This window comes from Neolamprologus brichardi, chromosome 3, assembly GCF_056152115.1.
Source record: "Neolamprologus brichardi isolate AB-2024 chromosome 3, ASM5615211v1, whole genome shotgun sequence".
NCBI classification, from domain to species: domain Eukaryota; kingdom Metazoa; phylum Chordata; class Actinopteri; order Cichliformes; family Cichlidae; genus Neolamprologus; species Neolamprologus brichardi.
The window spans coordinates 5,181,676-5,293,361 of NC_142106.1; the positions used below are offsets into that span (position 1 = coordinate 5,181,676).

Genomic DNA, 111,686 nt, shown 5'->3' on the forward strand with positions numbered 1-111,686 from the left:
TCTGGCGTAATGGACCCTGGCAGTTAAGCTCCATATGTCGTAGCATAACATTAAACATAACCACAGAATGATCAGAGATCCCAGAGTCCTTGATATCCGTTATACAAATATCCAGACCGTAGGACAAAACTAGGTCGAGCGAATGACCTTTTAGATGCGTTGGTTCACTTACCCATTGCGTAAGATTAAAAGTGTCAACAAGGGCAAGGAAATCCTTTGTTAGTGTGCTTGCCTCACAACAGACATGTATATTAAAATCACCAACAATTAAAACACGATCGTAGCGTAAAAACAGGCTCCCTAGTAGTTAAGAAAACTGAAAAATAAAATCCTTAACAGATTTCGGGGGTCGATACACCACAGCACAGAGAATTGGGGGAGCACTGTTCAGTTCTAGTAGCTGCACCTCGAAGCTGGTGAAAGAGACGGGTGGTAGTTCCCGGCATCGAAATTTGTGTTTAAAAATCGAAGCCAATCCTCCACCCCTGCCAGAGATCCTAGGAGAGCTAGCAAAGGCACAATCTGGGGGAAGAAGTTCTGAAAAAGCAGAAGATTCCTCAGGACGAAGCCAGGTTTCCGTCAGATAAAGAAAATCCAGCCCAGTTGAGACGAAAAGGTCGTTTAAAATAAAAGTCTTGTTTGCCAGTGATCTAACATTTAGCAAAGCCATCCGAAGTGTAGTCGGGTTGTTGTTAGTTGGAACAGATCTCAGCAGGCGAAGATTGCTCTAGTTCACACCACCTCTGGAAAGCCGCACCCAGCTCCGAACCTTTGGGCACTCGGTCGGGGAGTCTAGGTGAGCATAGTGTTCAACAGGACTTATCCAGCGATGGCAGGGCAATCTATAGCAGAAGCGGCCCCAGAGAGCATGAGAAGAAAATAGAGTGTTTACAAATACGTGGTAGCTGGTCGCATCAAGTGAGTTTAAGTAAGCCTTGAGGCGAACACGAATACCGCTCCGTTTACCCCGTCGCCTATGACGTTTCCTAGGTGGAAGGGTAGCTGGGAAGCGGCGTAAATGATCAGAGATATCCGTCGAAGTTGAGAAAAAGTTCCCTGATTGCCACTTGAAACCAGGCGTTTGGTGAGTCAATGGCTGGAGATTCAGAAGAGTTTGACGATCATAGGTAAGAAGCGCAAAGGCGTCAGGATAACACAGAGAAAATAGGATAGCAGACAGTAGACAAAACTCGAGGAGACGGCTTGCCGCAAACACTGGCGCCATCTTTGGCGCCAGTGTTTACGTCAAAGAGAAAAGATTACTAAATATATATGTATCTATAAATATAAATATATGTACACTAGTGATTAAATAAGAAAATCTTGAAAAGAAATATGATGGGAGGGCAGATGGGATATTGCACAGGAATGAGCAGCAGAAAATTATAGTATTGCACATTTAAATATAAATATCAATAACAATAAAGTGAAGTGACCAGTGCAGATTAAACAGAGTACTTGTGAAGCTGCAGGGTAGCTTCTGAGTGCTGTGTTGTGTGTGTTTAAGTGTTGTGGTTGAGGTGTCGTACGGCTTGGTGGTAAAAACTGTTTTTAAGTCTTGTAGTCCAAGCAGACAGACTCCTGTAACGTCTGCCAAATGGTAACAAGGAGAACAGCTGATGTGCTGGGTGGCTGTGGTTCTTGATGATGCTGTGTGCTTTACGGAGGCATCGCTGGAGGTAAATGTCCTGAATGGCAGGAAGCCTCGTGCCAGTGATGTGCTCTGCTGCCTTCACCACCCTCTGTAGTGATTTACGGCTGCTGGCAGAGCAGCTTCCATACCAAACTGTGATGCAGCTCGTCAGCAAGCTCTTAATTGCACACCTGTAAAAATTTGAGGTAATGTTGGCGTTCATGCCAAACTTCCTCAGCCTCCTCAGGAAGTAAAGCCACTGGCGAGCTTTCCTGATAGCAGTGTCTGTGTGAAGGTTCCAGGAGAAGTCCTCAGTGATGTCGACTCCAAGGAACTTGAAGCTGCTGACCCTTTCGACCTTGACACCGTTGATGTGGATGGGCTGGTGTTCTTTGACTGGTCGTTTCCGGTAGTCCACTATCATTTCTCTAGTTTTGCTGATGTTGAGAGACAGGTTATTTTCCAGGCACCACTCGTACAGTGCCATCACCTCCTCTCTATAGGCCGTCTCATCATTGCCTGTGATGAGGCCTATGATTGTGTCATCCGCAAACTTGATGATGATGTTGGACTCGTGTTTAGCAACACAGTCGTGTGTGAACAGGGAATATAGGAGGGGCTAAGCACACAACCCTGTGGTGTACCTGTGTTTAAGATGAGTGATGAGGAGGTGTGCTTACCAACTCTCACCACCTGGGGCCTGTTTGTGAGGAAGTTTAGAATCCATCTGCAGATTGGTGTTCCCAGCCCAAGGTCGACGAGCTTCGTGGCAAGTTTCGAGGGGATGATGGTGTTAAATGCCGAGCTGTAGTCGATGAAGAGCATCTTTGCATATGTATTCCCTTTCTCCAGGTGAGTGAGGGTGGTGTGCGTTGCCAGGGCGATGGCCTCCTCTGTGGCTCTGTTTGTCCGATAGGCAAACTGAAGAGGGTCCAGTGTGTCAGGAAGGGAGGAGCAGATGTGACCTTTGACCAGCCGCTCCAGGCACTTCATGATGACGGATGTCAGTGAAACAGGACGGTAGTCATTCAGACAGGAGACCACTGATTTTTTGGGAACGGGAATGATGGTGGATGCTTTGAGGGACGTGGGGACCACTGACTGCCTCAGGGAGAGGTTGATGATGTTGGTGAACACCTCTGCCAGCTCGTCTGCACACACTCTGAGTAGCCGGCCTGGGATGCCGTCTGGTCCTGGAGCTTTGTGAGGATTTACCCTTTTAAAGGTCCATCTCACAGCTTCTGTTTTCAGAGTTAAAGTTGCAGCCTCACTGTCCTCCTGAGGGTAGAGGATCTGCTCTCTGTTGTTTGCATCAAAACGAGCATAGAAGTTGTTGAGCTCGTCTGCGAGAGATGCCGTGGGTTGAACACTGAGTGTGTTGACCTTCTTGTAGTCAGTGATGCAGCGCAGTCCATTCCACAGTCGCCTGGTGTCAAAGCTGTGGTAGCTGGACTCCATTTTGTCCCTGTAGTCCTTTCTGGCCTTTTTTATGGACTTTCGGAGGTCATACCTGGCTGCTTTATAAGCATCAGCATCCCCGGAGTTAAAGGCAGAGGTCCACACTTTTAGCTTGGCGCAAACGTCTTTATTTACCCAGGGTTTCTGATTTGGATATATGCGGACAGTGGTTTTTGTGATGATATCATCCATGCACTTTCCAATATATCCAATGACAGAGTCTGTGAGTTCATTGATGTTTCCATCAGCTGCATCCTCAAATATCTGCCAGTCAGTTGTCTCAGAGCAGGACCTCCTCAGCCTCACTGTCCCATTTGTAAATAACCCTGGAAGCTGGTTTTTCCTGTTTCAGTCTTTGTCTGTATGCAGGCAGCAGCAGTATGGAACAATGGTCTGCCTTACCAAAAGCTGGGTGGGGGAGGGGTTTGTAGCACTCTTTGAATGGAGTGTAACAGTGGTCCAATGTTTGATCACCTCTTGTGGGGAAGGAGATGTGCTGATAGTATTTGGGGAGAACCTTCTTCATGTTGGCTCTGTTGAAGTCTCCCAGCACAATAAAGGCAGCTTCTGGATTATTGTTCTCAAGTCCAGTAATGATGTCATACAGTTCGTCCATAGCTTTAGCTTTATCAGATGTGGAGGAATGTAAACAGCTGAGAGGAGAACTGAGCTGAACTCCCTCGGGAGGTAAAAAGGCCTGACTTTAATGGTCAGCAGCTCGAGGCTCTGAGAGCAGTAAGTTTTTAAGATACACACATCTCTAGCCCACAAGGAGTTAACCATAAAGCACACCCCTCCTCCCCTTTTCTTGCCTGAGTCCTTCGTTCGGTCTCCCCGGTAAACAGTGAATCCATCCGGCGTGATGGCGCAGTCGGGGACGCTGGGCTCCAGCCATGTCTCTGTGAAGGCCAGAACGCAGCAGTTCCTGATGTCTTGTTGGTGTTTAATCCGTGCACGCAGCTCGTCAAGTTTGTTGTCCAGAGACTGGAGATTCGCGAGCAGGATGCTGGGGAGAGGTGGCTTGCTGTTTCTCTGTCGCGTTCGGCACAAAACTCCGGCGCGTTACCCCCTCTTTGTTTTCCCTCGACGTCGCGCGAGTAAACAAAGGATCCCAGGCAGCAGAGCGTCCACGGAGTCGAAACCCGCTGTAAAGTCCGAACTGGCTGACAAACGTGGCTCCAAAAGCGTTTGTCTGTCATACCGAGTGTATGATCGCGCTGTGCACACAGAAATTGAAAGCAGAACAAAATAAATAATAACATTTTTGCTAAGATGACTGGGAGCTCTCGTCAGTTCAGCTATCTTACGGCGCAACCGGAAGTAAGATGACACTACTCAAACGCTCTCACACACACTACTGAAACGCTCTCACACACACTACTGAAATGCTCTCACACACACTACTGAAACGCACCTCATAGAACTTTCTGTAGAAAGTGAAGACGTGTGGAGTTATGGAAATGGTATGGTAATAAAATGTTTTAATAAATGTTAATTAATAATATTATTGTATTTGTGTAGATAAGCAAATGCTATAAACACTTTTATCTAAACTATTACAGTATTATGTTTAGTGCATTTTCTGAACTTTGATCAAAGGCAAAAGCAGTTTATTGATTATCACCTTAGCTTTTCTAATTCTGGCCTATCTGTAATTTTTAAAAAGGTGGACTTGCAGATGTTCTATAAAGCCAACAGGTTTTTTATGTCATTAAATGTTTTTGCAGTGGCACCAAAGTAAACTTCAAGCTTGACCAATAAATCCTTCTATAATGCTCATGTTTGAAAGAGTTTTATTGACAATAAAACAACTACATGTATTTCTGTGAGTTGTGCTGCTCTGAAAACTAAATATAGTGGTATTTTTGCCCATGTGTCCATACCTGTGCTTCTCCAAAAGAAAACATATCTGGAAATGACGCACCTCTGGGCTTAAAGAAACACAAGCAAGGTTATCAAAGGTGAATCTACTTCACCAACATGCAAATCATGGAAATCAAGCTGTTAAAGCAGGTAAAAACCTAAAAGCAAATAAGGTTTCTAGGAACAGACAACATGGGTGTGAGTACCAAGTGGGGAAGGATTATGGAGTCTGTGCTTTTCATTTGTCTTTATGATTCAGGGCACCGTACAGTTTATTAAAGGGAATTCATTGTTTTCATCTTTATGTCTTGTTTTCAGCAGCAGTCGATGACTGTGTGTGTCAGTGAGGGTACGAATTAATTACAAAGGCAGATTGCAATGTAAACACAGTGTCCAGGTGGACAAATGGTGGAGTGATACACCTCCTGTTGTCAGGCCTGCAGGGTGATGTTCTCCTCTGTGTTGTGGGGACATTTTTTTTTACTGGCATAAATAATTTGTGGGGCAAGTTATTGTGACACCTAATTGTTCTCTCATTTTGGTTATTATAATGGTTGTGGGTGTTACCCAGTGTTTTGTGTTTAATTCATATTTGTTCATTATTTGTTATTTGTATTTTTATGATGTCATATTTGTTGTTCTTGCTTCTGGTTTAAGTCCCTGTGTCTTCTCTGTGTTCCAAGTGGCATATATATTCAGCATGTCTTTCACTGTCACATCAGCATCTTAGTGAATTGTCTCATGTTTCTTGTTGTATTTTGTTAGTCCCAGTCCTGTGTGCGGTCTGTCTAGTTTTGCTTCTCCTCTCGATTACACCATTAGCTTTAAAGGTCCAAAGATTCAGCTCCTTAGCCTTGTTCTTCTGCAACACCAGGAAATAAAGATCTTTTAAACACCACAGCTGTTACTTCTCCACCTTCTACTCAGACTGCTAATTTATTAATGTTTTTACTGGACAGGTTCTTTTCTATCTCAGCACTCACAGCACTTTATATAACATGAATCATTCACTTTTCTTCTTTGCTTAAGTGCTCTCTGTCTAACATTCACACTTCTGTTCAGTAGATATCTTGCTCACGGATGTTTATCAAGCAGGCTGGAGCAGACAGAGATTCAACCGCGAACCTTTGGATTAGAAGATGACCTGCTCTACCTTCTGATCTCCAAGTGATGTGTTTATAGTTTATAAACAAACACGTTTCTTGTCGTTGATTTGATATTTAAGAAGTTAAATATCAGTTTAATATTCAAAGCACCTGAACATGACTGCTCTTGTAAACTGCACATTCACTGCAGCGTTACAGCACTAATGCTCATCAGTGTGATAATGACGCTCTATATGTGAACACAGAAATTATCAAACTGATAGACACACTGACGTCACCAGAGAGATACTGACTGATGACACCTTACTGCCATCAGGTGGTCACAGTGAGGATCATTATTATAATAAACGAGACAGGTTACGTCCTTAATGAAGAGCATTTCCAACCAATATATATAGTCCAACAAAGAGCAATATGGATCATTAATAACAGAGGCAATCAAGCGTCTGACTCACTCTTCATCAAGTTAAAAAAAAAAACTTCAGTTTAATAAGCTGCTTGAGCTTCAAACAGTCCAAATTATTTAGAAAGCAAGACGACAATCATGAGGCCAAATATTCAGAATTAGTTTCAAGTCCAATAAAAACATGACTGAGAGGAAACTCCATGTTCAATAAAGCGGCTACAAGAACCAATAGTAAATATCACAGCATTACACTACTGCTTGTGTGTGGACTTCTCTCAGGTCCTCTCCATGCTGTCTCCTTCCAGTCCATCCCTGAACCTGCACGACCCACTCAGGGGAACCTTTGGATGATGGAGGCAGGTCACATGACCGAGAACCAGGTGTTGTAGAAGTAAATCTGGTATAACTCTGGAGAAAAAGGTTGGAGAGAGGATGCTGCTTGATTTCTTAGCCTGAGATCAAACATGTCATTTTTTTAACTTGATGCAAATTTAAAAAAAAAAAAGAAAAAAAAAATTATATATATATATATATATATATATATATATATATATATATACAGTGGGGCAAAAAAGTATTTAGTCAGCCACCGATTGTGCAAGTTCCCCCACTTAAAATGATGACAGAGGTCAGTAATTTGCACCAGAGGTACACTTCAACTGTGAGAGACAGAATGTGAAAAAAAAATCCATGAATTCACATGGTAGGATTTGTAAAGAATTTATTCGTAAATCAGGGTGGAAAATAAGTATTTGGTCACCTCAAACAAGGAAAATCCCTGGCTCTCACAGACCTCTAACGTCTTCTGTAAGAAGCTTTTCTGTCCCCCACTCGTTACCTGTATGAATGGCACCTGTTTGACCTCATCATCTGTATAAAAGACACCTGTCCACAGCCTCAACCAGTCAGACTCCAAACTCCGCCATGGCCAAGACCAAAGAGCTTTCGAAGGACACCAGGAAAAGAATTGTAGACCTGCACCAGACTGAGAAGAGTGAATCTACAATAGGCAAGCAGCTTGGTGTGAAAAAATCAACTGTGGGAGCAATCATCAGAAAATGGAAGACATACAAGACCACTGATAATCTCCCTCAATCTGGGGCTCCACGCAAGATCTCATCCCGTGGGGTCAAAATGATCATGAGAATGGTGAGCAAAGATCCCAGAACCACACGGGGGGACCTGGTGAATGACCTGCAGAGAGCTGGGACCAAAGTAACAAAGGTCACCATCAGTAACACACTACAACGGCAGGGAATCAAATCCCGCAGTGCCAGACGTGTTCCGCTGCTGAAGCCAGTGCATGTCCAGGCCCGTCTGAAGTTTGCCAGAGAGCACATGGATGATACAGCAGAGGATTGGGAGAATGTCATGTGGTCAGATGAAACCAAAGTAGAACTTTGTGGTATAAACTCAACTCGTCGTGTTTGGAGGAAGAAGAATACTGAGTTGCATCCCAAGAACACCATACCTACTGTGAAGCATGGGGGTGGAAACATCATGCTATGGGGCTGTTTTTCTGCCAAGGGGACAGGACGACTGATCCGTGTTAAGGACAGAATGAATGGGGCCAAGTATCGTGAGATTTTGAGCCAAAACCTCCTTCCATCAGTGAGAACTTTGAAGATGAAACGAGGCTGGGTCTTCCAACATGACAATGATCCAAAACACACCGCCCGGGCAACAAAGGAGTGGCTCCGTAAGAAGCATTTGAAAGTCCTGGAGTGGCCTAGCCAGTCTCCAGACCTCAACCCCATAGAAAATCTGTGGCGGGAGTTGAAAGTCCGTGTTGCTCGGCGACAGCCCCAAAACATCACTGCTCTTGAGAAGATCTGCATGGAGGAATGGGCCAAAATACCAGCTACTGTGTGTGCAAACCTGGTAAAGACCTATAGTAAACGTTTGACCTCTGTTATTGCCAACAAAGGTTATGTTACAAAGTATTGAGTTGTATTTTTGTTATTGACCAAATACTTATTTTCCACCCTGATTTACGAATAAATTCTTTACAAATCCTACCATGTGAATTCATGGATTTTTTTTTTCACATTCTGTCTCTCACAGTTGAAGTGTACCTCTGGTGCAAATTACTGCCTTCTGTCATCATTTTAAGTGGGGGAACTTGCACAATCGGTGGCTGACTAAATACTTTTTTGCCCCACTGTATATAAGGCAATACTTGGGTTGCTACCCTCTTATATATGTTCCCTTCTTGTAATGAAAAATGCTGGTCAGTATTCTCTTCGTCTGCATGGTTACTTTTTGTTTTCTGTTCCATTTGCCTGAACTGAATTTGGTAAAAGAGCTTTTGTTCATTTAGCACACTTTGCTTGGAACAAACTGCATGAATGGAAAAAGACTGAATTCAATTCATGAAGTGCTTTTTTTTGTTTTTTGGTTTTTTTGCCTGTCCCGTTTGGTTCTTTTGCCATCAGAATTATTGTCTAAAGGCGAAGAAAGATGCAAAACAGATTTACTTTACCAAATTGACCATCCCAGACTTACCGTAATGGTCTATTTGATTCACCTTTTATTGTTTATTTTATTTTTATTTTTTTCACTTGCTAGATACAGGACAGACTTGAATGAGGAAAAGAAAAGGGAGAAAGGAAGAGGGAGAAAAAACAGCGGAGAAGAGGGACGGGGATAAAGGGCAAAAAAAAAACCAAAAACCAACTAAATAAGCAGAAAAAAAAATACATATATCGATCACCTGGATCACCTGTTGAGAAAGAAAAGAAAATAAGCAGAAGAAAACGACAGCAATACAATAAACAACATCATGATGATATATGGGAATATGACAGTAAATACTATATATTAAACATTATTGTGCAGCACGTAAGATCGACAGCACACAGTGTGCTTTGAGGTAGGAGCCAAAAAGGGTGTCATTTGTGTGTGTGAGCACCCGTGTGTACACCTGTGAGCATGGATGCGCTTGTTTTTAAAAGGTTCCTTCATGTAATGATCTGCTAGAGGGTGTCGGGGGCCACAGCCCCGTCCACCAGGGCATGAAGCAGGTATGGAAGAGATCAAGACTCCAGAAATCAAGAGGTCACCAGAACACAAGAGACCAAGGAAGACCAACAGAGGGGCAGCTGTGCCACTCTCCCAGAAAGAGCTGAGGAGAGTCCGAGATGAGGGGTCACTCAGCAGCGCCAGAGTGACCGAGCCCTAGGTCGAGAGGCCGAGGGCACCCCACCCCCGAAGTGGCCCAAGCGAGCCCCAGGCTCCAGGCCCCGATAAGCAGCCACCAAGGAGTGAGCCGGAGTGTACCTGGGCGCCCATCCCCGGACACAAAGAACCACCAACGCACCGATGTCTGAGGGCGTCTGCCACTGGCAGGGGAAGTGGTGGGGGGAGATAGGCCTCCATACCTTAGAGGGCCTGAGATGTCCCCAGAGAGGTGGCGTCTGATACCCAACCTGACATATAGACACAGACATACAGGCACACACAGATACAAACATACATTCCCACCCTCATGCTCTCATATGCAATTACTCAACACTCAACCAACGTGGAGACAGACATAAAGAGAAACTGTACACACAATCACACTTCCCAAGCGTACTCTAAGCCCCAGGTCTAGGTACCCTTGCCCCTGGAGGGGGAAACTGCACCCAGACCCAAGTGGTGTTACCCTTTTTCCCTGCGGTGGGGAGAAGCAGACCGCCCCGACTCCGCAGCAGCAGGGAGGCCCCACATTCCAGACCCCAGTCGGATGGCCAACACCTCCTCCCGGCTCCCCGTTCCAGCAGGTCGCAGAGAACGGGGGTGTGAGAAGACTCCAAAACCTCCCTCCGCCCGCTCATATGTAGTGTTGATGCATGTGTGTTCTAAGGTGCATTTAAAACCCAGGAGGGCATGAAGCTACATGCCAGAGAGCAGCAGGTAAGCGCATAGCCCCTCCTGATAGCCCTCAGTGTCTACGTGTATTTGAAATTGAGAGGTGGGCAACGACGCCAGGGGTGAGGTGTACACCCTGATGGTCTTTTTGGAGTCCGTGTAGCGTGCCCACCCCCAAGATCCTATATGTATGTGTTATGAGAGTGTGTAATGTGAATGTCTAAGTGGTGAGATAAAATTGAGGCACAAGAAGACAGAAGGGGACAAGGGGGGATGCCTCCCCTGCACCCTGGTGACACACCTTTTCCCCAAGGCCCTGCATGTATTGGTGATTGTGGTGGAGCGGGAAGAGGGAGGCAGCTGGAGATGGGGAGGGAAGGAAGGGAGGGGCAAGTGACCCCTCCCTGGGGCCAGCTCCCCCGCTGACCCCAGTAGGCACCCCCATACTCCGCAACCCGCCAGGGAAAGGGGGCCCAGGCCCATCCAGACCGGGGCCCAGAACATCAGCGCCGCCCAGCCCCACAGAGCCCGGGACAGCCCACCTGACCCCACCACAGAGAAAACTGCACCCACCCCGTCATCCACTCATCTTTTAAGTCATTAAGTGCTTTTAAATCTAAACTATGAATCCTTGAGGCCAAGTGCATAACATGCAACTGTTTCAATTAGATTGATTGTCATTTTAACTGCTTTGTAATTTTTATTTGAATTTTACTGAATTTTATTGAATTGTATTTTTATTTTATTTATTTATTTATTTATTTCATTTATTTTTTGCATGTGTGTTGTTGCAGCCTGTGTTTAATTGAGTAATTTCAAGTCCAAGGTGTAAGGAGGTAGGAAGGAGGTGGCTCCTCTCTATGAAAGCATGGCGAGGGCGTTCCTGTCCTGCAACGTCTGCTTCTCTTTAAGGTGGAGAAACTTCACAGATCTGGTTCTGGATCTCAGAGCAGAGCCTCACACATTATGCCTGCCCACTCTACAGAGTAGAGTTCACAATTCTGTCTGATACCCGGTCACCTTGGTGTTGCTTTGAACATGTATTTTTTTGGGTGAAAAAATTATTTCTATTTGTTAAATAAATACATTTGATGAATAAACATTCCTTATTTAAACACGTGCCATTGTGTAGTCTTTCTTTGCTTCTGACTTCTTGATATTGGTAAATACAATAGATGAAAATACATTATGGAGAATGCTTCTGAACAGAAAGCTTTATGTTCTTGCTGACCAAAATCAACTCAAAATACTCCCACATGTAAGAGCCTCCTCTCTTGCTTGCTGGCTCATTTGAAAAAGTTCTTTTTGAATTTTGATGTCAGTGATATGTTTAAAATATTTTGCTCAAGGCAAACAAAAAGCTGCATCCTCATTGGCCGACCTGCCCAGGAAACCTTAATGTAACACAACCATATCCATGTTTGGATATTGACATCATTTCATTCACACAACAACATCTTCAATAACAGAGTCTGAATGAAGTTCAGATGTCAATGCTGCTCATTGATTGGACAGTTGGTTTCAGCTCTGCTCTCAGTCTTTACTCAACAGGTGAAGGTAGAAAGTGTGACTGGATCTATAGACTGGAAACTGAGAAAATCACTGTGAATATTTGCAGTATAAAGATTTATGTTCCAAATAAAGTGAATAGTGTGGTTGTGTCAGAGCTGTGATCAGTGTGTTCAGCTACAACAGAGATTGATGTTTTCACACATCAGCTTGTGAACTTTACTCTGACTTAGACTCAGTCTGAGCAGTCAGACAACATATTTGTGAATCAGCACATGAAGGTGTGGCCCTCTCACATTCTTCAGGTTTAGTCCCGGCTCCTTCCAGGAAGCAGGTCACCTGTGCGTCTGTGTTTAGTGTCCAAGTGTGGAGTGGAGCTTGTTGTTCGTGCATCTGTTTGAAGAAACTGTAAGTTTTCTTTGTTTCATCCTTTAACAGTTTGTCTTTAGTAACTTTGCTGTTTGTTTCTGCTCTGTAATATTTGGACCAGATGTTCAGCTCTTATTTCAGGAAAAACTTTGGATCACTCTTGTGTTTGAAGATAAATCCACATGATTATAGATTATTGATTGAGTGGAATCCACACTGGTTAACTCTGCACTGAAACATTTGTTACTGTGATAAACAGTTTAAATGAATCTGTTTGATACTGATCATCACTGATGGGACTTTTCCTTCTTTAACTGGAAACCATCAGATATAATCATTCTGTTCTTAGAAGTCGACTTTCAGGTTTTACTGAAGTGACATTGAAAAACAGAAACTGAATTGTCTCCAGCTCAGATCAGTTTAGTGCAAACAAAGTTAATGAAAATGAAATCTAGAAGTTTACAAACAACATAAACAATTACTGCATTTTTTTAAATGAACTTTATAATATCTGCATGTGCAGGCTGGGATATTGTGCAGGAAAGTATTTGGATTTGTTTTTGCGTTGTGTCGCTGTTATGTTTACTTTGTGTTTTGTTTTTTAATCAGTGGATTTGAGTTTTCTTCTTCTAGTGTTTGAAGTTTTAAGTCATTAATCGTTAGTCAGAGTGTGGTCTCTTGTGTTTTCCTGTTTGTTGCCCTCTTTTATAGTCCTTGGATTTTTTAATTAACACTTTGAATTTTAAATTTTGTTCCTTGTGAACAGTTTTAAGTCTGAATGAATGTGTGCTGTAAGTTATTTGAGCCAGTTGTCCTGGATTTGGCTTCAAACCTCTGCCAGCTAATGAAAATAGTCTTTTGTTACATTTATAGAGTCACTCAGTGGTCCATTTTCATGAAATAAATAATTGAACAGATACATTTTAAAATTATGTCGGTTGTATTAAAATAAACACAAATAACTGTTGATAGATGATTTTTGGTGGTTTTTTGTCCCTTTGTGAATTTCATTTCTTAGATAAGACCAGAGGCCCACTGACTCTTTGCATCTCCAGTCTGGTCTCAGTAGTCAGTTCATTATTCTGTAAAAGGCTGTTGTTGTTTTAGAGCAGGTAGTCATGTAAAGGTTAACATCGTCACACAGGATGCAATCAGAAGCTCAAGTAATGAAAAATAAGCATCACTCAGTACTGATTATCTGATATCAGAGTCCTTATACATCAGACACTTGGTGAACTCGGTAACATAACACAAAACATTTTAATTCCTCATGGATATGATGGAAGCCAGTGAGGGAGCTAATGCTGACTTAAATGAACAGCTCAGTATCCACTTCTACTCTTCTGTTCTATTGTAAACAATATTATAGGGATTGTATGTAAATATTGTAAGGATCTTTCTAATGTTTTATACCTTAAAGGTTTTTGAAACATCTCTTTATGCCTGTGTCTGTGAAAGAACTGATGTCTGCACATGGATTATTTTTCTATCAGTAAAGACTATTAACCTTCCTCTCGTGTTAGGGTCGGCACCGACCCATTTTATATTTCAAATGCATAAAACAAATCACAAACATTTGTTTATTGTATCAAGGCTTTTTGACTTTGTCAGGAACCTCTATTTCTACAAAATAAAACAAAAAAAAAATATTTTCACTAAATTATAAAATGCCCTAGTTGAAATTATGACATTTGTGTTGTTAGGGTCGGTTTCGACCCAGGTATAATATTATGAGTATAAAGCAATAATTAAAGCCAAAACTGAAATCATAAGTGCACTGTCAGCTAAAACATTGACAGCAAGCTCCTCTCCTAATCATATGAGCTTCAGGGGATTCTTATTTTGCATGTTTTTTGCAGTATACCTGCACAAAAACAAAACAAAATAAAGACGGGACATGTCAAGACATGTGAGGTGAATTCACTCATTTGAGTGGCCATTTGACTTCCAGAGTGCACATTTACAATTTGCAGCATACAAAAATGAGAAGAAGATTCACAGTGAGCCAAGTTCTGCATCATATTTTTGGTGAAAATGAAAGAGAGGACACAGAGCAGCATAGCGATTCAGATGGGCAGGTTTCTAGGAGGAAGACAATGTGGACTATCATCCAGAAGACACAGACACATCTGATCATTTTCTGGGCAATGATGTCACTTCACACATTTGATATCATTTTGATTCAGGAGTCCTCAGATATGACAACAGAGAGACCAGACCGAGGTCTGACAAGCTTGCTCCCATCAGGGATGTCTGGGAGAGATGGGTGCAGCTTCTTCCCCTGATGTTCATCCCAGGGCCAGAGGTGACAGTGGATGAACGTCTTGTCCACTTTTCGAGGAAAATTCCCCTACCGGCAATACATACCCAGTAAGCCAGGGAAATACGGCAGAAAAAACTGGGAAGCCTGTGATGCAAAAACCAACTATGGCTAGAATGTACAGATTTTCACAGTCAAAGCTGTGAGTGGCACCCCTGAGAAGAAACAATGAAAATGTGTGGTCTTCGATATGACCACTGGACTGCAGGATCACAATATCAGCTGCAATATTTTATTTTATTTTTTACCAGATATGACCTCGGACAAGAACTTCACAAAGGAAACTTCACAAAGGTGTAGCTGTATCATTGGGAAGTGATAAAAAGCCCACAATTACCCACGACTATAACCAAAAGAAAGGAGGAGTGGACTTTTTCTTTTTTCAGTTTATATTAAAGGTCTACTGCTAAAAAACAACAATTTTTTTTTTTGATGTAAATATCTATGGGTCGAAATTGACCCGTAACACCATAGATGTCATTTTAGTAATTAATCTTAAAATGAAAAAAATCAATAAAACAGATTTATTTAAGAGATGTGTCCTATACCCCTCAGTAATAGTCAGGTAACACAAAAACCTTTTATTTATTAATATGATTCTCTTGAGGTTAATTTTACAATTTTTTTTAATCAAAATCGAGGGGTATAGTGAAAAAAAAAGACCCACAGGCCCAAACCAAAAGTATTAAAACCAACATTTTCATGGATAAGGAAGCCTAACAGGATAACCAAGAGATGAGAAGCAAATTGGATGATCACTTATTGTTTTTAGTGTATTTTATAACTGATTTAATTCACGGGTCAAAACCGACCCGTTAACATAAGAGATGATAACAGAAAGCTAACACAAGAGGAGGGTTAATTCTGATGATATTATAGCTACTCTTCGTCGGTCTGTCTGTCAGCTTTATATTTAGCTACCTCCACCCCCAACCAGTTAATGTTGCTAAAGGCAATATTTCCAATCAAGGATGGTGCAATAGAACACAGCCAAAACTCGGTCTCCTCCTCTCTGATGTGTTCAAAGATGCTCGTCAGTCATCTGTAATTCTTCTGTGCCTTTTAAAATAGAAATAAAAAAACAAACAAAAAAAACAACAACAACATAGATTTAACAATAGAGAAAAACTTTTTTTCATTTGACTGAATATCCGTCGAAGTGGGTTGACGAGATGGCGTCTTCAAGCACCAGATTCTATTTTAAACCAACAATCAGAAGAACGTTGGATTAGAGACAGGGAGGGGAACTGAACTGGCTTCCAGACAGAGGATGAACTGGATTAGAATAAAGACAGAAAATAAATTATTATTTTGAACTTATAATCACATACATTTATTCTAATCACTAAATTCACAAAAAGTATACACTAAAATATAAACCCCAGTTACAAAAGAAAAATCAAACAATAACAGAAGTCCGTATTTTCACAAAAAAAGCAAAGCTTTTTTGCTCAGCTGGAGCAAGTGAGAACAGGAAAAAAAGATATTGCAATATTATGCAGCTCTTACATAAAAGGCTAAATATTATGAGCCACCAACAGAAACATCTCTTCTTTTAAGCCCAAATATGTACTTTCTCCAGTGAGTAACTAAGTAATGTTCTGCATTACTTTTAAGAAAAGGAACCAGTAATGTGTAATATTTTATTTTCGTTTTGAGTGACCACCCTAACAAAGCATGTGAACTTTACTCTGACTTAGACTAAGTCTGAGTAGTCAGACAGCATTTTTCTGGAGTGAACACACACACACGCGCACACACACACACACACACACACACACACACACACGCACGCGCGCACACACACACACACACACACACTTTATTCTGGGCTGATGGACTATGAGGTCTTTTATTTATTATTCATTGCTGTTGAACAGCAGATGGTGACTTGTAGGGGCGACTGTAGCTCAGGGGGTTGGGAAGTGCATCTGTAACCGGAAGGTCGCCGGTTTGATCCCCGGGCTCTCTGTCCTGGTCGTTTTGTCCTTGGGCAAGACACTTTACCCAACCGCCTACTGGTGTTGGCCAGAGGGGCCGATGGCTCGATATGGCAGCCTCGCTTCTGTCAGTCTGCCCCAGGGCAGCTGTGGCTACAACCGTAGCTGCCTCCACCAGTGTGTGAATGTGAGAGAGAATGAATAGTGGCATTGTAAAGCACTTTGGGTGCCTTGAAAAGCGCTATATAAATCCAATCCATTATTATTATTACTTGTGCCATTGGCTTGAAATTGAGCTCTACTGTTGTTCACCACATTCACATTGAGTTCCTGATGAACAGTTTTCTGAATTCTCATCCTGATCACCAGCTTCATGCAGTCCTGTCTGGTGTTCATGGGCTTACAACAACATAATAAATCGATTATTTTTCAGGGTTAGTAATTATCAGTTTATTGAAAGATACGAACTCATTATGTTATTTTAATAATAACCAAAACTGCTCGGTGAATAATTGAATTAAATGATACAAGTTGAATTCTACTTTAAATCTGACCACATAAAGGTATATTTTCAGTAACTCTTCTGAAAATCTGAAAATCTGCCTCCTCCAAACTGTCCTACTTCAGGTAGAGTCCCTCCTCCTTCCATGAAACAGCTCACCCGTGTGTCTGTGCCTGAGCTTGTTCTTCGTGTGTCTGTGAAAAACCTGTAAGTTTTCTTTTTTTCCTATTTTAACAGTTTGTCTTTAGTAACTTAAGCTTGAGATCTGTGGACTCTGTAGAAAACAACTCAAACTCTATTGTATTTGGTTAACTTTTTTCTGATTGCCAAACTCCTGATATCTCTTTGCCTTTCTACAGCTCTTTTAATAACCTTTTGTTGCTGTTAATGCTTCAAAAAGATTGTGCGTGCTGCAAACTGAAACTGTGCTGCATGCAGTTTCTAGTTTTTCTAGTTTAAACATGTGTGGAATGTTTCCCTAGCTGCAAACATCGATAATCAGCTTTAATGTCTGCATGTGATTCCTACTCTTTAAACTCGAGTTTGTGAACTCTGCAGATTGGGACAGTTTTGCTTTTCTCTGTTAAAATCCCAGAACCAGAAATGTGTGAGGCTCTGCTCTGAGATCACATCTGGGTAGATTTTGGCATAGAAAAAGTGTTCATGTGAATTTGTGAGTGCCCCTGATGTATTCATTTCTAATTTACTCACTTGGCCTCTCTCAGTGAAAATCTTAGTACACTGAGCTGTCACTACTAAATGTTTCCTTCAGTCTAAATTAAAGCTACACAGTCAGAAAACACCAGTACTGGCATGAACTGAATTCAAGACCAGTTCTCTTACTGTGAAGCTCTGGCTCCTCCTTTCTCTGACTGGCTGTTCACATTAACCCTGAACTGACAGAGTGTTACTGGATAGAAGAAGATTCGTATTACCAGTGAATCAGTGTGTGTACAGCTCTCTGCAAACTCAGCAGGAATAGTTAGTGTGAAGCTTTTAGAAAATTTGGCGTGAGATATGTGAAGACTTATCAAAGTGTCTAAAATGTAACATTCCAGCCTCCCCATTAGTATGCTTGCTGGGCAACTTGGATGAGGTCACTGCAGAAATAAACACAGCCCACGTTGTTTTTACGGCCCTATGCATTGCCAAGAAAATGGTCCTCATTAACTGGAAAAATAAAAATAATCTTAATTCTAACCAATATAAAAAAAACAATCTAGTAGATCACATTAGTCTTGAAACAGCCTCTGCCATCACATTTGATCAATCCCTTTGGGCTCCTTTGATCAGCTTCATCACCTAGTGGGGGGTCATAGTTTGGTCTTGCCTTCGCTATTGTGGTGGATATGGGGGTAGGGACGGCCTTAGGGCGTCTGGGGAGTCCCTAGGGACGTTTTCCCTGGAGGGCCTAACCCGGGGGATCTGGCCATGACCTGGTTAGGGGCTCTGGTGGCTCTTAGATGGTGTTTTCCTTGTGGCTGCGTACAGCGAAGATGGGGGAGGGTCTGTGCTGGCGGACGTTGGTTACTGGCCTGGTAGCCTGGCTGCCCCTGGGTGGATCCAGGACGGGCGTGGAGGCTTGGGCGTCTGGGGGAGCTGGCTGTTGTGTTGCCGGAGCTGTGGGCGGGTGGGTGCAGGGGGGCTCAGCCCCAGTGCATCGGCCTAACTAGGGGGCTCTCTAACTGGTGGGGAGGTTGTTATATCTTTGCAGGTGGTCTCCTCTCTACAGGAGCTCACTCTGCAGGTGGAGGAGAGATATAGGAGAGGTAGAGAATGAACTCAACCTGGGTGTCTATTGTCTTGTGTAGTTTGGGAGATGATTGGATAATGGGGTGGGTGCAGTTTTCTCTGGGGTGGAGTAGGGTGGGCTGCCCCGGACTCTGTGGGGCTGGGCGGTGCTGCTGCTGCGGGCCCCGGTCCGGATGGGCCTGGGCCCCCTTGCCCTGGTGGGTTCCAGAGTGTGGGGGTGCCTACTGGGGTCAGCGGGGGAGCAGGCCTCAGGGAAGGGCCGCTTGCCCCTCCCTTTCTTCCCTCCCCATCCTCAGCTGCCTCCCTATTCCCGCTCTACCACACCCACCCACATGCAGGACTTGGGGTGCAGGTATGTCACCAGGGTGCAGGGGAGGCACTCCCCCTCTGTCCCCTTCTGGCCGACTGTGCCTCAATTTTATTCTGCAACCTAGACATCCACATTACTCACACTCTCACATAACACATACATATAGGGCCTTGGGGGTGGGCACGTTTTACAGCATCCAGAGGATGGACGGTTCTGTTAGCCGTCAGGGCTGGGGGGCTGGGGGGCTGGGAGGAGGTTCTGACCGTCAGATTGGGGTCTGGGTCCTCCCTGCTGCTGCAGATAAGGAGGTGGTCCGCTTGCCTCCACCCCAGAGAGAAGGGTTACCCCTCTGGGGGCGGGGGTACCTGGACCTGGGATACAGACTATGCTTGGGGAGTGTGACTGTCTGTGCAGTGTCTATTCGTGTCTCTCTACACATTGGGTGAGTGCCGAGTATTTGGTTGTGTATATGGGGGTGGAAATGCACATTTGTGTCCGCGTGCACCTGTTCGTCTGTGTCTATATGTCAGGTTGGGTCTTAGACTCAACCTCTCTGGGAACATCTCAGGCTCTCCGAGGTATGGAGGCCTGTCTCCCTTCACCACACTCCCTGAGGTGTGTGATGCCCTCAGACGTTGGTGTGTTGGTGGTTCTTGTCAACTGGGGCTGGGCGCTCATGTATGTACCAGCTCAGTCCTGGTGGCCGATTGGCGGGGCCTGGCGCCTGTGGCCCGGCTGGGCCCCTTCCGGGGGGTGGGGTGCCCTCAGGCCTCTGGGCCTGAAGCTCGGTCCTCTCTGGCACAGCTGGCTGCCGGCAGAGCCCGCGGGCACGCCACTGCAACCCCCTCTGGCCTCTGCTCCGTAGCTGCTGGGTGACCTCTCGTTTGGAGCTCTACTCAGCTCTTCCCAGGAGGGTGGCACGGTTCCCCCCCTTTTGGTGGTCCTCCTCAGGTCCTCGTACTCTGGGGCCTCTGGATGTCTGGGGCCTGGATCTCCTCCATACCTGCTTCATGCCCTGGGGGATGGGGCTATGACTCCCCACACTCCCTAGCAAATCATTACATGGAGAAACCTTTGGAATACAAGCATGCTGATCCACACAGGTATGCACACAGGTGTACACACGGGTGTTCACAGACGCGGACTACACCTTTCTTGGCTGCTGTCTCAAAGCACATTGTGCGCTGTCTATCTTGCGTGCTGCACAATATCGTTTAATATTCAGTATCTACTGTTATCTACTGCTAGCTAGTTTATTGTGATGGTGCTGTTTTTATTATGTTGCTCTTTTTTCGTTTGCTTTCTCTTCTGTTTTTTTTTCTCCATACAGGTGATCCAGGTGTTTGGTTTGTTTTTCTTTCTTTCTTCCCCCCTTTCTCACCATCTCTTCTGCCCTCTGGTTTTCTTTCTCTCCCTCTCTTTCTTTCATTCTTTCTCCCTGTCCTATCCCCCAGTCATGTCTGTCCCGTTTGTAGCAACCGAAAATAAAATAAATACATAATTATTATGAAGGTCAATCAAATGGACCAATATGGCAAGGCCATGATGATCCACTTGGTAAAATAAATCCTCTTGGCATCTTTCTTGGCCTTAAGACAACAATTCTGATGGCTAAAGATCCAAACGGGACACAACAAAAAAAAAAGTGTGAAGCTTTTAGCTCTAATGATCCTAAAGGTTTTTTATCATGGATCGGCAGAAATGTTTGAAAATGTTGTTCACAATGTTGTTATGTGCACATGAATGATTTGTGTTTCCTCTGCAGGTGAAGGTAGAAACTGTGTGTGAGCTGATGTGAATTCAGCAACATGGATCAGTGTGAGGACAGAGAGGAGGGAGCCCCTCCCTCTAAAACCACTCTGTGTGGGGAACATGAGACTCAGACCAAAGCTCAGAGGTGAGATGACCATCTCTAACTGTCCATGACTCTTCTCCATGTCACAGCTCAGCACTCACATCACTGCTCCATCATTATTCACAGGAACCAACCTGGACCTCCACCCAGCTGTGTGTCCTTACAGAGTGACCACTCAAAACGTGACCCCATTGAATTTAAACACCAGCAGGTGTCTGCTGCAGAGAGGTGAGCAGTTATTAACATGAACTATTTGAATGTCAGCCAGGTGTCTGATTTAAATGGTGATGCTTGTTGTATTTTACTTTATTTTTTTATTATTTCATGGTTTCATAAATGCATCTCTGTAGGAGACCACTGGCTAAAAGGACATACACAAAAAAACGAGGAACTAAATGTAAACATGAGCCTGAACCCAGCTGTATGTCCTTAAGGAGTAAACAGTCAAAACATGACCCCATTGAATTTCAACAGCCGCCTGCTGCAGAGAGGTGAGCTGTTAGTAACACTCTTTCATGTCAGTACAGTGTCTGATTTAAATGATGATGCTTATTTTATTTTTTATTTTTATTAATCCTTCATGGTTTCAAAAATGTATCTCTGTAGAAGACAATTGACTCAAACAACATGCAGGAGAAAACGAGGAACTAAACGTATAAATGAACCTGGACCCACCTGTATGTCCTTAAGGAGTAAACAGTCAAAACATGACCCCATTGAATTTAAACATCATGGGTCTGCTGCATACAGGTGAGCTGCTAGTAACATGAAGTCTTTGAGAAGTATCCTGATGCATACTCAGTCATCCATTTAAGTTAATCCCAAAAAGTTGATTCTGTTCATCTGGACGTTGTGTTTTCAGTGGTAGAAACATGTTGTCACTCATACAAGTGACTCTTTTTGGATTTACTTTCTTGGATTATTGACCATGCATCAAGAAATTTTAACCCACTGGCTTACTAGTACTGGCTTAAGCTAATATGACTATGAGCAAACAGCACATAAGATGGTTGATTACCTGAACCACCTGTTGTTCAGCCTCAGATGCAGACAAAACAGGATTACGCCTAGAAGTCTGCAGATGAGCTCTTCAGTTAGTTCAGTTCAGCCTTGGAGCAACAAGAAATCTTTAGGTAGACGCAGAACTAGCTCCTCAATGAATGTTTCAAAGAAACAAATTTTATCATTAATGTGCTAAAATCTGAAGAGGAGTGGATGCCACAGAGACTTACAATGCTTCTAGATGAGAATACTCCTCAAAGGGTGTTTGAATTCAGTAAGAAGATTCAACTAGCACAGCATGAAAAGTCCAAGACCAACAAAGGAAGTTTTACTTAATTGTTGTTTACCAGAAACCACAACAAATTGAGTATTGAGAGACTTCCTGATGAATGGTTCTTGGTCAGTGGTCATGACATTTTGCATATAAATGATCAAGTAACTGACCTCACAGCCCATTGTTCATTCTGTGGACATTTCAGTCATTGTACAAAGGTATTGTTTATAAGGCTTAGGAAACCTGCAGTCAGCTGAGACTGAAGTATGAGTGACGAAATGTTTCTCCCATTGAAAATGCAACATCCAGATGAACAAAATCAACTTTTTGGGATCTTTGAGAGGTAAATAACTACCTGATGTTGTTGAAAAGAAGACTGTAACTGGGTGTAAATTTACACAAATGTGAGAGTTCTAAAAAAAAAAAAAAAAGTGATACATTTAACTCTCTCTTAAGCTGGATGTAAACAAAAAAATAAATGTTCAAAGTTTAAAACATGTTTAGTGCCATCTTTGAACATTTGAGCCTGCTGCTAATAGACTTACATTACATTATTTCTTGACTAGTTACAGAATCAACAACAATAAAACTAAATATCAAGTTCAATGCTGAGTTGCTGAAACAATGAGTTTATGTTCATAATAAAGATATATTCTCCACTTTCACTTGTTTTTTACTGAGATATCAGTTTTGTCAGTAGTTAGCTAACATTATGTTTTGTAAATCTATTGGCAGCAACCTACATGGTGACATCTTCTGTAACAGCAAAAGATGGCACTAAATACTTCTAAATCTAGTGTTTCAAACAGTATTTAAATCTAGGACAGTATTTAGAGCAGGGCTCTGACAAAAAAAAGTAGAGACATGAAGCCCTGAGGAATTAAACATGAAAGAAATGAACTCCACAGAAAAATATGCTTAATCATGGGCAAAAAAAACTCAACAGGCACACAGGAATCACACAGGAGCTTATATTCTAAATATCAGCTGGATACACTACAAGCTCTAATTTGCTTTGCTCTTGGAATATAAGCCAGCAGATTGGCTACTTTTTTCCTGGACTGGATGAACAGCTAAATATTGTTTAAGAGTTAAATTATATTGAGTGAATTATATTCACTAGAAGCATCTGTGTCTTTTCCTTTCCCTGTCTTTCTGGAGACAGATTTCATGTGGACTAACTCTTCATGATTCCTCCACAGAGTGGATCAGGAGAGCTCAGAGGTTCCGAGGGGTCAGTCTGCCCAGCAGCATCAAACACAGCTGGACTCCATATTTATGGTCTGTACATGTACAACACTTACTTTTGTCTGTGAAGGTTCTCAGTCATCCAGGTCATCGTAGTCAAAGGAGCTTGCAAAGAAAAGCGTCTGTAATTCTTTAAGTTGAAGACGTTTCACCTCTCATCCGAGAAGCTTCTTCAGTTCTAAGGTCAAATGGTGGGGAGTCCCAGATTTAAACCTAGTAGGAGTATCCCCCCAAAGAGGGACAAAAGGACCCCTGATGATCCTCTGATCGCCTGAGCCAAGGTGTGAAACTGGGTGTGGGTCCCAATTAGCCAGGGTTTTGGGTGAGCTCATTGTGAAGCCTGGCCCCACCTTACCATGCGAATTCCTGAGGTCAGATGGCCAAGGATGTGAGTGGGTGTTAAGGCGTCTGGGGAGGGAACTCAAAACTGGATTATAGATGGCAGACAGTTGGTGTCGTAAACCACCGCCTCTGTTCAAAGATGGTTGCTCACAGTGGACATAGATGGCTTCTTTCACTCCTCTTTCAAACCATCTGTCCTCTCTGTCCAAAATGTGAACATTGGCATCCTCGAAAGAGTGTCCTTTGACCTTAAGATGCAGATGGACTGCTGAGTCTTGTCCTGTGGAGGTGGCTCTTCTATGTTGTGCCATGTGCTTGTGAAGTGGCTGTTTGGTCTCTCCAATGTAGAGGTCTGGGCATTCCTCGCTGCACTGTACAGCATACACCACATTGTTAAGTCTGTGTTAAGAGATATATTCTAAAACACTTCTTCAGCAGAGAATCAGAGAGGAGAAACACACAGATTGACTTGCTAGCAAGGGCATCTCTCAGAACTCACACCCCAAGAGTGAGTCTCAGAGAGTGGCCCTGATGACTGCCCTGATCTTTTATTTATACACCTCAGTGAGCATTTGCTCCATACATTGAAATGTGGAGGTGTACGTGTGTGTGTGTGTGTGTGTGTGTGTGTGTGTGTGTGTGTGTGTGTGTGTGTGTGTGTGTGTCAGAGTGTGGGGTCAGAGTGTGACCCCATAAATGACTTCCCTACACCTGCTGGTCTCGAAGTCCAGAAGTTCATCAAACCAAAAGCACTTAGCCTAAAACAGATATAGCTACGTTTATCCTACCATAAAACAATAAGACAAGGTACGACTTCTCCCATGCTCCTAGGATGTGGGGGTGAAATGCCAGAACAATGTTACAGACCTCCTAGGATGAGACATTCTTTTCAAATATGCCACCAACTATATGCTTTTAAACACAAATGATTACATGCAGTATTATACCATATTCAAACTTATATCATTAAAGATTATACTGACTACTAAGTACGATTTTCCATTGACAGTCTGTGTTTTGGAGTTTTGTCTTTCGGGTGAACCAGTTTTTCTCTGATCGTGTTGCTGGTTCTGAAATGCACCGGGATGTCATGCTTGGAGAAAACTCTCCTGAGTTTTTCTGATACACCGGCTACAGAGGGGATGACAATGTTGTTGCATCTGTCTTTCTTATCCTCCCTCGCTGGTGTCTCATCTTCTTTTCTGTGACTCTTTGCTGACTTTATAAATGCCCAATTAATAATAATCAGTATTTGGCTCCATGATTTCAGTATAATTGGGTCATTCATGAAGTATTCTGTTCCAGCTGCTGGAGGACAACATCATCAGCTTTGTGAAGAAAGAGCTGAAGAAGATCCAGACGGTTCTCAGTCCAGGCTACCCAGAATGCTTAGAGAGTCAGAGGGAGGAGGAGGAGGAAGAGCAGAGGAGGAGCAGCAGAGAGGCATTTGTGAAAATCACCCTGGACTTCATGAGAACAATGAAGCTTGATGAGCTGGCTGACCGTTTGCAGAGCAGTAAGAAGATTTCACTAAAGATTTAAGTTGCTGGTGTTCAGTAGATAATTTTGCTAATTTCAAAATACATAGATCAACACATAACAATGATGATATATGGAATTTAAATTGTCTATACATTTTTTTTAAAGTACCTTATGTTGTAGATTTTTTTTGTTTTTTCTCTGAAAACTTCTAGATGCCATTTGTCCTCACAAACTTAAATCTACACTAAAGGAGAGGTTCCAGTGTGTGTTTGAGGGGATCGCTAAAGCAGGAAACCCAACCCTTCTGAATCAGATCTACACAGAACTCTACATCACAGAGGGAGGGAATGCAGAGGTCAATGATGAACATGAGGTCAGACAGATTGAAAAGGTATGCAGGAAACGAGACAGACCCGAAACATCAATCAGACAAGAAGACATCTTTAAAGCCTCACCTGGACGACATGAACCAATCAGAACAGTGCTGACAAAGGGAGTGACTGGTATTGGAAAAACACTCTTAACTCAGAAATACATTCTCGACTGGGCTGAAGACAAAGCCAACCAGGATATCCAGTTCATATTTCCATTCACTTTCAGAGAGCTGAATGTGCTTAAAGAGAAAACATTCAGCTTGGTGGAACTTGTTCATCACTTCTTTACTGAAACCAAAGAAGCAGGGATCTGCAGCTTTGAAGACTTCCAGGTTGTTTTCATCTTTGATGGTCTGGATGAGTGTCGACTTCCTCTGGACTTCCACAAAGCTACAATTCTAACTGACCCCAGAGAGTCCACCTCAGTGGATGTGCTGCTGGTAAACCTCATCAGGGGCAAACTGCTCCCCTCTGCTCACCTCTGGATAACCACACGACCTGCAGCAACCAATCAGATCCCTCCACAGTGTGTTGACATGGTGACAGAGGTCAGAGGGTTCACTGACCCACAGAAAGAAGAGTATTTCAGGAAGAGATTCAGAGATGGGGAGCAGGCCAGCAGGATCCTTTCTCACGTCAAGACATCACGAAGCCTCCACATCATGTGTCACATCCCAGTCTTCTGCTGGATGACAGCTACAGTTTTAGAGAATGTGCTGAAAACCAGAGAGGGACGTCTGCCGAAGAACCTGACTGAGATGTACATCCACTTCCTGGTGGTTCAGGCCAAAGTGAAGAAGGTCAAATTTGATGAAGGAGCCCAAACAGATTCACACTGGAGTCCAGAGAGCAGGATGATGATTGAGTCTCTGGGAAAACTGGCTTTTGATCATCTGCAGAAAGGAAACCTGATCTTCTATGAATCAGACCTGACAGAGTGTGGCATCGATATCAGAGCAGCCACAGTGTTTGCAGGAGTGTTCACACAGATCTTTAAAGAGGAGAGAGGACTGTACCAGGACAAGGTGTTCTGCTTCATCCATCTGAGTGTTCAGGAGTTTCTGGCTGCTCTTCATGTCCATCTGACCTTCATCAACTCTGGAGTCAATCTGCTGGAAGAACAACAAGCAACATCCCAGAATTTTGAAACAAAAGAATTTGCAGAGACTAACTTCTACCAGAGTGCTGTGGACAAGGCCTTACAGACTCCAAACGGACACCTGGATCTGTTTCTCCGCTTCCTTCTGGGTTTTTCACTGCAGACAAGTCAGAATCTCCTACAAGGTCTGCAGACACAGACAGGAAATACTTCACAGACCAATCAGGAAACCGTCCAGTACATCAAGAAGACGCTCAGGGAGAATCAGTGTGGAGAGAAAAGCATCAATCTGTTCCACTGTCTGAATGAACTGAATGATCGTTCTCTAGTGGAGGAGATCCAACAGTACATGCGCTCAGGAAGTTTCTCCATACGTAATCATTCCCGTGCTCAGTGGTCAGCTCTGGTCTTAATCTTAGTGTCATCAAAAACATATGCAGACCCAAAGATTTCTTCAGATGACGCTCTTCTGGAGCTGCTGCCAGAGGTCAATGCCTCTAATAAATCTCTGTAAGTAAATATGTGCTGATGCCTTTATTTGGTAAATGTTTATTTTAGTTAACATAAAGCAGTTTGAAAACAGCTGTAATGGTTCAGGGTTTTTTAAAAATATATAAAACATTTACATTATCATCAGTACTCAATCCAAATGTTAATGCATATGTAGCGGCAACGATTGTCAGCATTTCTGACAAAGAAAGTAGGTGCAGTTGTTATTAAAGTAATGTCCAGACCCACCCTGTACTGAATACATAAGTGCTAAACATCAACTCTTCAAAAATATTTTATTCATACCAAAACCACATGGAAAAAAACAGTGTCCTGTTACTGCATTGTTCTCTCTTCAGTTCTACCTCATTTCCAAAATACTGCTCTGCTCCAGTCGGCTTTGCTTGTACAGTCACCCAAATTTCACCAGCTGCTGGTGAACTGAATCATTTTCCTCATGTTGCTTGTGGTTCTTGTTGCCAGTTCTAAGAATAAAATCTCACTGTCTTTATTTTCTACAACTTTGTCTCATTTCCCTCGCCCTTGATTCCTCTACGCTGATTAGTCCTGTCCTCCCTTTCAGTCGTTGTTGTGGTTTTTTTATTCAGTTTGATATTTAATTTCTTACTGACTTCTATCAGTCAGTGAATTGCTTGCTCTTTTAGTCCATATGTCCTCTGCACCCTGCACTTTGGGTCAGTCCTGTTCCACAAACTTTGCGATTCTTGACAGATTGTGACAGAATGCCATGACCAATATGAACTTGTGAAAAGGTACCATTAACACTGTGGAAAATAAGGGACTAGACTGCTGAATTTATGTGTCAAAAACTGTGGCAGAGCACTACAAAGGATGCATTATTGTAAGGCTAAAAAAAACCCGATTGACAAAAAATACATTTTCCTTGCTGCTTTACTTTTGATTTTACCTGAGAATAATAATTTTCCTCTTAAGTTGATATTTTGACTAATTTTCTTTATGTAAACCTTTTAATTGGGACACTGTTTATATAAATTGGTTTTCATTACTTTTTCAGACTGAGTCTCTGTAACCTGTCAGAGACAAACTGTGAAGCTCTGTCTTCAGTCCTCAGCTCCCAGACCTCCAATCTCAGAGAGCTGGGCCTGAGTAACAGCAACCTGGAGGATTCAGGAGTGGAGCCTCTTTCTGATGGACTGAAGAGTCCACAGTGTAAAACTCTCAGGTCAGCTTAAGTGAAATATATATATATTTCATGAATTGTCAAAATAACTTAAAGATCAAAGAAAAAAAATAAATTAATATTGCCAAATGTCATAGTTCTTTAGTCCTGATTACTCTTTAGCAGTTTTGTTTGTTTGTTTTTCAGAGTGATGGGCTGTAACCTCTCAGAGAGCAGTTGTGAAGCTTTGTCCTTGGTTCTTAAATCTCAGTCCTCTAGTTTAGGAGAGCTGGACCTGAGTAACTCCAACCTGCTGGATTCAGGAATGAAGTTTCTTTGTGATGGACTGAAGAGTCCGAACTGTAAACTGAATACTCTTAGGTCAGACCGAGCTATATATTTTTTTCAGCTGACGACAGAATTAATAAGTTAAATGTTTTGGCTAAAGGAATTACAGGGTCCAGAGAAAAAAACAGTATTAGATATTGCTAAAATAATAATTCAAAATTTCACTTTAAAAACAAATTGATTTTTTCATGGTTATTAATCTGTTATTTTTCAGACTGAGTCACTGTAGCCTCTCAGAGAGAGATTGTGAAGCTCTGTCCTCAGTTCTCAGCTCCCAGTCCTGCAGTCTGAAAGAGCTGGACCTGAGTAACTCTGACCTGCAGGATTCAGGAGTGAAGCTTTTGTCTGTTGGAGTAAAGAGTGGAAACTTTAAACTGGAAACTCTCAGGTCAGGTTTCAAACTTTTCCACTTATTATCATTTAAAATCTATATTCAATTGTTGTATAAAAGTGAACATGTAAAGAATTTTATTAGACTTTAAATTATTGTTTGAGATTTTTCATAATCACATTTCTTTTGTGATGTATTCAAAGAAAATTACATAGCACTAGTAAAGTCAGAGATTTAGGGCAATTTGTCTATAATATATTCTATTAAATTCTGCTCTTTGCATACTTTTGGCGGCAAAGAAAAACTCATGGCTCAAAGTGGTCTAACTCAAAAAATGACCTTTATTTCCATTCCCGAGAATGGGAAGCTGTTAGGCGCTCTCATGCACCCACAGCTCTGAAAAAATCACAAATGTATGTGTCTAGTTCGGCACACACACACCCTCAGTTTACTCAGTTCCTCTTTCTTTGTGTCAGATTTCTGGTGCAGCTCTGCGCTAAACTTCCTCTTTTCTTCACTTCTTCTTTCTAAAGTTAGTTCTTAAACTGCAGGAATGTCTTAAAGACATAAAGACTTGGATGGCCACTAACTTTCTGCTTCTTAACTCAGATAAAACTGAGGTCATTGTACTCGGCGCTGAAAAGCTTAGAAATATGGTATCTAACCAGATTCTCACTCTGGATGGCATTACCTTGGCCTCCAGTAACACTGTGAGGAACCTTGGAGTCATTTTTGACCAGGATATGTCCTTCAACGCACATATTAAACAAATATGTAAGACTGCGTTCTTCCATTTGCGCAACATCTCTAAAATTAGAAATATCCTGTCTCAGAGTGACGCTGAAAAACTAGTTCATGCATTTATTACTTCCTGAAAAGACTTCAGTTAATCCAAAATGCTGCAGCAAGAGTACTGACAGGGACTAGAAAGAGAGAGCATATTTCTCCTGTTTTGGCTTCCCTTCATTGGCTTCCTGTTAAATCCAGAATTGAATTCAAAATCCTGCTCCTCACATACAAGGTCTTAAATAATCAGGCCCCATCTTATCTTAATGACCTTGTAGTACCATATCACCCTATTAGAGCACTTCGCTCTCGCTCTGCAGGCCTACTTGTTGTTCCTAGAGTATTTAAAAGTAGAATGGGAGGGAGAGCCTTCAGTTTTCAGGCCCCTCTTCTGTGGAACCAGCTTCCAGTTTGGATTCGGGAGACAGACACTATCTCTACTTTTAAGATTAGGCTTAAAACTTTCCTTTTTGCTAAAGCATATAGTTAGGGCTGGACCAGGTGACCCTGAATCCTCCCTTAGTTATGCTGCAATAGATGTAGGCTGCCGGGGGATTCCCATGATGCATTGAGTTTTTCCTTTCCAGTCACCTTTCTCACTCACTATATGTTAACAGACCTCTCTGTATTGAATCGTATCTGTTATTAATCTCTGTCTCTCTTCCACAGCATGTCTTTTATCCTGTCTTCCTTCTCTCACCCCAACCGGTCGCAGCAGATGGCCGCCCCTCCCTGAGCCTGGTTCTGCCGGAGGTTTCTTCCTGTTAAAAGGGAGTTTTTCCTTCCCACTGTCGCCAAAGTGCTTGCTCATAGGGGGTCATATGATTGTTGGGCTTTTCTCTGTATCTATGAAGCGCCTTGAGGCGACATTCGTTGTGATTTGGCGCTATATAAATAAAATTGAATTGAATTGAATTGAATTAAAGTCTATTGCCAGGGCAACTTGTCACCCTTTGACCTAGTTCTTTGTCACCTCTGGGCCTGGTTTATAAAGGCCTATACATAAAACAATATAATCAGAAAATAAGCATTAAGAATATATATTTAAATCCCAACAGACCCCCTTTTTAACTAATTTTCTTAGTTAACCTAATTAACTGACTCCCTCAATAACTACTGTGAACTAAAAACAGATATAATTAACTTTTTCTCGTAAAGAAAAAGTCCTACATTACTTTTGTCACTCTTTGGTAACAGCCTCTATAGAGTTAACCCATTTCCTCTTTAAAAATTTACTCCTGGTTTTTCACTCCCTTTAACGGGTAGCACATATCCGGCCTTAACACTATTTTTGAGCAAGTTACATAACATAGAATTCTTACCAACTACTACTAAGATCCTTAGTTTGTATTTTGTTTATTTATTTTTTTCATCTCTCTGAGATCATCCCTTCTTCTTGCCCTCACTCTGCCACCACTAATGGTAGATGGTCCTTTTGAAGACTGTTTTCATTGGAAATATCTTTGTGTATAAATAAATACAAATTAAATACTACACAAAGATATTGAATAATGTTATTGTATCTGAAATACAGAAAATCATTGTTCACAGGATGGATTGTTGTTTTGTGTGTCTGCAGTCTGTCAGGCTGTCTGATTACAGAGGAAGGCTTTACTTCTCTGGCCTCAGCTCTGAGCTCCAACCCCTCCCATCTGAGAGAGCTGGACCTGAGCTACAATCATCCAGGAGACTCAGGAATGAAGCTGCTGTCGGCTGGGTTAAAGGATCCAGGCTGGACACTGGACACTCTGAGGTATGGAGGGCAATGTCTGATAGAGGAGGAAGACCTGGAAACATTTACTGTGTCCTTCACTCACTTCCTGTTTGTTTCATACACATGTCACATGAAACGATCCATAAAGGATATGTAGGCGGTCTTTAGGGAGACCTTCACCAGGAACATAACATAACATATCATATTTTACATATCTCCATATATTTAACAGTTCAGATTAAGGAAATATTTATCCCAGAACACTACAACTACTGGAACCAGGGGGAACTGTTGGCCTAGCTTTATCAAAAGAATAAAATCATTATTCTATTTTTAGAGCTGTGGTAGAAACAGAGAACTAAAGGGAGATGTTCTCTGTAGACTTAAAGAAAAGCAGCACTGCAGTAAGGGATGTATGTATTTCTAATGCTTTTCGTAGAGGTCATAAACGTCACAATGGGATTTTAAAAGCCAATACACAATATACAATAATGGAACTGGAAACAGTCCGATGTCTTGACACATAGTGAATCATCCAGGTAAGTAAATCCCCAAAATTTGATTCCACTGATCAATGGCCATGAATAGCATGCACAGAGAGTTGGGGAATGGCTGCAATCACAGCATTGTAAGATGGTGACAGATTAGCCCCCTCCTTGATTCAGAGATGGTCTTTACCTTTTCACTTAAATGGCCTCCTTGACTCTGTGCTCAAACCAGCGTTCCTGCCTGTCCAGGATGTGTACATCCTCATGAAAATAACCCAGTAGAAAAAAATAACTTGGAGAAGAGCCCTGTGAAAAATATAGAGGCAGGAAGGAAGTGAAAAAAGTGAAGCATAGTGGGATCAAGAATGTAACACAGCAGAGAGAGGAATGGCTCCAGCAAAACAGAAGAGGAATATAAAGATGATGAAGGTCAGAGTTTGAATCAGTCATATTTCTTTCAACACAGTGGCGTACTGACAGATCCAGGATCAGTCAATCATCATCAGTTTGATCAACGTATGGATTGAAGTGAATTTGTAAAAATGTTGGACTGTTCCTTTATTAGTGTCTAACAGTATGTGTGTGAGACGCATATAATGTCCATGTGTGCATGCTGACTGTGCTGGTTTGACCCTCGTCCTCCTTTCAGAGTGGAGCCTGCTGGAGTCCGATGGTTGAGACCAGGTCTGAGGAAGTGTAAGTTTGTTTTTAATGGGATTCATGAAAACAAAGCAGCACACATTCAACCATCATCAAACTGTCACATCACTCATTCACATCTCTGATATCAGGAGTCGTCATCAAAGTGTCAATCAATGAACAGATGATGGATCAATAACTGCAGCTGGATTGTGTTTGTTCTCTCCATCAGATTCCTTTCAACTCACAATCGACACAAACACAGTAAACAGAGACCTGAAACTGTCTGACAACAACAGGAAGATGACACATGTGGAGGAGGTTCAGTCATATCCTGATCATCCAGACAGATTTGATTTTTATTATCAGCTGATGTGTAGTAATGGTCTGACTGGTCGCTGTTACTGGGAGGTCGAGTGGAAAGAAACGGTTGAGATAGCAGTGAGTTACAGAAGAATCAGAAGAAAAGGAGACAGTTATGACTGCGTGTTTGGATGGAACGATCATTCCTGGAGTCTGATCTGCTCTGAAGATGGTCCTCATTATGTCATGTACAATAACAGAGTGACATCCATCTCCTCCTCCTCCTCTGTCTCTAACAGAGTAGCAGTGTATGTGGACTGTCCTGCTGGCTCTCTGTCCTTCTACAGAGTCTCCTCTGACACTCTGATCCACCTCCACACCTTCAACACCACATTCACTGAAACTCTTTATCCTGGGTTTGGGTTCAATCCTGGTTGCTCACTGTCCCTCTGCTGAGTTGAGTGTAAAGAGTGTCCTCCTGTTAGAGAAACACTCTGACTGTTGAACAGTTCAGTCTGTACATGTCTGTCTGTTTCACTCAGAAACACGTTTTCAGATTCATGAATTCAATCAGTTGATGTTTTAAATTGTTCTAAATGATTCCTTGTCAACTTTTTCCTCTTCAGTTCTTTACCAAACAAATGTTAACATGTAGATATTGGACTAAGATGAATCATTTCATCTGAATGCAGTGAATGTGAACTTTGATTTTTAGGAAATTAACATAATTCCTTTCGTAATTTTATAATATTAGAATATTTCAAATCAATCAAATGTATTTGAAATGTCAGATATAAAATCAAGCACTTCGCTCTCGCACTGCAGGCCTACTTGTCGTTCCTAGAGTATTTAAAAGTAGAATGGGAGGCAGAGCCTTCAGTTTTCAGGCCCCTCTTCTGTGGAACCAGCTTCCAGTTTGGATTCAGGAGACAGACACTATCTCTACTTTTAAGATTAGGCTTAAAACTTTCCTTTTTGCTAAAGCATATAGTTAGGGGTGGACCAGGTGACTCTGAATCCTCCCTTAGTTATGCTGCAATAGGTGTAGACTGCTGGGCACTGAGTGTTTCTTCTTCATTTACCATGTTTGTATATACAACTATCTGCCTGCAGGTATTGTATTATTGTCTTTACCTTACAATATAAGATGTAAATATAAAGCACCTTTAGCTGACTGCTGTGCTATAAGAATAAAAATAAACTGAAGGTAACACTGTAATATGTGTGTCTGTGTTTGTCTGTGTGTGTCCTGGAACTACGTGCTGTACTGTAAGAGAAATCTGAAAGCTACTGGACCAGTTCTAGGTTGGCAGGAGTGGTGGAGCAAAGCACCGTGAAAAGACCACAACTGGAAACCTTTAAATGAAAAGCCGGCATCTTTAATAAAACACAAACAGAAAAACAAAACCAAATCAGTGACACTTGAGTTGGTCATACTTAACCGTCCATAGATCAAGATCATTTTAGTTAGCTCAGCTTTGTTCTAAATGATACACCGAGGTTATTCTTTAAGCTTTAGTTCTTGATTTACGAATAAGATTGAAACTAAAACCTTCAGTTTCACAGTTTCACAACTTATTTAAGACAAACTGAGAGTCTGAGAGTCTAAAACTGGTCTTTTCTGCAGGGCAAATAAAGCCAACTTAGTGCTATGAGCTCATTGAATTTATGCCCTCTACTGATCACGGTGAGCAGTTTCTGTCTTTGCTTGCATGAATTCTAAATATTTCTCAAACCCAATTTGGTGCTTAAACACAGAGTTCCTATAGAAAAATCTAATTTGGCTCAAAACAAGAAAATAATAATAATAATCATTAGCATATAACATGAGTCAATAGTTCAAATAATCACACTTTCAGTTCAGTTCTATGTCAGTGTGATCAGATCAAAGCACCCCTCCAATCCGGTCATTAAGTCTGACGTCACTAGCCATGTCTGGGCCTAAACTCCGCTGCAGGTCCATATATCAAACGATCACTATGGCATTACTGAGTTGAAAAACTGTGTAAAGTCTTTCATCTTTAATAAAATGATCAGCGTTCTGCTCTGCCAGGTGTAACAATTGAGTTTAACATCCAGGCATCCATGAAAATGGAATTTATGACATTTAACGGAGTTAGAAGTTAGCAGGAAGTTAGCTCGCTAGCTTCTATGTAAATACAATATAGCATGTCCTGACTGCGGGGTTCTGGAAACAAATTAAAACGTACAGCTCTGTTATCACTTCCAAAATAACTGAAGACAGAAAACTAAACAGCAGTGACGTTTGTAGGGTTACTGAAGTTTGGCTAGCTGGTATATAATGATGTGCTACATAACCGCTGTTGTGTCTTCACTGCTTATGAAGAAATCGCCTCGGAGTCGTCATACAGATTCTTTTATTCCGTAAATATAGAACAGCCCATCCACGCAACTGTAAACTGCTAAGCTAGCACATGAACACACAGCCGGCGTACCTATCTACATCCGGTGATTTCAAAATAAGAGTTTGAACATTACATCTCCCTTTAACAAACAAAAACGCTTCTCTGGTAGTGAGACTATAATAAGATGTAACAATATACTTCTAAGTTTCAATATGCTATGCTGCTGTATGTGTATTCTTAACATTTTTTATTTATTTTTCAAACATTTCTACACTTCTTAAGTTTCCAAACATTTCAACACTCTTTTTAGTTTCTGCTGCATAAGTGTGTCTCTTACTTTTACTTTTTTTTTCTTTTTTTTTTGGGGGGGGGGGGGGGGGGGTTACAAATCAAGGACCTGCCTTGGCTTGATGGCACGGCCGAATCTGGTGCGAGGGCAGGGTTCAGTCATTGTAGTTGGAGTGTGGTGGGGAGACCTGGTCTCTGGAACAATGTCTTGAGTGGTTTGCGTGTCATCACAAACGGTAGTTTGTGTGGGAGTGCGTGGCGAGGTGTCCTGGGCGCTGATGAGGTGTCGGCGATTGCGTCTCAGGAGTTGACCATCACCTGTTTTAATGTGATAGCTGCGTGGGGTCTCTGCTGGTTTGACAATGGTGGCTGGCTGCCATGTCCCATCTTCTTGTTGGTAGCGTATTAGTGCGCCAGCCCGCGGTGTCGGCAGGGGTCGGGCGGATGTGTCATAATGTCTTTTCTGACGGTGTTGACATTCCTCCTGTCTTTCTTACACAAGGCTTTGTGGCTTTTGGGGTGACCTGAGGGCGGAGCTGTGTAGTTGTTGAGGGCAAAATGGAGCGCAATCTACGGCTCATGAGGATTTGGGCTGGGGATTTAAGGCCATCAACAGGTGTGTTCCTGTACTCCAGCAAGCTCAAGTAGGGATCCATCTTGTCCTGTTTTGCTTTTGTCAGTATACGTTTTGCAGTTTGGACAGTCTTTTCAGCTAAGCCGTTGCTCTGGGGGTAACGTGGGCTTGATGTAATATGCTGGAATCCCCAGTACTCCGCAAAACGTCTGAACTCTTGTGAGCTGTAACATGGTCCGTTGTCGCTTATGACTTTCTTCGGAATGCCATGTTTGGAGAATGTGGCTTTCATCTTGTGAATCACAGCTGCTGTGGTGATGTTTGGCAGGCGCTCGAGCTCAATGTATCTGCTTAAGTAGTCACAAATGACAATGTAGTTTTCAGAGTTCCATGAGAACAAATCGGTCCCCACAGTTTGCCATGGGTTCTCTGAGATTTCTTGAGACAGCATGGGTTCTTTTTGGTTCGAGCTGCGATGCGTTTGGCAGATGTCACATTTCATAACTGTCTGTTCAATCTGTTTGCTCATGCCTGGCCAGAACGTTATGTCTCGTGCCCTGTGTTTGCTCTTTTCGACTCCAAAATGTCCCGTGTGTATTTGTTGCAGCATGTCTTTTCTCAGTGAGTGCAGAATTATTATTCTTTCACCTTTCAGGAGAAGTCCATCTGCCTCAGTGATTTCATCACGATGGTTCCAGTACTCACTGACAAGTTCTGGGCACTTTTTGCGTGTCTCTGACCAGCCTGACCGGATGATGCGTTTGAGGGTAGAAAGTTGTTCATCTTGGGCCGTGGCAGTTTTGATGGATTCCAGTTTCTCTGTGCTCACTGGTGCTGTCCGGATGATTGTGTGCACTTGTGTTTCTATTTCCTCACTTAGTGAGCTGTCACTGTCGTCTATTGACTTTCTTGATAGGGTGTCTGCTACTGGGATCTCTTTTCCAGGCCTGTGGACAAGTGTTATGCTGTACTTCTGAAGAGCAAGCAGCATATGTTGTAGTCGAGGCGGTGCCAAGGCTAGCGGTTTGCGTAGTATACTTTCCAGTGGCTTGTGATCCGACTCAACTGTAATATGACGTCCGTAGATGTAGTCATGAAATCTTTTACAGCCATAGATGACGGCGTAGAGTTCTTTCTATATTTGGGCGTAGTTTTGCTCTGTTTTGTTAAGCAGTTTTGAAGCGTATGTGACCGGCCTTCCTTCTTGCATGACTGTTGCACCCAGTCCATTTTTAGATGCGTCTACTTGTAGAGTTACTTCCTTTTGAGGGTTGAAATATGCAAGCACTGGCCCTGGTTCGGCAGTAAGGGTGTCTTTGATTTGCTGGAAAGCACGCGCGTGTTCTTCTTCCCATTTGAATGGCACGTCTTGGTGCACCAGCAGTCTGAGTGGTGCGCTCATTTTGGCTCATGCCAAGTTTGGGGCGAATCTGGCGAGATAATTCACCATGCCAAGGATTGTTTCCAGCCATGCAGCATTTTCTGGAGGTTTCATGTTTTTGATAGCTTTTACCTTGAGTGGGTCTGGTTTCAGCCCGTTGGTTGTGAGCTTATGTCCGAAAAAACTCAACTCTGTAAGACAGATGCGGCACTTTTCAGGATTGAGTTTTAAATCTCTCTCCCTTGTGCGGTTGAGCATGGCTTTGAGGTTCTTGTCGTGTTCCTCTTTTGTTTTTCCGAACACAATGATGTCGTCAACGATGCCTGCCACTCCTTCCAGGCCTTCATATGTCTCGTCAATCCTCCTCTGGAACTCATCTTGAGCAGACACAATGCCAAAGGGGAGTCTGAGGAAACGGTATCTACCGAAGATTGTGTTGAAAGTAGTCAAAAAGGATGACTCTTCACTTAGCTTGATGGCCCAATAGCCGGAACGTGCGTCGAGGATGCTGAAAAAGTTTGCACCTGTAAGCTTGTGTGTCACATCCTCAAGAGTCGGGAGTGGATAGTGTGGTCTCATTATGGCTTTATTTAGAGGTCTTGGGTCCAGGCACAGTCGGAGTTTGGGTCTTTTCGGGTTCTCGCAGATTACAAGAGCATTGACCCATTTGGTGGGCTCTGTGACTTTTTGGATAATCTTGTCTCTTTCCATATTGTCCAGCTCTGATTTGACCCAATCTCTGAGGGCAAACGGCACTATTCTTGGTGGGCACACGACTGGTGCTACAGTCGGGTCCACTGTGAAACTGCACTCACCTTGGAATTCCCCAATGCCTTTGAAAACATCAGAATATTCGCTCATGATGCCTGGTTCTTTGGTGGGCTGCCCTGCTTCCATGCTCTCCATTACTGCGTACACAACCTTAATGAGTCCGAGGGCTTTGCATGCTCTGAAGCCTAATATTGGTGGGCCGGTGCAGTAAACAACATGAAACGTCTGTTCTGATTTTCGGTCTTTGTATCTGCTAATCAACTCACAGTGTCCGTTGACTTTGAGTGGGTAGCCCCCATAGCCAAACAGTTTGTCCTTGTCCTCCCTGAGGGGAGTTTGTAGCATTTGGAAAGTGTTGGCTGGTATGATGTTCGCTTGTGCTCCAGTGTCCAACTTGAAGGTGAGTTTTATCTTATTTGGTCCCAGTAGTATGTCTGCAAACAGACTGTCTCCATTATCCTCTGCAGCTATGGTGTCTATGAACAGCTCTGGCTCTGAATCGTTAGCCTCTAGTACAGTGTGCACCTCTCTGTGTCCTGTTTTTCTTTCCACGTTGCTCTTAGATCTGCATACTTTTGCAAAGTGGTTGAATTTATTGCATTTCAGGCACTGCTTTCTTTTGGCTGGTCAATTAGTTCGTTTGTCGTAATTCCTCCCACATGCCATGCAGGCTTTGTTTTGGTGTCTGAAACTTTCACTTGCTTTGCTGGTTCGCGGTAAGTTTTGTGGTTTTGCGCCTTTGCGACGTACGGCATGCACTTCATGGTTGTCGTTAGTCATAGCTTTTAGCTGTGACTGTGCTAGCTCATAGGAATGGGCTATGTCTATAGCTTTCTCTAGCATAAGAGTCCGTCCTTGGCTGAGTAGCTTCTCTCTGACGTGAGGAGAGTTGGTTCTAACAACTATTCTGTCTCTGACCATTTCTTCACTTTCTTCATAATCACAGTCTTTAACAAGGAGTTTTAGCTCTGTGACGAAGTGCTCAAAGGACTCACCGCTGTCTTGTGTTTTTTTGTGGAATTTGTATCTGGCGAATATAGGGTTAGCTTTCGGCGTGAGGTACGTTGTGAAGCCGTTGTAATACGTTTGTAGCACCTTAGCTTCGTCTTCTGTTAGGTTCCATGTATTACTTATATCTCGTCCTTTGTCTCCGATCCACAAAAGTAGGAAGCTGCACTTTTGTTCCTCTGACTTGTCTTTGAGTGGTCCAGAAAACATTAGCTCCACATGCTGTTTGAAGCGGCGCCAGGCGTCGGGTAGGTTGGACGAGTCCCAGTCCATTCTCGGGGCTGGTACACCGTAGGCCTCCATTTTCTTCCTTCATTCCTTTTTTTTTAATTTATTTATTTTTTCGAGTGGGTCCGCAGAGGAGTTACTCACTCTGACACCATGTTGTGTCTTCACTGCTTATGAAGAAATCGCCTTGGAGTCGTCATACAGATTCTTTTATTCCGTAAATATAGAACAGTGCATCCACGCAACTGTAAACTGCTAAGCTAGCACATGAACACACAGCCGGCGTACCTATCTACATCCGGTGATTTCAAAATAAGAGTTTGAACATTACAACCGCTAGCAACAAAGCTATGTTAGCATAATATAAACAAGCTAACTTTTTTTCCACTCGATAAAAGTTAACGTGAGTGTTCTCGGTGGTCAGGAACAAATGTAATCGCATGGCAGGATGCTGTAAAAGGACCAAACTTCAGCCAGGAGAACAACTGAGATAATCCATCCACAATACGAGGTTAGTCATTCATATACTGCTGCATTGGCTGGGCTGTAGTTACATCGTAAGGTTTTAAAACTGAGTTTAAATAAATGATTAGCGGTAATAAAAGCAGAGGGAGGTCAACAGTGATCACTGACTGTTTTAGGAGCTTTTTGAGATGAAATAGAAGAAAATACAAAACATTAAACATGTTAACAACACAAAAGCCATATTAAACGCAGACTACTTTAGGCCCGGAAGTAGGATTCGTCACGTCATCACTTAACGACCGGATGGCCAAACACATCTGTTTTCTGATTGGATAGTTAAATTTGTGATTGACAAGACATTGGCCAATCAGATGAAAGGAAGAGAAAAAGGGTCAAAATTCATACTTGTAACCTGAAACTTGAGTGCAGAATTTGATATGTATTTTTTGGCTAAGTCCACACACAAATTCTTTTTACATATACAAATCCTGATGTACAAGTACAAAATATTTATGACCACAATTTGAGTCGGAAGATGGCAGGACTGGTTGCTTGTTTCCCAGAAAAGAGTCATAGTAGTATTTGTTTTTGTTGTGGTATTATACTGTATTGCCCACTTACAGGGTCATCCTGTTTGTGAAGCAGACCACTGATTCACATTGAGGTCCAGCTGGAACTTCTAATTTCAACTGCTGAAATGAATTAAATCTTTTAAAAGGTAGTCATTCTCCTGTACTTCCCAAAAGAAAGAAAAAAAACAAAGAACACTAACAGAGGTCAGGTTGCCCAGGTGTTTGGCCTGGTCTATCAGAGGTCCTGAGGGCAGCTGTGGATCATCCAGCAGGGGGCAGCCTTGTAGCTATCGGAATATGAATGTGAGTGGATGTTAGATAACCAGCATTTATACAGAAATAAAAGCTTAGAAAAAGTGTGTGTGTGTGTGAATAATGCAAGTGGTGTAACTTGCCACCCACCCTGAGTAATGAGAAAAACACTATATAAGAACCAGTCTGTTTGTTATTTACACAAATATCAAAGCTGAATCTCTCTCTATTACACTTTTCTCAACACCTGCCATGATGTTGAGAGAAGAGTAAGGGTGCTAGCATAGCTGAAGATTGAGGTGACGTTTGCAGTCACTTTTTAAGCTAATGTTAATTGGTAGGCCCATGAACCCGCTATACAGGAAGTCTGGTTCAGCTCCTTGTAGAAGAAGTTCTAATGCCTGATACTATGAGTCGATGTGGGTGGGAGGACTCACACAGCCTGACTGCCTTGACATCCACGTGTCTTCCCTGCTCACCCTGATATGAAGAAACCTGATCAGTCTCGCGGGTCAAATCGTATCAGTCACACCTACTATGGCAGCTCCCCTGTTGATCATGGCACTTTGTTTTTTATCTGACTTGGTTTCAGAGCCTGGACAGCAGGCCCCAAAGATAGATATTACTTGGAAAGGCTAGAGCAACCTATTTGGACTAATATAGATTAATAGTCATATTAATATATATATTGTTTCATTAAAGGTTAAAAAAGGAATGTTCATTATTTAGAATTTTTTTCTAGAAGATTGTATTAAAGCAACTTAGAGCAAAGCAAAAGCAAAAATGATTTTAGAAAAGGATGATAGAATCACATCAATTCTTCTTATTTATTTAATCCACTCTAAGCTAATGTTGATTTTGTTGTGTGGGGGGAGAGAGATTGGTGGTGATATGGAAGAAAATGTTTTCCACCTCAGTGCTCTGTGGAAATAATCTGGAAGGCAGGATTCCTTGATAGATCCCACATCTTCTCAAACTTATACTTTTGCTTTTCCACAGGGAAAACCTTCTAAATATCCCCTCTGGATTGTGACAAATTAATGTTCAGATTTTCATTTTGACAAATGAAATTTATTTTAATTGCAGCAATTTTTTTAAAGCAATGTAGCAGACAAAAGCAAAAGAAGAATGAAATGATAATAAAAATCAAATAATAATCAAATCACATCAATTACAATTGTCTAACTAATCTACTCTGAGCTAATGCTGACTCTGTTCTTATCTTTAAGAGGTGAGAGGTTGGAGAGGAGACGACCACATCAGCCCTGAAGATCTGTTATCTCAGTGTTCTAATGACAATAATCAATTAAGAAAACAATAAATCCCTCCCATCACAGCCACTTTCATAAGCAGAGAAAAATCTAATTCAATTAAAGTGTCTGTCAAGATGACGTCCAGCCTGCATTAAAACTGCACATAGTTGAAAGTGACCATCCAAAATAAATCGGGTAAGGTCTGATACTCTTATGGTTACATTTTTGTGGTTATCAAATGGTAATCAAACAGTTTGAGCAAAAACAGGAAATAAACAGTACAACGTTTTGTTCAGGGGAGGTTGTTTTTTTTTTGCTTTGCATCTCCTCACTTTCTTGTTTACCATTTTTTTAAGTCAGCAGAGGTTACTGTCACAATCAAACAGAAATATGGATCCTAACAAATTGCTTGCACATAAAGCTAGAACAGTGTCTATAGTGCTGAAAGAGATGAATTCAAGAAACTACAGCCTATAAAACTTCTTGATGAACAACAAAATTAGTGCATGGACCTCTAATTACAAGATTTTCTGAAAAACTACAACGGTAGCTGAACAAACAAGTTATTGTTGGCACTTCTGCAATCAATATACTCTAAAATAAAAGATTTAAAGGATGAGACAGCTCAGCACAGCATGTTGTTAACTTCACACATGAAGTGGTTCAGTCCAGTCTTCAGTTTTGCAGTCACCGTCCACATCCTGCTTCTTCGACTGGTCATCACGGTAACTCTGGACTTTCCTCCAACGAATCCTGAAGTCTGTCAGTCCTTCTGACAGCATGAGGCCTGACAGCTGGACAAAATGTGCAGATGATGAAAAAGATGAAGCATAGTTTGAACTTGTGTCAAGTTTGTGTTAGTGACTGAACTGCTGACCTGCTGTGAAACCTGCTGCTGGATCTCTGTGCTGTGCATGTCTGCCTCTGACTGAAGCGTCATTTTCACCACTGTTTGCTTTGTCACTGCTAAAAATGAACCACATATAAAAACACAAAGATCAGTATTTTACATGATGACAGGATCTTACAGTGTTTGCATTCTGGACCTCACCTGTGAAACAGAAAAAATAGTTACTGCTGCTGCAGTGGTCATCAGCCCATTTCCCTGACATTAAATTCAGTGCTCCACAGTACTGTGAGTTGTAGTTATTAGGTTGAGAAGACGCCTGGACCTCACCTGTGAAACAGAAAAAAGACAGTCTGACCCCACAGTTGAGATCTCCCCATTCCCCTGTTGTTAATATAAATACTCCACAGTATTCAACTGAATTTCCATTATTAGGCTCAGAAGACATCCAGTTAGTGAATGTGGAGGTTGTGTTGTCAGACCAGAAGGCCCAGGGATCCCTGTAGAGGCCAATCCACACATACTGAACCCCTGATCCATTCAAAGTAAGCGTGATGTTGGATTTCTCCTCTTTGCTTCTTATACTGGTCAGGTCTGTGTGGTATGTCCTGCAGTATGACTGAGCCGCTGACCAGGAGCGACTCTCCATCACTAAGATGTAACTTGTACTGCTGGCTGTGAACGAATAAAAAGGATGAATTTTCAAACACACATTCTAAATCTCATAAAATCGTAGGAAAACTAGGGCAACAAATCGTTTTTCCTACCATCATAACACAGGAAAGGGTAAGAATCTCCACAGGGTCTATCATTCATCTGTGTTTGTCCCTGAAGAGCCACACAGTATTCCTTTGCATTTGCACAGTGTGGTTGGCCGTTAGCCCAGATCAAAAATTCATGTGTACTACCAACATAAAAAAGTTTTCCCTCCATGGACCACTTCCAGCTGTAACGATCATCATAGAGGCCTGTCCAAACCCAAGCATTGATCCTTGGTGAAATTGAGAGAAGCAGTTGGTTGATGTTGCTGTTGTAGATGGTGACCAAGTCAGTGAAGTGTTCTCTGCAGTAACTCTGAGCTTCAGTCCAGGTCATCAGCTGGTTCACAAAGTGGTATTCTCTGGAGTGGGGAGGAAGAGAGGAAAGTCCTCCTGAGAAATAATGAAAAGTTCTTATTGTTGAGTTTTTATCGTTAGACGAATAACTGAAAATACTGAAAAAAGTATTGAAATAGTCACACTATATGGAAGCTATCCAGAGGTTAGAAGTAACAAAGTCTAAATATTTTTTTTTATAATACTCAAGTAAATTTTTCTGGTATTTTAATTCTACATGTTACATTTTTACAAAGATTTCTCTCCTTTTAGTTTGTATAACATTTGGTTCAACACATCTGTGGGAGTTTCACATCACTATGTGGCTTCCAACATCAAAGTTCTTTGAGTCTAAATGGAGGAATGATAACACATAAAAGAAAGTCCTGCTGGTGAATGAGTTATATTTTAAAATTTATTTTTCTCTTCTCTGTAGTAAAACTGCAACAAGGATGTATTACACAATTTTTGGAACACCAATCGTGTGCCGTTGCCAACAGGCCAGGCGATGTGTTTGAAACTGCTACTGCTGGCTTCTCCCAAGCTTTAATTAAAAGTGATTATGTTCTTAACTGGGCAGACGCTCCTGCTATGACTGATCCCACTTCAGATAGAATACGCTATGGCCTTCAGGACCTGATCATGTCGGCAGCGATATTGCCTGTTAAGTCTAATTGTTGAATGTTGTCATTGTGTTTCTTAAATTTGTAAGGTCTTAGTTCAATCTATAGGATCAAGACATTCCTTTGATCCTGACCACCTCTCCAGCCACTCTGTGCTGGGGGAGGTTTTATTGTAGATACATCCTATCTGGAAGGTCTGTTTCTTGTGTTGTAAGCTTCCTGCTTTTATGATCCTTTTGGTGAGCAGGAGGTCACACAAATGCACCCCCAGGACACACACACACACACACACACACACACGTTCTTGCACATGCATACACATACACACACACATAGTGCCTTGTCTTTGTAACCAAGAGGGGTCTTACGAGGGGAGGTGCTTTTGCTGTGACGAGTATTGTAACAGTTTGTCAATAAATATCTGCGAGGGAAACTGCTCTTTGAAGAATTTGAGTTTGGAGTCAGTCGAGGCGCGTGAGCTCCGAGAGCTGGTTCTGATCCAAAACTTCCCTCGTTAGCGAGTTGGTTGATCTGTTATGTCTTGTGTTCTTCATGAGGAATAAGTCTCTAAACTAGCGGGGTATGTGGAAACACCAACCCAACTTTTTAAAAACACGATTTACAACCTGAATAGGTGATAAAGCGATAGATCTTTCAGCCCAATTCTACTTTTTCTGCATAATTCATCATACAAAATGTAATCAAATGGAAAAGTCCCTTTTTAAAACTTGTTTATTAGTTTTAATCTTGTAACTTTATGCATCAAGCAAAAATTTAATTATATGCAACATTCTCTGACTGGAAGAAATTTGTTTAATATTTAAACCTATTTTCTGCACATTCCAGCACATAATATATATATATATATATATATATATATATATATATATATATATATATATATATGTGTGTGTGTGTGTGTGTGTGTGTGTGTGTAGATGTATATGTATATGTATATGTATATATATATTTGTGTTTACACTCACTCTTTCAAATAGATGCAAATAAAACACAGCAGAAAATAAGTAAAGTCAAAGACTAGCGGTGCTGTTGCTCTATTTTCACCTGTAAAGCAGGAGTAGGTAGGCGAAGGTTTACCCTGGTGCAGGTGTGCCGCAGCGGTCAGTGGAAGAATCCGCGAGTTTCTCTGTGAGTTTCCCATTACGTCGTAGCTACTCGGTGCTTGCTTGGAAGTTTAGGGTTTTTTTTTTCGCTGTACAAAGAAGTTTTCTTCCCAAGCAGTGAACAGCGGACACTAATGTTTTTGTCACTTTTTATGGAATCAAACTCAAAATAAGGTCAGTACTTCCACGCTTCAAACGCTGCACGCTCATACTCTCTCCGCACTCGATATATGATCCATTGTTGATCTGCACACAGCTGTTGTCACAAACGTCGCACTTGCTTAGGTCACTGTCATGAGACACTCTCGCAAAAAATCACGGTTTTAGTAACGCAGTAATGCAGCGTTCCTACGGGGAAGTAACGGTAATCTAATTACCGTTTTTGCAATAGTAATCCCTTCCTTTACTCTTTACTTGAAAAAAGTAATCGGATTACAGTAACGCGTTACAAGTAACGCATTACTGCCCATCTCTGGTCCCAACCACCTGTGCAGAAACCTGCTGATCCTCATCTCAAAGCATTCCACTGTTCAGATAGGGAGTTCATAGACTAAAAGAAAGGGGCCACAGAATCCAAGGGAGGATTCTGTGTTAAAGACAGGCCTTAAACTCACCGGGAAAGCCAGATTTGTCCACCACAGCAAACCAGGTCTCCAGGTCTTCGTTAGTTGCTTGTATGGAGGCTACATCTTTCAGGCTATAGTTAAAAACCTTACTTAAGCTTTTCACGGGTGCATCAGTAAGTGATGGTATCTTGATGGTGCCCTGTGAGAAGCAATACTTATCAGTAACCTTCCCTTTCTTCAGCACACGGGACCTCAATTTAGTGGGTTTGAAGCTCATGCGTGCCCAAGAAATCATCTCCTCAAGACCCTTTAGGATCCACCTGCAACCTGGGACAGATTTAGTTGTCACTGTTGGAGGAAGTCGGTGTAGTAATCCAGGATGAGGTCTCTGAACTTTTTCGGGATGTAGATGTCATCCGGGGAAGGACACATTTTGTTTTGAAGTTGTTTTGCTTTGCATGTTTGCTGTGTTTTGTTGTGTTTCTATGTGGAGTGTTTTATTTATTTCTTTGCATTGCATGTTTTGGTTACATCTGTTAAATTGTCCCAGGGAGACTCCGCCCTTCCTGTTTACTAATTTGACACACCTGAGAGGTGACAGCCGGTGGTGATTTAAGGAGTGTGCGTGGAGACGCAGAAGGGCGGCGTTGGTGCAAGTTGGTGTGCAGTACGTGGCAAGGGAATGCGACGGCCAGTGCGTGGAGAGGCAGAGGGAGCTGTGCTGCTGTTGGAATAGCTGGATGCCAGAGGACGCTACGGTGGGGGATTAGCTGGCAGCGGGACAGCGCCCTAGCTCCCACGGCGAGACCATAGTGCTGGTGTGACACAGAAAAGCGGCGGGTAGAGTTAGAAGCTCTGCCCATTCGGGGTAAACTTTAAAACCGTTTCTGTATAATAAATTATATTTTAGTGATACAGTTTTATTATCGTTCTATTCCCTTGGCTGCTCCACTGCTCCGTCCATTTTTTGGAGGATTTGCCTCCTGGTGAACCACCTTACATAACGCCGATTCAGTGCTTGTTCTACCAGCTTGTGGGGTATAGATCAATAGGGATTTTTCAGGTCGAGCCAAAGTACTGCCAGGTCCCCTTTATTCTCCCTGGCTTCCCTAATATGCTGTGTGAGTCTGTATGCTCCAGACACCCTGATACTGCCAAGATCCCTCCTTTCTGGACTGAATTATTGATATAGGAGTTCTTCAGAAGGTAGTCTGTCAGCAGCCTAGCGACGATGCTAAAGAAGATCTTCCCTTCAACACTCAACAGCAGGATGGTTCAGAATTGTTCAATGTTTTGGGATCCTTTGGAATCCTCACACACTCTGCTTGTCTCCACTGGTTTGCTACCTTGCCCACAGAATTTTTCAGATTCTGGTAAGTAGCCTTGGACAGTTCTTATAAACTTGTACTCCATATACTACACCACTGTTTTGATTTTGTTATTTTTCAATACCTGCTTGGTTAACATTTATATTCAAACCAATAACTACCATACTAACTATCTTGCAGTACAGTCATTACAACAAAAAAGGAAATGAAATAGAAAAAAAATTAAACAGGACACTATGCTCTGATACACTGATCCAGACCCAGTCTCTAAGCTGGTGAACAGGATACATTTCACTGTAGGCTAAATGAATACAGTAGTGATATGTCATGAGCAGCCGATGCTTTATAGTGAATCAGAAGAGTCGACTCCCATCGAGTGAGACCCGGCTCCTCACTTTTATTTAACAAGGTTTGTTGTGTTGCCACAGTATTTACCTGTTTAATCAAATTGGATATTGATATTTTCATCTGGGAATTGATACTGCTGGTAATGGCAGTATCAATATTTCAGGATCGCTCTGCACATCACTACCCCTCAGTCTATGAGTGAGACGTTAGACAGTGGTGAGGAAGAGTATCGCAAAAACACATAAATATGACTGACACCCGTAAATGAAGCAGCATCTGGCTGCAATTTAAAGAAGAAGCAGATACTCACTAAAAGGATAAACCGAATTGGCCTATCCAAGCGGAGGCATTTGATTTTCATCAATGTCAACCTCCCGATCTCGGCTTCTCTTGGCACTCCCCTTCATATTAGCTCCAGTTATTTATCTCTAGCCTAAATTTTGTTTTCATTTTCAAAGTTGTCTTGTTTTTCTCGTAAAAGAGAAATAAACTGTGTATATAGTAGTGATGGGTCGGTCGCGAACGAAATGCCTCTTAGAGCCGGATCTTTGACGTGAACTACGCGAGCCGGCTCCTTATCGCGAGCCGTGGTTTTTTTTTCTGTCTCTCACCCTCTCTCTCTTGAAAAAGTTGAAATGTGAATAGTTGGTTTTTGTATTTATATGATTTATTTATTACATTTTATGTGGAGTGAATAAATAAAAGTATATTTACGGTGGCCCCTACAGACAAAGCATGTACAAACCCCAAAGCACGTACAAACTCCGAAACACGTTAAAACTCCAAAACACGTAAAAACTCAGAAGCACATAAAAACTCAAAACACGTACAAAATACAACAGAACTGCTCCAGGATGCTAGGGGCAGTGTTGAGCTTTTGTTACCGAGTGGCTACACAAGCCAGCAAGTACCAACGACTGGATTTGGTGTGTGGTAGTAACATGTAAATGAACATTTTTTTTAAATTATTTGAAAATATATGAGTGCTTGTGTATCAATACACAAACAACACGCACTTGCTTTCAATTGTGTCATTTAAGTGATCTAGGTAGCTCTGTTTTGGAAGTTCAGTTAACGCTAGAAATGTGTTTTGGGTTTGTGTTTGCTTTGTCTCTATGGGCCACCGCATATATTTATATATAAACATATATAAATAAAACAACTTCTTTTTTTTACATTAGTAATTCCTTTTTTGCATAATTTTATATTATTGTTAATAATAAATTAATTAAAGCAACAAAACAACCTGAAGAGCCGGTTCTCTAAAAAGGAAAGCCGGAAATCCCATCACTAGTATAAAGAGAAATAAACTCTGTATATAGTTCACTGTCATTCGTGTTAAGTCTGCTTCTCAGTCCTGTATCTGTGAGAACATCGTTTCATGACACTCAGTGTATTTATAGGCTATGTTAATATATTAATATTACTGACCTGAGAGCAGCAGGATGAGCAGTAGACAGGTTTCTTCCATTCTTTGCTTCTGTATAAGAAATATAGTTAGTATTATTATTATTGTACTCTATTTATTATCGAAGGTGTTTATCATTTAAGGTTTCTTATCTCCAGTCTAATAAGTTGCTAAGTATATAGTTTATATGCATATCCAAAATAGCTATATTCAATACTTTTTAAATATTTAAGTAATAAGTACTATCACACATCTTTATCGTGTAATGTTTCTTATCTCCAGTCTAATAAGTTGCTTAGTATCCAAAATAATTATATCCTTTTTTTTACCCTACTTTTTAATATTTCAAATCTATTGTGTCTTTAAATAATGGGTTAAATCATAATTTTTAAGTTTTAGAATAATGTTTAGAATATAAACATATACAACAATATATGTTCAAAATTAATGATGGATAACTTACCTGACAGCTTATCCTTTTCTCTGTTGACTGAAGCTGACTTTTAACAAGGTCTTTGTTTGTTCTTTTCATATATTTTACTGTCAAATGAGGAAACCAGAAGGGAGTGACCTCTCTGTAGAAACACACTTTTATCTAAACTATTATTGTATGTTCTGAGGTCTGACCAGTGTATTGATTAACCTCCTTAGCTTCTCTAATTGGAGATCTTACAAAAATTGTTAAGCATGAAAATGTTTCAATTTAATGCTTCAAACTCAATACTGTATATGTAAATGTCTTCAAGTGGTCCTATTTGTAATTTCACAAAAAGGTAGCACGTGGACTTGCAGATATGTTCTACAGAACCTGTGAGGCAACAGATTTTTTCTATACAGTCATCAAACGTTTTTGCAGTGGCATCAAAGTGTTAAACTTTTATTTAACATGTTTCAAGGCATTTATAATGCTCATGTTTCAAAGACTTTTATTTACAAAAAAGAACTACATGCAGCTGGAAGTGCTGTCACTCCCACAACTAAATATTGTGGTATTTTTGGCCTTATGACCATACCTGTGCTTTTTAAAAACCAGGAATTCTGTAAATGGTGTGCCTCGATGCTTAAAGAAACACACGCAAGGTTATGCTAAAATGATTCTGCTTCACCAACATGCAAACCATTAGGAAAATCAAGCTGCTAATAAGTTTAAAAAAACAAAGCAAATTAGCTCTGGTGTGGTTCTAGGAACAGGCGCAGTTGTTAGTAGAATCAAGTGGGGAAGGATTGTAGAGTCTGTGCTCGTCATTTGTCTCCATGCTTCAGGACACTGTAGAGTTTGTCAGTAAATCTCAGGGATAGGAACGCTTAAGCTTCTAAGATAAGATAAGATAAGATAAGATAAGATAAGATAAGATAAGATAAGATAAGATAACCATTATTAGTCCTACACGTGGGAAATTTGTTTTGCCACAGCAGGAAGTGGACAGTGCAAAGGTTATATAGCAAAAAATAGAATACAATAAGAATAAAATACTGTACAAAACCGTACAGAATAGAATAAAATAAAATACTATATACAGTAGAATAAAATATACAATAGGATAAAAATAGAATACAAATTCTATATCTAAATGAGTAAAAATACAACTTTGTCAGAAAAAGAGTATTGCACTTAGTCTTATTGCACATGTGTGGATGTGTGTGTTTGATCAGTTGAAGTCTTTGTTGTGGAGTCTGACAGCAGTGGGGAGGAAAGACCTGTGAAATCTCTCCGTCCCACACCGTGGGTGTCACAGCCTGCCACTGAAGGAGCTGCTCAGTGCTGTCACAGTGTCCTGCATGGGGTGGGAGATGTTGTCCATCAGGGATGACAGCTTAGCCACCATTCTCCTGTCACTCACCACCTCCACTGGGTCCAGAGGGCATCCTAGAACAGAGCTGGCCCTTCTGATCAGCCTGTTCAGTCCCTTCCTGTCCCCAGCAGAGATGCTGCCACCCCAGCAGACAGACCATAAAAGATAGCTGAGGCCACCACAGAGTCATAGAAGGTCTTCAGGAGTGGGCCCTTCACTCCAAAAGATCTGAGTCTCCGCAGCAGGTACAGTCTGCTCTGGCCTTTCCTGTTAAGGGCATCTGAATTATGAGTCCAGTCCAGTTTGTTGTTCAGATGAACACCAAGGTACCTGTAGCTGTCCACAGCCTCAATGTCCATACCTTGGATGTTCAGTGGTTGCAGTGGAGGATGTTTGTGCCTGCGGAAATCTACCACCGGCTCCTTGGTTTTACTGGTGTTAATCTGGAGGTAGTTGTGCTGGCACCAGTCCACAAAGTCTTGAGTCAGTCCTCTGTACTCCTTGTCATCCCCATCAGTGATGAGGCCAACTATTGCAGAGTCATCAGAGATCTTCTGCAGGAAGCACTGGGTGGAGTTGTTGGAGAAGTCTGCAGAGTAGATGGTGAAGAGGAACGGAGCCAGAACCGTTCCCTGTGGGGTCCCCGTACTGCAGACGACCCTGATCTGATGCCATCTGGACCTGCAGCTTTCTCTAGCTTTAATCCTCCTTAGTTCCCTCCTAACCTGTGTGGTTGAGAGAGACAGGCCTTGTGTTGAGTTTGTATTGGATGCTGTTGTTGGGGGTGGGGAGGAGTGAACAGGGTGAGTAGGGGAGGTGTGAAGTAGCTGAGGTGTCTGAGCTGATGTTGGAGACTGCCTCATGGATCAATCAAATCTGTTGAAGAAATGATTCAGTTCATTTGCCCACCTCACATCCCTCCCAGGCAAAGAGTTTTGATGTTTGTGGCCTGAGATGGTTCTGAGGCCTCTCCAGACTTCGCCGACGTTGTTTTGCTGAAGCTGGTTCTCCATTCTAAATTCTAACCTGTTGCTGGCTTTAGACAGGTGTTGTACAACTGTTTTTAAGCATCTGTAACTCCTCTGTAAAAATTCCAAAGGTTCCTGAACTCAGCGACTCTGCACTTTTCAGTAAGATTAGGGTCATTTCGGAACTCCAAAGAACAGTGTAACAGCACAACCACATAACTGAAAGTTGGTTGAGAGCAGAGTGTGATGCAGCCCTACAGAAAGCTGGCATTTTATTGGACATTTGGGCTATTTTTAGTCAGGTTTTTGTTGTTTTGTTTTTTTCCTGTGTTGTTTTCTGTGATTTTTGCCTAGATTTGCATGTGGCACCCTCCCTGTGATTACCGTAATGGCCCTGATAATACTGAAGTCTTTACTTCCCAAGCAGAAACATCTGCCTGTGAACACAGTTCCCAAATCCCAACAGACAAGACAGGATAGGATAAATTTAAAAATCTTTTTTTTTAAGAAACCGTAACAAAGCTAAAAGCTAAAATGCTAAAGCTAAATATAAAATGAATAAAAGTAGAATGTTTAATGTTGAACAAACTAATGCAGAAAATGACTTTAATAGATATGTATACTGTTTCTACCACTGAAAAACAGCAAGGAACAACAGAGGTAGAGTTTGGTCAGATCTATTGTAGATTATCATTAATAATTTTCCTATAATACATGTAGAGTTATGTGTGTGCCCAAAAGACCACTATCTATACATCAGTTCATTTATCTTAACTGCATTCAGATGAAATATAAGCACTTCATTATTAAAATATGATCTATACCTGCAAAAACTAAATCAGTCATTACATTAAACTCATCTTGTTTTCATAGAGCATGTGATCAGGCTTTATCTTTTGAGACCATGTTCTCTGGATCATCACCAGGTGATGGTTGGTTGGTGAGGTTGGTGGTTCGATCCCTGGCTGCTCTGTCTCTGATGGATCCTTCTGTGTCAGTTTATGAAAGAAGAAATGTTGTAGTTGTGAAATGATTGTGCAGATGTGTGGAATGAGGCATGTTGAGTGCTCAGGGAGAGTAGGAAAGATGCTGCATATGAACAACCCCATTATTTTGGAACGTTACAGTGTTGTTTATTAGAGATTTACATAATTAATTTATTACTGAGACTAAGTGGGATTTAAACTGCTTCCACAAAAAGCCAGGGCAGTGTCTATCGTTTTTAAAGAGATGCATTCAAGAAACTACAATGTATGAAAAAAAAACTTCAAGACGAACACTTCAGGGACCTCTAATTAAAAGAATTCCTGAAAAGCTACAACCGCAGCTGAACAAAAGAGTAATTGGTGGAACTTTTGCAATCACTATATTCTGAAATACAGGATGAGACAGCTCAGCACAGCATGTTATTAACTTCACACATGAAGTGGTTCAGTCCAGTCAGTTTTCAGTTTTGCAGCCACCGTCCACATCCTGCTTCTTCGACTGGTCGTCACGGAAACTCTGGACTTTCCTCCAACGAATCCTGAAGTCTGTCAGTCCTTTTGACAGCATGAGGCCTGACAGCTGGACAAAATGTGCAGATGATGAAAAACATGAAGCATAGTTTGAACATGTGTCAAGTCTGTGTGACTGAAACGCTGACCTGCTGTGAAACCTGCTGCTGGATCTCTGTGCTGTGCATGTCGGCCTCTGACTGAAGCGTCATTTTCAGCACTGTTTGCTTTGTCACTGCTAAAAATGAACCACATATAAAAACACAAACATTAGTGTTTTACATGATGACAGGATCTTACAGTGTTTGCATTATGGACCTCACCTGTGAAACAGAAAAAATTGTGTATGGTGTGACACTCGGAATCACCCCATTCCCCTGTCATTAAATACATTGTTACACAGTACTGAATTGAACCATGATTATTAGGCTGAGAAGGCTCCCAGTTAGTGAATGTGGAGGTTGTGTTGTCAGACCAGAAGGCCCAGGGATCCCTGTAGAGGCCAATCCACACATACTGAACCCCTGATCCATTCAAAGTGAGCGTGATGTTGGATTTCTCCTCTTTGCTTGTTATACTGGTCAGGTCTGTGTGGTATGTCCTGCAGTACGAATGAGCCGTTGACCAGGAGCGGCTCTCCATCACTAAGATGTAACTTGTACTGCTGGCTGTGAACGAATAAAAAGGATGAATTTTGAAACACACATTATGAATCTCATAAAATTGTAGGACAACTAGGGCAACAAATCTTTTTCCTACCATTGTAACACAGGAAAGGGTAAGAATCTCCACAGGGTCTATCATTCATCTGTGTTTGTCCCTGAAGAGCCACACAGTATTCCTTTGCATCTACACAGTCTGGTTGGCCGTTAGCCCAGATCAAAAATTCATGTGTACTGCCAACATAATAAAGTTTTTCCTCCATGGACCACTTCCAGCTGTAACGATCATCATAGAGACCTATCCAAGCCCAATCACGGATCCTTGGTGACATTGAGAGAAGCAGTTGGTTGATGTCGCTGTTGTAGATGGTGACCAAGTCAGTGAAGTGTTCTCTGCAGTAACTCTGAGCTTCAGTCCAGGTCATTTTGTGGTTCACAAAGTGGTATTCTCTGGAGTGGGGAGGAGGAGTGGAAAGTCCTCCTGAGAAAAATATAAATATAAAAATATAAAGGGCCTGTCTCAATATGCGTACTTGTGCGTACTTGCGTTCTCGTGATACGTCATCAGTTGGCAGTGTTGGGGAGTAACGGAATACATGTACCGCCGTTACGTATTTAAAATACAAAATATGAGTAACTGTATTCCGTTACAGTTACCGTTTAAAAAGGTGGTATTTAGAATACAGTTACTTTGTTGAAATAAATGGATTACACGGCGGTACTTCCCTGTTTCATATTGTGGCGGGTCAGGACTGTTTGGGTTTTGTTTGAAAGCTACATTCTGTTGTTCCAGGCAGCAGCGTTACGGTTGCCATGGTTACAGGGCGACGCTCTCTCGCTGCGTGTTTCCTGGGTGAGAGAGGCCTTTTTGTTGTTGTTGTTGTTGTTGTGCTAAGCTACTAGGCAGAATGCTACAGGTATAGCTCTAAAGAATGTAGCATTATAGGCAGTGTAGTCCGTGCTGCAGGGAGAATGGACTGCCATACCCGTTATGTGTCTGTGAGCGAGGGAGGGAGAAAAAGGAAAAGTACGAGCTGTCATCGAGCAAAAACGGGAGCTGGAAGCATGTAAATATAATAATAACCACGGCAGCCAAGAAGAGTGCCTGACGAGCCCAGTTGTAAGTAAGCTATAAAGACTTGACTGTATGCTTTGTTCGTGTTTTCCTCCGAAACAATAAGTCCCGTTGGAGCAGCCTTTCAACGCCTCTCTGTCTCTCGCTAGCAAAGTTGACCCAGACAACAAAGTAAAGCTATTTTTCGGCTACAACCCCTCCTTATTAGCCAGAGGTCCCTTTACTACGGTTCGGAGCCGCCGACCTTCAGTAACAATAATAAATTACAGCAATAGTACATTCATGTAGTTGTAAACAGCATGATAATATATTAAGTAATCCAAAGTATTCAGAATACGTTACTCTCATCGAATAACATAACGGAATACGTTACAGAATACATTTTGGGGCATGTATTCTGTAATCTGTAATGGAATACATTTTAAAAGTAACCTTCCCAACACTGTCAGTCGGAGACCAAGTACTGTTCCAATTCGAAGTAGGCATTAAGCCGAATACGCGAAAAAGTCCTGGATGTGTTCTATTCCGTCTGTTTTACCGAGCATGCATCGGTCGTGGTAAATATCCCAGAATGCATTTCATCCAAAATTCAAATGCGGCAATGGCGGACGAGCGGGGCTAAAAACTTTTAAATATTACTCTTTCTGGGTCACAAAATAAACTTTTAAGTTATTTTCAAGTGAGAATGTAGCTGTGTAAACTTCAAATATCTGCTCGATTTATCAAGATATCATATATTTCCAAACGCACTCCGACGTTTTCGGAGACGTCTGTGACCCGCCAGCTCCATAGCAGACAGCGAGGTCAAGAATCACTAGAGCTGGCAAGAACAGCGGACTCCCGGCACATCGTTTTCAACCCCCCGCGGGGATAAACAAACCCTACAAACGCTACTCAGGATAAACAAGCCCCAAACCCCAGTAGCTCTCTAAAGTATTAAATGTCCAAAAAAATAAAAATAAAAGCGTTCTAACATCTCACCTGCTTGTTTTTATTAAAGTATGTACACGTATGTACATGTACACTATTTTTATCAAGAGAGATTTCACTACTGAGGTTAAACATGATATATAAGTCAATTAGATCACTTCTAAATGTTAATGTTTGGTTTATTTCAGTGTTTTATTTGTTCCTGAGTAAACCGGTTTGGCTGTGATTAAAGTTAAGCTTCATAACATATTACTCACAGTTAAATTACAAGGGGACGGCAGTAAAGACTCCGGACCTGTGACATCATCAAGTACGCTGGTGTTCTCGGCGAGTATGTACTCGCGTATTTGAGAATTGAGAAAGGGCCAAAGTTTTAATTGGTGAAACGGGACTGTTAGACGAATCACTAAAAAGGTTTTAAAAATTAAGCCAATTTAAACCAATTTAAACATCGGAGCACTTTTGCAAACATGTGATATTTGAAGTTTGAGGCTAACCAAACATCACAAACAATAAAGTAGAATGAGTAGAAATAGAATTTCCGGGTGTTTTACTTTTACTCCTTACATATTTACAGATACAGATTTCTGTTTGTTTTCTTTTTTTCTTTTTTCTTTTTTTACATTTGTGTTATTTGTGTTTGTGTCATTTGTGTTTTAACACATTTTGGAAAGTCTGTATTTCACATCACTGTGTCTTGTCAAACACAAACGTATTTAATCTAAATGAATGGAACAAAAACAGAAAAGAATGTCCAGCTAGAGATTCCACCACCTGGACTTTTAACCATGCAAAGAGATGCAAGAGGCAAAAACATACAGTTTTTTTGTTTAAACATATGTTGCATATGTTTAAGACAACAGAAAATAGAACTATAGTTTTTATGCTACTTATTTTTCTCTTCTCTGTTGTTAAACTGCAACAACTACATGTAATGCAACAATGTACAACTAGTTTTCAACCCTCTGAAGCCAGGCCAAGTGATGGTTCCTGTTGGTTCCTTCGGGTGGCACTGTCACTTGGTGTTCACTCTCGCTGTGGTAGAGTATCACTTGCTGTTCCCGTTCCAACCCACAAGGTTCAAATCCGTAGGTTGCATCCTCCTGAGGACCCGGTCTTTGCGGTCTACGTGGGCCGGGTCCTCAGAAGGTTGGGTAAGCCGGAAGTAAACAGCTGTGAAACTGGACGGTCTAGCTTTCACCACCGTCTCGGTGGAGTTTAATAAACTCAGCCATCTGCTCGTAGCTATATAAAATATAAAAGGACACTGGTGTAAATTCTCAACCATCTCACACTTCTATTTTAAATCAGTTTTCTGTTTGACGTTTATTCAGCGGTGTGAAAACCAAGGAGGAACCCACCCAAAGGATTGATAAAATGTTATGGTCCTGGGTTGGTGACCCAGTGTTTTTGGTTTTTGTACTTTTACTTTTGATTTCATCATGGTTTGTGACTGTTTGTGTTTTGGGTTTCTGTCCTAGTGTTTCTAGCTCCCTAGTTTCGTAGTACTTCCTGAGTCCTGATTCTTAGGTTTTAATAATTCTGTGCTCCCTCTGTTCTGTGTCATCCCTACCTTTGTATCCCCTCTAGTGTAGTCAGGTCTCTGTGTAAAGCCCGCATCTCTGAGTCTGTGTCTTCGCGTTTGTTTTGAGTTTCCTGTTTTATTGTGAAGGTCTGTGTCTTATGCCAGTGTGTTCAGTTTGCGTTTCCCCTGTCTCCTCTTGTCGATCACAATCAGCTGTGCCTCCCTCCTGTGTGTAGTTTCCTCGTTCCCTTCTGTGTATTTATAGTGTGTGTTCACTCATCTTAGTTGCTAGTCCGTCTGTGTTTCTTCCCTGTGTTTTCTCCCGGAGTCGTCCATTCAGGTTCATATTTCTGTTTGTGCCACCTGTGTTAATAAAAGCTTGCTCACTTCCAAGCCGGTGCCTGCATCTGGATCCTGTCTCACACTCACCACACGTCTGCCCCCGCAGCCGTGACATAAAATTTAATTTTATCTAATCTAATAACTTTAATCTATTGCTGTTCAGCTTATTAATCAACAAAAGACCAAGACAGACTTTTAATTCATTTGAAAGCCTGATGCTTAGCCTCGTCGACCCCAGCTGTGAAACTCAGAAACCAGTCTTACTTGTTATCATCTATCGTCCACCTGGGCCTTACACAGAGTTTCTCTCTGATTTCTCAGACTTTTTATCTGATTTAGTTCTCAGCTCAGATAAAATAATTAATGTGGGTGATTTTAACATCCATGTAGATGCTAAAAATGACAGCCTCAACATGGCATTTAATCTGTTATTAGACACAATTGGTTTCTCTCAAAATGTAAAAGAACCCACCCAACACTTTAATCACACTCTAGATCTTGTGATTATGTTATATATAATATAGTTTCTATGCCATATTATATACATATGGCATAGAAACTGAACATTTAACAGTGTTTCCTGAAAACCCTCTCCTGTCTGATCATTTCCTGACATTTACATTTACAATAATTGATTACACAGCAGTGGAGAGTAGACTTTATCACAGTAGATGTCTTTCTGAAAGCGCTGTAACTAAGTTTAAGAATATAATCCACCCACTGTTATCATCTTCAATGCCCTGTATCAACACAGAGCAGAGCAGCTATCTGATCGCTACTCCAACAGAGGTTGATTATCTTGTTAATAATTTTACCTCCTCACTACGTACGACTCTGGATACTGTAGCTCCGGTGAAAACTAAGGTCTCTAATCAGAAGTACCTGACTCCGTGGTATAATTCTCAAACACGTAGCCTAAAGCAGATGACTCGTAAGGTGGAGAAGAAATGGCGTGTCACTAATTTAGAGGATCATCATTTAGCCTGGAGAAAAAGTTTGTTGCTTTATAAGAAAGCCCTCCGCAAAGCCAGAACATCTTACTATTCGTCACTGATTGAAGAAAACAAGAACAACCCCAGGTTTCTCTTCAGCACTGTAGCCAGGCTGACAAAAAGTCAGAGCTCTTTTGAGCCAACCATCCCTTTAACATTAATTAGTAATGACTTCATGAACTTCTTCACAAATTTTTATCATTAGAGAAAAAATTACCAATAATCATCCCACACATGTAATATCGTCTACAGCTACTCTTAGTACCATTGATGTTAAGTTAGACTCTTTTTCTCCAATTGATCTTTCTTAGTTAACTTCAATAATTACTTCCTCCAAACCATCAACGTGTCTTTTAGACCCCATTCCTACAAAACTGCTCAAAGAAGTCCTGCCATTAATTAATTCTTCGATCTTAAATATGATCAACCTATCTCTAATAATCGGCTTTGTACCACAGGCCTTCAAGGTGGCTGTAGTTAAACCTTTACTCAAAAAGCCATCTCTAGACCCAGCAGTCTTAGCTAACTATAGGCCAATCTCCAACCTTCCTTTCATATCAAAAATCCTTGAAAGAGTAGTTGTCAAACAGCTAACAGATCATCTGAAGAGGAATGGTTTATTTGAAGAGTTTCAGTCAGGTTTCAGAGCTCATCACAGCACAGAAACAGCTTTAGTGAAGGTTACAAGTGATCTTCTTATGGCCTCTGACAGTGGACTCATCTCTGTGCTTCTCCTGCTAGACCTTAGTGCAGTGTTCGATACTGTCGACCTTAATATACTATTAGAACGATTAGAACATGCTGTAGGTATTACAGGTACTGTGCTGCAGTGGTTTGTATCATATCTATCTAATAGACTCCAATTTGTACATGTAAATGGAGAGTCCTCTTCACACACTAAGGTTAATTATGGAGTTCCACAGGGTTCAGTGCTAGGACCAATTCTGTTTACATTATACATGTTTCCCTTAGGCAATATCATTAGAAGACATAGCATAGATTTTCACTGCTATGCAGATGACACCCAGCTCTATCTGTCCATGAAGCCAGATAACACACACCAATGAGTTAAACTGCAGGAATTTCTTAAAGACGCGTGTCATTAAAATCATCGTTTGACTCCACCTGGCCGGACCAGTGTTGTTATTATGGAAGTAGATTACCTCCTCTATCTCTCCTCAATATTGAACCCAACATTTTGGGAGGCTCGTCCGGTTATTGAGGAGGGAGAGTGAGTTGGAGGTGTAGACAGAGAAATCCAGGGTCCGAGGTGGTCAGACGGGCAGGCACGAATATCAGTGGTCAAAGTGAGTGGGCATAAGCTGGCTTATCCAAAGGTAAGGCACTACCTGTTGAATGATTTCCAAAATGTGCCAAATTGGACATGAAAGAATTTAAGTCTACTCACTGAAATTACTGGTGAATGTCTGTTTTGATTTTGGTGAAAATCTCATGAGAATTGTGGTTGAAGTAATGATGATGAAGTTTATAAGTAAAAGTATTGGGTTCAAGTCCCAAGGAAAAGGAAAACAGTGAAAGTGAGTTCGAGTCTCACGTAGGATTTAGGGAATTTTGTCATTTTATGGGTTCAAGTCCCAAGGAAAAGGAAAACAGTGAAAGTGAGTTCGAGTCTCACGTAGGATTTAGGGAATTTGGTCATTTTATGGGTTCAAGTCCCAAATTGGTCAGACAGGTTGGACCTGCTTCAGTCTTACACTTTTTTGGGTGTGGACTGTTGTTTAAAGTATTATAAATTACTTGAGAACGGTGGTTCGAGTCCACTAGGAGGCGCAGTGCTCAGAGGTAACGCTTGCCAAGGCCAGGGACGCCTAGGCCTTGTCCTCTTAGAGGGATAGTCAGTTGGTCACTGTGGAGCTTGGGGCACTCCAGAATAACTAGTGGTTGCACCACTTTACCGTTTGGAACGGTATCTGCGCTTTTTTGGCCAGCAGAAGTTGGACTTCGGGCTTGTAACTTTAACTTAAAACTTCGGGGTAAGCCTTGGCTGTGAAATGCCAAAAATAGAGCTTCAGGCAAAGTTTGGGTTGGTTGACGCTTTTAAATTGAGTTAGGGATTTTAGAGATTAGGCCAGAAACAGTTCGAGTCTGAGACTGGTGAATTGATCGCAAAAAACTGATAGAGTTTATCCGCTGGGCGGTTAGGTTAAATTTCCCAAAATTGTGTAGGTGCTAAAAGGCCTAAAAAGAGTATAAATAGAGTTTGAATGGATTGCTGTGAATGTTTGATCTGTGACTGAGTTTTGATATAAATATATTGAGTCCATTGTATATGCTTAAGACTAACATATTACTTTCAGTAATAACCTTTCTTCAGCAATAAATGCTGGTGTGTTTTATTTTTTAATGTGTGTGCTGTGAGAATTAATAGAGGTTTCAATTTTTTTTGACTTGCTCTTTCTGATTATGAAAGGCATGTCTAAAAGAGTCTTAGGAAAGTGTATTTTGAGTTATATTCCTCAACTTCTGTCACAGTTTAAGGGTGTGAATGCTGTGAGAAGCAGGTTTTGAGTGATTGGGTGTGATTTGTACAAAATACAAAAAAGAGAAAAGACGGTGTGTGAGAGACGATTCCTGATGTCTGAAAAGAGCTCTGTTGAGCACGCTGAAGACTGATGTGAATGCTGACAAATGCAAAGAATTTAGTATAGTTAAAAGTGTGTGCGTCTTCAAGAATTAGAAGAACTAAAGAGTTTGATTAGGCTGTAAAATGGGAAAGAGGAACAGAAAATATGGCTGCATGTGTGACAGGAAATGGTGTGTGTGACAGGAACTGCATGCCCATAGAAGGAACTGACTGTGACAAGTGAGCACCCAGAGAGAGAAACAGACAAGTTAAACTTGAGGCAGATGAAGCAAATGGAGGTTTTAAGAAAAGAAATGAAAAGATATTAATTGTATGCTTTAGCGCGTCAAAGAGGTGGACTTCTCTCAACCTGGAATCTTGAGTACAGCGGCAAAACCATAGATTAACAGAATTCGGAGGAAAACAGGCCAGGTTTTGGCTTTAAATTTTATAGCTTGACCTCTCACTTTGTCCCCGTCCTGAGAAGAAGCTCAAAGGACTGTTAATCTCCTGATGAAGACCGACAGAACATTGTGGACTTGAAGAATTAACAGCAGGCAAAAGACAGTGCGACTGAAACCACACTGACGACACCAGCAGCAGCATGTAAGAAAGCAAGTGATGCAACATGTACTCTGAATTACAGGCTGGGCAGTTGAACAGTGGGATAGAGAACTGTGGGAAAGCACTGGACACTGATTTTCAGATTTGCCATGCTTGGAGCAATCTTGAAAGAGACGACTGGAAGTATCATCAGAGAAGCAGAAACCACATGATGAAAACATGCACGGTGAACTGCAGGCTGGTAAGAGCAGTGTGACATCACTGTCTGAAGGCACTAAATGTGATATTTTGCCAGGCTGGGACTTGATCTAAAAGGAAAACACTGAAAAGATCAACGGAGAAGAAACAGAGAAGAAGCAAGCAGTTGACTTGGGAATAAAGTTGCTGGAGATTTCAAGACAACACTGGACACTGTGAAGAGAAGGACGGAGACCAGTGAGAGGTGAAGCCCAGACGAGTTCGACTGCGAGAATACAGGGTATAATTGGGTTGAAATTGAAGCCTGAACTCATGATGGTTTAAAGATGTCCCCCAGATCACAACAAAGAGGTAAACAGAAAATAGAAAACACACATACACAAATTGTTACATGTGAAATTATTTTGGAAAGAATCAGAAGTGAGATAGTTTGAATGCAGAACTCAGTGAAAAGATGAATGAATTAAACCTGATTATAACATGAAATGCAATGAAGAAACAGCTTACACTCACTGAACATTAACATGAATACAAATGCAATGAAGAACATGCTTACATACATGACATAACTTGGTATTTCTGACCAGAGAGAGAAAAACGGGTAGTTTAAGCACTCATAATAATAATGAAAATGTCTCAGTTGTGTTATTTTCAGGGACAAAGCAGACCTGGATCAATTTTCCACATGCAGCGGTCGGAAGAAAGTTCTAGGTTAACATCACTGGACATGTTAAGGCAAGTTTCTGGTTGAATTGTTCACAGAGCCATGTGTCCCTGAACCTCACAAGCAAGCTCTGACCTATGGCTGAGGACCAGGAATGCTGTTATTTCAGGTGGGAAATCAAAATTTGGGTTAGCAAATTGGGGAAGAGAAAACTGACTGCTTAAGTGGAGAATTGTGAAGGAGTCGGAAACACTGCAAAAAGCAACATATGCAAAATCACATACACAAGCAGAAAATGCATTAACTTTACAAGGACAAGCTCATGAAGATTAATGCATAGACATTGATTAAACCTGGCTAAGAACACAAACATACGCAATGAAAATCAGCTTGCTGCTTGTATGAGTGTTAAAATGGTGTGAATGTTTGATAAAATACACTTAGAGCTTGAGGATGAGGAATAACTCAAAGAAGCTATATGACAGAGGGAGTGAGTTATGGAAAAAAGAAAAGAAAAGGGATTAAAGTAGTTTTTATAAGAGTGACTTGGGAGTACTCTTGTATTGATTGATCAAAGCAAGTGATTAGTATAGAAAGAAAATGAAAGTGATTCAAATAAGGTGGTAATGTTTAAACATGTATTTCTCTTGTTACGGCAACTTCTTGAGATGTGACTCAGTATGCAAATTAGCTGGAGTGAGTGGTGACGAAGAAGCTTCCTGTGTGTGTGACTGAAGCTTTCAATTGAGGAAACGGAGCAGTGATTGAAGAAGATTACTTGGTGAAATATAATGGTAAAGTAACAGGTTTTGTTGTAATGGGTTTCGTTGTATTGGGTTTATATCTTATGCTGAATCTAAGTATGTTAAAGTGCATAAAGGGGGCAATTATTGTGTGCAAATTGTGTGGTTCTAACAAGATTTTCGGTGTATTGAGGAGGTGAAATTATGTCAGTTGACCTGGGAGTGTCAGGACTCTGGTGGCAAAACTTTTGTGTGTTTGAGATTGAGGTTGTTGTAGTGATGGGTTGATTCTGTCAGTTAGGTTTGGGTTGTTTTTGTTTTATATTTTTATTTTTAATAGAGGGAGTTTTATTAAACATGGACATGTCTAGAATTGGCCCCATTATTTTTGTAACAGTGCACTTAGAGAAAACATGTCAGGTGATTTTTTTTTTGTTTTGTGTTTTGATGAGCTAATAATCAGCTCTCTTTTTCTCATTTTCGTTCTAAGCAGGCCTGCAACAGTGAATAACAGCGCTGACAAATTCTCGGGAGAGCAAATATAAGGTGGGCTTTCCAGATTACAACTGGCTGAGGAGAAGGCTACCTGTGGGGACCTAATCAGGTCGTAAGTCCCTGTCTAAAAGGATTGTAGCGATTCAATCCAGTCCAAAAACATAAGGAACTATTTTCCTAAAACAAAATAAGACAAATTAATGAGCTCATTTTGCTGAGATTGGAGAATAAGATTACTTGCGAGGGAGTCTCCACTATTAGCAAAAACCTGGTGTGAATGCGTGTGAGTGAATTTGTGTGACTGGACCAAAGTTGGGATGACTAACTTTTTTAATTTTCTAAGCTTGGGTGAAGCATTTTTAGTTTGACACATTATATGTGTCAAAAAAGGGGGAATTTAAGGTATAAAATAGGATTTAGGATCATGTTATGACTTTTGGAGTTTTTTGATAATCTAGATATGCTAAAACTGAAGCAGAAATTGTTATTTTTATGTTAAGGTTAAAGGATTAAAGTGAACTGAATCCTGTTTAGAAGATAAAATGCCGGTGTTTATAAGAAGCTGTGTACAAAACTTAAAGGGAAACTGTGGGAATAAAAGATATGGGGAAACTAGGGAAGATTGTAGGAGTAGAAAATGTTTGATTTCTTTTTTGATTTCTAGAAGAAGTGGTTATAATGTAGGCTTACACATACAGATATTACATAGATTTATTTTTAGGATAAAGGAGAGAGTTTATACGTAGAAATGATTTTTACACATTGCATTTTGTGCTAATTAAAGAGTTGTGGCTCAGTCTATTGAAGGTTAGAAGCTTCACTGAGCGTGACGTCTCAGTTGATATATTGGGGGAGACTTGGAGCATAAAAGGGCGCATGCTTACAAACACATAGAATCCATAAACCTGAAATTCATTTAGCTTATAACTGAATCTGGCTGAAAGAGGAGAAACTTGTTGATATAATTCGGGCCATTAACAAAAGGGGGCCACTGTAGAAGTTAACTTTAGTTTACAGAGGAGCAAAATGAAATAAAGATGCTATATCAACAACAGGTTATTACAAGGGAAATGTGAGTTTAAAATGAAGTTAGTGTTAACACACAGGAGTTGTTTTTAGGCAGCGTTTAGCTATGATGAAATTTATGCATGAGTAATTGCTTATATGTTTAAACTTAATTGATTAAAATGGTTGTTTTCTTTTTGATCTTTTAGTAGAATAGGCGCTTATAATGATTTTCTTGTGACCTATTGGGAAAGGTGACTTTTAGGTCTGAGTGGAGGTACTTGCAGCAGCGACAGTTTTGTGTACAGGATGTTGATGATCAAATAGGGGAAAATAGAGCGAGCAACAGTAAACATATGCAGGGTCGTGAAAGCAGCGCTTTAAGAGTGTTAAAATGATGAGTACTGAGATAAGTAACGTTGAAGAATAGGTATAAATAATAGTTAGTAAGTCAAAAGATAATTAGGTTCATGCTTTTGATTAAAGAGTCCCAGACATAATAGGTTGAACCAAGTTTGAATAAAGAGAACAATTGATGAACATGATAAGTTAGGGAGGCGTAGGAAAAGGTGTTTTGTTCCCTTTGCAGGACATCTCGGCGACCATAGGGGTGACCATAGGGGTGAGGCCCGAGACCTGACGGACCACAAGAGAGGGACCCAGAAAAACCTAATCTCATGCATGGAGTGTTCTTAAGGGGGAGCTGACGTTTATTACTGGACCACTTAGATGACATGAGGCTGTTATATGATTTGCTGAGCCAGAGGACGGCTAGAGAGGGTCAGAGCAATGACACACATAGAGAGGGAATGTGAGCAATTAGAAATATATTTTACTGCTATTGTTAATAATTATCATCATTACCATTGCATTAATAATACAATCTACAGTACTGATATTGTATTCAGATGTTTAAACATATTGGTACCCAATTAGCCTTTATTACAGGTGCAGTTATAACCACTCTAAACTGTTGAGTTGAATCTATAATCTTAAATGCTTTTGAATGCTTGTTATAATCTTAAATGTGTATGTGCTGGCCTTCTGTCTGGTGGAATAGGTTACAAGTTGAAACTGAGTGCAGTTCATGATGACACACAAACACACAGTAGACTTTATCTCATTTATAGGTGAGAGGTTAATCATGTTTGCTTGTAACTCTAAAATTGTCTCTGCAAAAAGAGGAACAGTTTGGTTTTCCAGACGGGAAGAGAAAGTAAGAATGTTGACAGGAAGCATCTGCTGTGGAGATGGAGACAATGTTATTTTTAAACTGTCTTAAGTCATTGTGGTTTTGAAACCTATGTATGAACTGTATCTGAGTGACGTTTAGGGGTGTAGTAAATTTAAGCCCTGAAAGGTATAAAACACCTGCTTATGCTCTGTAAGTCAGGGATCGGCGCTGTCTGCGTACAGCAGGAGGTCTTCCCACGCGTGTCATTAAAATCATCGTTTGACTCCACCTGGCCGGACCAGCGTTGTTATTATGGAAGTAGATTACCTGCTCTATCCCTCCTCAATATTGAACCCAACAACACAAAGACCTGGATGGCCGCTAACTTTCTGCTTCTTAATTCCGATCAAACTGAGGTTATTGTACTCGGCCCTGAAAATCTTAAAAATATGGTATCTAAGCAGATTCTTACTCTGGATGGCATTACCTTGGCCTCCAGTAACGCTGTGAGGAACCTTGGAGTCATTTTTGACCAGGATATGTCCTTCAATGCAAATATTAAACAAATATGTAAGACTGCTTTCTTCCATTTGCAAAACATCTCTAAAGTTAGAAATATCTTGTCTCAGAGTGACGCTGAAAAACTAGTTCATGCATTTATTATTTCCAGGCTGGACTACTGCAATTCATTATTATCAGTTAATCCAAAATGCTGCAGCAAGAGTTCTGACAGGGACTAGAAAGAGAGAGCATATTTCTCCTGTTTTGGCTTCCCTTCATTGGCTTCCTGTTAAATCCAGAATTGAATTCAAAATCCTGCTCCTCACATACAAGGTCTTAAATAATCAGGCTTTCCAGTCACCTTTCTCACTCACTATGTGTTGATAGACCTCTCTGCATTGAATTGTACTTGTTATTAATCTCTGTCTCTCTTCCACAGCATGTCTTTATCCTGTCTTCCTTCTCTCACCCTAACCAGTCGCAGCAGATGGCCCCGCCCCTCCCTGAGCCTGGTTCTGCTGGAGGTTTCTTCCTGTTAAAAGGGAGTTTTTCCTTCCCACTGTCACCAAAGTGCTTGCTCATAGGGGGTCATATGATTGTTGGGTTTTTCTCTGTATGTATTATTGTAGGGTCTACCTTACAATATAAAGTGCCTTGATGTTACTGTTGTAGTAATTTATATAATTTATATAAATTGAATTGAATACAGCAGTCCTACTCAAACGGAGGTACGCGCACCATTAGTGGTATTTTGGCTCTCTCTGGTGGTATGCATGAAATCTCTCAATTTTTTTAAAAGATTAAAACATATACCATTGTGGAGGTATGCAAAGACAACACAAGAGTTCCTGAGGCTCTTTTGGCAGCCAGAGTCGACCAGAAAACCAACCGCTATAAAGAGTAGCCTTTCCTTATCGCCAGTGGTAACAGCCGTTACCGAGCACTGGCGGGTTTTATTTCCCTGCAAAGGCAGCACGGCGCTGTCACCTTGATGGTAAAAACACAGCTCTTTCTGTGATGCCGCGGTGCCGCAATCCCAGCCACCATCGATGAGTTGGATACCCCAGGACAGGGGTCGGAAACCTGCGGCTCTTTAGTCCTTTTAGTGCGGCTCCGCGTGGTTTGGGAAAATAAATTATTTTTTCTAAGCAATTAGCTGAATTGTATTTTATTAATGTTAGTTCTTTTTTAAATTGTAGTTCTAACTTGGAAGATTATTTTGATATTGAAATATAACAATAAAATTATATTCTATTATTTTTTGATCGCTCAAAATAAGCATCACACTTGCAGAAGCCGATATACCCACCGAAACGCCGTGCCTTTATCGAGACTTTCAACCCCAGGTATGCCAATTATGGATATTCGGATCCACATTATGTCAGCAGCTATTCTCCACAGTGAACTATGTTAAAAAGGTCAAGGCTCCAAAAGCCCAAAGGGCTTTAATACTTTTTAATGCTCCAATAAATTATTTAAAATAAATTCAACATTTTTTTTGTCATAAATTCCTTTTAGAATGTTTATATAATGTTTCAAACAAGTGAATGCAGTTATTTTGGTACAAGGAGAAAAAGGTTTTGTCTTTGTACTTGTGGCTGATGTTTTAATAAATTACATTTTAAAACCCTTACATGTAATCAAATTACCCAAATGGTTTCAGTCTGTCACTGTGTGTTCATATGCTATCATTTGAATGCTTAAGATAATTATTACTGACCTGAGAGCAGTAGGATGAGCAGTAAACAGGTTTCTTCCATTCTTTGCGTCTGTATAATAGATACAGTCATTACGACTACTGTGCCATATTTATTCATGATATAAGATTTTTATCATTTAAAATCTTTTATCTCCATTCTACAGCTGCTTTGTATATATTCAATATGTATATTTGCAAAATAATCATATGCAATAGTTTTTCAATGTTTACATATATCTATATCTATCATGTCTTAAAAAATGTTTATATAATCATTTATAAGTTTTATCATTAATAAAGTAATGATGTATAACTTACCTGGTATTTTATTTTTTCATCTGTTGACTGTTCTTTCAGAGAAGAAGACAAATATGTTTTAAATTATACTTTTTTATAATTTATTATCAAACATTTAGAATTTTAAATTCGTTTTGAGTGGTACCATGGACCTGCGTCTCTCTGGCTCTGACACAGAGTGCTGCCGCACCCAGACAGTAAACACTCTTATTACATGTCATAAAAACAGAATGTTAACGTGATTGGTCAAAAAGCTCAAGAGCTCATGTTTCATCTCCTGCATCTTTCAGACATCTCCCTATAAGGAGACATTGCTTCTAACATCACCATGGCAACCATCTCTTGTCAGGCCTGTAAAGCGAGCGGTGGCCATTCCCTAATAACTGATTGGTTGCTCTTTTTTCTCTCTCAGAGAGTCAGCCATACTTCTGGTGCCATATCTAGTCTAGTCTCTGTCTACTTATGTCCTATAAAAGAATAAATTCTAACATGCCTGAAGCTTTAAACAAGGTTTTTATTTAATCTTCTAACAGATTTTACTGTCAAATGAGGACACCAAAACAGAGTGAATATCCTCTAGAAAATTGAAACATGTGAATTTAATGATAGTTCAGATTAGAGATTGTAGTTAAGGAAACGCTGTAAGCTTTTATCTAGTATTACAAGTATTATGCTTGTATTGTATGTTCTGAGCTTTGATCAAAGGCAAAATCAGTTTAATGATTATTCACCTTACCTTCTGTAATTTAAGATTAAGATCTCTTATTCGAGATCTCCCAAAATTAAATGTAGCGGCATATTTCTCTCATGTAACCTCACCTATGCTACTTTAAACCCATAAATTCTGTAAGTCACATGTCTTGATGCTTAAAGAAGCATAAGCAAGGTTACATAAAGGTGAATCTACTTCACCAGCATTCAAATCATTAGGGATATCAGGCTGTTAAAGTAGGTTTTAAAAGAAAGGCAAATAAGGTTAGATGTGTTTCTAGGAACAGACAACATGGTTAGTAGGAAGAAGTCGGAAAGGATTATAGAATGTGTGCTTATAAATTGTCTTCATGTTTCAGGGAATTGAAGTTTTTATTAGCAAGCAATTTGTTTTTACATACTACTTTCTGTTGTCTGGTAAAGAAATATCATTATTAACGCAGAGGGACTGATTGAATGGAATTAGATATTGTACAAGTATTGTCTAAATTTTAGGAATACTACTGTGTCAACATTGTGGAAAAAACACAATGTACAAAGCACAACAGAGATTGACAGATGTAGGAATGTTTAGGCAAGGCAAGGCAAGGCAAGTTTATTTGTATAGCACAATTCAACAAAAAGGTGATTCAAAGTGCTTTACAGAGACATTAGAAACAAAAACAAATAAAAAGCATGATTTAAAATTGATTAAAACAAGCAAACAAACTAACTAATTAACAAACAAACAAACAAAACAGTATATAAAATCAAAACAGATAAAATCAGAACAGTAGATAAAATCAGTAGTTAAAATGTAAGTTTTGAAATTTAAGCTTAAGTGCGGATTTGGTGCTTTATTCAAATGCAGCTGAGAACAGGTGAGTCTTCAACCTGGATTTAAATAAACTGAGTGTTTCAGCTGATCGGAGGCTTTCTGGGAGTTTGCTCCAGATATAAGGAGCATAAAAGCTGAATGCAGCTTCTCCGTGTCTGGTTCTGGCTCTGGGAACTGATAAAAGACCGGATCCAGATGACCTAAGGGATCTGGAAGGTTCATACTGGGTCAGGAGGTCACTGATGTATTTTGGTCCTAAACCATTCAGAGCTTTATAGACCAGCATCAGAACTTTAAAGTCTATCCTCTGACGGACAGGCAGCCAGTGTAAAGACCTCAGAGCTGGACTGATGTGGTCCACTTTTTTGGTCTTAGTGAGGACTCGAGCAGCAGAGTTCTGAATGAGCTGTAGTTGTCTGACTGATTTTTTAGGTAGACCTGTAAAGATGCTGTTACAGTAATCAAGCCTACTAAAGATGAATGCATGGACTAGTTTTTCCAGGTCCTGGTGAGACATCAGATCTTTTATCCTTGATATATTCTTGAGGTGATAGTAAGCTGATTTTGTTATTGTCTTGATGTGTTTTTCTAAGTTTAGGTCTGCATCCATCACTACACCCAAATTTCTCGCCTGGTTTGTGGTTTTTAGGTGTATAGACTGAAGTTCTCTGGTGACCTGTAATCATTTTTCTTTGGCGCCAAAGACTATTACCTCAGTTTTGTTTTTGTTTAACTGGAGAAAATTGTGGCACAACCAGTCATTAATTTCCTCAATGCATTTACCAAGAGCCTGTACAGGGCCTCGGTCTCCTGGTGACATTGTGATATATATTTATGTGTCATCTGCATAGCTATGGTAGTTTATTTTGTTGTTCTTTATAATCTGTGCCAGTGGGAGCATGTAAATGTTAAACAGAAGGGGTCCCAGGATGGAACCTTGGGGAACTCCACATGTGATACTTGTCTGCTCAGATGTGAAGTTACCTATTGATACAAAGTATTTCCTGTTTTCTAAGTATGTTTTGAACCAGTTTAGTACAGTTCCTGAAAGACCTGTCCAGTTCTCCAGTCGTTTGAGTAATATGTTGTGGTCAACTGTATCAAATGCTGCACTGAGATCCAGTAAAACTAAGACGGACATTTTTCCACTGTCTGTATTCAGACATATGTCATTAAACACTTTGGTCAGAGCGGTTTCAGTGCTGTGGTTCTGTCTAAAACCTGACTGGAAGGCATCATAGCAGTTATTCTGTTTTAAGAAGTAATTGAGCTGTTGAGAAAGTGCTTTTTCAATGATCTTACTTAAAAATGGAAGATTTGAGATCGGCCTGTAGTTGTTCATTTGTGTCTTGTCAAGATTGTCCTTTTTTAGTACAGGTTTTATTACAGCAGTTTTTAGTGGTTCTGGAAACACACCTGACATTAAAGAAAAGTTGACGATCTGTAACAGGTCTGACTCTAAAGTCTTTGAGACCTTTTTGAAAAAACTTGTTGGCAGGACATCTAAACAGCAAGAGGAGGAGTTCAGTTGACCTAAGATGTCCTCCAGGTCTTTGCTGTTAATCGGGTGAAACTGTTTCATGGTGTTTAAACAGTTTTTTGGTGGACACAGTACATATTCTGGATCTGCTGTTGATGTACCAATTGCTTGTCTAATCTTTTGGATTTTTTCTGTGAAGAATTTGGCAAAGTCATTGCAGGCCATGGTCGAATGAAGTTCAGCTGCCACTGACACAGGAGGGTTTGTTAGCCTGTCAACTGTAGAAAATAAGACCCGAGCATTATGACTGTTTTTGGTGATGATGTCAGAGAAGTAGGACCTCCTTGCACTCCTCAGTTGTAAATTATAATTGTGAAGTTTTTCTTTATAGATGTCATAATGAACCTGGAGGTTTGTTTTTCTCCATCTGCGCTCAGCTTTCCTACACTCTCTTTTTTCATTTTTCACTAGTGTGGAGTTTCTCCATGGAGACTTTTTCCTTCCAGAGATAACCTTCACCTTAATGGGAGCAATTGTATCCATTACATTTAACATTTTAGCATTGAAGCTATTGACGAGCTCATTGACTGAACCTCTGGACAGGTCAGGTGTTAATGGGAAGACCTGGTTAAATATCTCACTACTGTATTCAGTTATACACCGTTTTGTGATCACTGCTGTTGATATATTTGTGTGGGCTGAGATTTTACTTTCAAAGAAAACACAGTAATGATCAGACAGGCCCACATCAGACACAGTAACCTTTGAAATGCTCAGGCCCTTGGAGATCAGTAGGTCAAGAGTGTGTCCTCTATTATGTGTGGGGTCTGTTACATGCTGAGTCAGCCCAAAGTTGCCCAGAGTGTTACTCAGGTCTTTAGTCCCTTTGTCCTGAGGGTTGTCCACATGGATGTTAAAATCCCCAACAATAATTACACAGTCGAAATCAACACAGATCACAGACAGCAGTTCACTGAGATCATTAAAAAAAGTCTGTGCAGTATTTGGGAGGCCTGTAAACATTAAGAAACACAACTTTGGATGGGGCCTTCAGCTCTAAAGCCACATATTCAAAAGACTGAAAACTTCCAGGAGATAGCTGCTTACATTGAAATGATTCATTAAATAAGACAGCAACCCCTCCTCCTCTCCTGCTCATCCTGGCCTCATTGATAAAACTGTTGTTAGGAGGGGTCGTCTCGATGAGAACAGCTCCACTGTTACTTTGGTCCAACCAAGTTTCAGTTAAAAACATAAAATCAAGGCTGTGCTCAGTGATTAAATCATTAATTAAAAATGTTTTCCCAGCTAAAGATCTAACATTTAATAAAGCCAACTTAAGTGTTTTAGAGGCATTACTTGTCCCCTCGTGTTTGGGAGCAGTCTGTGGCACACAAGGTATGTTTACTATATTTAAAGATCTTTTAGGGTGCAGCTCTCTGTGTTTTGACCAGGCCACATGTCTCCTTCTGTCTCCTAAAAGTACGGAATTTTTAAAACCTTCTAGTAAACAGGGTCCCAGCTTCTCCTGGGAAAAGTCACCACTGCCATAATTCTCGCAGCCCGGACCCTCCACACATCACACATCAGACTGCGGAGACAGAGCATGAAGGTGGTAAGGAGGAACTAAGGGGGGCGAGGCTGGGCAATGTGACTTCGATTGCTCTGTTGAGTGTGGGGCTCGATGGCAAACCTTTGGCTGCTCTGGTGGGGGGTTTATGGGGGACAAAAAGGGATTGGGCCGGTGGGTAGATCTGAGCCCAGCATTGACCCGCTCCATCATCTCCTCAGTGAATTTCAGGTGTGGGGAGGAGGGAGAAAGGGAGGGGGAGGAGGGTGATGGCCTGTCAGGGGTTTGGGGGACTGGGGAAGATCGTGGTCCCTGGTCCTGGTCGTTGGTGTTGTTGAGAGAGTTGGAGGCAAATAGGGACCCCTCTTCTTGCCTCAGATGTCTCTCCTTTCTGAGGCTCTTCCCGGGAGGGGGCAGATGGAGCTCCTCCTCAAGGTTTCTGCTGGGCTTTGTCTGTTCTTGGAGTACTGTTTGTTCCTCTTTATGAGATAACTCCTCGTTTATCTCGGCCTTGGCACCAAGCACAGATGGATGACGTATGGAATAAAACAAGTTGGAGGTGAACAGTTTCACCCCCGACTTGTTAAAATTAAATCCATTTGCTTTAAACAGATGCCTGCGTTCCCAAAAAATATTAAAGTTGTTGATAAAATGCACTGAGTGCTCGGTACATGCTGATATGAGCCATTTATTCAGTGTAAACAACCTGCTGAATCTCTCGTCTCCTCTTCTGACGGGTGGTACAGGTCCACTGATGAATACAGCTGCATTCAGAGAGTTTACAGTATTTAATAATCCAGTAAAGTCCCGCTTCAGAACCTCCGACTGTTGTTTGGACACATCGTTTTACCCTGTATGCATAACAATGTTTGTCACAGTTGGATATTCATCTGCAATTTGAAGAATTCTCTCCTTCAGGTTGTTGACCATATCCTTAGGGAAGCAGAGGACTTTAGTGTTCTTACCGCACATCCTTTGTAGATCCTTTACGGCAGAGTCACCCACAATCAGAGTTTCAGGCCTAGCCTTTAGCTTTCCCTGTGGCCTTTTACTTTTCAATAGATTTTCAGACCTTACTTCGCTACTTTTAGATGGATGGTTGTCCGATATAGATCCAGGGTCCTTTGATAGTGGAGCCAATCTGTTCTGCAGTTTCACATTCAGTTGTTTTGGAGGTTTGTTGTTAACCTTCCTATTCACGGTTGTCCAGTCCTGTTTCCTCTCGTATACAGGGGTAGAAGAGCTTCTCTGTCTCGTAGGAAGTGAAGGCCAGTCGGTTTCAGAGATTTCAGCTCGCTGTGCTCTGCCTGTGATACGTCCTCCCCCTTCCAGGAGACATGATTTATGTCTTGGTATTGCACCAAGACAGTCCAGGGGGGGATTATCGCTTGAGGATTTATAATAGTGCACAAAGTCTACTTTCTTGGTCATGTTATCTGTGCTCCTTAGTTGTGTACTAGCTTGCTCATCGCCATTGTTTTGAATCAAAGGCAAGGTTGTTTCATTTCCACACAGTCCATTTACCTCCACGTTTACTTCTAAGCGATGAATTTTTGTCTCCAGTACTGCAATCTTCTGCAGGAGGCTGTGGTAGTCATCTGTGGAGAGGGAAGGCATCTTGTTGCTAGTTAGCCTAGCAGTTAGCACCTTTCCAGGCTATTGAGGCTGTTCGGTGCCCAGACGCTGTAATCAGGCTTCAGCTGTGTCTAGGCCACAGACACACGGAGTACTGAGGATACGGTAACTGTAAAAATGTTGCTGTTTCTGTTAAGAACACTTTAGTCCTAATGATCTATAAGTGTCCAGAAGCTATCGCAGGTAAGCTCATACGGAAAAAAGGGAAAAATCAGCATAAAAATCAATAAAAATCAATAAAAGAAGCAAAGCATTTAAAGAGCAAAGAGATGAAGCGTCCACACTCAAAAAAGGGGGAGGAGCAGCTGATTTAGAGTTTAGAAATGTGTTAACATAGAATCTAGTATTAATGTAGAGACACTGACACTGCCCTCAATGTAATAAAGGCCTGATTGTGTCTTGAACTTAGGAGTAGATTTTAGGAGACCCTCCCCAGTTTGACTGTGAAACTAAGATAAAGAGGAGTTGATGCTGAGTGGAAATTCCCCAGAGGATACCTGGGTGGGGGTCTCAACATTTGTAACTGAATAACTGTGGTCTGGAATGGAGATTGGTTTTTATGACCTCTAGGGAGTCAACTACACCCACAGTGTTTTAACTGTCACACACACACATCCACACGCACACTCACTCACGTGCACTCACACATACACACAGGTACGTGCATACACTCACTCACGAGCACTCACATAAACACGCTTGAACGTGCACATGTAGGCACTCATGTGCTCGTGCACAAACAAGTAAAAGTATGTAAACATAGCACTTAGTTTTATGGCACCTCGTAGAGGGTTTAGAAGGGGGGTCACTTATACAAAACTGCATGTAACAGACAAAGGAGTTGAGATCTGCAGAGAAAGTCCGGGGTCCTGTACATCTCCCCTCTAGAAGGTGTAATCAATTAGTATGTATTAATAAAAGTGTTTTTAATTGACTACTGAGTCCCGGTGTTCTTTCTGGAGTCCTGACGAATATACGAACTGGGGTGAAACTGCTTTTGCAACAGTTTCGGTGCCGTGAAACCCGGGCTTCGCTCGAGGCCCAGAGAGGAATTGGCAGAGCTGAGATCGTGAAACGAGGCAAACAGAGAGCTAGCTCACATGATCAAAGGTAAGCACGACCTGTTTATTTTCGAACCGTGCATATTGTTTAAAGCCTAAATTATCTGTTCGCTAAGTTGAACGTATCGCAGTTTAAATTCACTCAGTAGAAAAAAAGGCGGCTAGGGTCCGTCCCAGCGCGTTAAAGCAAGAGACTTTTATAAGAACTCCAAGTTGATGTTTAGCGCCCCGTAAGAAAATCTCAGTGCGTTAAAGCAGGAGACGTTTGTTATGGATTAGTAGAATCGATGTTTCATCCGTCTTAGTTATTAGGAAAAAAGTGGCGGTGTTGTGATCCGTCCTCGTGCGATAAAGCAGGAAACTTGTGTTACTATTAGTTAGAAAGCGGGGTTTAAGGCCTCGTCGCCGGCTGAGAGCTGCGTGTGTCACGGGTTTGGTTACCCCACGTCCCTTTGGAGTAACTAGTTACTAATTACGTAACTAGTTACTGATTACTTCCCAAAAAAGTAATCCAGTTATTTTACTGATTACTTATTTTCATCCATCCATCCATCCATTCGCTTCCGCTTCTCCTTTTCAGGGTCGCGGGGGGTGTTGGAGCCTATCCCAGCTGTCATAGGGCGAGAGGCGGGGTACACCCTGGACAGGTCGCCAGTCTGTCGCAGGGCCAACACACAGGGACAGACAACCATTCGCACTCACATTCACTCGCACATTCACACCTAGTGGCAATTTGGATTATCCAATTAACCTATCCCCACAAGCTACATGTCTTTGGACGGTGGGAGGAAGCCGGAGTACCCGGAGAGAACCCACGCAAACACGGGGAGAACATGCAAACTCCACACAGAAAGACCCCGGCCTGATGTTGGAATTGAACTCAGGACCTTCTTGCTGTGCGGCAAAAGTGCTAACCACCGTGCCACCGTGCTGCCCTACTTATTTTCAAAAGTAATTAATTACTTAGTTACTTAGTTACTTTTTAAAAACACGATTTACAACCTGAATAGGTGATAAAGCGATATATCTTTCAGCCCAATTCTACTTTTTCCATCATACAAAATGTAATCAAATGGAAAAGTCTCTTTTTTTAAAACTTGTTTTATCAGTTTTAATCTTTTGACTTTATGCATCAAGCAAACATTAAATTATATGCAACATTCTCTGACTTGAAGAAATTAGTTTAACATTTAAACTTATTTTCTGCACATCCCAGCACATAAAATAAAATATTTTTTGTGTTTACACTCAGTCTTTCAAATAGTTGCAAGTAAAACACAGCAGAAAATAAATAAAATTAAAGACTAGCAGTCCTGTTGCTCTATTTTCACCTGTAAAGCAGGAGTGGGGTAGGCGGAGGAGTGCTCTGGTGCAGGTGTGCCGCAGCGGTCAGTTGAAGAATCCGCGAGTTTCTCTGGGAATTTCCCATTACGTTGTTGCGCACTCTGTGCTTGTTCAGGGGTGTTTATTCGCTGTAAAAAGAAGTTTTCTTCCCACGCACAGTGGACTCTAATGTTTTTGTCACTTTTTATGGAATCAAACTCAAAGTAAGGTCAGTACTTCCACGCTTTAAACACTGCATGCTCATACTCTCTCCTGCACTCAATATATTATCCATTGTTAATCTGCGCACAGCTGTTGTCACGAACGTCATTGTCATGAGACATTCTTGCAAAAAAATCACTAAATACTAAAATCAATTTTAGTAACGCAGTACCGCAGTAACGCAGTAACGCAACGTTACTACGGGAAAGTAACGGTAATCTAATTACCATTTTTGCAATAGTAATCCCTTAGTTTACTTGTTGCTTGGAAAAAGTAATCAGATTACAGTAACGCGCTACTTGTAACACGTTACTGCCCATCTCTGGTTAGAAGGCACTGAAAAGCATAGAAAACAGTGCTTGTGTGAATGGGTGTGGATAGGTGAATGTGGCATGTTGTATAAAGCGCTTTGAGTGCTATGGTAAAGTAGAAAAGCGCTATATAAGAATTAGTCCATTTGTCTTAAAAGACTAAATGACCTACTTATCTTTGCTTGTCTTAGTTTCCTGAGAATGCATACTGATAAAGCTTTCATCACAGACAGCAGAAAGACTTTTATTGTGTGATTGTTTCTTTGACATGTCCTCTCATTTTAAAGGTCCACAGCACAAATATAGGCACTGATAAAGGCCCAAGTTATGATACTCTTTTAATTCAGCTTTTTCCTGCCTCCATCAGCTGGACTGTGACTGAAACTTTGTTCTAAGTGTAAATATTTGCCATCATGAAACACATAATGGACCATCTATCTTATAATACTTAATACTCAATCGTATATTAAGTACTTGTAATTTATTAAAAGTGAATTAGTTTAACTTTGTAAACTTTAGAACATTCAAACTAAATGTTCCTGTGATGCAGGTAATTCTGTAAGTAGTTCATAATATTCTGTATCAACAAAAAATATGAAATGAACCCAACTAATCATCCAAGCCGTTAATTACCCGGCAGGCTTCGCGTACCTCTACGTGCAATCTGACTGGCTGATTGCATGTGATTACAGTGTACGTAAGGCGGGTATTTGTGATGTGGTCAATGGCAGGAAAAGTGTAGAAAATTACTCAATCTAGTAAAACAGATTTTACTCTGGCTTACAAGTGCAATGCACTGATTATCTTTGTAAATTATGAAAGAGAGGGCACAGGTTTGCCTGTGAGTTCTTAGCATCTAAGCAAATCAGTCAGTCTAAATCACAATTTACCAGAGTGTACAGATTAGCGTTGCTGTTTCAGGACAAACTGCCACGGCTCCTGTCCCCTCTACCAACTCGTCATGTAGATGAGTCAGTGAAACAACTGATCATCCATCCTCTTCATTTCAGGAGGCTGTAACTAGGGATGGGTACCGGTATCTGGTGCCATTATGGCACCGGTTCTGACATAAACGTGATTAACCAGATCGAAAAGCAGCGCACATTTTGGTGCTTTATTTCGGTGCTTTTCTTATCCTGAGATGTGATACACTTCAGATTCTAGCCAATCATTTTACGTTTCCAAGGATAGTAGGCGGGCCCAGATACCTCCGTTCTTTTAGAGCAGAGCTACAGATTAAAAATGCCGAAGGCGAAGTGGTCAAAGTCTGGCTGTACTTCACAGCAAAAGATGCAAACTCAGCAGCCTGCAACAAGTGCTTTAAGGTGATACTGTGCAAAGGAGGTAACACCTCGAATCCGATAAAACACCTAGCAACGCATAGCATTTTGTTAAAAGCCGAGAAATGCTTTTGATAGCTTGCTGCGAGACCTCACACCGTGCTCATCTACTGCGGGTGTGGTGCCGCACAGTTATCAACATCCCCCAAGAACCGGAAGAAGAGAGTCCTGGCCCCTAGCCCTGCCAGTGTAGCAGAAATGATGACGGATCATGATGGCAGCAGCAACCTTTCTTCTCTGGGCGAATAGCTTAATGTTGTTCGTGTGTAATTTACATTGAGTAGGCTAACCACATTATTAAATTAATGCACGTAAGGTGAACTAGCAAACACCGTCGTAGTTACACGTGGCTGTCTTCTTGTTTGACTGTACCCCCTTCACCCTGGCCAAGAAGGCTAAAATGACCAAAGAAAAAGTGGAAAACAGCTAAACATGAGAGGTTTTTGGGAAAGGTTTGTGATTTTTCCATTGTTTAAGCACTGCTTCCAGCCGAGAGTGATACCATTTTACCACCGTTTTAAAAGTATCGGTTTGGTACTGGTATGGGATAAAACCTAAACAATACCCATCCCTAGCTGTAACCATGTAACCAGCTGTAACAGTGTGTTTTTACACAGCAGTGGTCGCTCAGCCTCAGAACAATCAAAAGTCTGAAATTAGATCATATAAAATTAGCATCACCTCCATTCCTGTCCAACGCATCGTCTCCTGTCAACTAGCAACTGTGACAGCAGCATGTAATAGGCTAGACCGTCCACTGCAAGTCGCTCACTTACAGCCTTCTTTGGCCATGAAATGATGGACAATTGGCTGAAGAGTCCACGAAGTAGCCGCTGCCTCAAACATACATAATTTTTTTTATGAAAGAATAAAGTTACGTTGAAACCAAGCACACCATTGTTTTTCTTGTGACATTACCAGTAAGTTTGATGTGTCACATGGCCCTCTTCCTATTGAAAAAACAAAAGTTGTATCCAAGATGGCCGACTTCTAAATGGCCACCATGGTCACCACCCATCTTGAGGAGTTTGCCCCCTCACATATACTAATGTGCCACAAACAGGACTTTAATATTAATAAGACTTTAATAAGCCTACAGCAACATCCAAAAAGGCTACACAGCAACCCCTCTACCACATCTAGGTTTGTCAGACCACACGTCCATGCTGCTGTTCCCTGCATACACTCCCATTAGGAGAAGAGCCCCCTCGGTCACAAAAACTGTGAAAACCTGGTCAGAAGGTGCATCACATCAGTTGCAGGACTGTTTTGAAAGCACGGACTTTAGCGTGTTCGAACCTCAGGACCTTGAAGAGCACACAACATCAGTGTTCTCATATATTTACTTCTGTGTCAACGGTGTCACTGTGGACAAACGTCTCCATAAACCCTGGATGACTAAAGAGGTCCAGGTCCTGCTGAAGCAACGTGACCGGTGATGGTATGCAGTACAGTGCAGCCAGATCTGAGTTGAAAAGAGGCATCAGAGAGGCCAAGGCAGCGTACAAGAGAAGGATCGAAGACCATTTCAGCACCAACAACTCACGACAGGTATGGCAGGGAGTTCAGCACTTAACCAACTACAAACCTTGCAATACCACGTTGACTGAGGGTAACGCGGAGCTTGCGGAGAAGCTGAACCACTTCTTCGCACGCTTTGAGGTGAAGGGACCAGAGGCAGCAGCAGCAAAAACATCAGACAGCAGCAGCAGCCCAAGCCTCATAGTAGAGGAATATGAGGTGAGGCGCACACTGAGGGCAGTGAACCCCGGGAAGGCCGCCGGAACAGATGGGGTAACCGCAAAGGTCCTAAAAGATTGTGCAGACCAGCTGGCTGGAGTCTTCACTAAGATCTTCAACACTTCACTGTCCCAGTCCTGCATCCCGCCGTGCCTAAAGTCAGCCCCAATTGTCCCACTGCCAAAACGTACTAACATTAGCAGCCTCAACGACTACCGACCAGTTGCTCTAACACCTGTTATAATGAAGTGCTTTGAGAAACTGGTCCGATGTCACATCATGTCCTGCTTGCCACCCACACTCGACCTGCTCCAGTTCGCATACAGAGCTAACAGATCCGCTGAAGATGCCACTGCTACAATGCTCCACACCACCATCTCTCACCTGGAAGTGCAGGGCCGTTACGCCAGGCTGCTCTTTGTTGACTTTAGCTCTGCTTTCAACATGACACTCCCGGACAGACTAATAGTTAAACTGCTGGAAATCGGACTTCCTTCTACCACCTGCCGCTGGATCAGAGACTTCCTCTCAGACCGTGTACAGAGAGTTAGAGTGGGGCCTCATCTTTCCTCAGCCCTCAGCCTCAACACCGGATCTCCACAAGGCTGTGTACTGAGTCCCCTACTGTACACTCTGTACACACATGACTGTGTTAGTTCCCACCCAGACAACACAGTCATCAAGTTTGCAGATGATACCACCGTGGTGGGGCTCATCTCAGGGGGAGATGAGACGGCGTACAGAGCTGAAGTTCAGAGGCTGTCAGATTGGTGTGTAGATAACAACCTGGACCTCAATACCACCAAGACAAAAGAACTGGTAGTTGACTTCAGAAGGAGGAAGTCCGAGCTGCAGCCTGTCAGCATCAACGGGGAGTGCGTGGAAAGGGTCTCCAGTTTCAAGTTTCTGGGTGTGCACATAGACACAGACCTCCAATGGAGCTCTAACACCTCTGCGGTCTTAAAGAAGGCCCAACAGCGTCTCCACTTTCTGAGAATCCACAGAAAAATGGACCTGAAGAAGGAGCTGCTGACCGTCTTCTACCGCTGCTCCACTGAAAGTGTGCTGACATATTGCATCGGTGTGTGGTTCTCCAGCTGCACCACAGAACACAGAAAGGCACTCCAGAGGGTCATCAATATGGCCCAAAAATCATTGGACATCCTCTTCCCTCCCTGAAGGACCTGTACAGCACTCGCTGTCTCAAGAGGGCACGCAGCATTCTACGGGATGGTACACACCCAGGACACCGGGTGTTTAAGCTGCTGCCGTCCGGCAGGAGGTTCAGGCTGCTGAGGTCCCGAACAAATAGACTCAAGGACAGCTTTTACAACAGGGCAATAGCCCTGATCAATGCAAATAGCTGACCTGATTGGCTACCTCCCTGGACTTTTTTAGGGGGGAGGTAACAATGTTTAAAACAATAACAATAATAATATTTATATTTATAACAAGGTGCAATAATAATTAATGTGCAATAATAACAGTGTGCAATACACATACACTTATTCTTCTTTTTTATTACTAAGTTATTATACTGTGTTGTGTTGTTTGTGTTGCGTTGTGATGTGTCATATCGTGTCGTGTTGTGTTATATGTAGTGCCGACGTAGGACAGTTTTCCAATTTCATTGTACTACTGTACTATGTATGACTGTGCAATGACAATAAAGCGTTATCTTATATCACCAACCATTTCCATGTTATTACGGTGTATCCATATAAATGGCCCACCCTGTATAATAACATCCACCGTTTAAATGCAGATTTCTGTCACGTGAGCATTTGATGGGATTTTGGGATCAAGAGGCAACAAGCAGGTGAGGGTCACCAGCAATGTTCCCTCTAATTTTTCATGTGTCTGAGCAAACACACAAACTCCCTGGGCAGTCCCTTGGACCACAGTGAGCAACATTAGACGTGTGCACTGTGGTCACACCAGCATCGAATCCATCCAAGTTACATGGTTTATTAAAATAATCAAATTACAGCATTTACATTTTTGTTAGACTACTTTTAATTAAGCGCTTTAGCCCACTTACAATGAAAATTTAAAAAATAAATCTTGTTGATGACCTGCGTAGTATGTTAATGTTACAGGTACCAGATGACAGCTATATGTGTGTCCTGTTAACGGGAAAGAAATTATCAGAAAGGGAGACGTGGCTTGCCGTTCCTGAATATTTATTCAAATTAACAATTATGCACTCCTTTTATTACTTTTAAAGTATTACAATTGTGTATTTACTAATTCCTAAACATAGCTCACACATCCTCCATATGTCTTCTGTTACCAACTAGACAAAAGGGAATTAACACATTCCAATGTCATAAACATGACATTGTTTATGACATTGGAAGACTTGGTTCAAAATGAATTCCAACAAGACAAATCTATAAATCTCAAATAGTTGAAAGAATGATGCAATCAGCACCATCTTTACATGTGCATTGAATTCATGGAAACACTTTATGGCAGAAAACAAGGGACTAAAACAATACACAATAATGGAGGAGCTGATCGCTAACATCACAGAGCATCGGAGGTGTGTGACCCAAACTAACATGCTAACAATAGCATGCTGCTGAAGCCGTAAACAAATACTTACAAAAGTCTAATTTACCGTACTACACAACGTTTTGCACTTTTAGTTTCCAGCCGTAATGGTTAATGGATGTGATTGCTGTTATATTCTATTTTTGGCACGATAGAATATAACAGCAATGTTTCTTTTTTTTTTTTCTTTTTGTCTTTGCTTCTTGATAAAAAAAAAAAAGGAAAGAAGGAGAAATATACTTGCCTACATATGCTATTCTACATGCTTTTAAACCATTTAAAATTACAATTCATAGTTTTATATGTGAATTATATAATGTTAAATTACTATTAAACAAATGACTAAGTATTTTAGACTTTAGTATACATACAAAAATAAAAATAGCTTCAAATACAGTCATTACAATAAAAGAATATGACTTTAGGACTTAACAACATTACTTCAGTTATACTACACCAACATCTCTTATACAGTAGTACTAAGGGAACACTGAATGACCTGGTGATTTTTGTCCCTAAAACTACTCATCTAAGATTACCACAAAGTAACAGATCTCTCAGCAAAATTATGCAACATTTTAGGCACTATTGCCCCGATAACATCAGTGAGCTGGGATTTTTTATTCTAAAACTAAACTGCAGTTACAGCAACAGACATTAACACTACTGGTGTCCCACACTACAACCAATGTCCACTATGTGAAGCAGCCAAACACATGCCTTCTTCTCTCGTTATCTGAGATGAACTGCTGGAATATTTGTTTTACATCTACACTGTCCAGTCTCTCCTGGTGGACATGGCAACACATTATTCATGGTTACATATAATTTTAGACTGATGTGGACAAAAGCCTGAAATGATGTGCCGGGAGTTTGCTGTTCTCGTCGGCTCAGATATTTGAAGTTTACTCAGCTACATTCTCGCCTGAAAATATGTTAAATGTTTATTTTGCAACCCAGAAAGAGAAATAAGAGTAATACTAAAACTAAGTAGCTGCAGTAGTAGTAGCCATTGTTGGAAATTGGAATTGGCTGGGCCAATCTGGGATATGGTTTTTCAATTTTGTTTTCCGGGTGGAAAAATGGGAGAAATTGGGGAGAATTATGGCTCCAGGAGATTTTCGGGAGGGGCACTGTAATTCGGGATTCTCCCAGAAAAATCGGGAGGGTTGGCATGTATGGCCTAGCATAGCCTGTAATGTTATTATGACAGACACATTTTATGAGTGAACTTGACTTTAAGTGACTTACAGATTTCTTTGAAAAATACTTTCTTATATCCAGGTTCTTCCTTTTTTGCTGCCATCCTCTCCTCCTTGCAAGTCCTCACAGCGCAGGCTTGCCGCTGCTAAAACTAAACAGAGCTCCCTGAAAGGCACAGCCAATCACATTGGCCATATTTGTCACATGAGGTAGGACTCCAGCAGAGGACGTAATTTATGCCTCTGCAGCTCTGCACTAAACTTCCTGTTTTTCAGTCTGGCTGAGCACTTGGTTTATGAGTCAAAACTGTTCTTACTTTACAAGCCTTTATTATTGAAATACATAAAACAATACAATGCAAAAATAAGAACTAAGAATATATATTTATCTTGTAACATGTGTTTCTACTACTCTGGGGACCAGATTCAGATCCACCTTGGAATTTTCCATCATCTCAGTAAGGTATTGTGTTTTTTAAACTGTCTTTAAAGTGGATGAAAATTTGCTGGACTCTGAAACTTTGCAAATGAACTCCCATATATTGTGGAACAGTAATGAAACTGCTAATCAGAGTGAAAGTGCAATTGATTATTACACTGAAGCACGGTATTATTTGGCATACTGTTAACTTATAACCAGCTATTTTTTTGTTTAGCTGGCTCTTGTCAGCTGTCCAGAGACATCCACAAATCATCTTCTTCTAAGTCAACAGGTTGAAATGGGACCAGCTTTAATGTCTCACTCTGTGAGTAAGGAAATTACTGCAACAATAAGATGTTTTCAAATATTGCTAAAACCTCCCAATTCTTTGACCTTTGGGCTGAAGGAAGCACAATACTCGGTGTATAAATGCTCAATCAACAATCTTTTATTCCATACAATTCAACACTTTATGAGCATAAACCATCCGGATGGGGAGACATGCATGAAGAGGGTCACAGCAAATCTCCAACTGGTGGAGGGTTACTCAAACTCTTATAGCCTCTAGTGGCCCCCACCTAGTCGTAAAAACCTAAACATTCACATTCTTCTACTCCTAGCGAGCCTGACTTATGGCCTTGGCTCCCTATTTCGTCTGCCTTCAACAACGGTGGGAGTGAAGTCTCCCGTGGAATGTGCTCTGTCTCCTCTACTATCAGAAAAAGCAAAGTCCTGACTCTCTGAAAACAGTATTTCTTATAACTCAGCAGTATAATGCATCATAAACAATATCATTCATTCACACTGATCAGCAGTCTAATGTAATACAAATCAGTTTAATAACTGTAATAGTTATCACCTTCTTCTAATTCAGGAGAATACTGCAAACTAAAACTACATAATAATTTCACAATCATTAATCAGGGGTATAACATGGTATAAGAGAATATTATAATCCCACAATTCCCCCTTTGATCTCTTTCTTAAAGAGATCACTTACATCTTGCAAGCCAGTTTTACGAGGTTCATCTCTTCTTGCCCTTGAGGCCCTCTGTCCCCCTTTAACGAGTGGACCATATGTGGGATGACCCCTGTGTTTGGGCAGTTCAAATGCAAGGAAAACAATGATTACAACAACATCAGTAGTAGTAGACACTCCCATCGCTCTCCAGTTCTCCCACAGCTTTATTTTGGTACTCCAGTTTCCCACCCCCATCTTGGTGCCACCTTGTGCCCTCAAATGTACTCAGACTAGAACCTCTGTCTAAGGATCTTTTAATCTTTATTTTATTGCTGCAGCTATCAGTGTCTTTCAGTCGGGTGATTCTCTGCTCTTTTTTCTTCGACCTCAGGGGCTAGACCACCCTTCAGTCGTTGCACAGATCAGGGGATTATTCTGCCCCGATTTCAAACAAAGATCTGTGTATTCTGGGGTCACCGCCGTGGCCCCCTTTTTACCAAGAGCCTCTCAAACCTCGTTGGTCTGGTGTTCCTGGTTTTTCGCCAGCCACTTTATGGTTATTGCTGTGTTGATGGGATCCATCCTTTTGAGGTGACTAGCTGGAGCCCAAACTGACCCTTGACCCCAGTTGCTGTCTCGGGAGTCTCTGTGTCTATCTCTGCTGCGAAGGTTCCTCATATCTCCGTGACCTCGTCTGGTGTCTGTTCTTTTCTCTGTAAGGCAGAAAACCAAAACACTCTCTGTCTAGCATTAATAATATAATGTTATTATCCATTGTTCTTCAAGTGATGCAAATTTGGTTTAGAATATCATGTTCAAGACTCTCTGACCCAGGGACTTATTCTAATCATAATCTATGTGTGTGTAAGCGTGTTTGCATCCTCTGCACTCAAAGTCAATACCTACAATATATCAGTCCGGACATCACGCCGAACGAAGCTTATGACCTTCAAAAGACTGAGTGCCAACTCATTATGAGCACATTTGCAATGTGTGTATGAAAATAAAAATAACCACTTATTTTCTTAAAAGGAATCAAAAGCAAATTAACCATTTTTAATTCTAACACATTATAAGCTTAAGTTTTACCAAACCTAAATTATTAAACACACAAATAATGTCATAAAATGTTCATAAAACCATTGTTTGATGTTAAAACTCAACTTCCCCCTTTTTGACACACTCCCATGTGTAAATTCACCGGGGCTAGAAAATTAAACAGAAAAGGTTATTGACAGAAACTATCAGAAATTCTCCTCTCGAGTATTGTTGCTCCAGTCTTGTCATCCTGTGTTAGGGGATGAAATCAATTTAATTACCATGTTAGATCTGTTAAACTCCTGGCTGCGCCCAGAGCCTGCGTCCACAGAACTACCTAGAAACAAAACCTGTATTAATATGAATTTCACATATTATTATTATTTCCCCCTGTTTTTCCCTCACTGACAACAGCAGGGGAATCTATGTCTTGAAACAGCCATGAATCCAGCTCACCTTATTCATCACTGAGCCCAACCGTCACTGGCATCTGATAGTGTGGCACTGCATATTCTTCCCTTAATGTCGCTGTTTTCAATCTGTTATTTAGAGTGTGTGAACATGAAGTAGAGTGCGTCTACAACAAGTCAGTACAGCTGTGAACGTAGCCTATTATCAATCTATTACCAATTAATAACAAAATGATTAATTTATGCATGCTTTAGTAAACCACTTACCCAGAGGATCATCAATCCCAGAAAAATCCTTCTCCTCATTTAATAAAGTCTGTCATCCTTCTATGCCCTGGTAACTGGTCCCTCCAGAGCTGTATCATTTTGAAATAAATATACAACGAGCCAAACCACACCTTGGTCACACCAACCCTTTCCCACCCTGTGGATGTCCAACGCCATCCTAGTCTGGACTGTCAAAAGTGACTTTAACGCCAACTGTTCTGACAATCCTGTTCATTGCATTACCTGTTCAGATTAGCAAATCTCTGCACACTAGATTAAACATAATCAACATAGTCAACATTTTACTGTTTGCTATTCCACAATATTATAGATTCCAACGCTTCATCCTTATGTTGTTTGCTACATTATGTTTATCTAGAACTCCACTCTGTCTCTAAATGTTTCAGATTTACGTTTTATGTTTAGTTTCAAATCTCAAGAATTTGATCATAAATAAAATTTATGGTGTTATCACCCCTATCGGGGCTTACCTTTCCCACTTTTGATGATATTCCTCCCTCAAATATTGGCAATTACCCTCCTTTGGTGGTGAAAAACTCTTGGTGTGGTCAAGTAGGTGCTATAGGAAACAAAAGCTCAGGACAGAACAGTTATCAGTCATGTGCTTCATAAAATATTTTGCATATTTTATGATTTCATATTGATACTATGAGTGTAATGGTACATTCTAATTTGAATTGATCAAAACTAAACACAATAGCTTTTTCTTTCTTTACTTTGCTCTTGTTCTTTTGCAGTACCACATCCTATCACATGTCCCTGTCGGTTCTACTCTTCTTTTTATAATTTACTATTATAAGGGGAAAAAACCTCAGTCACGTGGACCAGTGTTTGTTATTACATATCTCTATTTTGAATGTATCAAGTCTACCGTTCCCCTGTTATTCATAAATATTGTTTAAGTTTTGGCTATTTTCCTCTATAAAAGTTAAGTGACTTTATACAGTGGCCTGCTATGGTTAATAGTAACACATTCCAGTCCTAAGTGAAATCCAACGTTTTCTCCACTGTAGCGTTTCGCATTCCCAACAATATAATGTGATACCTTAATCAAAACACAGCTAATAAAACACAATTTTCTTAATGTAAACATCAATAACTCAAAATTAGCAACCAAAGGGTTAAGTCTGCAGTTCCACACTGTCACGTGAAACTACAGTCTCCCCCTCTGATCTCTGTTATCCTCCTCCAAAAACAAAACAACACAAAGCATCCACCCGTCTGTAGCAGGTGGTTGAATTGTTGCTCAACATTCACTGCTCCTAAGGTCGGTGCAGTTTTTGTCTCAGCATCAAGTCAGTCAAAACTTTCAGTCTACATCGTCCGTCCATCCCCGTCCAGTCACATGCATTCATTCACACACATTCATACCAGATATTGCTGGTAATGGAGTTTCACGCACAACCTATTCGAGCATCCATCACCAGCAATATGACGTCATAATTTTAAAAGGAAAACAATTTCATGTTATTTTGCACTGAATTGATTCGCTGCAATCCTTTTAGACTCAGGACTATCTCCTGTGATCAGTGTCCCATATAAGTGAATTTCTCCAAAGCCCATTATAATAATGGAGAAACACACTTTGCGACTGTTTCCAGTAAGAATATTTCAATCTTTCAGGCCTGGTTTAAAGAGCTGATTCTTAAATCATGAACTCACAAATATCACCATCAGTGGATCACACCTCTCAGATTTCCTTATCTCCGTGCACTGTAACAAAAGCAAAAACAAACATAACCAATAAAATACTAATAAAATAACACATACTAGGGTCCGTTGTAGACATGTCCAAGCATAAAACCGTCTCTCTCTCTTCTAGAGAAAGAAAAAAATCCAAACCTCACTGATAAAATCAACCAGAAATTCACAGGAAAGTTTTTTGCTTCCTGCCGGGACAATATTGTGTGGGAACAAGAACCTCAGGTACCGTAGCACCTTTTGTTCCTCCTTGAATTAAATCTTAATCACAGAAAATGCGGCACTCTGACATAAAACTTACACTGTTAGTTCATCATTTTCACTCTGTACCACTGCTCCTCACCAGGCTGTGTGAAGCACAATAAACAATTCAGTCGAGGCCTTGAGCCATAAACAGACATCACGCACAGACATTGTTTTCATAACCAGACAATTTCAGACCTTGTTCCTTAAATCTACATAAATGCCCTCTGGGTGACATAAAACACATTTAACCAATAAGCAATCAATGGCTTCTTGTAACAGATAATATTATAATCCCACAATCTCTCATGTGAACTATGAGCTGAAAAAAATAAAGGTAAAAAAAGAAAAGAACAATTCACGTTCCTTATCTTATTTTATTGATTATCAATGATGTACAATCAAAACTATAGTTACTTTAGTGAAAGACTGCAACATACAGACCTCGGGCTCCTCCACTTTCACTGTGAGACTGCCTTAAGCTTTCATGTATGAGTGGGAAAATTGGGATCGGACCATTTACTGTCATTGATTATATTATGAAGTTATGGCTTTAAAAGCTGTTTTTATTCCCTGTTTTTCAATAGTAGAAATCACATTTAGTCCTTTTGAATTTGAATACATCTGATTTGAACATTGACCTCAAACTTGAACAGAGAGAATGAAGAAAAAAAACAAAACCCTGTATAAGACTACATGTACTTCCTCACTTAACCCTCTAAAACCGGTCAGATCGGGCACGCTCTGTTTTGCGTAACTTTTTTAAAATCCCGGTAGCACTGCAACCACGTGAGCTAGCGCAATAATTTTTTTGCATATGAAACCGGAGGAGTTGTACTTACATCTTATGCCATCAGCTTGTCCTAGGTCACGGTTTCCTTCCACATATAGCTTTGCAAAAACTGCATAAAAAGCACTTGCAGCAACAAAAACATAATATTCCAGAAACACGCTTTGCCAATCCGATCAGCTGTTCATAACACTTCCTACGTTGGAATAGACGTCAGCGCGAACTATCCATGTCCGCCATTTCCTGGCCGAAACCGGAAGTGACATCATTTTTGCGGAAATGTAGTTTTTTTGCTATCAGGGCCTCATGAGCCTATACTGGTGTTTTTAAAAGTTATCTTTGACTTTATGACTTTCTGTGTGGTTTCTGGGATGCTTAGGACTCATATTGCACTGCTGGAAATAATTTATTTTGATGCATATGCTGCTTTTTTGCCAATTTGCAGTATAATATTTATTTTCGTTTTTCCTGCAGTATATAAAGATTGGTGTATCTGAAAAATAAAACTATGAAGACACTCAAAATAAATTTCCTGTTTTTGTAAACTATTTTGTGCAATTTATTTGTATTTACAGTTTTGAGGGATAATCCTCTTAAATTTCTCTAACAAGAAATCTATGTTAAAAAAACAAAAACAATTTTCAATTTTTTTGTAGTTTATTGCACTTTTTTTTTTTTAGATTTTTTTAGATTGAAATTATTATGCACTTAATTCATACATATTAGAAAAAATTGGGCTATAATAGTTGTATTGATGTATAGCAACTTGAAATGCTCCCAAAAATGGCTCTACAGCATGTAAAAATATAATATAAGCTCTGGCAGACTTGGTTCTATGGTAGGTCTTAAAGGGTTATCTCATCAGCTGCACTATTTTCTACAACTTTGTCCGCTCCCCCAACGGGACAGTGAAGTTAAAGTGTCAGATACAAGGACATCAATGCATGCATCATCCAAATTTATATCAGGTAAGGTTTGGGACTTTTATGGTCTCACTTTTAGGTGTTGCAGTTATCAAACAGTAAAAGTAGAACAAGGACATAAACAGTACAATGTTTTGTTGTCCACTCTGACCTCCTCAAGCAGATCTCTGAGTCTCCTCACTTTCTTCTCTATCATTTGTGTAAGTCAGCAGAGGTTGCTGTCACAATGAAACAGAACTATGGATCCTAATAAACTGCACACGGACAAAGCCTGTGCAGTGACGTCCACACAAGGACAGTGTCTAAAGTGTTAAAAGATATGATGGAAAACAAAACAAGAAACTAGAGCCTATCAGGAAAACTAGTGAGTGGACCTCTGATTAAAGAATTTCTACCAAACTACAACTGCAGCTGAACAAATGAGCTGTTGGTGAAACTTTACACTCTGAAATATTGAAAGATTTAAAGGATGAGACAGCTCAGCACAGCATGTTATTAACTTCACACATGAAGTGGTTCAGTCCAGTCAGACTTCAGTTTTGCAGCCACCGTCCACATCTTGCTTCTTTGACTGGTCGTCACGGTAACTCTGGACTTTCCTCCAACGAATCCTGAAGTCTGTCAGTCCTTTTGACAGCATGAGGCCTGACAGCTGGACAAAATGTGCAGATGATGAAAAACATGAAGCATAGTTTGAACTTGTGTTAAGTTTGTGTTGGTGACTGAACTGCTGACCTGCTGTGAAACCTGCTGCTGGATCTCTGTGCTGTGCATGTCTGCCTCTGACTGAAGCATCATTTTCAGCACTGTTTGCTTTGTCACTGCTAAAAATGAACCACATATAAAAACACAAAGATCAGTATTTTATATGATGACAGGATCTTACAGTGTTTGCATTCTGGACCTCACCTTTGTAACAGAAAAGAAAGCGTCTGTGGTGACACTCGGAATCAGACCATATCCCTGCCATAAAATTTATTGTTACACAGTACTGATTTGAACCGTAGTTATTAGGCTCAAGAGGCTTCCAGTTAGTGAATGTGGAGGTTGTGTTGTCAGACCAGAAGGCCCAGGGATCCCTGTAGAGACCAATCCACACATACTCAGCCACTGATCCATTCAAAGTGAGCGTGATGTTGGATTTCTCCTCTTTGCTTCTTATACTGGTCAGGTCTGTGTGGTATGTCCTGCAGTACAACTGAGCCGCTGACCAGGAGCGTTTCTCCTTCACTAAGATGTAACTTGTATTGTTGGCTGTTAAGCATTAAAGATAAGAATTAATTTAAGAACATGCATGTTATGAAGCTCAAGCTCAAATTTTAGGATATCAAGGGCAACAAATCTTTTTCCTACCATTGTAACACAGGAAAGGGTAAGAATCTCCACAGGGTCTATCATTCATCTGTGTTTGTCCCTGAAGAGCCACACAGTATTCATTTGCATATGCACAGTCTGGTTGGCCGTTAGCCCAGATCAAAAATTCATGTGTACTGCCAACATAAAAAACTTTTCCCTCCATGGACCACTTCCAGCTGTAACGATCATCATAGAGCCCTATCCAAGCATAGTGATCATACTTTGGTGCCATTGAGAAAAGCAGTTGGTTGATGTCACTGTTGTAGATGGTGACCAAGTCAGTGAAGTGTTCTCTGCAGTAACTCTGAGCTTCAGTCCAGTTCATCAGCTTATCCACAAAGTGGTATTCTCTGGAGTGGGGAGGAGGAGTGGAAAGTCCTCCTGAAAAAAATATAAATATAAAAATATAAAGGGCCTGTCTTAATATGCGTACTTGTGCGTACTTGCGTTCTCGTGTACTCGTGATACGTCATCAGTCGGACACCAAGTACTGTTCCAATTCGAAGTAGGCATTAAGCCGAGAACGCGAAAAAGTCCCGGATGTGTTCTTGCTCCGCCCGTTTTATCGAGCATGCATCGGTGGTGGTAAATATCCCAGAATGCATTTCGTCCAAAATTCAAACGCGGCAATGGTGGACGAGCGGGGCTAAAAACTTTTAAATATTACTCTTTCTGGGTCACAAAATAAACTTTTAAGTTATTTTCAAGCGAGAATGTAGATGTGTAAACTTCAAATATCTGCTCGATTTATCAAGATATCATATATTTCCAAACGCGCTCCGACGTTTTCGGAGACGTCTGTGACCTGCCAGCTCCATAGCAGACAGCAAGGTCGAGGGATATTAGAGCCGGTGAGAACAGCGGACTCTCGGCACATCGTTTTAAACCCCCCTCCCCCGCGGTCTTTTCGCTACTAAGGTTAAACAAACCCCAAGACCCCAGCAGCTCTCTATAGTATTAAATGTCCACTAAAATAAAAGCATTCTAACATCTCACCTGCTTGTTTTTATTAAGGTATTTACACGTATGTACATGTACACTATTTTTATTAAGAGAGATTTCACTACTGAGGTTAAACATGATATATAAGTCAATTAGATCACTTCTAAATGTTAATGTTTGGTTTATTTCAGTGTTTTATTTGTTCCTGAGTAAACCGGTTTAGCTGTGATTAAAGTTAAGCTTCATAACATATTACTCACAGTTAAATTAAGAGGGGACGGCAGTAAACACTCCGGACCTGTGACATCATCAAGTACACTGGTGTTCTCGGCGAGTATGTACTCGCGTACTTGAGAATTGAGAAACGGCCAAAGTTTTTATTGGTGAAACTGGACTGTTAGACGAATCACTAAAAAGGTTTTAAAAATTAAGCCAATTTAAACCAATTTAAACATCGGAGCACTTTTGCAAACATGTGATATTTGAAGTTTGAGGCTAACCAAACATCACAAACAATAAAGTAGAATGAGTAGAAATAGAATTTCCGGGTGTTTTACTTTTACTCCTTACATATTTACAGATACAGATTTCTGTTTGTTTTCTTTTTTTCTTTTTTCTTTTTTTACATTTGTGTTATTTGTGTTTGTGTCATTTGTGTTTTAACACATTTTGGAAAGTCTGTATTTCACATCACTGTGTCTTGTCAAACACAAACGTATTTAATCTAAATGAATGGAACAAAAACAGAAAAGAATGTCCAGCTAGAGATTCCACCACCTGGACTTTTAACCATGCAAAGAGATGAAAGAGGCAAAAACATACAGTTTTTTTGTTTAAACATATGTTGCATATGTTTAAGACAACAGAAAATAGAACTATAGTTTTTAAGCTATTTATTTTTTTCTTCTCTGTTGTTAAACTGCAACAACTACATGTAATGCAACAATGTACAACTAGTTTTCAACCCTCTGAAGCCAGGCCAAGTGATGGTTCCTGTTGGTTCCTTCGGATGGCACTGTCACTTGGTGTTCACTCTCGCTGTGGTGTGTTTTCAGTTTGCGTTTCCCCTGTCTCCTCTTGTCGATCACAATCAGCTGTGCCTCCCTCCTGTGTGAAGTTTCCTCGTTCCCTTCTGTATATTTATAGTGTGTGTTCACTCATGTTAGTTGCTAGTCCGTCTGTGTTTCTTCCCTGCGTTTTCTCCCTGATTCGTCCATTCAGGTTCGTTTTGTTAGTCATTCCCAATTTAGGTTTTGCCTTGCTCGCCGTATTTCTGTTTTTGCCACCTGTGTTAATAAAAGCTTGCTCACTTCCAAGCCGGTGCCTGCATCTGGATCCTGTCTCACACTCACCACACGTCTGCCCCCGCAGCCGTGACATAAAATTTAATTTTATCTAATCTAATAACTTTAATCTATTGATGTTCAGCCTATTAATCAACAAAAGACCAAGACAGACTTTTAATTCATTTGAAAGCCTGATGCTTAGCCTCGTCCACCCCAGATGTGAAACTCAGAAACCAGTCTTACTTGTTATCCTGTATCGTCCACCTGGGCCTTACACAGAGTTTCTCTCTGATTTCTCAGACTTTATATCTAATTTAGTTCTGAGCTCAGATAAAATAATTATTGTGGGTGATTTTTAACATCCATGTAGATGCTAAAAATGACAGCCTCAACATGGCATTTAATCTGTTATCAGACACAATTGGCTTCTCTCAAAATGTAAAAGAACCCACCCACCACTTTAATCACACTCTAGATCTTGTTTTAACATATGGCATAGAAACTGAACATTTAACAGTGTTTCCTGAAAACCCTCTCCTCTCTGATCATTTCCTGATAACATTTACATTTACAATAATTGATTACGCAGCAGTGGAGAGTGGACTTTATCAAAGTAGATGTCTTTCTGAAAGCGCTGTAACTAAGTTTAAGAATATAATCCACCCACCGTTATCATCTTCAATGCCCTGTACCAACATAGAGCAGAGCAGCTATCTGAACGCTACCCCAACAGAGGTCGATTATCTTGTTAATAATTTTACCTCCTCACTACGTACAACTCTGGATACTGTAGCTCCGGTGAAAACTAAGGCCTCAAATCAGAAGTACCTGACCCCGTGGTATAATTCTCAAACACGTAGCCTAAAGCAGAAGACTCGTAAGCTGGAGAGGAAATGGCGTGTCACAAATTTACAGGATCATCATTTAGCCTGGAGAAATAGTTTGTTGCTTTATAAGAAAGCCCTCCGCAAAGCCAGAACATCTTACTATTCATCACTGATTGAAGAAAATAAGAACAATCCGAGGTTTGTCTTCAGCACTGTAGCCAGGCTGACAAAAAGTCAGAGCTCTTTTGAGCTTTAACGTTAACTAGTAATGACTTCATGAACTTCATGAACTTCTTCAAATAAAAATAAAATTCTTATCATTAGAGAAAAAAATATCAATAATCATCTCACAGATGTAATATTATCTACAGCTACTTTTAGTACCATTGATTTTTTTTTTTTTTTTTTTTTTTTTTGTCTCGTTTGGATCTTTAGCCATCAGAATTGTTGTCCTAAGGCCAAGAAAGATGCCAAGCAGATTTATTTTACCAAGTGGATCATCATGGCCTTGCCATATTGGTCCATTTGATTGAAAAGAATGAAAGAAAGAGAGGGAGAGAAAGAAAACCAGATGGGAGAAGAGACGGTGAGAAAGGTGGGAAGAAAGAAAGAAAAACAAACAAAACACCTGGATCACCTGTATGGAGAAAAAAACCCAGAAGAGAAAGCAAACAAAAAAAAAGAGCAACATACTAAATACAGCACCATCACAATAAACTAGCTAGCAGTAGATAAGAGTAGATACTAAATATTAAACAATATTGTGCAGCACGCAAGATAGACAGCGCACAATGTGCTTTGAGGCAGCAGCCAAGAAAAGTGTAGTCCGCGTCTGACCCAGGCACACAGGTGTGCACACAGGTGTGTACACCTGTGTGCACACCTGTGTGGATCAGCATGCTTGTATTCCAAAGGTTTCTCCATGTAACGATCTGCTAGGGAGTGTGGGGAGTCATAGCCCCGTCTCCCAGGGCATGAAGCAGGTATGGAGGAGATCCAGGCCCCAGATATCCAGAGGCCCCAGAGTACGAGGACCCGAGGAGGACCACCAAAAGGGGGGGAACCGTGCCACCCTCCTGGGAAGAGCTGAGTAGAGCCCCAAACCAGCAGCTACGGAGCAGAGGCATGCCCGCGGGCTCTGCCGGCAGCCAGCTGTGCCAGAGAGGACCGAGCTTCAGGCCCAGAGGCCAGAGGGCACCCCACCCCCCGGAAGGGGCCCAGCCGGGCCACAGGCACCAGGCCCCGCCAATTGGCCGCCAGGAGTGAGCCGGTACACACATGAGCGCCCAGCCCCAGTCGACAAGGAACACCGACACACCAACGTCTGAGGGCATCAGCCACCGGCAGGGAGTGTGGTGAGGGGAGAAAGGCCTCCATACCTCGGAGAGCCTGAGATGTTCCCAGAAAGGTTGAGTCCAACCTGACATATAGACACAGACGAACAGGCGCACGCGGACACAAACGTGCATTCCCACCCCCATATACACAACCAAATACTCGGCACTCACCCAACGTTATGGCCCTAGCAGGGCCTCCTCCTGATGGTGCCTGTGTGGGAGTGTCCTTCAATCGCTTCTGCCTGAGGTGCCACCTTTCCCTTTTACACAGCTGACTCTCGTCAGTAATTAAAAGTATTTAATCCCAGGGAAAGGTGAGCTCTTGGCCAGAGTGCCATGTGAGTGGTTACAGCTAGTGAGCTGTGTGTTTGTGGTGTTTGCAGCTAGTGAGCTGAGTGTTTGTGGTGTTTGCAGCTAGTGAGCTGTGTTATTGTGGTTTGCAGCTAGTGAGCTGCTCTCTTTCTTTTTGGCTTACGTTTTACTTTATTGACCAACGCCTGAGTTTTGTTTGTTTTCTTAAATGGTGATAGTGGCTTGTCCGTCTCTTTTAGTTGAGCTACTTTAATAAAACTCTTTAATTTAACCCTTATGCCTTCTTGTCTCCTTTTTCTGACCCGGACACTTTTTGTTACTTCCCCCTCACCGACTAGACCCCTCAGGGGAACAGTAGACAGACACAAATAGACACTGCACAGACAGTCACACTCCCCAAACATACTCTATACCCCAGGTCCAAGTACCCCCGCTCCTAAAGGGGCAAGCCGCACCTAGAACCAGGAGATGTAACCCTTCTCTCTGGAGTGGAGGCAAGCGGACCACCTCCTTATCTGCAGTAGCAGGGAGGCCTCGCATCCCAGACCCCAATCTGACGGCCAGCACCTCCTCCCAGCCCCCCAGCCCTGATGGCTAACAGAACCGGGGTGAGTGAAGACCCCAAACCTCCCTACACCCGCTCATATGTAGTGTTGCTGTGTGCTGTTCTAAAGTGCATTTAAAACACAGGAGAGCATGGTTCCTGCTTCCTCTCAGAGAGCAGAATGGCTCCTCCCGAAAACCCTTAGTGTCTATATGCATTTAAAATTGAGGGTAGGACACCAGTGCCAGAGGTGGGTTGGAATACACTGACCATCCTCTGGATGCTGTAAAATGTGCCCACCCCCAAGGCCCTATATGTATGTGTTATGTGAGAGTGTGAGTAATGTGGATGTCTAGGTTGCAGAATAAAATTGAGGCACAGGCGGCCAGAAGGGGACAGAGGGGGAGTGCCTCCCCTGCACCCTGGTGACATACCTGCACCCCAAGCCCTGCGTGTGTGGGTGGGTGTGGTAGAGCGGGAAAAGGGAGGCAGCTGAGGATGGGGAGGGAAGAATGAGACTTTCAACCCCAGATAGGCCAATTATGGATATTCGGATCCACATTATGTCAGCAGCTATTCTCCGCAGTGAACTATGTTAAAAACAAACACCGCTCACGCCTCACAGATGACAGCTTACAGTCCTGCGTAAAGATGAAAGTGACTTCGTACAGCCCCGATTTGCAGACGCTGTGCGCAGAGGTTCAGAAGCAGAAGTCCCATTATAAACATATCACGGCAGACCCGATGATGTTTGCATGAACATGCATTTCAGCATCTCTTTATTGACCACTTTTCACACACGGTTGCTGACGCATACAGGTGGTGTTAAAGCTCACAACCCGGCACACACCAACACAAGAGCAGAGAGAGCACAGACGTTAATGTGGCGAGGCGTGATTGCGGGTGCCGCTCAGGTGCGTCCGCCTCCCCTGCAGCGGCGCTGCAGACCACGCCCCGCCACACACATTAAACAGGTAAAATACATATTTAGGCAGAATTTTGCAAATATCTATTTTTCTTTTTTCAGCACCATAGTGCTTTTTTTCCAATTATTTTTTTAAAGTCAGGTCAAGGCTCCAAAAGCCCAAAAGGCTTTATTACTTTTTAATGCTCCAATAAATTCTTTAAAATAAATTCAACATTTTTTTGTCATAAATTCCTTTTAGAATGTTTATATAATGTTTCAAACAAGGGAATGCAGTTATTTTGGTATAAGGAGAAAAAGGTTTTGTCTTTTTATTTGTGGCTGATGTTTTAATAAATTACATTTTAAAACCCTTACATGAAATCAAATTACCCAAATGGTTTCAGTCTGTCACTGAGTGTTCATATGCTATCATTTGAATGCTTAAGATAATTATTACTGACCTGAGAGCAGTAGGATGAGCAGTAAACAGGTTTCTTCCATTCTTTGCGTCTGTATAATAGATACAGTCATTACGACGACTGTGCCATATTTATTTATGATATAAGATTTTTATCATTTAAAATTTCTTATCTCCATTCTAATAGCTGCTTGGTATATATTTAATATGTATATTTGCAAAATAATCATATGCAATAGTTTTTCAATGTTTACATGTATCTATATCTATCATGTTATAAAAAATGTTTAAATAATCATTTATAAGTTTTATCATTAATAAAGTAATGATGTATAACTTACCTGGCAGTTTATTTTTTCATCTGTTGACTGTTCTTTCAGAGAAGAAGACAAATATGTTTTAAATTATACTTTTTTATAATTCATTATCAAACATTTAGAATTTTAAATTCGTTTTGAGTGGTACCATGGACCTGCGTCTCTCTGGCTCTGACACAGAGTGCTGCCGCACCCAGACAGTAAACACTCTTATTACATGTCATAAAAACAGAATGTTAACGTGATTGGTCAAAAAGCTCAAAAGCTCATGTTTCATCTCCTGCACCTTTCAGACATCTCCCTATAAGGAGACATTGCTTCTAACATCACCATGGCAAACATCTCTTGTCAGGCCTGTAAAGTGAGTGGTGGCCATTCCCTAATAACTGATTGGTTGCTCTGTTTTTTTTCTCTCAGAGAGTCAGCCATACTTCTGGTGCCATCTCTAGTCTAGTCTCTGTCTACTTATGTCCTATAAAAGAATAAATTCTAACATGCCTGAAGCTTTAAACAAGGTTTTTATTTAATCTTCTAACAGATTTTACTGTCAAATGAGGACACCAAAACAGAGTGAATATCCTCTAGAAAATCGAGACATGTGAAGTTAATGATAGTTCAGATTAGAGATTTTAGTTAAGGAAACGCTGTAAGCTTTTATCTAGTATTACAAGTATTATACTTGTATTGTATGTTCTGAGCTTTGATCAAAGGCAAAATCAGTTTAATGATTATTCACCTTACCTTCTGTAATTTAAGATTAAGATCTGTTATTCGAGATCTCCCAAAATTAAATGTAGAGGCATTTTTCTCTCATGTAACCACACCTATGCTACTTTAAACCCATAAATTCTGTAAGTGACATGTCTTGATGCTTAAAGAAGCATAAGCAAGGTTACATGAAGGTGAATCTACTTCACCAGCATTCAAATCATTAGGGATATCAGGCTGTTAAAGTAGGTTTTAAAAGAAAGGCAAATAAGGTTAGATGTGGTTCTAGGAACAGACAACATGGTTAGTAGGAAGAAGTCAGAAAGGATTATAGAATGTGTGCTTATAAATAGTCTTCATGATTCAGGGAATTGAAGTTTTTATTAGCAAGCAATTTGTTTTTACATACTACTTTCTGTTGTCTGGTAAAGAAATATCATTATTAAAGCAGAGGGACTGATTGAATGGAATTAGATATTGTGCAAGTATTGTCTAAATTTTAGGAATACTACTGTGTCAACATTGTGGAAAAAACACAATGTACAAAGCACAACAGAGATTGACAGATGTAGGAATATTTAGCTGATTTAGAGTTTAGAAATGTGTTAACATAGAATCTAGTATTAATGTAGAGACACTGACACTGCCCTCAATGTAATAAAGGCCTGATTGTGTCATCAGCTTAGGAGTAGATTTTAGGAGACCCTCCCCAGTTGGACTGTGAAACTAAGATAAAGAGGAGTTAATGCTGAGTGGAAATTCCCCAGAGGATACCTGGGTGGGGGTCTCAACATTTGTAACTGGATAACTGTGGTCTGGAAGGGAGATGGACTTTTATGACCGGCAGGGAGTCACGTACATAGAGACACACACCCACAGTTCTTTAACTGTTACGCACCCACACCCACATGTGTACACAGTCACTCATGTGCACTCACACATACATACAGGTACGCACATACATTCACTCACGTGCGCTCACATAGGCATACGGGTACGCGCACACACAGGCACTCACGTGCTCGTGCATACACACAGACACAGAGTTTGGAGCACACCATGGGGGTTTTATGATGGGGTTGCCTCTATAAAGCTGGGTGTAACTAACAAAGGGGTGAAGATTTTGCAGAGGGCCATCAGCCTGGCAAGTCTTCCCTTCTAGAAGATACATGCTTAAATGAAGATAAATAAAGATGAGTAAAGATGAGTAAAGATGAATAAAGTTTTTGTGAAAATGACTACTGAGTCCGGTGCCGTCTCTGGATGCTCGAGGAATAAAAAGAACCGGGGTAAAACTGAATTCGCAACAATCAAAATAATAGTCAAAAAGGCATTCAATGAATCAAAATACAAATATCAAAATAGGAATTTAACCCTTTAAGACCTACCATAGAACCCAGTCTGCCAGAGCTTATATTATATTTTTACATGTTGTAGTGCCATTTTTGGGAGCATTTCAAGTTGCTATACATCAATACAACCATTACAGCCTAAGTTTTAATAACATGTCTGCATTAAGTGCATAGTAATTACTTATATTGCAAAAAAGTGCAATAAACTACAAAAAAATTGAAAATCGTTTTTGTTTTTTAACATATATTTTTTGTTAGAGAAATTTAAGAGGCTTATCCCTGAAAACTGTAAATACAAAAAAGTTGCACAAAATAGTTTCCCACTACAGGAAATTTATTTTGAGTGTCTTCATAGTTTTATTTTTGTAATACACCAATTTCTATACACTGCAGGAAAAACGAAAATAAATATTATAGTGCAAATTTGCAAAAAAGCAGCATATGCATCAAAATAAACTATTTCCAGCAGTGCAATATGAGTTCTAAGCATCCCAGAAACCACACAGAAAGTCATGAAGTCAAAGATAACTTTTAAAAACACCAGTATAGGCTCATGAGGCCCTGATGGTAAAAAACTACATTTTCGCGAAAATGATGTCACTTCCGGTTTCGGGCAGGTGATGACGGACATGGATAGTTCGTGCTGATGGACGTAGGAAGTAGCTGATCGGATCGGCAAAGCGTGTTTCTGGAATATTATGTTTTTGTTGCTGCAAGTGCTTTTTATGCAGTTTTTGCAAAGCTATATGTGGAAGGAAACTGTGACCGAGGACAAGCTGATGGCATAAGATGTAAGTACAACTCCTCCGGTTTCATATGCAAAAAATTTTATTGCGCTAGCTCACGTGGTTGCAGTGCTACCGGGATTTAAAAATAGTTACGCAAAACGGAGCGTGCCTGCTCTGACTGGTTTTAAAGGGTTAAAGTTGAAATGAATGCAAATATTGTGGTATAAGGAGAAAAAGATTTTCTAACTCTTCTTGTGGCTGTTGTTTTACAGTTTTTTCTGATGGCTTGAGCACATTTTTTGTAACTATTGGCTATTTTTGCAAAACTCTACACACAAATAAGAAAACTCGTCACCCAATCAGCAAAACATTGTAGTTTTCTTGTAAAAGCGAATAATCCTTACTTAACTCTCCACACCTTTGTAAAAATTGTATTTTGGTATCCAACAGCTAACACAAGCCATCATATTACAGTTTTTTCTGATGGCTTTAACCCTAACTGTGATTCTTATAGCACAATTCCTAAAACTATTAATACTTATAGCAAAACCACTCACTGAGTTTGCAAAACTAAAAGCACAAACACTGCTTTGCACTCAGTTTGCAATTTTGTAACACACACTTTGCCAAACTGAAGGCACAATTCACTGCACAACACTCTTTTTGCAGAACTTTAAACACAACTCACTGCTTACACTCAATTACCAAATTTCCAACACACTCCTAGCAAAATTATACACATGTATGGCTATCATTAACACTATTTTGCCAACTGTCTGGCACACTTTCACTTGTGAAAACTGTTTTAGATAATTAGTCCACTTTGCAATCAGCCTAAGCACTAAAAACAGGTCACAGGTAAGCTGTCTATGTGGAGTACAATGGAAGGAGCAGTAAGAGTGAGAAGAGTGAGAATCAGAGGAGGCCGAGGGAGAGGACGTGGAGGTGAAGAAGTTGGAGGAAGAGGACGTGGAGAAGCAAGAGGGTTAGAGGAAGAGGACAAGGAGGAGCAAGAAGAGGATGAGGAGGGGAAAGAGGAAGGGTAAGAAGAGTAAGAAACAGAATAACTGATGACATCAGAGCTACTATAGTGGACCATGTCATCAACCATGGGATGACCCTGAGGGAAGCTGGCCAACGGGTTCAGCCTAAACTGAGCCGCTACACTGTGGCAAGCATCATTAGGACATTTCGAAATGAGAATCGGTAAGTACTTTGTAGCACTGCCATACTCTAATGAGAAACACAACATACATGCAAAAATACTGAAATTGTTACTTTACAGAATTGCTAGACGTCCAGATGTTGGGGGCAGAGGCAGAATGTTCACTCCAGAGCAAGAGACCCATATAGTGAACATGGTGATTGCCAATAATGCAATAAGACTGCGCGAAATGCAGCAGCACATAATTGATAATGACACCATCTTTCAAAATATACACAGTGCAAGCATTTCTACACTAAGTCGTGTACTTGTGCGCCACAGAATAAGAATGAAGCAAATTTACAGAGTTCCTTTCGAGAGAAACACAGAACGTGTAAAGCAACTGCAATATGACTATGTGCAGGTAAGCTACTGTCATTGGTTCTGAATTTGGAAGTGCATACTGTAGTGCTGTGCATGGGCCTGATGTGTTGCATTTGTTTTGTCTTGTCCAGAGAGTGATGGAACTAGAAGCAGATGCAACGGGACATGAGCTACTTTTTGTAGATGAGGCCGGTTTTAACCTCAGTAAAACCAGGAGACGTGGCAGGAACATTATTGGACACCGTGCCATCATCAATGTCCCAGGACAACGTGGTGGTAACATAACCATGTGTGCAGCTATAAGCCAAAATGGTGTTGTTCACCATCATGCAACCATAGGCCCATACAACACTGCACACATTATTGCATTCATGGACACCTTGCATGACATGCTCACTGTTCAGAGACCAGAGCAGACCCGATATGTCATCATATGGGACAATGTTAGTTTCCATAGGGCTGCTTTGGTCCGCAGCTGGTTTACAGACCACCCATCCTTCATGGCACTCAACCTCCCTCCATACTCTCCATTCTTAAATCCCATCGAGGAGTTCTTCTCTGCCTGGCGCTGGAAAGTGTACGACCGTCATCCTCATCAACAGGTAGCCCTTTTACAGGCAATGGAGGAGGCATGTGGAGATATTGACCAGGCATCATGTCAGGCCTGGATACGGCATTCAAGGAGATATTTTCCCCGGTGCCTTGGACTGGAGGATATCGCATGCGATGTGGACTAAATTTTGTGGCCGGACCCAGAAAGACGACATGATGTAGGCTGATTGTCTTTTTTTTCCCTTTTTTTTGTGAAATTCCTATTTTGTGTTCTGACTTTGTCTTGGTTTTGATGAGTGTGAATAAACACCAATAATTGAAGTTTGGATCCTTGTATGTTTACATGACACTATGACAAAAGTGTGACCTCAAATTGACATCTGTACACAGAGAAAGCAAAAGCCAGATGTGTTTTGTATTCATACCATCAGTGTGCAGTTGGCGCATTGTGTGCTTAGTAGATGATGGCTTGTGTGTACTGTTTGATACGAAAACACCATTTTTACGAAGGTGTGAAGAGTTAATCTAGCTGTGTTCGCTTTTGCAAGAGAACTACAATGTTTTGATAATTGGGTGACAGGTTTTCTTATTTGTGTGTAGAGTTTTGCAAAAATAGCCAATAGTTACAAAAAATGTGCTTAAGCAATCAGAAAAAACTGTAATAAGCACACAATGAATCAACTACACACTGATGGTATGAATGAAAAACACATCTGGCTTTTGCTTTCTCTGTGCACAAGGTAGGCTATGTCAGATTGAGCTCATACTTTTGTCATAGGTCCATAAACATAGACGGATCCAAACGTACTGGTGTTTATTCACACACATCAAAACAAACACAAGTGTTTATTTCCAAGTCAAAACGAAATAGTAATTTCACTGAGGAAAAAAAGAAACCAGTCTACATCGTGTCGTCTCTCTGGATCTGGCCACAAAATTTCGTCTACATCACATGCAATGTCCTCTAGTCGAAGAACCGGGGAAAATATCTTCTGGAATTTTACATCTATGGTATTGTTGTGTTTCTCATTAGAATATGGCAGTGCTACAGATCTTAGTGCAAAGTGACTGTACTAACCGATTCTCATTTCAAAATGTCCTTATGATGCTTGCTACAGTGTAGCGGCTTGAGTTAGGCTGAACCCGTTGGCCAGCTTCCCTCAGGGTCATTTCATGGTTGATTACATGGTCCACTATTGTAGCTCTGATGTCATCAGCAATTCTATTTCTTACTCTTCTTACCCTTCCTCTGCCCCCTCCTCGTCCTCTCCCCCCTCCTCGTCCTCCTCTTGCTCCTCCTTGTCCTTGTCATCCTCTTCGTCCTACTTCTTCACCTCCACGTCCTCTTCCTCTGCCTCCTCTACTTCTCACTCTTCCTCCTCCCTCCATTGTACTCCACACACAGAGCTTACCTGTATTATAGAGCTTAGGCTGACTGCAAAGTGAACTAATTATCTAAAAAAGTTTTCACATGTGACAGTGTGCCAGACAGTTGGCAAAATAGTGTAAATAATGGCCATAAATGTGTATAGTTTTGCTAGGAGTGCGTTGATCATTTGGAAATTGAGTGTAAAGCAGTGAGTTGTGTTTACAGTTCTGCAAAAAGAGTGCTGTGCTGTGGATTGTAGCTACAGGTTTGCAAAGTGTGTGTTACAAAATGGCAAACTCAGTGCAAAGCAGTGTTTGTGCTTTTAGTTTTGCAAACTCAGTGAGTGGTTTTGCTATAAGTATTAATAGTGTTAGAAAATGTGCTGTAAGAATCACAGTTAGGGTTTAAGCATTCAGAAAAAACTGTAATAAATACATTGTTTTTAAAAACATTACATGTAAACTGATTACCCAAATGACATCAGTCTGTCTCAGTGTGTTTTTAGGCTATTTCATTTATTTATTTGTTATTTCAAATGTTTAAGATATTAATATTACTGACCTGACAGCAGCAAGGATGAGCAGTAAACAGGTTTCTTCCATTCTTGGCTTCTTTATAACAGATATTATTGTATCGGGTTTTTTATCACCCATCGTTATCATTTAAGGTTTCTTATCTCCAGTCTAATAAGTTGTCAGTATAATAAGTTACTTAGTATATAGTTTGGTGTGCATATCCAAAATAATTATATCCAATATATTCTGAATGAACAATTGCGTCTTTACAATAATGGTTTAAATCATCAAATATAAGTTTACAAGTTTTGTCATTAATAAATTAAAGTTGCATAACTTACCTGAGAAGTTGTGTTTTCATCTGCTGACTGACACTGACTTTTAAGGTCTTTGTTTGTTCTTTAATGTTAACGTAATCAGTAGTTACTGATTACATCCCAAAAAAGTAATCCAGTTACTTTGCTGATTACTTATTTTAAAAAGTAATTAATTACTTAGTTTCTTAGTACTTACTTTTTAAAAACATGATTTACAACCTTAATAGGCGATAAAGCGATAGATCTTTCAGCCCAATTCTACTTTTTTCATCATACAAAATGTAATCAAATGGAAAAGTCTCTTTTTTTAAAACTTGTTTTATCAGTTTTAATCTTTTAACTTTATGCATCAAGCAAACATTAAATTATATGCAACATTCTCTGACTTGAAGAAATTAGTTTAACATTTAAACTTATTTTCTGCACATCCCAGCACATAAAATAAAATATTTTGTTTGTTTACACTCAGTCTTTCAAATAGATGCAAGTAAAACACAGCAGAAAATAAATAAAATCAAAGACTAGCAGTCCTGTATTTTCATATTTTCACCTGTAAAGCAGGAGTGGGGTAGGCGGAGGTGTGCTCTGGTGCAGGTGTGCCACAGCGGTCAGTTGAAGAATCCGCGAGTTTCTCTGTGAATTTCCCATTACGTTGTTGTGCACTCGGTGCTTGTTCAGGGGGGGTTTTTTCGCTGTAAAAATAAGTTTTCTTCACACGCACAAAGGACGCTAATGTTTTTGTCACTTTTTATGGAATCAAACTCAAAGTAAGGTCAGTACTTCCACGCTTTAAACATTGCATGCTCATACTCTCTCCTGCACTCAATATATTATCCATTGTTAATCTGCGCACAGCTGTTGTCACGAACGTCGCACTGTCACGAACGTCATTGTCATGACAACAATTTTAGTAACGCAGTAATGCAGCGTTCCTACGGGAAAGTAACGGTAATCTAATTACTGTGTTTGCAATAGTAATCCCTTATTTTACTCATTGCTTGAAAAAAGTAATCAGATTACAGTAACGCGTTACTTGTAACATGTTACTGCCCATCTCTGGTTAGAAGGCACTGAAAAGCATAGAAAACAGTGCTTGTGTGAATGGGTGTGGATAGGTGAATGTGGCATGTTTTATAAAATATTTTATAAAAGTGAATTAGTTTAACTTTGTAAACTTTAGAACATTCAAACTAAATGTTCCTGTGATGCAGGTAATTCTATAAGTAGTTCATAATATTCTGTATCAACAAAAAATATGAAATGAACCCAACTAATCATCCAAGCCATTAATTACCCGGCAGGCTTCGCGTACCTCTACATGCAATCTGACTGGCTGATTGCATGTGATCACAGTGTAGGTAAGGTGGGTATTTGTGATGTGGTCAATGGCAGGAAAAGTGTAGAAAATTACTAAATCTAGTAAAACAGATTTTACTCTGGCTTACAAGTGCAATGCACTGATTATCTTTGTAAATTATGAAAGAGAGGGCACAGGTTTGCCTGTGAGTTCTTAGCATCTAAGCAAATCAGTCAGTCTAAATCACAATTTACCAGAGTGTACAGATTAGTGTTGCTGTTTCAGGACAAACTGCCACGGCTCCTGTCCCCTCTACCAACTCGTCATGTAGATGAGTCAGTGAAACAACTGATCATCCATCCTCTTCATTTCAGGAGGCTGTAACTAGGGATGGGTACCGATATCTGGTGCCATTATGGCACCGGTTCTGACATAAATGGGAGTAACCAGACCAAAAAGCAGCGCACATTTTGGTGCTCTTTATCCTGAGATGTGATACACTTCAGATTCTAGCCAATCATTTTATGTTTCCAAGGATAGTAGGCAGGCCCAGATACCTCCGTTCTTTTAGAGCAGAGCTACAGATTAAAAATGCCAAAGGCGAAGTGGTCAAAGTCTGGCTGTACTTCACAGCAAAAGATGCAAACTCAGCAGCCTGCAACAAGTGCTTTAAGGTGATACTGTGCAAAGGAGGTAACACCTCGAATCCGATGAAACACATAGCGACGCATATCATTTTGTTAAAAGGCGAGAAATGCACCGTATTTGATAGCTTGCTGCCAGACCTCACACCAAGCACATCTACTGTGGGTGTGGTGCCGCGCAGTTAGCAACATCCCCCAAGAACCGGAAGAGGAGAGTCCTGGCCCCTAGCCCTGCCAGTGTAGCAGAAATGATGACGGATGATGATGGCAGCAGCAACCTTTCTTCTCTGGGCGAGTAGCTTAATGTTGTTCGTGTGTAATTTACGTTGAGCAGGCTAACCACGTAATTAAATTAATGTACGTAAGGTGAACTAGCAAACACCGTCGTAGTTACATGCGGCTGTCTTCTTCTTTGATGGCAGATACTCCCTTCACCCTGGCCAAGAAGGTTATAATGACCAAAGAAAAAATGGAAAACAGCCAAATATGGGAGGTTTTTGGGCAAAGTTTGTGATTTTTCCATTGTTTAACCCTTTAAGACCTACTATAGAACCAAGTCCGCCAGAGCTTATATTATATTTTTACATGCTGTGGAGCCATCTTTGGGAGCATTTCAAGTTGCTATACATCAATACAACCATTACAGCCTAGATTTTAATAATATGTATGAATTAAGTGCATAGTCATTACATAAATTGCAAAAAAGTGCAATAAATTACAAAAAAATTGAAAATCGTTTTTGTTTTTTTAACATATATTTCTAGTTAGAGAAATTTAAGAGGCTTACCCCTCAAAACTGTAAATACAAAAAAGTTGCACAAAATAGTTTCCCACCACAGGAAATTTATTTTGAGTGCCTTCATAGTTTTATTTTTGAAATACACCAATTTTTATACACTGCAGGAAAAACGAAAATAAATTTTATAGTGGAAATTTGCAAAAAAGCAGCATATGCATCAAAATAAACTATTTCCAGCAGTGCAATATGAGTCCTAAGCATCCCAGAAAGGACACAGAAAGTCATAAAGTCAAAGATAACTTTTAAAAACACCAGTGTAGGCTCATTGAGGCCCGGACGGTAAAAAACTACATTTCCGCGAAAAATGATGTCACTTCCGGTTTCGGGCAGGTCATGGCGGACATGCGATAGTTCGCGCTGACGTCTAATCCAATGTAGGAAGTGTTATGAACAGCTGATCGGATCGGCAGAGCGTGTTTCTGGAATATTATGTTTTTGTTGCTGCAAGCGCTTTTTATGCAGTTTTTGCAAAGTTATATGTGGAAGGAAACTGTGACCGAGGACAAGCTGATGGCATAAGATGTAAGTACAACTCCTCAGGTTTTATATGCAAAAAAAATTATTGCGCTAGCTCACGTGGTTGCAGAGCTACCGGGATTTAAAAATAGTTACGCAAAACAGAGCGTGCCCGCTCCGACCGGCTTTAAAGGGTTAAGCACTGCTTCCAGCCAAGAGTGATACCATATATGTCCTATAGCTGCAGAAAAGTCTAACATTGTTATCTTTTTACAAAAAGCAGCTAAAAATAAGAGGTTTTTGGACAAAGTATGTGTTCTCCATTCTTTAAGCACCGATTCGATCACCGTTTAAGCACCGGCACCGTTTTAAAAGTACCAGTTTGGTACTGGTATTGGATAAAACATAAACGATTCCCACCCCTAGCTGTAACCATGATGGGTAAAAACTTTTGGGACATTGAAGTTTTTGCAGATTCTCAGAAAACTTGTTAATTAAACTAATCAAGCCCAACAGTGTGTTTTTACACAGCAGTGGTCGCTCAGCCTCAGAAAAATCAAAAGTCTGAAATTAGATCATATAAAATTAGCATCACCTCCATTCCTGTCCAACACATCTTCTCCTGTCACCTAGCAACTGTGACAGCAGCATGTAATAGGCTAGACCGTCCACTGCAAGTCTCTCACTTACAGCCTTCTTTGGCCTGAAATGATGGACAATTGGCTGAAGAGTCCACAAAGCAGCCGCTGCCTCAAACATACATAATGTTTTTTTATGAAAGAATAAAGTTACGTTGAAACCAAGCACACCATTGTTTTTCTTGTGACATTACAAATAAGTTTGATGTGTCACATGGCCCTCTTCCTATTGAAAAAACAAAAGTTGTATCCAAGATAGCCGACTTCTAAATGGCCACCATGGTCACCACCCATCTTGAGGAGTTTGCCCCCTCACATATACTAATGTGCCACAAACAGGACTTTAATATCACCAACCATTCTGATTTTATTACGGTGTATCCATATAAGTAGCCCACCCTGTATAATAACATCCACCGTTTAAATGCAGATTTCTGTCACGTGAGCATTTGATGGGCTTTTGGGATCAAGAGGCAACAAGCAGGTGAGGGTCACCAGCAATGTTCCCTCTAATTTTTCATGTGTCTGAGCGAACACACAAACTCCCTGGGCAGTCCCTTGGACCACTGTGAGCAACATTAGACGTGTGCACTGTGGTCACACCAGCATCGAATCCATCCAAGTTACATGGTTTATTAAAATAATCAAATTACAGC

The 111,686-nt window shown here is 40.9% G+C and overlaps 5 protein-coding genes and 1 pseudogene across 16 annotated transcripts; 2 read left to right on the top strand and 4 right to left on the bottom strand.

The window, feature by feature from the left end:
* The first annotated feature begins 20,828 nt into the window (after positions 1-20,828).
* On the top strand, positions 20,829-33,404 carry LOC102790054 (NLR family CARD domain-containing protein 3-like). Of its 9 annotated transcripts, XM_087831393.1 has the most exons (13): positions 20,829-20,917; positions 21,002-21,103; positions 21,226-21,366; positions 21,482-21,625; positions 23,354-23,432; positions 25,047-25,257; positions 25,436-27,206; positions 28,222-28,389; positions 28,534-28,707; positions 28,889-29,062; positions 31,371-31,544; positions 32,643-32,689; positions 32,865-33,404. In XM_087831393.1, the coding sequence occupies exons 1-13, from the start codon at positions 20,829-20,831 to the stop codon at positions 33,389-33,391; spliced, it is 3,801 nt and encodes a 1,266-aa protein (XP_087687519.1). In that variant the 3' UTR covers positions 33,392-33,404. The 9 variants fall into 9 exon arrangements, with proteins under 9 accessions (XP_087687519.1, XP_087687524.1, XP_087687542.1 ...); XM_087831398.1 differs by lacking the exon at positions 21,482-21,625 and having other exon boundaries at positions 21,002-21,088; positions 21,244-21,366; XM_087831416.1 differs by lacking the exons at positions 28,222-28,389; positions 28,889-29,062 and having other exon boundaries at positions 21,244-21,366; positions 21,512-21,625.
* Positions 33,405-42,856: 9,452 nt separating this feature from the next.
* LOC148103235 (putative C-type lectin domain family 20 member A) lies at positions 42,857-49,521 on the bottom strand. The gene is made up of 4 exons (XM_087839076.1): positions 49,455-49,521; positions 43,708-44,091; positions 43,271-43,615; positions 42,857-43,059 (listed from the first exon to the last, which is right to left on the bottom strand). Exons 1-4 carry the CDS (start codon positions 49,492-49,494, stop codon positions 42,857-42,859), a joined length of 972 nt encoding a protein of 323 aa, XP_087695202.1. The 5' UTR covers positions 49,495-49,521.
* A 4,111-nt stretch (positions 49,522-53,632) lies between these two features.
* Positions 53,633-68,932, bottom strand: LOC148103236 (C-type mannose receptor 2-like). The gene is made up of 5 exons (XM_087839077.1): positions 68,863-68,932; positions 54,448-54,831; positions 54,012-54,356; positions 53,838-53,926; positions 53,633-53,758 (listed from the first exon to the last, which is right to left on the bottom strand). Exons 1-5 carry the CDS (start codon positions 68,930-68,932, stop codon positions 53,633-53,635), a joined length of 1,014 nt encoding a protein of 337 aa, XP_087695203.1.
* A 4,410-nt stretch (positions 68,933-73,342) lies between these two features.
* Positions 73,343-75,404, bottom strand: LOC148103237 (uncharacterized; annotated as a pseudogene).
* A 16,395-nt stretch (positions 75,405-91,799) lies between these two features.
* LOC148103238 (C-type mannose receptor 2-like) lies at positions 91,800-100,295 on the bottom strand. 4 transcript variants are annotated; one of them, XM_087839079.1, is made up of 7 exons: positions 100,276-100,291; positions 100,152-100,183; positions 99,854-99,902; positions 93,235-93,618; positions 92,791-93,135; positions 92,617-92,705; positions 91,800-92,533 (listed from the first exon to the last, which is right to left on the bottom strand). In XM_087839079.1, the coding sequence occupies exons 3-7, from the start codon at positions 99,891-99,893 to the stop codon at positions 92,408-92,410; spliced, it is 984 nt and encodes a 327-aa protein (XP_087695205.1). In that variant the 5' UTR covers positions 99,894-99,902; positions 100,152-100,183; positions 100,276-100,291; the 3' UTR covers positions 91,800-92,407. The 4 variants fall into 4 exon arrangements, with proteins under 4 accessions (XP_087695205.1, XP_087695206.1, XP_087695207.1 ...); XM_087839080.1 differs by lacking the exon at positions 99,854-99,902 and having other exon boundaries at positions 100,152-100,178; positions 100,283-100,295; XM_087839081.1 differs by lacking the exons at positions 99,854-99,902; positions 100,276-100,291 and having other exon boundaries at positions 100,152-100,212.
* On the top strand, positions 100,277-105,180 carry LOC148103239 (uncharacterized). Its single transcript, XM_087838077.1, has 5 exons — positions 100,277-100,327; positions 100,421-100,488; positions 103,978-104,121; positions 104,201-104,483; positions 104,575-105,180. The coding sequence occupies exons 1-5, from the start codon at positions 100,277-100,279 to the stop codon at positions 105,178-105,180; spliced, it is 1,152 nt and encodes a 383-aa protein (XP_087694203.1).
* Positions 105,181-111,686: the final 6,506 nt, after the last annotated feature.

Coding starts and splice junctions, on each gene's coding strand:
- LOC102790054 (XM_087831393.1), top strand. CDS start 20,829: ATGGATCAGTGTGAGGACAGAGAGGAGGGAGCCCCTCCCTCTAAAACC. Junction 21,104..21,225: donor CAGGTGTCTGCTGCAGAGAG/GTGAGCAGTTAT, acceptor GCATCTCTGTAG/GAGACCACTGGCTAAAAGGA. Junction 28,708..28,888: donor TGTAAACTGAATACTCTTAG/GTCAGACCGAGC, acceptor GTTATTTTTCAG/ACTGAGTCACTGTAGCCTCT.
- LOC148103235 (XM_087839076.1), bottom strand. CDS start 49,494: ATGGAAGAAACCTGTCTACTGCTCATCCTGCTGCTCTCAG. Junction 44,092..49,454: donor GCTCATCCTGCTGCTCTCAG/GTCAGTAATATT, acceptor ATTATTTCTCAG/GAGGACTTTCCTCTCTTCCT. Junction 43,616..43,707: donor CCCTTTCCTGTGTTATGATG/GTAGGAAAAACG, acceptor ATTCGTTCACAG/CCAGCAGTACAAGTTACATC.
- LOC148103236 (XM_087839077.1), bottom strand. CDS start 68,932: ATGACTGTATCTATTATACAGACGCAAAGAATGGAAGAAACCTGTTTA. Junction 53,927..54,011: donor CAATTTTTTCTGTTTCACAG/GTGAGGTCCATA, acceptor GTTCATTTTTAG/CAGTGACAAAGCAAACAGTG. Junction 53,759..53,837: donor AGCAGCAGGTTTCACAGCAG/GTCAGCGTTTCA, acceptor CATTTTGTCCAG/CTGTCAGGCCTCATGCTGTC.
- LOC148103238 (XM_087839078.1), bottom strand. CDS start 99,923: ATGACTGTATCTATTATACAGACGCAAAGAATGGAAGAAACCTGTTTA. Junction 93,619..99,853: donor GCTCATCCTACTGCTCTCAG/GTCAGTAATAAT, acceptor TATTTTTTTCAG/GAGGACTTTCCACTCCTCCT. Junction 92,534..92,616: donor AGCAGCAGGTTTCACAGCAG/GTCAGCAGTTCA, acceptor CATTTTGTCCAG/CTGTCAGGCCTCATGCTGTC.
- LOC148103239 (XM_087838077.1), top strand. CDS start 100,277: ATGGACCTGCGTCTCTCTGGCTCTGACACAGAGTGCTGCCGCACCCAG. Junction 100,328..100,420: donor AGTGCTGCCGCACCCAGACA/GTAAACACTCTT, acceptor TGCACCTTTCAG/ACATCTCCCTATAAGGAGAC. Junction 104,484..104,574: donor TGCAATATGACTATGTGCAG/GTAAGCTACTGT, acceptor TGTCTTGTCCAG/AGAGTGATGGAACTAGAAGC.